At 38.0% G+C, this 144,179-nt stretch overlaps 2 protein-coding genes across 3 annotated transcripts; one reads left to right on the top strand and one right to left on the bottom strand.

Annotated features, from left to right (window-relative positions):
• Window positions 1–9,378: 9,378 nt before the first annotated feature.
• slc24a4b (solute carrier family 24 member 4b) lies at window positions 9,379–46,572 on the top strand. Of its 2 annotated transcripts, none has more exons than XM_041976609.1 (17): window positions 9,379–10,121; window positions 16,235–16,342; window positions 26,661–26,737; window positions 30,176–30,250; window positions 30,357–30,441; window positions 30,545–30,648; window positions 32,487–32,561; window positions 32,684–32,709; window positions 33,635–33,688; window positions 36,036–36,127; window positions 39,195–39,364; window positions 39,524–39,659; window positions 40,796–40,962; window positions 41,489–41,603; window positions 42,388–42,500; window positions 42,603–42,668; window positions 43,347–46,572. In XM_041976609.1, the coding sequence occupies exons 1-17, from the start codon at window positions 9,959–9,961 to the stop codon at window positions 43,494–43,496; spliced, it is 1,776 nt and encodes a 591-aa protein (XP_041832543.1). In that variant the 5' UTR covers window positions 9,379–9,958; the 3' UTR covers window positions 43,497–46,572. The 2 variants fall into 2 exon arrangements, with proteins under 2 accessions (XP_041832543.1, XP_041832542.1); XM_041976608.1 differs by having other exon boundaries at window positions 9,380–10,121; window positions 39,518–39,659.
• Window positions 46,573–58,055: 11,483 nt separating this feature from the next.
• On the bottom strand, window positions 58,056–106,116 carry tmem121ab (transmembrane protein 121Ab). Its single transcript, XM_041975065.1, has 2 exons — window positions 105,777–106,116; window positions 58,056–60,895 (listed from the first exon to the last, which is right to left on the bottom strand). The coding sequence occupies exon 2, from the start codon at window positions 60,033–60,035 to the stop codon at window positions 59,091–59,093; it is 945 nt and encodes a 314-aa protein (XP_041830999.1). The 5' UTR covers window positions 60,036–60,895; window positions 105,777–106,116; the 3' UTR covers window positions 58,056–59,090.
• Between the last annotated feature and the right edge of the window lie 38,063 nt (window positions 106,117–144,179).

Below are 144,179 nucleotides of genomic sequence, written 5' to 3'. Positions count from 1 at the left end.
TTAATTTAAAATAAAGATGTGTACAACTTTAAAAAACAAAACAAAAAAAAACCATAGTAGTCTTGGGTTTGTGAATATCCCTGGAAGGAAAACTGAATCATTTTCCAGATTTGATTCTTTCTCCCTTTATTCTCTCTCAAATTCCTCACTTTTTAAATCCCTCTCAGTTCCTACTGTTTTGTACTCCTTCACTTTTTAAAAACCCTTATGCATGTTTATGTGGAAATAGTCCTTTAATAAAATAACCACTTATATCCATCCACTCCTAAGATGCACATAGAAAGACCCTGTCGAGCAGGAATCCTGAATTACACCATTACGGTGGTGATCCTCTTATGCAACTTGCTCTTCACACTCATCCACAAAGCAGGAATGCTCACGAGCACAAATCCATGAAGGCACTTGCTGCCAGATTATCCACAGTCCACAAAACAGCAGCTGCCATGTTGCCTTTTTGATAAAACAATGCTTATTGTTGGGTGCATTCATAGCTTGGACTGATCCAGAACTGAATCCCATGGTGAGGCATGTGGATGTCTTAATGATCATGTGTATGTGACTGGATATTTAGGACAGATCACATGAGATTGTTTTGCTTGGATTGAGTACAAACAACACATTCTTTTCTGCTTGGAGTAAAACAAACCTGACCAGTTGGTTGTCTGTAACTTGAGGCGATGCAGGCAATAGAATCAGGAAACAAGTTCTTGGATGAGGGTAGTACCAGCCTCTTAGAAAACTGCATGCAGGCTGACATGTGGTTCCAGCCAGTCAGCACAATGCAACCTGGCTGGCCTGCTCTTTCTACTCAGCACATCAGAAGATCCCGAGCTTATCTGATGTGACATGGCTGACACATGTGAGGAGACCCTGCCGATGATTAATTTGAGCTCAGGATGAAGATTAGCTCCCTGTGTTTACGCCTGCAGACGTCTCTGCTAAACTCAGGACAACTCTGGTATGCCACAGGGTCATGTTGTAATGCTGTGAATCATCTGCAGTGAACAATGTTGACATAAAAACAAGCAGTGGCCAGACCTAAGAGTGTGAATCCATAGAAGTGACTCAGCACTATAGCCGTTTATCTTTAAAAGCAGTTCAGTTTAGATGCCAACACTGTGAGTGGTGCCCGGCAGACCTTGATCAAAAAGAGAACCCGATTTTTTCTGCTTGCTTTAACAGCATGAGAGGGTTTTGCAGGGTTTTGCAGCATCAGACAAATTCAGTTATTGCCCAATCATGGGAAAGAACACTAAATTTGCTTTTAAATAGCCTAAAGCTGTCTCACCCACATTCCCTTCTGCCGAGGACTTGAGACTTGAGCAAGATTTAGGTCACAAAAATGGTCTGGTGTGAGAAAGACTTTAGGCCTAAAGATCTATGATCCTTGTGAGCATTTTTATTTTTGGCTGTTATTTAAAAGGCCTTTTAAACACAGTCATCTCTATGGATGAGAAGATGCTAAGAATTTGAACAATGAACGCCAGGATTTGAAAGAAAAAAATTATGGCCTGAACAAGCATTACAGTGTCACCCGAAAAAAAAAAAAAACCTGCATTCTTACCACATCCCAGGCTTATATTTCTGATAATAGAAAGGTGGGAGGCCTTTGGAGTAGTTGAGGCTGTAATCCCTAAGTACTTGTGCATGCACATTAAGCAGAGCAGTAAGCAGAGGCATGTATTTTACATTTATATATACAACTACTCACATTAGGATGTCCTGAAAGCCTTTTGCTGACAGCACGCTCCTTGCATCGAATCCACATATACTAAAATTTTCAAGAAACATTAATGCCCCAGTTAAATCTTAATGTAAACCACATTTTGCCCAGCACGAATATCTCACTTTAAGCATTTAATGCAACAAATGATCAAAATGATAATATTACCCTCTGATGTGGTAAATAAATGTTAAAACTACACTTTAGGCATTTCAGAAGAAATGAAAAAAAATAAAAAAAAAAGCTAAACTTAAACAGATAAATAAAAATTGATGAAATAGAAACAAAGATATCCTGACTTTTTCTACTGGAGGCAGCGTGCTACTGAGCCTCACAGTTTCAAAGCTTCAGCAATATATTTCATAAGAATCAACACTTTAGCTGATTTCAGACATTTCTCTGATGTTTATTCATTAGCAAGATTATGCAAAAACCGCCAAGCCAAACTTTATTTAGACTGTGGAGATTTGGAGCATTTTGGAAGGAGGAACCAAAGAAATGTTAGCATTGATTAGCTTTAATTACTTTTATATAAATTGTGACAAGGCATTAGCTTTGGGAGATGTATTTCTTAGCATTTAGCACACTTGTTAATTTAGCAGTTTTTTTTAGCAACTTGCCAAGTCTCTGATCACATATAAAAGAAAATTCTTATATTGTAAAGACAACACTTACAACATGCTTATAATAGATTAGCTAGTCATCAGTCTTCCACTGATGACATTAGCATTACCCAACTTCCTTTTACTTGCAGAAAATTTGTTGGTGGTCATTACTTTTCTTCTTCATAGCAAAGATGGTGACCCTTGAGAGAACGTGCAAGAGGATACTAAAAGTGTACTTGTCAGGGTGAACATAGACATGCCCTCAAATTGAGCAGTTTGAGACAAAATATGAGTCTTTTGTCAAAGTCCATGTCAATGCTTGTGACCCAGGCTATTTTGTTTAAAAGTTTCATGTCTCAATCCTTATCTGAAATAGACAAAAATTACATTACATTGTTTTATTTGCTTATAAACCAGCTAAGCATTCTGCATTATGACTAAAGTGATAGATAGACAACACCTTGCAAAAGAAAAGAAAAGAAAAGAAAAGAAAAAGCACATGCCACTCCTCGTGCCTAGTTATGAATAATTAGATTATGACATTAACAACTCCTACTCAATGTCCTCCCACACACAGTGCCTATAACTTTTGTGTCCAGTATGGAGGTGTGCAGTGTGATGAAATTGCACAGCAGGGAAATCTACTGGCTCGCAGATTTCATTGCATCCCCCATCCAACTCTAGTTTCAAGTGAATGCTTTCAAAGAACTCACCCTCACTTGTCCTCTGTTTCAAAGCACTGCTTTCTGCATTAATATAGACTTAGCAGCCTGTCTCTGCAGCTCTGATGCTATCTTCCCAGAATGAATGGGCTGCATGTTTCTGCTGGCATAACCACTGTGGTCAGTCTGAATGGGACTCTGCACTCTACTTTGCAAGGGGAAAAGGTTGCTCTTTGCCTGCCTACCCATCCTTTTCTGCCCTGCAGACAAAAGAATAATGAAGTTATTTATGTGCAGCTCATTACAAAAGGTTAAGTCTCTCAGATATAACCAGCCCTTATCCTATTCTATAGCAACTGTCTGCAGAATTGTCAGATATTTTTATTCAATTTTTACGCAACTTTGCTGTTCATGCCGCATCAAAAAAGTTGAATTGATGGACAAAGAAATAATACTGCTGTTTTCATAAGTAAACAGCTGATTGTACCTTAGTAGAAAAAAAAGATGAAGAAAACATTTTATTCAATAAAATTTAAAATGATGCAACTTATGGAGTAAGTAAAATGAAACTACCAAGTAAAATTTTTTATTAATATCAGGTCTCATCTTTTTTTTCTCTACAGCATGTTTAATGTTATATAACACTGGTAACGCAAAAGTGATGGACAAAAGAACATGAACACCCTGCGGTAATGATAGACTGCTCTTGAACTTAGTTTAAACCCAAAATGACCTCATAAGGTTTTCTAGAGTCCTTAGTAGCATTTCATGATCTTCCTTGGAAGATGAAGGTGCCTTTGACATCACTACACAAGTGAACAACTATCTTCTGCCCCATCTAAAACAAAATTCCATAAATTCACCTAAAGCAGTATTAATATATTAATTGGACTGAGAAGCAATTGATGGGAATATGTTCATCCCATGACTCTACTAAATTTGTACCAAATGGTGAATGACTAATTTTTTTCTTTTTTAATAAAACTAAGTCAAAAGTCACCTACTGTATTCCACTTTACCACCTATTATGTGTCATGCAACTGATTTTTTTAAGCGCTAATGCAATAAATTTTCCTCAGAATGCACAAAACACACACATATTATCAATTTACTGCCTTCTGGAGCATAAACCTACATTTACACTGTTGCCTCCATTACAAAGCATTAAGTGTCTCAGATTGACTCTGTTGCTTTACGTTGTCAAGAGCTGTATGGGTGAGTTTTCATGTCCCGTAGACAGCAGAAGAGATGACTGCTGCTTTCAGAAAACACAGATAAAACCCTCTGTTGCTTGATTCTGCCCTGTTTACTCTTCATACCCAAGCAGGCACACAAATAAACCTGCGGTGGTCCCGTCTAATGCTCAACGCTCATGATGAATATTTTATTTTTCCTGCAGTCGGCTGAAACACTTTATGTAAGGAGTAAAATCAGCATGTTTCCAGAAATGTTTCTGGTTTGTATGCAAAAATACCAGCCTGTACTCTTACTTTCCGTAAGCCAAAGTAGGCCTGGCAGTTGTTGGCAATCATCTGACATCTGTCTGCTTGCTTTAATAAAACTTTAGTAAAATATTTATAATTGCCAATAGTGCATTATTGCACGTGTCGGTGGCTCGTCATCTCTATCCACCACACGCAGTCCTTATACATTGGTTATATGAGCAGAGTGTAGCCACCGTGCAAATATACCGACAATGATCCAGATGAAAAAGTACATTCAGGTTTATTAAAACTTGTGCATGAGGAGAGAGTCATTCAAAGTTACCAGCACATCTGAGGAGTCTCTGACTTGGAGATGTGTGTCTTATATCTGCAGGTTGGCCTTGTAGGAACAGTGGGATTATTGGTATACAATAGTCAACCCTGAACATTTCAGTATAGTGAAGAGCGGCACACAATGGCATTATTAAAAAAAAATGTTTGGTCTCTTAATCAGCTCTGCAAAGTACTCTGGTAAACAATGGCCAAACCTGATCTACTCACTATAGTGAAGATTGGCATATGATGGGATTAACCTGATCTGTTCATGACACTTCTCTAAACTTCTCTAAACACATCCTCTCAATAATGAAATGATAATTGAAATAAGGGAATAATAAAATGAAGCTTCCTTTACAGTATTTTCAGTAAGGGGGGGTTAGAAGTAGTATTTTACTTTAAACCTGCTTGGATGCCTAAACCTATAGATATTAAATATCTCACTTAGTCTAAGTCAAGATGACAAGAGAAATAAGCAGGGAATGTTAATGGATGTCTGTTTAGTATTCTTTAGTGTTTTATGAATCCTTTCAACCATCCATCCATCCATCCATCCATCCATCCATCCATCCATCCATCCATCCATCCATCCATCCATCCATCCATCCATCCATCCATCATCACCAAAGAAATTCAGTCAGCCCTTCTCCAAAGTTACATAGACGTACAAAGAGTGCATCCAAGAAAATAAACCAGTGGTGACTTTGACCCATGGTAGTGTGCAAAAGTCTTGAACCACCCATCATTATACACTAGCTCCAAGTACCCCACTGTCTTGTAATTGCCTAAACCAGCCTTCAGCAATAGCTCTTTACACTTTCCAAAGGTTTTTAAAAGTTTTTCTTTAGATCTTGACTGCTTTTTATACTCTTTTGTTCAGTCTTCACATCTGATCATTTATAATTAGGTACATTCTGTGTACTTTTTTCTTTTTTTAGGCAATCTAATATAGACGTATGAATAATCCAAGAGTAAAAAAAAGGCACAAACTTAAGGACTGAAACAATGTTGGGTAAACACATCATAGACAACATATGACTTAATTTCAGTTGTATGTTTAGACATTTAGTTACAAGTAGCCCGCCACAAATAAACAATTTGTTTGCATTTCTGTTGTTGTACCTATAATAAGTACCAAAGATAACACAGTCTGACAGTCTGCCTAAAACATATTAGGAAACGGGACAAGATGAGAAAAGAAGTGAAAACAACAAGGTGTCTACAGCAGATGAACTGTGTCTAAAAGTGATGTAAAAAAAATCAGCAAATACCTAACACAGGACCTGAAAGATTAATCTGGACCTTCAGTTGATACAAGTTCACTGCAGCCTCATCAGAAATGGTCTCCACGGAAAGCTGGCTTTCAAAAAGCTATTCTTAAGGAAGGGAAAACATGGAGGAAGGGACAACTATGCCAAATGACACAAGAACTGGACTGGAAATTAGTGGCAACAAGTCTTATAAAGTGATGAATCCTCTGTAGATCTCGGACCTCACAATTATTGAAGTAGTGTGCAATTATCTTGACTGAGAAAAGGCAGCGAACATATAAAAAAGCCTCATAAATGCATTATATACTGCGTTATTCTATAAATTGCTACAGTTGTTTCAGATTTTCCTGACATTATGTAAGAAAATGAGGAGTGGCTCAAGATTTTTGCACCTGCTGAATACACTAATGACTCTAGTACATAGAAAGAATGTATGAAAAGAAAAGTGATTAGTGTGTGGGATATAGATTTATATGACTTTCCCTGCACTCTTAGATGACCATGGGGAGAGGTTGTATGTATTTATTGATGAATGGGTTCAGATGATTCACATAAGATATTTTAAAACTTTCTTATAATGGAAAAGGGTAACTGTAAAGGTACAATAACTACTTTATGATCTCATCTCCTTAGCTTAACTAAAGCTGAAATTGGTGTAGTCCAAAATGGCCAGTTATGCACTACATTTGCTTTAAATTATTTGACTCAAATGTTATAATTCTGCAAGTATTTTATGATTTTGTTTTCTAAATGTCTTGATTTTCTTCTGCTAACACCCACAGAAACCTGGAGTAACAGAAGAGAAAGGCTGTACTGTATCTTCTTACATGTATACAGCATTTTGGCTTTGACGTATTGATAACAAACAACATGTAAATGTAATATATATACCATGCCTAAGTTTAAAATTCAAGTTCCATTATGTTACATATAAGGGAACTTGAATTTTAAACTCTGAATTTTTTGACTAAAAATAATTATTGAGGTTTCTTGCTTTTCATTGACTAAAACTTTTTTAGACAACTTTAAATGATTGATTCATAAACATGCAAAGTCAATCTCACATTGACTAATTATCTTCCTGATTACAGAAACGTTATGTAAACTGTGCCTTGGTTCTGATGCATCGCCTATTAAGACAGGATTTTAATCAGTGTGTTAAATCACTGAATAAACAAGATGAATCATCACAGTAATAATGTAGTTGGAAACTGAAGTGAGCAGAGCTGAGTCAAATGGCAATTGTTGAGTAACAGTCATTGTTAAAGCACTTGACATCAAATCATTTGTGATCTTCACTGCAAGATATGACACATTTGGCATTTGTATCAAACAACGTGTTACCATCAGTCCGACTGCTCTCTGCAACATCTGCCTTCACTAATACACTCCTTATTATCTTTGTACGAAAAGTGCAGTTGCACTGCAAACCTGCAGTAGGCAAAGAAGACCATGTAAGTTTGAACAGGGAGCGTAAAGCGGCGGCTAAATCTCTGTAAGCAGGCCCTGGCTCTGCTCCCCAATTGCCTGCCTGCTGTGTGTAGGCTGGGGCCTGGAAAGGACTAATCCCTTGGCATGGCCCTGACTCACACATGTTGATGTTTATGTGTACATGCAGAAGACCCAATCTTTGGCTTCAGATTCAGAAAAACCCAGACTAATGACCTGCAACGCCTTCCATGTACACTCCTCACACAGTGCCTTGGATACTTCTTGGAAATGACGGTTAATGATTTTGGAGGGCTGCCTCAATCTGTAATGACAGCGACAGTCCTGATCTTACATAACCTTGTTCTGCAGGCGATTGTGAGGGGTTTTGACCCTTACATGCTGTGTTCATTTATTTATTTTTTGCCTAAGAGGAGAGCAGCATGCTACAACATTAACGTACTGTTTCAGCTTCATCAACCTGTGAGTGTGTGGCAACTTTCTTGTCTGTTGTCTTGGCAGAAAAGGTGACTTGCAACAGACCTGGAGGCAGCAGGAGCAGCCTGTGGTCTGCAGCCTTATATGTTTGCCAACACTGGTTTTAAAATTGCAAGATGGAGATGCAGGTCAAGTGTTAGGGGAATAGTTTGACATTTTCTTGCAGTATCAGTGTATAAACATAATTACTATTTAATTCAAATTAAAAAGTTTCCTAGTCTGAGGCGGCTTAGTCATTAAAGTAGATGTGTTATACAGATAACAGTGGGGGGTCTTGAGAACTTCTCCCACCAATAATGATGCAAAGCTGAATGCAGTTGTGAAAGTATAAGCTTTTGAACAAATATAACTTTAAATCTCATTGGTCCATGAGTTGAAGGAGGCAAAAATGGATGGGCATTAAAAGATAATACTTGAGACTGATGTGGTGCTCTATCTTAAACCCAACATTAGATTACATATTGATCTTTGCCTTCACTTTGGAATTCTAAAAATAGCAGCCTGTGCTATTTCCTGTCATGTAGCAGTGACAGCTCCAGGTAAGGACAGTGAACACCATTTGCACAGAGCCAAGTAGACTGCAGAGTGTTCAGCTGGCCTGTGTATTGGTGACACACTTGCAACGCTGCCAACTTTCAAGAGGTGTGCTGAAGCCAAATCCAGTTTGACTCAGCATTATCCAAAATATTTGACAGATGAATAATTTAAAACACCTTCATACTTTTATATTTACCTGATTGTTTCATAATGATCTCTCACTCAATGCAGGGCATATTTCACTCACATTTAATTGACTACATGACATAAAAGTCCCCATTACATTATTAATTTCTGCTATGTTCAGGTCCAACAACTCTGTTTGTGTGAAGTAAGTCTGTGTAGCCATTATATTCTTGGCACAAAAAAAAAAAAACCCTTCAGATCATTATTTCATAGTTTTATTTTTGAGGAGAAACTGAAGCATTGATGCCTTTGAGTTGGAGGATCTATTACCTCAATTATTCAGCATGATATCAATATTAAGATGGCAGGTGACTAGTGTATGTGCCACTTAATAAAAGTGGATGTGCTCAGGACCCAGAAATATATTGGATTTGGTTTCATAACATAGCAGGGATATGGGCTGTCTTTTTTTTTTTTGGTCGTGAGTAACACGAAAGTGGTAACTTCTTTGTAAGAGAATGCGGTCAATTAATATCAACGCCACATGCAAATAAAGTCAAAGATATAGTAGGATTCCATGCAGGCTCCAGGATTATCAATGTGGGGGCTGGAAGGTGCTTTCAGAAACGGAGAAATAAAATGAAGATTTTTCACAGGCTGCTTCTGCACGCAGTTGTCAGGAAAGTTAAAGAAGATCGGGGGGGGGGTTGGGCGCAGCTGATAGTCCGCTCTCATCACCACCAAGGCTGCTCCGCACTGGGCAGGAATTCATGTGGAGTGGGAGGTGCCCGAGCGAGGCGAACAACACCACTGCTGTCCGAATTTAACAATTAACCTTGATGAGCGCAGATTGGTTTCACTTAACAGGCGCAGGTGCGTAGGATTTGCGGCGCAACTGAGCGATTTCGGGTTTGTTGCTGGACACTGACGCATCTTATGCTAAACAGAAACTCCACCACGGATGAAGAATAGTGCAGCTGATAGGCTATATGGGGATGCATGTTGGGACAGGATGCATGCTGCAATTAAATCCCGTCCAATACTCATCATCTGGCTGAATCCGAATTCAGGAGCGTCGCTGAATTAATTTGGACACCTATATCGGAATTTGACCGCCGTGTCATTGCCCGCTGTTCACACAGTCCCGGCAGCTGAAAGGCATCTTCTCAGCGGCGGAGACGATAAAGGGGGGGAAAGTGTCCGCTTCACTACTCCATCTGCGCACTGGACGGCTTGAAATGAGGACCACATCCCGGCTGTGCTCCGTGTAAAGAGGCAAGCGGGGCGGCAGTTTCTACGGCTCTCAAGGACGCAAAAAAGTGGCCGCCGGCCCAGCAAGCTGCAAAGCATGGAGCGGGACGACAATGACACAGTGAGCCCGTCCAAAAAGACAATAATTGCGAAGATATTTAAAGTTCGCAAAAGGAGGGAGATGCTGTTCGTCCAGGTGTGCTTTATCTGCAGTGTTCTCTTCGTGGCATGGAGCATGTCGGCGCTGTTAACCAAGACAGGTGAGTGTGTGTGTGTGGGGTGGAAGAGATCCACTGGGGTACAGGGAGCTGAGGACGGAGCAGAAGCGTCTCAGACATCTGCAGTGTAATCATGCACACACGTTGTCATCACTGAGCTATCTCACCTCGATCACAGAAACTAAACATCAGGCACTGATGTCAAGGGCAAAGGATGAAAACAATATTTTCAGATAGGAGCGGGTCCGTTTATTCTCTTCAGACATGTTCATGCCATTAATCTGTTATTTTTTACTCTTGTAGTTTGCGTCTAAATAAATATGGATTTCTGGTTCCACTGCACTCTGCGTAAAGTCATCGACACATGTCAGGTCACAGATTTTGTTTTTTCTTATTTTAAATCCGTGTGGAAGCCTGCATGCCGCAGTGTGCGCGTCGTGTCAGCGGCACGTTTTTAAATTGAGAGCCAGGCTTGTAATTATGGCACATACACCGTGTGCCTTACACGCACGGGAACATCAGGTAATCAAATGAGCTGAATGTCAATTTGCGTTATTTGATCGTGCCATTTGTATTGCTTTAGTCTCTTAAAACAGTTTTGCGCCAGGTGCGTCGTAGATAACGACCCACTACAGCCTCAAGATCATGCTTAATGCTGGCATCATCGCGTCTGGCCCGGGGCTACACACGCGCGCGCGCGCTCAAACGCCAAAGCACACTGCCTCACGAAGATAATCACGCTCCTTGCTTCCGCATGGCGATCGAGGGATGCCGATTTTTACGCAGAGGCCACCGATGATCACTTGGAGAGAAGGAAGTTTTTTTTCTTCTTTCTTAAAGGGAGGGGGCGGGGGCACTGCATATTGCAATATTCATAGGGACAATGTCCGAGTTGTATTCGCTGAGCAAACGATTCCAATAGTTAATATTGGATTGTGTGCGCACACACAAGCCAAACATCGTGCCTTCCCGTGACAAATGTCAAACCTCTTATAGCAGGCTCGTGCAAACACGGACACTAGAGCATCCCACAAAGCCTTACACACGCAGTTACGCAATCTAATGGGCAACCTTGACATTTTGCTGCTGAAGAAAATCTGACAACCCTGGGATCAAGGGTTAATTATAGGCAACCCCCTCAGGTGTTTTTATATGAAGAACAGGGACTGTATTCAGTGCTGAGAGAAATCTTAACTTTTTTTTAAGAACATAAAACTGGATTTATTTCTTGTATAACTCTGTGTTTTCAAACAGAAACTTAAACCTAATCTTGTGCATCTGCAAGTATTTAGACCCCCTGGCTGAACGGCCCGTAAATCCACCACAAACTACCTGTGTGCAGATCTCTAACGGATTTATTGAGTTTTTATTAATTACATTAAAACAAGAGGCTTAAAAGATTATTTAGAAATGATATTGTACAATTGACTGCAAATCGCTTAACTCAAAGGGCATGGTCTGGGAGCTAAAGTAAAGCCCCCTCTACATCATCCTTGGTCACTCAGAAAAAGGGCTTGTCTTTTTGTTCTTTTTTTCGCATTTAATCAAGTTGGCACACTGTCATGTGACATAAGGTGTTCATGAATTTCAGCCTGTTTGACCAGCTGCTGCATGGTGGCATTTCAAGGTGACATGCTTGGGGGGGATCTGAAAACCCCTCTGAACCATAAAACCCAAATCTGAGCATAATCAAAGCTTTAACTGAGTGGCCAGGGCCTGGTCTCTCAGCCACCACAGCGTGCATTTGTCATGATACACTAAAACCCCAATGCCTCCTGCTTGCCACCTTTTTTGATTGATAGCAGCATGGGGGGGTGGGTATATGTGGGTGGAGGAAATGATGTGCTGAGCAGTCCAGATGGATGGGATGCGATGTATTACCTCTGGGTTACATTTCCATGAAGAGAGGTGGGGTGCAACATGCTGTCACGAATGCTGATCGAGCTGCGTGCATGTTTCACGTGACGAATCTCCACGTGGGAGGCTAGAACAGGTGTTTTTTTTTTTTTTTTTTTTTTTTTTTTTGCAGGGCAGAACTGGGTTCTGCTGATTTTGATGGCTATGTGTGTGCAGAGTGCTCCAGTTTGACAAAAAGGAGGCGAGCTTGTTCACAGCAGATTGATGGTTGGTTGTCCTTGGTCTTTATTCCTCCTCTGCTGGTCGAACAAAGCTGGAGGAGAATATTACTAAGATATTATTGCTCATGTCTGCTGCTATAGTCAAAAACATGGTTTCCACACTTTTATTTTAGTGTTTTTATCATACATTCAAAGACTTTTTTATTAAATTTCAGGTTGACAGGCATTTCTCAAACGCAAACAGAATGACAAATGGACATACTCAAACAGGTCTTTGTGCACAACCTATAGGAATTCCTCACTCGCAGCTAATAAAGTAAAGCTTTATTAATTTTGGTTTCTGTCAGCAGAAAATATGTGACTTAAATGGGATTGTACAGCCCGTTCCTGGGATAACTTTTAAAATGTTGGTGTCATGGTTATTTATAAACTTGCATCACAAGGGAGGAATTATGGTTAAAATCGGACTCTGGCTTAACAAACGGACTCAAGGAAATCCAGTGTCATATCAACCCATCATTCTACCCTGAGTGAGGGATCTTGTATTTATAATATAATTATTTTTAAATCTTTAGTTTCCTGTTTAATCACTTTTAAAAGTTTATTTTAGGGAATTAAGAATTTCTGGACAACAGAGCACACAAGTGGGTAAAAGTCCTCAGTAACTTGTTTTTTTCTTCAGTCTAAAAATTACACTGATATTTATTTATTTATTTATTTAAAGATGTCCCTAACAGAAAATTTATGGCCAAGTGGGACCTTGTCTCTAAGATGGAATCCATTTGGGCTTCCTGAGTTTCTTAAAAATGCAGCTACTGGCTTAATCAGCAATGTCTAAATCTGTGTGAGGAACACTTGACTGTAGCTAGACCTTGTTTTAGATTTAATTTCAGTAAATCAACTAAATTGTCCCAGCTCGAGTATTAAATCTGGGTGCGTAAATTAAGAATAGTCTTGTTTGAAATTCTTTTGTATAAATATTCAGATTGCAGAAGGGTGGCTTCTTAAAAACAATATAAAGAGCCTTTTCAAAGTGTTTCAATATGTTGAAATGCAATCAATGGGGGAAAAATTGAATCAATGGTAATCAAAATTCTCAAAGGCTAAGAAATCTTAAATTCCTGCTTGAAAACTAACCAGGGATAATGGCAATCTTTTAAGGTCAGCACAGTGCCAAAATAAGCATTTTGACACAATGAAAACAAATTGGCTGAGCTGGAGGACTAAAGCAGCTCTAGTATGAGCCCACAACATGAGTCTTGCAACTGGCCACAACCCTTGTTTTACCCTCCCAAGCCTGCACAGAGGTGCTGACAGAATGACGTTAAATGTGTGGTAGTGAGACTACACCATACTGAACAGCTCATGCATGCATTTTCTTCATCTTGTTTTAGCCTTCTGGGAAACATCAGGGTATATACAGCAGAACTATTGTAGTGACAACACAAAATGCGTTTAGATGGACAATCTTCCTAAATTAAAACACTCCTGTATGTCTTAACAGTGTTGACATGTGTTGTGCACCTGTTTGGATCTTACAAATTGGTCCCAATGATCCCTGGATATCACATTAGATGGCATTTAATCTCATTTCAGCATTGCTCACAAAGTAAAGGGCTAGGCCAGAGGCAGTCGAGGAGCGAAACTGAGCTGGTTAGTGAGAGCAGGTTGAAGCGATGGCTGGAGGGTTTGGTCTTTGGGATGGGAGAGCTGTGGGAAACAGCTGAGGTCGCCTAGTGTATAATCTGTTTATCCAGCGCCTGCTGATCTTCAGGCTGTTCAACTTTTCTGCAATGAAAGGCGTTACATGAAAACATTTCTGTTGGTATGCTGAAAATACAATCTGGGGCAAGTAGTGGACTGTCCTTTCAGATCTTGTGTAATGCATTAAATTAAAGGTTCAGGACTGAAATAATCCTGATTTGATTTTATAAATTCACAAAACTGGTGCTCCACATAATTTTCCTTTTTTCTGTCCTACACTTAAAAGGGAGACTAAAATTTCAGACCGAGAATCTGAGTTAAATATTGGATGTACAATCTGAGCAACTAGAAGAGTCGATAAGGATCATAATGCCACAAACTTTTGTTTTTAAATGAAAATTTGGAGCCTTATCTGCTAGTGGAAATGTTCTCAAATGAGCCAGCCCACTTAAGCCATTTCCAGTTTGTTTACTGACCCACCCTTTTAGGCGACAAACAGCAGGTGCTAAGCATATTCATTCCAATAGAAACTGAACATGACAGCCCGCTACCCCGCCCCATAGTTTTAAATGTTTAAATGTTGTAACTATTTTGCAAACTGCACGATGTCCTAAGGTTGTTAACAAAATGAGGACATTATCACATTTTTGGTGCACTAATTACAATTAAATGCAGATATATCCTGGATCTATAATGGTCTGTTGACTCATTAGCCCATTTCACCAATTTCAGTTTACAATGGGCATCCAGATGTACTTTTCTCCATCTACACAACTTAAATTGTGCAGGTCAAATGCCCATAATATAACCATTTGTGTAGGTATCTCTTCTACTAATGCTGGCTGACCAACAGATTCCAAAGGTTCACCAATATGTTTATACTGAAGTTGTCACAGTTCTGAGTGATTTGGGTGGATAATGACTCCCCCCCCCCCCCCCTCTTTAGCCCAGCTTGGATAATGCTTTCAGTAGGCTACTGGTCCACCTTCCAACATTACCTCCCCTCTGTGCCACTCCATCTGTTGAACACATCTGTATGCACATATGCAGGTTTCTGTCCTTTCTATTGTTGAGCTGCATTACAGCCCAGCAGAGTGGTCCGCATTAATGCAGTTATCCTATAAAATGACAACTGTTGTAAGAAGTGATGGAGGATGACTGGATATGATGAAAGTGGAATTGGAGATATTAGTTATGGTAAGGGTGTCCTGTAAGTTCATATTTGGGAAAATCATGATACTCGTTGCTTTTAGTTTTCACTAAAAAACAAAATCCTGAGCTTCACTTGTGTTTTACAGCTTGTTCTGAACAGTGCAATGCATGGTTTTCTTTTGCTTTTGGCCATAGCCATTGTGCATCTGTTTTTAATGTGTCATTTACAGGGGAAACTATTTCTTAAAATCTTGGATGAAGTGATTTAGTTCAAATTTTTCTAATAGGCCTGCATCACAGCTTAAGGCATTTAGGGACAGACATTTGTGTTTCTATCAATGAGCTGGTAAACTAGTAAATTTCAGTCTAGCACTATGATCTGTGAAGGGTGACAATGGCTTATATTTAGTTGGTAACCTTTTTGACGTATTTCCTCCATTCCCAAGGAAAGTTGGTTGCAGACACTGATCCCAAGTAGAAATTCACATGTACAGGGAGACCTTCAGATATCATGTTATTCTGCTGCTGCATAATATTTCACAATTACATAATCTTTAAATTTAAGCCAGACAGGGGGAAACCACTTATAAATGAGCTGTATGTGAATTAAACACAGTTAGTCCTCAGGGTGTTCTCTAGTGAGCAGCTCATAACTGTGCATACAGCAGCGTTGTTTCATCATTCTGTTCCCCAATCCAACTTTTCCTTTTGTACGGGAATTTTTTTTTTTTTTTTTATGAAAATCGCAAGTTTTAAAGTGCTGCTGTTTTTATGATTTTACATAATATATTTGAGACTGAGCCCCCCCCCCACCCCCCCCTCATTACAGAGGCTTAAGAGGAGTTTAATAAAAAATGAAACTCCCACCCCCAAAACATAATGGCACAGCTGCATTTTGATGCGTTATTGCTGCTGCTGGATGAAAACGTCACATCTACATAAATGAGAACTTTTAAGGGATTAAATAAAAGCAAACCTTGTTTGGATTAATGAGCGTGATCATGGATGCTTGAGGTCATGAAACATGCACTGTGCAGCAGCGGCCATGTTAGTTTAGACTGCAAAATGGAGTTTTAAGCTTTCTTTTTTAAAAAAAAAAATGATTTTCTTAAAGGGATTGTTGCAGGTGCATTAGCCTCCAGCATGCTGTGGGGCTTGGCTACAAGATGACTACAGAGGCTGTATTCACTGTTAACCAGAGATGTATATATTCTGTTTCAGGGCATGGGATGATTGTGGAGGGACATCCAGACCTTGACCACTGGGGAAGACGGCTATTGGCTTCAGTATCAGAAAATGAAACGGAGCCAAAGAACTGCTCAGAGCCAGGTATGCTTCAACTTTTTCTTTTAAATGATATTTCACATCAAACATCATTTTAGTTTCTTCTCCTTACAAAGTCAGGGGTTACACTTCAGCAATCTGAAATGGCCTTTTGCCCATTCCTTCAAATAAATGTTAAGTTGACAAAATATAAAACTGTTAAGAAATTTATTAGAACTTAGTTTTAATCTTTAATCTCTTTTCACTAATCACTCGGATCTGCCGTGGTGTAAATTGCATAAAGTAGTTAATACTAGCTCCAACAGGAATTAAAACAGTCTCTGAAATCAAACCACTGGCAGTAAATTTGACCTGTTTGATTGCTGTAACTCAAGATCCTCAAGTAATTATTGAGCTAATTTGAAATCTAGAGATGCTTGTAATGACATACAATTGGTTGCAATTTAGATCTTTTTTGTAGCTTTTAAGGAAAAGGATAAAATGCATCAAGTAGTTGTGGGGGAAAAAAAGTTACAAAATGTTTTTAAAAAGGTTAGGTATTACAGCATCTTTTAATCCGTCTAAAGGAATCAGCATTCTGTTTAACTTCGTACTGACATCTCTGTTGGGCTACAAAATATGTTCTTTCTATGAAGCAGTTTGCTGATGCCAGGTTATGTTGCTTTTTTATATTTATTTCCATGCCATTTGAATAGCTTCACTCTGACTAGTCTTGTTTTTCTCAAACACTGACTCACATGAGCTTTGTGTGACCTTGCATGACTCAGTGGGAAGAGAATGGCAACAGAGCTGCCAGGGCTGGAAGTTGAGTCCCATTTGGCCACTTTTGCATTTTACATAGATATGCTTGTAGAATCTTATATTTCCATGACAACATGCTGACTTTTTTTTTTATTGTAGATTGAGTTAATCCCTGAAAATAATTATTTTGCATGATTTTATATACGTTTTGCAGGGCAGAGACAATTAGGAAGTAATAAAAAGTGTTAGGTTTACTGACTCAGTGAGGACTAGCAGACTATTATCTCATTACTGGTTACATTGGGCAGAATCCCTCAGGGATTTATAAAATCCTCTGTGTTGCCTGCTGTTTGAGGAAACAAGCAAAACAAACCTTTTTGCACCACTAATGCTGATTTGCAATGTGAACGCACTTTTTTTCTTTCCTTCCAAGCCACGCTCGGGTCTAAAGTTCTCAGACTGTTGAGAAAGTTGGACATTTTTCCTTTTTAAGCCCTTTTTAAGTTGACGGGCTGCTCTGACGTTTACCCATTGTGGGCTGGTCCACACAACAGTTGTGCAGTACCGAGGTAGCTGTTCATGTTTCTACATTAGTTCAACAAATGCAAGATTTCCAGCTGGCCTTTTACTGGTATGCTGTGGTAATTTTACACAATGCTGTTTGCGCTTTCTAAAAAATTTCAACCTTTAGTCAACAAAACATTTCTCCCAAGTGATGTGCTGCGTCAAGCTGCTCTGTGGCATCTTGCTACGCAATAGTGCACCACATTCTGCATGTGACTCATGAGCATCAAAGCTACCTCCAGGTCTTTTAGTAAAGTCTTTCTTTTAACTGAATGCCCACTTCTATGGAAAGTAGTCACATGTTTAAATCATCACGTGCAATCTGTGTGGATCTTGGGATTAAGCTTTCAGCTAACCAGCTATTAAAGATTTCACTGAATAATTTTAATCAGTAAACCTTGGTCCTTGGTAGGGTTGAATGTCAAATGGCAGACTTTTCCACACATCAGCTTGATGGAAAATGCCATGAAATCCAGAAAAAGGAAATGAGGGGCTAATAAGGTGAAAACTACATAAATCAAAACTTTGTGACATAATATTTTATTTGCCACAGTTGAACTACAGTTCACAGAAAATGTAATACAGAAATCCCTTTTAATATGATCTTATCACACTGATCGACAAAGGCAGCATATGTTAATGTATTACATTAATTATCAAGGGCGATCGTCTCTAAAGTCAAAGTGAAATTGTCACTGGCTGATTGTTTACCCCCGTGGCCTCATTTATCTGTTTGAATGTCAGTTAGCACAAAAATAATCAAGCATCGCTTTGATTGTTGCAGCTGTAAGACTTGTGCAATGGGATTATCTCCTCCTAATGAAGGATGGTCCAGTGTTTCTCATGCTAAAGGAGATAAAGGAAGCATTGATGCCTTTCAGCATTTAGAGAATTCAACCAGCTCTTGTTAATGCCTCATGACTTTGGGTTGTTTAACTGTTAAGAACAGTGCTGAGAAATTACTATTTCACTGTACCTCATCTCTCTAAACATGGACAACAAAGGGAAATGGGGGATTGTATTGTTGTTTTTTGGGCTGTTGCTTATGAGCCAGCAGTAGATGGGTGTTTGCTTTTGTCTCAGAGAGAATAAACAGTGAATGGATCCAGGTTATATTGGATGAGAATTATTTGTGCTCCTGCTTTACGCTGAGTCTTTACAACATCTGAAGCTTGGTTTAATTGGGTGTCTCTTTGTGGGTTGCAAAGATTACTTTCAGCCTCCTTTGGTCTCAGACTTTTCCTCATTATTATTTCTGTGATCAGCAAGGGATCCTTTTTTCTGGGTTCCTGGGGGTGCTAATGTTTTTTTGCTTGTCCTGAGACTTGTGCTGCTAAGGCAGCCTTTTATCATAAGTGGCTCTCTTTATGGGCTATTCAGTAATGACTTCTGGAAATCACAAGGTGCTACACAAGCTACTTTTTGTGCTCGATTTTGATTATAAGTGCATGCTTCTACAGACCTGTCAGTAGGAGGATGTCATACATGTTCTGCAAAGCTGAGGTGCAAGGTCTTGTTTGTGGGTTTTTACTAAAAGGACAGAAAATAACAAACTGGATACAAAGACACACATTTCTTGTGAAGCTGTTCTCATTCATAGTTAATCAGGTCGTTAAAGTAGAAATTACTGAAAAGAAACCCAATAAGACTTGGTATCAATTTGTGGTTGCATAAAGCATTTCCAGACTCTTTTCTCTGAAAGTTGTTGTTTTTTTTTTTTTTTTTGTGCAAGTACAATAATCTCCTTCAGAGATGATTACAATGTAACTGGAACGACTCGTTACTTTTGCCTGATGGCATCAGTGGATGCAAAATTTTAGCATCAATTAAAAGAATTGAATCAACATTAAATTTTTAAATTAATCAAAACTGTTGAATAAAACACTAACTTTTGGCACTTTCCCACAAGTACCCACTTAGCCCAGCCCGACACCACCCCTCCTGGTTTGTAGGTGTTCCCATCAGGCTTTTCCTGGGGTGAGTAGGCTACATGCATTTTTTTTTTAGCTCCTACTCTGTTGGCGTTCTGAAAGTGCGGAGCCGGGCCGAAAATCGTGACCTCAGGGGATAGCAGACCACTATTGGCCAGAATTTGACATCATGGGGTGAATCATGAGAGCGACTCCTGACCTCACCGTATTTAAATCCCCGAAGCTACGACCGTGGATATCCGATTAATCTTCCCAAACTCTCCGTATCTTCTCTAGTGTTGTGTTTTCTGACCATCAGCCGCCTTTGGCTGTTTTCCAATAATAAGCATTAAACCAAGCTGCACGAGCTCGATGTCCTCCATTGTTCAGTGTGTCGCAAAAAAATGACTTGACGATACTTACTAGCCATTTTGCTAAGACAACCCTGCCCGCACTGAGCACGGCCCTTTGTTGTAATGGGAACAGGTTGAGGTGTTGGCTTCAAGAAGGGCTGAGTTATTACTGGTGGGAAAGGGCCATTTGTGTCTCTGGAAGAAAATATTTTTTTTCCCTTCAAAGAACAAAAATATTTCAAGTTTCTGACTCAACCTTCGAATTCTTGAGTGAAACCATCACATGCACATCTTGTGCCACATCTCGTGAGATGCTTCTCTGTAGCAACCCCGTGTTTAAAACAAATGCATTTATTTTATTTTTATAGGCGACATGCAGTAGGTCTCAAGGCTATATGGTTTATTTCAGGATTAAAATTTTCAGAATTCGAATCTTAATTGGCTTCTTCAGGCTGTATGAGGAATGTGATTGGGTCTATTAGTTAAATAATGACTTATAGCATACTTGGGGGTGCAGGACTGTTACATTACTGGAATAGGCTACATTATCACATGTAACCCTTCCCTATGTGAGTTTTGCTGTAGATTACATAAGATCAGTAAACCAGTAAATCAGCAAAGGCTGCAGAGTTTGCATATTGTTAGTGAATAGAACGATCTGCTATTGGCAAAACAAAAAGCAGGATTTGAGTTTTTTTGGGGGCGAACCAAAGCTGGAAATTTGGTGGCAGCACATTGGTTAAAGCTGCCAACGGGAAGCAGCGCATCCACTGGAACGCAGGTCCGTCAGCTCCAGGGGAAACACCAGAAGGACCATTTGCAGAAACTGGGATTATGCTGCTGTGCATAATGGAAACTGACCCCACTTTGCTCCCTGCTTTCATCCCTATGATGGGACAATGCAGCAAAGAGGGGAAAAACAGACACCTGCACATAACAGTCTTCTGTGCTGAGCGGTTCAGAGCCATTTATTCATTCATACTGCACTATAGGTGCACAGCCTTTTTTTAATTTTATTTTTTTATCCTGCTGCTTTTGGCCATTGTAGTGTTTTATTAACAGCAAAGCTTATTTTCACATTTCAAGGGGTGGTCATATGGCTTTTACAGTGCCAAGCCTCAACCTGAAGGGGAATTTTACCTATTTATCTTATGCATTCAGATGTGCATAAGATAGTGTCCCCTTTAGGTTATTGGACCAGGAATCCTCTGTGAGAATCAGGCTGTTGATAGACCAATCTCACAAACCTTGATGAGAGTTTCATGCTTAAAGCTCAGAGTAATATGTACGTGAGTGTGCTCATGCAGGTGAAATTGCGTGTGTTAAGGTGCTTATGTGACCATGTGAGAGCCCTTGTACATGTGACATTTGGTAATATGGAAAATACTCACTTGACAAGAGGATAAGGGTTTTTAGCTTAAAGCCTCTGGACTCTTTATAACTTATTGTTTCCGTGTGAGCTGCAGATCTTCCCATAAGTCGACTCGTGATGTCATGTTTACACAAATGGCTGTCAGTCGCATTCAAGTCATGCCGCTCACTGATTGCTAGAGCAAGCTAACTATCAAATAGTCTAATAATGACCCAAAGGAATTGTTCTCCTCTGAAGAGTCTCTGGACAGCTGTATTGGAGTGTCAATTGTATCCGCTTAATGACCTGGCTGGTCTGTGGGTCAGCGCACAGGCTGTCACAGAAGGTAGCACCAGGCATTCTGCCAAAACATCTTGCTCACATCATCTCTTTATGTGGTTGTGTAATATCTGAACTTATTATGCTTTTCCCACTCAGAATGATGCATTTAGCTATATTAGTTACAAACTGGATTACGAAAGAAGACCTTTTGCTTGGTTTGAGTGTAACATAAGGCTTCTTGGCCTGGCCATCATAAGAGGAGTGCTGGGTAAAATCTCATCTGTTCTGTGAAGTCCTGACAGAACAGTCATCTCTCTTTGGGACCACAGGATGCAACTGATAGTGCCATTATGTAACAGTTCCATGGTATCTGGAATATTGCCAGAATATGGCATAATGTAAAAAAATAGCTGGCACAGCCTGGCTTTAAGATTGATAAAGGCTATCATGAGTTTTCTTTGTAATCAAGCCACATCTGTTTGAGAAAACTCATCATTTTAAGCTCAGTCAGTGCAGGGAGGGAGGTTGAACATGTCACGGTTGCACTGAAGGAAGTTGCTCATGAGTTGGCTGCTTCATCAGTCCAGTCCACTCCACTGAGCAAGTGTAATGGGTTGGCAGTTTTATCAAGCGACCTCAACAGTTTAGATTTGGACTGTGGGCTGCAAAACCTTCCAGAATTTGTAAAAATAACGAAACCTTTTAATTTTTCAGCTGTTTCAACCATGACTAATACGCAAATAAGTGGTTATTAAATAGACTTGTCACGCAGACTTGTGTTTGTGCTTTATTTTAAAGGTAACTTGAATATTGAAAAAAATGTTAAAATGAATTTTCAGTTCAGAGTTAAACTTACGACTAAGTTAGATGTTTATCTTTTTAATAAATACACAATTGCACTGTTGACTATTTTATAAATGATTGCTGGCAGAGACTGTTTAATCCCTTATTTCTTTTGTATTTTCAGTAAGAGTCTAGTTAAATATGTTGGACTAAAAGTTCTGCTTTGCCTGTTGGCACTGTTCCTGTTTTAGGTAATAATGACTTTTAAAATTATTAGAATGTAGCTGTAATTCAGTTAAACACCCAGATGCTGCTTTGGTTTCTTTATTTATTCATTTGTGCTTGTATAGATGTTGCTTCGGATGAGAACAGGGCTGTGGAGACTAACTGTGTTGCCAGTTAAGTCATGAATAAGCTGCACAATTGGGTGTTTAGTGTTTTATTTGTACTTTTGCAGCTTAAAGTCTGAAATGTCTTTGCTTTTTTTTTTTTTTTTTTTGCTGCCTTTTGCACCAGCAGCGTCTGTTCATTTTCCTCATGAGTTTAAGTGACAGATTTTTTTTTTTTTTTTAAATTTGTGGCATCAGATCAGCAGGTTTAAGTGGCATAAGTCATTTAAAAAGTTCACCTGAATATTTTTAATTTCTGGTTACAAATTTGTATATTGGACTTTACCTCATGAAATAATTAGTCCTCTGATCGTTGTCTACTCTGATGTACTGAATACTAGGATGTGTATTGTTAAATGAGCAAAGAGAAATGAAAGATTTTAGCTGGGAAAGTGATGTATAATCAAAATTAATTTTAGCCACCTTAAGCAATAAAACGGCCCTTGTGATAAATGATTGACTTTAAAGTAAATTAAACAAACCTGGGATGCTTCATATGTGGTCATTTCCAATTGACTTTTGGGGGGGCAGGTGTCTAAATTACACTTGACTCCACTGAGGTATTTGTAATTCTATCCATGCACCTCATTTGATATGGATCACTTAAACAATCAGTCTGCCCCACTCTGTATGTAATGTTCTGTCCTGTCCTTGTGTGGGAATTGACTGTGGAAGCATGTTCATGTCTAGTTTGACCTCTGTTGCCAGGAGACGGTAACTAGCCCTGCAGACGCCGTCTGGTCGAATGTTTACAGGGCTGAGGTGACCCCTACCTACCTGTCATCATTCTGCTGTCCCAGTGCTTGTGCCCTCATCACACTTTTTGTGATCACCTATTTTTATCTCTCTTCCAACACAGATTTTTATACAGTGGAGACAGACCACAAAGCTAAAGAGCTTGGATGGCGATGGCATGTTATTGTTAATTAATAAAAGACCCTCAAGACTCTTACTTGAACATGTGGGCAGAAGGTGAAAGGCTCAAGCCACAGAAATTTCATACCTGTGTTTTTTTTTTTTCTAAATCTTAACCTTTTTAGAATGTGTGTTTATGGGGTGTTTGGCCACGAGCTATTAGAATGAGTTTAGCCTTCTGTATTGGGAGCAGCTTCTTTTCAACCACGTGGAAAGCAAATCCTGTAATTGATTACCTTTGCTTGAGGCTATTTCTTTATGGAGCATTTCATTTAGACCATAGATCTGACAAATAAAATGAGCTAAAGTCACCCAGCACAGACAAAATTGCTGTCCGATTTCATTGTCAGTCAGGTGTTCACTGTTTCTTCATTACACATTAAGACCACGGTCTGTGATGCTCATTCAACTTGTTGTTGGTCTGTCCCCAAAACCAATTGTATACATTTACAATTTCAGCATGTGAAGTCATTTTTGCTTTTAGAAATGTGTAGAGAAACTATTTTTATTACTAGGACATAAGGTGATTCAAAACTTCCACAATGTTATACTGGCTAACTGAGTGAAATCCAAGATGCATGGGTTGATTAAGCGATCTTGGGCTACATCCTGGGCAGAATTTGATTAGTATGTGGAGGGTTTAATGCTGCACTGACTCAGCCGTGAGTACACACAAATATCACAAAAACAAATCTTGCTGAGGGTAGGGACAGATGCAGTGAGGAGTCTCAGGTGAGCACTGTCCCACTTCACAACTCCATATGTGACAAAGGCCCAAACCTTTATTTTATGCTGTAAACAGCATTGTTCTGAAGGCTGAGACAGTAGTGCTGTGCTTTAACGACGTTTGTGTTTTATTTATTTATTTATTTTTAATTTTTGGGGATGGTAAGATTGTCATGCTATGGTTTCCATAAATTTATGTTGTATTACTGTGGGGTTTATTTACCAGCAACTGAAGCTCAGTTAACTGTCTATTAAAGCAAGATTACATTTTAAATTAAGCAAGATTAAATTTTAATTCATAACAGCAGTTGGTTTAAAGGGAAAGCTTTTGGATTGAATTGAAATTTGTCAAATTTCAACCAGTTTTTATTTATTTTTTTTGGCTTTGTTATATCTTGTTTGGGGGTGTGGTGTTTTTTGTTTACCTTATGGTGCTTGCAGAAAAGATGGCAGAGGTGCTTAAACAGGCTCAAACTAAAACAGAGCTAATATTTAATGTAAGTAGTATACCCTTGGCCTCTGACATTAGTTTGGGCCTCCCACTTTTAAATGTTAAAGAATTCAATTTCAAGGTGTTTTTTTTATTTTTTTTATTTTAAGAGTCAGATTTTCAAATGACTTTCTGAGAAATATAGATTATGGACTTTAACTTGACCCTCTCATAAATCTTATTTGAATTTTCATGCCATTCCTTGCTGGATTTGTTGTGGTGGGATTATCTTGTTGAAGGGTCCATTTACGGCTCTTCGGCTTTGGGATAGATGCTCTCTGATATAATACAGAAATGCTTAATTGAATAATATGACTCGATGCTGAGTGATGTCTTCAAAGTTGATGAAGGGCTCTTCCTGAAAATATTTTGGCTTGCATCCTTTCTATTGTTGCAATGCCTGCACAAGTGTAAAGTTTTTCACCTCTGAACATTAGACAGAAATTTGGAGAATTGAATTAAGTTCCTGTTCATACACAGACTCTGCACCTGGAGATACTTAAGTGATGCGTCTATAGAGTGCATAGAAGCAGAACATGATACAAAAATGTGAATTGCTTCAGTTTACAGCTCACTGATAGCAAGTGGGACTCCCTACTTATTCAGAATGACTGTCTGCCACACATTTGTGTAGCATACAGTTAATACATGCAGACGACATATATGCAAGAAGAAAATGGCTTGAAATGGCAGGTGCCAGCATGCAGTCACTTCCTGTAAATTGCCTGCACCATTACTTGTAAAGTATTTTCATTTCATGTTTGGAGATGACACTGAATGTCTTGAGACGAGTTCTCCATCTGTTCCTGTGGAGGTGCTAATCTTTGACACTATTAACCCACCAGCTTTTTTTAATTCTAACTGAATGGATTTGAAGATGTGAAACGCATGGTTGAACTAATTTCTTTTGTAACTTTTGCAAATACAAAATATGAATTGTGTTTACTTGATTATATTACCTTTTGAAATATGCATTTCTTCAAACTATCAAATGGACTTGCAAATTTGGGAAAAACCAGCTTCCATGTGATGTACTTTTTTGCATATGTGAGTAAGTTGTTAGATATAATTATACAATATAAGAGGAGCTGTAAGCCAGCAGCTTGGGGCTCAACAGGTACAGGTCAGAGGCCGCTCCCCACAAATGCTAGTTGTCAAGGAGAGCACCGGCTTCTATCTCCAGCCAGGTGTACTGTATTCAGGCCTTGCTTTTAGAGATGAGCCGTATGGGGGAACCATGATCACACTGCATTCCAGCTGGAGCTCTAGATGATAGATGGGTCCTCGGTATTGGAATCTTTTCTGCCGGTTGCTTCAATTTTGTATGACTTAAGACTTTTAATGTAGCTGAAGCTTTTTACATCAGTGACATGTGACTGATTGCTGAAATGATTTTATTTCCTTGAACAGGTATTTGTTGCTTAGCAGTGAATTATACTGCAGCTTGGTGGGTATTTTAAATAATGAGACCATTTAATTTGACAATTTAGTGCCAAGCCAAGTAAGAAAAATCAGTCTTTTTTTTTTTTTTTTTTTTTTTTTTTTTTTTTTCAACTTAATTTTTGAATAATATATTTGAATGATCGCAGGCTATATTAATCTGACCCTTTCTAGCAGAAGTGGACAGTTTTTAAGTGCACAAGGCATTTTACTGTATTAGATAACCTAGCATAGAGAGATGTAGGAGATGAAAAAATCCCAGTAATTCATTAAAAGCTTACTGAACCAACAGGACACCTCGGGCCTGTGCCTCCAAGACCGATACCAGTCATGAAGTCCTCTTGGGGTGGGGAGGGTACATGTATACCTTGCAGTCATGCTATGATGTGTGCTGACCATGACATTTTCTCTCTTCTTAGCAATACATGAGTTCCCTGATGACCTTTTCACCAATGATGAAAGGAAGAGTGGAGCCGTTATGCTGCACATTGTGGCGGTAAGAACTTGTTTAAATGATGATGCACGACCATTAAAATCTGTTATACACAACTAAAAAATGTGCCACATAAAAGGGAAGGACATTGCATTTTAAGTGTAACTACATTTGCTGTGATTTTCCAGCAATAAATTTCAGAAAAGTTTGGGCGAGCAGGATCATTATATTGAACACTTAAAAAAAAAAAATTAAGTTGTATTTTATTTACTGTTTTGAGAAATTAATGATCAGTTGCTTTAGTATTGAAATGAAATGTAATTTTTTTTTTTTTAAATACAGGTTTTTAGTGGTGGTTCCTTTTCTAAATGCCTATGTTTTTTGATTTGGTTGAAGATTTGCAATCCAGTTTTAGTCTGGTTTTTCTGATGCATTACATGCAGATAGTGGTTTGGTGTTTGGTGAAACATGCAACACCTTCCCTGGGCAAAGGCTGACGTACAGCTCTTAAAAGCCTGCAAGTTTGCCAAGTCATGGACAGTAATGATGCTCATACCATTTGATAAACTGGATTTTCACTGGGTGGTTGCAGAAACCTGGCTGAGGCCTCTGTGATTATCAGACTACAAGATCATTTTCATTTAAACTCAGCCTGTCTCAACTAAACTTTATTTGTATAGCACTTTCTCAAGCATGCACAAGCAACCCATAGTACTTTACAATGTAAAAAAAAAAAAAAAAAAAAACTATGGACAAAAAACCCCATCCCAACAATTAAAACAATTACAACAATAAAAATAAAAATAAGAGCAATGAGATTAAAAGATACAATGGTAATACGGATGATAATAAAGCAAGGAATTAAAATAAAATAAAAGGTGGATCATGGATCACAATACCAGAGGCCAAGAGAATTACAGAAGGCTTTCTCAAAAAATGTTAAGTCTTGATTTAAAAATTGATGGCCTCCCTGTGTCCCCCACACAAACTGGCAGCTGGTTCCATAAAAGAGGGGCCTGCAAACTGAAGGCTCTGCCACCCATTCTGGGCTTGGAAATTATGGGAACCACCAGGAGACTTTTGGAGTATTTTGGGATCGAAGGTGTCTTTGTGGTTGATAGTGTTTTTTTTTACACTGTATTTTAAATTTGACAGGTAGCCAGTGGAGGGAAGCTAGTACTGGCAAAATGTAATCGAATTTGGCTGAACTGGTCAGAACTCTGAAGGATTTTGAGATAAATATTTGAAAAAAACCTACTAAAATGGCATTAGAGTAGTCAAGCCTGGAGGAAAAGCATGTGTTTGACATAGAATATTTCTGATCTTGGCTATATTCCTAACATGAAAGAAAGATATTCTTGATACCTGCCTAATATGGGGGAGAAAAAGTTCTGGGTCAAAGATTACCCCGATTCTTTACATGCTACTAGAAACGAATGTGATGCCATCCAAAAAATGGTAAGTATGCACACAAAATCTCTGCTGGGTTTAGGACCAAAAACATGACTTCAGTGTTTGTTGAATTTAAAAGAAGAAAATTGCTGCTCATCCAGGCTTTGGTATCATTGATGCAGGTCTGTAGTTAATTATAACAGATTAGATTAATTTGACTTAATTGACATGTATAACTGGATATCATCAGCATAACAATGGGACGATTTAATCTCTGAGAACATGACCAGAGATGTTTCAGTCTAACACCAGAAAGTGAAATGGCCACATTGGTCAACAGGTTTTTCTAACAGTTCTGTTTGGAGATGCATCTTAAATGTTACATTATGGCATTGCCATTTGATGTATACTTTGTCACATTTGTTAGCTTATTTGACCAGGAATGTTCATAAAGAAGCAGACATTTGTAGTTTGACTCTCATGCAAGAAACCAGAATTTTATACCCATATATTTGTAAATAGTTGCTAAAGTGTGTAAAACACATGGCTAGGGTCAGAATTAATATGCTTGGTCAAGGTATATACATCTTTGAGGTTCCCGTTATATTATTTGAATGCTACCTTAGTGTAAATTCTTTAGATCTGTTGCCATAATGTTTGAAATGGATACCAATCTAACTATTACACATTTTCTGGTGAGTTTTTTTCTCCTCCCAATAATTCATAAGAGTAATTGCATGTGATGTATGGAACAGCAAACTGATTTATGGAGGCTTTTAACAGTTATTCCCACCACAGAATCCTTTCTCCTTTCAACCTTCTGATGTAGGGCCCAAACATTGGGGACATTCAAACCTGATTTTCAGCCTAGTCTTTTGGATAGCAATTTCCCCAAATTAACATCCCGTGGCATTATTATATGGATTTCCTTACACAGATACTAGAATACATCTTTAAGTGTAATACTTAGTGGAGCTTGTAATGTTTCTAGTTTAACAGCATATGTGATTCATTAAAGATTAAATAATGTAAATAGATTGGCCATTTTGTTATTGTACATTTCAACAAGAAGTCATTAATTTTATGGTTTTCTGAGGAAGTCTTCTATTAGAGTTTGAAAGATTTATAGATAAATACAGTTGGACAGTATTTTTTAGCCCCAGTTTAACTGTTATTGTGATTCATATGAATGACAGATTTAATTTTATTGCTTTGAAAATATTTTTTCTCAGTATTAGAAACTATTACCATCTACATGCAGTCATGTTGGGCTCCACTGACTTGACTCAAAAGACACAAGTGAGGTGTGACAGTGGAAAAATTATTTGGAAAGAGACTTAACTCTTCACGCTGGATTTAACACACACAGGACTGTAGTCTGTCCTGCAAAAGTGTTGAATTTAAGTATGTGGGACACAAATGCAATAAGGTTATAAAACACCTAGAAGAGATGTAAGAACTGCAGGTCATTCTTTGTTACAAAAATTTATTTTTTTTTCACCCTGCTGCAGGGAAAAACACGGGAGGTGATTTTTTTTTTTTTTTTTTTTTAAATGCATGCTCTACTTGCCCTTGTTTAAAAAAAAAAAATCTCCAGTAGACATATCAAATTTTTAACATATTTCCTCAAATATCCTTGATCATTTTTAGCTTTATCTTGCATGGGAAACTGGCTTGGTTTAATATTGTTCTAGTCACACTGTTCAGAGAACAAAATGTATCAGTTGAGGGGTGTCTTTCCAAACTGCAGTCCTGCACTGCCCCCTGTGGATAGCATAGAGCAGAGCATGCCTGACAGAGTTGCCTGGGCACTGCTGTCACGCCTGATTTATAATTTATAGATCTCTACTCAGCTGCTGAAATAGGCTGCCTCTCGCCCTCCCGTCTCATAGCGGCAGGAGTATGCAAATCTTGTTAGGTTTTTTTCACTTTGTAAGGCAAAACTGCTCATCATTGAATTGACATTTGCATGTCAATTCAATGCAGGTTCAGTTTTAATTAGGTTACTGTAGTTTGATTTCTCCATCATCCATCCTGTTAGTAGTGGAGCGCTCTGCTAAGGTGCTATCAGCATTTCTACTCCTTAATCTCCTGTGTCGTTCTGTTCAGACTCTCTACATGTTCCTGGCTCTTGCCATAACATGCGATGAATACTTTGTGACATCGCTGGAGAAAATCTGTGAGGTACTGCTTAGTTTTAAATTTTTCATTTTTCAGAGTTTTCAATATTTTGAAATAAACCTATTTTTTTTTTTTTTTTTTTTTTTTTTTTTTCCCTCGTTTTGTGCAGAAACTAGATCTGAGTGAAGATGTTGCAGGAGCCACTTTCATGGCAGCTGGCAGTTCTGCACCAGAGCTTTTTGCTTCTGTCATTGGTAACAGGCCCAAACAACACATACACACATGAAATATACACATCGAGACATTCCCAGATGGTTTGTGTCACCAGATTTTGACTGGCTGCCTCCTTGTGTGCAGGTGTCTTCATCACCCACGGTGACGTGGGGGTGGGGACCATCGTTGGCTCAGCAGTCTTCAACATCCTATGCATCATTGGTGTCTGTGGCATCTTTGCAGGACAGGTGCGTATGTGTGGGCATTATTCAGAAGGAGTGACTTACTGCTGCATCTGCATCATTTTGTTTATTTATAGACTTCAGAGCTTCACATGTGTGGCGCAAGTGTTTCCTTTTTTGCTGAGGCGAAACAAAGGCAAATGAAATAAGTAAACTCAGATGTGAACATAGCACAAAGATGGAAGACATGCTGATGAAGGCAAGATGCAAAAAAATTAGTAATGGGACTGATTGCACAAGAAATTGGTTCACAGAAGGTTGTTACAAAGTTTTATCTAACTTCAGCTCCAGATAGAAGGGAAAAAATGAGTGCTTTGCATTTTTTGTAGAACAGAACTCTCAAACATGAGCTGAGAAGACTGTTATAGGACCATAATTTTGACAAATCTGTGATCAATTGAAATTTTATTTACTTGATACAAGTCGGTAAAGCTTTGTAACAGGTAAGTCTAATTCAATCAAGGTCACTGTCCGGCAGGTTTCCAATGTTTCCCTGCTTAAATACACTTGACTCAAATTAATGGGTCCTAAACACGCTTGTGCAGAACTTGACAAGCTGTTTGAGATCCATTTTATTTGATTCAGATGTGCTGGCACAGAGAAACCTCTAAAACCTGTGGGTCCCTGACCCTTGAAGGAAGGAATTGGTCATCTCTGCTTTAGAAGTGTATAAAAAGTATAAAAATTTGAGATCAATTGGAATTGGTCCAACATTCAAATTTACTTTTAGTTCCAGTTTTAAATGTTAACTGAGCCATTGTCAGCCTTTCAGTGTATACTCGGTGTATGTATTTGGATGCCTCTTGAAATGCAAATTTCCAAAACTAGAACTGCTGGACTATAGGTTTACAATCACATACAATCACCATATAATCAGATTGTTCCATCTTTACATGTTTTTAGGTGCTGTCAGCTGAATTTGTGTCTTTGCAACTGTTTTCTTGTAATTACAGAATAATTTATCACGCTAACAGATTATACAAATGCAGGGTTGTGAGGGGGCTGAAGCTGTTCCTAGTCCATCACAGAACCAACACAATCAGACTCACTCCTGGCGAGAATTTAGACTCAAATCAGCCGAACATGCATGTCTTTGGACTGTGGGAGGAAGTCGGGAGAGAACCCATGCATATATGGGGAGAACTTGCAAACTCCCCTCAGAAACCTACTTAATATATAAGCATTGTAAAAATAAATTCTACACATTAATAAATTTCATTTGATTTGATTGTGTGTTTGTGGTCTACTGGGAGCAGTGCTGGTTTCCAGTCTACCTGGTGTAGGAGCTCTACAGGGCTGTGCTGGGGTGTGGGGTGATGGGGAGGTAGACTGACGTTTAGCATGGATAAAGCTTAGCCATTATCTTCTCTCCCCACACCTCAACTGGTGGGTCCAAGGTTCGCCCCAGTACAGAGCTATTCTGTACTGGGGTGCCTCAGGACAGTCAAGCCAGCAATGGATGCAAGCTGATGTTGGATCGAGGAACATCCATCACTGATCAATAAATCTGATTTTACTTCTATCAACTATGACAAAGGCTGAAATTGCGATGTCTGTTTTACCAATCACTCATTCAGAATTACACAATGATTGTAACCCCTCTCCAGTTTTCATGGGGTCTGTTTTGATCAATGAAATCAGGTGTAAAACAGTAACCACTTATTTTTGAGCCCATCTTAAACAAAAGCACAACTGCGCTTGGCAAGTCAGAGTATTACTGAGTAATTCTACCACCAAACCTATCTTTTTTAAAAAAAAAAAAAATGCTTTTGAATATTTTTATGAACCAAATTTATTGAAACTAGAGTGCATTTAGAAAACATGATTTCCCTGTTAACTTTCAGGTAGTGATGCTGACCTGGTGGGCTGTTTTCAGGGATTCCTTCTACTACATCCTGTCTGTTGTGGCTCTGATTGCAGTAAGTTACATTTATGAACACCAGATACCAAAAAAAAAAAAGATGTATATAATATAATTTTGTTTTTTCCAGAAATCTAAAATGTCTGTTTTTTTTTTTTTTTTTTGTCCCACTTCTTCCAGTTCATCTATGATGATAAAATAGTCTGGTAAGTGAATCATCCACTTTAACCTTTCTGTCCACTATTGTAAATAATTAAACATTCATTTAAAAAAAATTGTTTTGCAAATTCAATGTTTTTGCCTTTTCCTGGTGCTCTGAGATCTTTAAAACCAATTTCAAATGGACGTTGCTGTAACTGACTCAGTTTCACTCTCCATTTCCATTATCCCTTGTCCACTGAGCACCAGACGTTATTTCAATGTTGCGGCTGAGTCGTAGAGCTCACATAGCCCTGAAAATCTCTGGCTAAATATAACCCACTTTTAGCCCAAGCAGTTTAACTCCTTACGTAATTTATGGGTAACACAAATGACTGTAAATGTGTACGACGTACAACTTAATTCCATATATCGTGTAAAGATGACAAACTTCTGTTGCTGGGTGGCAATTCTATGCCAAAGTTTTACACTGACTTTTAGCTAAACCAATACATTTTGCCATCACCTCTATTTACCTTAATAGATCAGGATGATTTTTGTCTACCGAGTGCCAGGTTTTGTGTTTATTTAAACATCTAATTTGAAATGGGAGAAAAGTAAAATTGTATAGACATTCCGGTCCAATACCAAGCTCGTCTGTATGAGTTTTAGATTTTAGGTAGTATCCATTCAATATAAATGATGGAAGTTATTCTATGACAATACCTGGTGCATGGTCAATATGGGGAAAAGCCCAGTATGATTTTAATTAAGCTTAAGTTAGTCTTGCGCTGCTAAGAAACTATAACCTAATTTGTCTAATTTGGACATTTCTTCTTTTAGTCAGGCTTTGTTTAAGCTTGCAGATTTTTTTTTTCAGTCAACACTCCCAAATGACTTGCTCTGTTAGAATATGAGCTGAAATCTTAACTTTTTCTGTATAATGCAAGGGGATCTGAACTTGACCTGAGCTTGTTCTTATTTTTTTATCAGGTGGGAGAGTTTAGTGCTGGTTGTCATGTATGCAGGATACATCCTCGTCATGAAGTAAGTTCTGCATATTTTTAATGATTCTCGTTTAATCCGGCATGCTGAGTAACATGTTCTGCTTCACACTCTTGTGCACACATATCTGAGTTGAGTGTAAACGGTGCTGCCACGAGAGGACAGCGGGTTTCCAGCTTGAGGGGAGTATCCTATTTGTGTCCCCTCCCCAGATCAAGGAAAATGACTTTTCTACTTGAAGCCTTGAACATCGTTGATTACAATGCACTTAAACTGAAAATGTGTTCAGTTTTTGTGGTGCAATTTTACAATTTCTTGTTTTTCTGATTTTAGGAAGTCTTTGCTTTACCAAACGTAATTTCAGCCATTTTTTTTTATCATAGAAAATTGGTTGACTGCAGAGAACCTGTAGTGCCATCCCTCTTCTATTTCTTTTAAATCATAGGCTTTCCATTTTTTGGTGCAAGCACTCTCCATTAGGCCATATTTGTCTCTTTTTAAGAATAATACAACCAAGCTGTCGTGTGCTGTTGTTTCTGTCCAGCTGATAATCTGTGTTACACTCAGCAGCAGCCTGCTCTCTCCCTGCCGTGAGAGTTTAATCTTTCTCCCTCTGCAGTGGCTAAGAGCATAAGCTTAACCGGATCACTCCTCTTCTTTCTCATTTGGAGGAATAAGTGCTTGCTTTAGGATATGCTGTCATGTCTCCTTTCTCCAAAATTATCTGAACATTTTGGGCTGTTCTAGTCAAAATTTGGTAGAGCCTAGACCCTTCAGGACTCCTCCCCCTGCTGCTGGATAAAGGTGTAAAAAATCTCATCAGCATTTAACCTGCAAATAAGATGGCTTTTGTGTTCCAAAACTAACAATACATGCCTAAAATGCACCCACAATTCTGAAATGGCTCATAAACACTAAGCAATGGAGCCAAATTTATACATTTTTGTCATCCAAGTGTCACTAATTATGCAAATAGTGTTTCCATTCATTGTTACCTAGTAAAATAATGTCTTCAATGTTTCTATGCCTCAATTCACTCAGCTTACCTTTTCAGACTCTAAGTACTAACAGTTTAGTCTCCCCTGGAAATCCCACCTCACACTCTGATCTAAAACCTGTAACCTCTCCAGGACCCACACCTAAAAACGCTAAAACTGATTGATGGGTAATTTTAGCCCCTGTTAGCACATAGAGGGTGACACCAACACATGGAAAGGTGGAAAATTAAATTCTTCAGCTGGTGTAGATTTTAGGGATATTTCTGTTATTTTGCTAACTTAGAATTTTGGACTCCCCCCAAAATGATGGTAAAACATTTAGAGGACTACTTTCACATTGCCCTATAATGCTGCTTTTCTTTTCCCTAACTCGTGGAGAAATGCTCAACTGTTTTTAGAGGAACTGTGGAGACCACAGTGCCTCTGCAGCTGTAGATACACTGACTGCCCCAGAGCATTTGCCATTAAAACAAGCTTTTTTTTATTTATTTTTTCTCTTCCCTTAACCAGTTCCAACTGACCACTCCCCTACTGTAACTCTGATTTATGACTGCAGCTGGGGGATGACATGGCTGTCACTGAAGATGAAGGAATGGTTATGCTCCAGTTATCATGGAACCATTTTTAATGCTTATAAGACTGATATGCAGCAGTTTTGCATGCGTGCAACAGTTCCACTGGCTGTTCATTGCACTGATGTTGCCAATACAGCAACGCATCTGTTAGGGAAGCACTGCAGGTTCCAGTGGGACAGTGGTATGGCCATTGTTCCAAAGCAACAGCTGGAGTCCAAACATTAATCAGCCACAGCTTTCAACATCAGCCACAGCTTTTCCTTTAAAAATAAGCTTGCACTGTAAACTGCATTACAAAAATTGCATCTTTTAGTCATGTCTTTGTTTTTTCAGCGTATGAAATGCCTTTTCAGGGGTTTGGAAGAAAATGGTTTTGGCTCCATTATTTACAAAATTTAATAAACTAATATCAGAGCTGAATACAATTTAAAGCTCAAAGTTCATATATTTTGATAATTTTTGACAAAGGAACAGCTTCTAATAAAGGTAACTATTCTATTTATTCATTATACATGCTACCTGGATGGTCTCACTGAAGTCGTGTTGCTGATGAAAACCTTACAGTTGCCCTTTAGAAACATTTTGGCTTTTTTTTTTTTTCTACTCAGTGCTGAACATATGTCAGCCTGTTTTGGATTATGTAACACTAAGGCTGTTTTAGTAAAACTAGGCCAGCTTAAATTATAAGAGCAAATGGGTGATTTGGTAAAGTCTGAGACTAATTTTTAAACATTCAACGTTCTATTTTTTTTTTATTTTTATATTTTACCTCAAATTAACCATATAATTCTTATTTGGCTGTTCTTTGTTTCTTAGATTCAACTCCAGCATGCAGAAGTTTTTCACAGGGAAGGCTAAGAAAAATGTGGCCAACGGTAATGCGGCAGGCAGCAGTGAGATGGAGGACGGTAATACTTGTTATGACTATGTTTGGGATGACGACCCGTCATCGCCTTTACTCTCAGCAGGTAAGGTTAATCAGACAGGCTGGGCCCCCATGAAATGGATGATTTGAGTCTGAATCTTTGGATGATTGAGGACATTTCCTCTGTTGCAGGGTCTGTGGCTTTAATCTTTGCTCCTCTCTGCCTATCTGACTTAAACTGCTTCAGCTAATACTGTATTCTGCTGGAAAGTTGGCCAAGACAGTTTTGAGAATCGTTTACCAATTTGTGTGGCTGATTATATATTCCCTTTAATAATGCATATTTGTATTGCATTAGACATATTTGGGAAAAACAGTAGCGTATGGGAGACAGTATTGTCCCATATTCTGGAGATATGGGATTGACACTGGCTCCAGAAACTCATTCTGATCAGTTAGATGCCATTTGGGTGCCAGTCATAGATTTGTAACTGACACACATACAACGCCAACTGGCATTATTAAAGGGGAGAAATAACTAACCAAATACAAACTTCCTTACTTTTTGTGCTGCTTTTCATTGCAGCATAAAACTGTAAACATGAGGTCACAGCTAGTCAGAAATAACTATGCTAAGCTAACTAGCTGCAAGCAAAATGACATTTACAATAATGTCAACCTGTTCCTTTTTTTAATAATATGCAGAGCATTTTCTTTTTCTTTAAAAAGCCTTAGCTCTTTGAGCACTAGAAAGTGCTTTGCTTTAAATGGGAACACTACTATCAATGTCTATTTTTAGATTATGGAAGTTTGATTTATAATGTGTAGAAGTTTAACAACTAAGTACCAAGGGGGGAAAAAAACAAAACCTTAATGTTCTGTTTGTTGAATTCTGAGCCACAGTCCAGCATTTCTTCCTTCCTTGTCTTCAACCTACTCAAATACTTCTAATCAGTTACATTTAACCCTTCTGAGAGATTTCACTTTTTCCACTTTGGCTGCATTAGCGCTAACATGCCTGTCTGTTTAGCCTTACTAAACCTATTCTTGCTCATTGTCAGTGTTCTGCTGCTGTGTGCCAGTTTTTTCGCTGCTTGCAAACTACGTCTGCCAGTCTCTAGAGCGTAGACCTTCTCCTTCCTGAAGTGGTAATGAATTTCACAAGAGGAAATGTTTATGCTGGATCTGTTTACACAGTAAATTTATGTGCATTGGTGCATGCATAATAAGTCAAATTAAGGCCAAGTTAAACTAAGTGTACTGTAGAACTTGTTTTATTCCCTGTGCACTGCATCTTAAAGCTAACTCCCAGTAAAGGGCAAAAGTGGCGTTACGGGCTGCTAATAAAGCATTTTTTAAGCTGTAGCTGAAGACTGACCATTTGTTTAATGCGTCTGGCACTTTTTGAAGTGAGTAAGGTTAAATCTTCTGTCATAGTTTTTTAAATCAATCTCAGCCAGTGCATAAATATTCACAACTGGTAAGCAAACTTCAAAGCTGCACCAGGCAATTTGAGAACTATTTGAAGTTCAGTACCCAGAAATCATATACTTTGCAAAACACACTCTTATTAAGAAACCCGTCTGGTGCTGTGTGCAGTGTCCTCCTTACTAAAAGGATGATGGAAGCAATTCATCCAACACTTATAGTCACTAGGTGCATCCCTATTTGGAGCTTTTATTTAATCTTAATGTCAAATAATTTTCTACATTGTCACAACTAGGCTCAACTGTTTTACAGACTAAATTTGAGTACATATAATGCAAGATGTTCTTTTTTAAATACACGGATTAGAAAAACTTAAATTCTTAAGTGAATGTAATTCAAAGGCCTGAAAGTTAAAGTAATCAGTTTTTATGATTATTTGTTTTTCATGGCTGCCTTAGTCTGTCCATATAAAGTAAATTTAACTAAACACCAGTTTGAGAGAGTAAAATTTGTTTATACAGAACTATTGCGTGGTGCAGCTGGAATGTTAATGATTAATTTGCATTCTGTCTTTATAGACAGCTTTCTTGTGTGCAAACATTACTGGATGTGTGATCATCCAGGGGACAAAACTGCAGTTGGCAGTTTATAAGATTGCAGTAAACTTCTTAAACATGCATCATGTCTGTAAATCCTTGATTTAACTAACATCAGTGATTTTATATTTTATAGCTCAGTTTTCATATAGGTTTTTTTTTTTTCTCAAGCTGTTGGTTTCTGCTGTCCTTATTAGACAGTGTAAATGGTTGTGTTATTTTCACTGGGCTCAAAATGCATTAATGTTTGCAACTTTACAACCTGCAGCGCTTAACATATAAAAACTACTATGAAATAAGCTGGAAACTATTGTCAGGAGTGTCAGGATCTTGTAAATTGAATATATTTTTAAGATTATTCTTTGTAAAGTGACAAGCAGAGAAACTTTTATAAAACATATTTCAAGCATCCTGGACAACAGATTTGAATTCAGAGAGGTCCAAGTTAACAATCCAGTTAGTTCCAGCCGCCGTTCCAGGCTAAGCTGCTGTCACATCTCGGTAAATGCACGGCCTGACACATTAGTGTTTTTACATGATATATGCATACAGGCGACTCTTTAGATAAAGGCTTTTATGTTTTCTATGAAGTTTTAAGAGAAGTCTTATGACACGGATCAGAGTTCTTTGTTATAACACACAGTGAGCACTACAGAGACTTTGTCTTTGTAACTCATGGGACCCTGGTCCTCTTAGTCTTTAGTGGTCTGGAACCACAATCCGCTTTTAACAAGGGGCTGTGATCCCCTTGGAATTTTCAATAATTTCCATCTATCTTTCTAGGCTATTGAATTTAACTGCCTTGTCATCTCTTTCAGAGTTTGGCTCTGCTAAACTGAGATGAGCGCTGCTTTCTGTCCCCTGGTTGTACATGCCCCTCTAATGCACAAGAACGCGTTATTTTTGACCTGAAATTGTAACGCCAAGGACCACAAAATGAACATTTAGATATCTTTTAATACAGTCCATTGTCTCTTTGGAGAGTTACTCACTGATCTTGTATGTTGCTCTGTGGGATACTGTAGCAGTGGGTTTATTCAACTTGTTTATATTCTGTATCTTAAATGTGTTCCTCCACTTCATTAGTCAAGCCAAGCAAAGCTTACAGCCGCGGCTCTGTGGTGATGGTGGATGAGATGATGAATGAAAGCCCATCAAAGTTCAGGTTTCCAGAGGCAGGCCTCCGTGTGATGGTTACCAGCCACTTTGGACCCAAGACCCGCCTGCGCATGGCTAGTCGCCTAATCATTACAGAGGTACAGCAGGCTGTTGCTCCAGTCATTAGTTTATGTTGATCATTTAAACTGATTTAGTTTCTGTAAAGTGTTGAAAAGCCCAGAGAGATTTTCTTATATAGTGGCAAAGCAGTGGCTTGTGTGCTCTTTGACTTAGTTTCTTTTTTCTGAAAGCGCCAGAAGTTGGTGCAAGCATCCAATGGGGTGGAGACACAAGTGATTGATGGGAAAGTTGAAATTGAGAACGGAAACGTACCAGAAGACAAACCCACCGAGGCGGAGGAAAATGACACCATCTCACCGTTTCATATTCCAAGTAGGTGTTTTTGTATTTATTTGCACTGACGGATGTTTTAGTAAATGAAAAGACCTGATCCCCACAAACCAGTCATATCAAAAATCTACTATATATCCTCCCATAGGTACTGATTTGAAGGACTTGTTTAGGGCTGATTGGGGGGTTTCAGTTGGACAGCTTTGCAGGAATGTTTTTGCTTCAGCAGTTTTTTGATATCTGCACTCAAATTAGTGACTTCTCATTCTATGACTAATAATCATCATCTTTGACAGCTCGTAGAGACTGCCTTTATCACTTAGTGACTGCTGATGTGAAAAGACGCTGATTTCTTATGAAAAAGAGCAATTCATCTAACTGTTTGGATATAATGTTTCAGTCTATTAGGCTTCAAATAAAGTCGAGCTCCACCATAAAGGAGAATGCTGTAGTTTCTGGCATCTCAAACAGCCAGTTTCTTTCAGAAGTAGATTGTGAGATGGTGAGCTCTCTGTAAAAGTGTTTTTTTTTTTTTTTTTTAGATGTAGTTCAACTTTTATCATTCAGAATTTGGACATTTTAATCTACAAACCATCTAACAAATTAGAGGATCTTGAAGGCTGTTTATAAGAGGCAAGGTGAGGAAGGGACAAATGATATATGGGAGTAATTGGCAAATCTGAATGTACTGTTAATAATAATGGAGTTTGAGCCATCCTCATTACATCTTTATTTAAGCAAGATGATGCCAAACCACATTCTGTATATACAGAACAGCAACAGTATAGCTCAAAATGGTCCAGGTGGTGAAAACCTTTGCAACATTATGACATAAACAATATCATAATGGAGACTTGGACTGTTGAGCAGCTGAAATCATCAGGATATAATCAATAATATAATCATTCAGGATATATTCTAAGAAAGCTGCAGTATGAAAGAATAGCTAAATTAGCACATTAAATCTCTTTAATGTGCATCATATTCTATAGGAATTATATCACATTGCATAGACAGGCATATTGTGAAACATGCATTTGTTAAGGAAATGTAATTCAATTGTGTGTATTGAAATGGAATGGTGAATATTTATAATGAACAAAGAAAATTGCCTTTTTGTACCAGTGTTTGCCATCACACATCTGACACCACTGACCTTGTTAATGTCTTTCCTGCAGGGGGTATTGGCAGCAAGCTGAAGTGGCTGCTCTCATGGCCTCTGCTCCTGCTGCTCTACTTGACCGTCCCAAACTGTGCCAAGCCTCGTTGGGAGAAATACTTTATGCTCTCTTTTGTCCTGTCTACTGTTTGGATTGCAGTCTTCTCCTATCTGATGGTCTGGATGGTATGTTTTTTGTTTTTTTCTAACTTTTTTTTTTTTTAAGATTCTGCTTTTGCTGCAATTCTGATGAGTAAAGCTATTCCAACCACGAAGCTGGCATTTAATTTCACTTGACTGTTGTGCTAAAGACTATTTTTAAACTTGAAGGGCAGAGCACTGCCCCATTCTAGCAGACACACACTGTGCATACTTTTGGCTCATGCTAATAACAAACAGCTATAGAAGTGGTGTCTTCACTAAGGTTTGTTGTGATATACAGGAAATTGACAAACATCATATTTCAAACTATATTAATGTAATTTTGAAGATATACATATCCTAAATCTAGCACCGTCATCTGCTTGGCACTGTAAGATGCAAAATATACTATATCAAATATTAAATTAAGCAAACTCTTCTGTTTTTATTAATAGGAAAACTATATGGAGCGATGAGCGACAGAATATTTTAACAGGGCCCATTAGTCTTGGTTAATCACATGCATCACATGTGATGAGAAATTGTGCTGACTCTTTTCTTATTTCTACAGGTAACTATAATTGGCTACACTTTGGGAATCCCAGATGTCATCATGGGCATCACATTTCTGGCTGCAGGCACAAGCGTTCCAGACTGCATAGCCAGTCTCATTGTGGCTCGGCAAGGTATAGCGTTTCCATTTTGAGACTGAATGTAATTATAGAAACAGCTCTGTGGTGTGTTGGTGTAGTATTTGTTACCACTCTGCAGTAATTTTTTTTTAAATATATACATTTTTAAAAAGTATTCTTTAGACTCTGTGACAATGCTTCACTTCAACGACACTCTCTAAATTGGCAGTGATTTTTCTAAACATTTTAGATTCAACTTGGATTTATGAGCAAAAAGGCAGATGTGGATGTTGTCATTATGTGGTTCACATTTAATATTATCAACCAGAGAGCCTTCACACTTCATGCTTATTTTAAAACTGTGTAATCTTACAGCAGATGCACTGTGTTATTTAAGTTAAAGTAGCTGCAGTCACTTTTTTTTTTTTTTTTTATCAGAAGTGTGGAAGAGCAGCATATTCAAATGAAAAATCTTACAATGCAAACAAAGTTAGGGGCATGTTGGCTTTTTTCAACACAGTACAGTGTGTATTCAAAGGTGTTTGTCTCCTGTGTGCACAGACACAAACTGCGAGTATGAATCTACTGCACAAAGTATTCCACAGGAGAACACAGGAAAGAAACTGGTGCAGAGCTGCTTATTGTTATTACTGTGCAGAGCTGTCACTACCTTTCCAGCTGAAAAAGTTCCTCCTGAGAATCAAAGTTCAGAAAAACAGACAATTTGGGGGAAAAAATAAAAACTTTGTTTAACCTGAATGTTGAGTAAAAAACTTTATCTGCATATAAATAACTTCCTCTTTTTTTTTTTTTTTTTTACCTCTCATTTTGATTTCAGGTCTGGGTGACATGGCAGTGTCCAACACTATTGGTAGCAATGTATTTGATATTCTAGTGGGACTTGGGGTTCCATGGGCAATACAGACCATGTGTGTCAGCTACGGATCAGTGGTAGGTTTCTTTCACGAGAGCTCAGATGTCCACCCAGTAATGCCTTTTGGATGAAGCATGCGGAGCTGCAAATGTGTTGCTGATTTCATGTTTTTGTTTCAGGTGATGATTAACAGTCGGGGGTTGGTGTACTCAGTGGTGCTTCTGCTGGGCTCTGTGGCATTAACGGTGAGCATACAGTATGATTCTAAGGCATAAGTAGGGTAACATGCTCATGTTTTTAACATAAAACTATCAACTGTATCTGTGCCCCTTACTAAATTATATGGTATTTTGTTAACATCCAGCTTTCTACTTAGAAAGTGTCTTGTATCTATTAGGCTTCAAATCATAATTTCCCCACACAGCCAATGACTGAACATTACTTAAACTGATTTGTAAAGATTATGTTTATCAATTAAATGTCACGATTAGCGGCAGACTTTACACTTACAGCAATAGTTTTGAAATCTAAGCCATGCAGTAGCAACACATTTTCCACTTTTTTTTTTTTTTACAACTGGCTATAAAACGGCTTAATTAAATTTCAAGACTCAAAGAAGTAAAGGATGAAGAACCATTTATGAGCTCCTTTAAGTTTCCATTGTGATCTTGTTTTTGCCCAGAATGGAAATGGTCCCAACCCTTTAATTTTTATTGTATTTAAGTAAAATTGTTGCAGTTTGCATCAACATGAACTTTGATATGCAGATGAGGTGCATGTCTTGTGTTCAATATGAGATTCTTTCAGGTTATTGTTTAAAAATGCCCCACATTAGAAAATATTAATATTCCTTTGTTCAGACTGTCTAATCTCATGCTGAGTGCCATCCTTCTTTTTATGTTTGGCTTTGTGAACATCTGCAGGTGTTGGGGATCCATCTGAACAAGTGGCGGTTGGATTTCAAGCTGGGCATGTACGTCATCATCCTGTATGCCGTTTTCCTCTGTTTCTCCATCATGATAGAATACAACGTCTTCACTTTTGTCAACCTGCCCATGTGCATGGAGGAGTAAAGCACAGCAGTATGCTTCAAATACCAAAACCTCAATGTTCCTGTAGTCCTTTTTTTTTTTTTTTTTTTTTTTTTTTTTTCCCCCTCTAATAATACTGGACCTATGTGCTGACTTTTTTTTTCCTGCTTTGACTCTTTCTTTGAAATCCTCTAGTTTGATAAAAGAATCTAATTTCTGTACGAGGCAGCGCACTGTAAGAATGGACTCGAATATAGCTCGAAATTGTCCCCTTGTCACACAGTGCCAGTCCTTTCTTTTTTTTTCTATTTTTTTAATGCCCATTATTTCAGGCGATGCGTGTTTCTGCAGTAATTTTTCTTTAGTTTCTCTGTGCGCCTGCAAACTTTCTACCCATCCAGCATGCCTTTAGATGTTGGGGACCTTCAGAATCATAAGTGCCCCTGTTGATTGTCGGTGTGTTTTTTCACTGTTCACGTTGTAGATTTCCACACCATTTCTAAAGCTTTTCCACAAACCAAATCAGTATATCAAGGAAAAAAAATCTAACCACAAATCCTGACTCTAATCAAAGCCCTTGCATACTGTAGTGAGAACTCTCCTGAAAGTCATTCCTAAAAGATTTACTGAGTTACCACAGTGTCCTAAGCAACCCCTTGTAGGTGGGGTCTTGTCCTTGGCAGCTCCCCTTCTCCAGCTTGGACCTGCATCCCCTGGCATGGCCTTTGGCATCAGGGAGCAGACACTGTTAGTGCTTCACTCACCCTGTGTGACTCTGACCCTCAACTGCTTGATTGAATCTGCTCTGTTTTCTTAAAGACCTTTTTTGTTGGGACACTTTGTGTCTAGATGTATCACAGTCCAAATCAGGTGACTGTGAGGGTGTTATGCATCTGCACCAGTGCACAATGTAAATTTGTAAACACTTTTTTTTGTATTTATTTTTTTTCAAAACAAGGTTTTGTCTAGTTTGAAAAAATGGAGAGCTTGTTGCAAATATCAGACATTGCTCGTTTCTCACTGAAACAAATTGCACATGAAAATGCTTTTCTTGCTTCCGTTAGATTTGAACCTCTCAGAGGTCTGTCTGGAGCTGGTAACAACTCCACTTTGTCATGATTTTCCATTTGGCATTGGGTTGTTCCTCTTTTTCCTCTGCACAAGTACAGACAACACAAAACAAAAAAAAAAAAAAAAAAAAAAAACTGGCTCCACATCTGTCAGATGCAAGTAACCATCATCAGATGACTTTCTCATTTAAAGATGGCAGCAGCTTGAAGGTATAGCAAATGCAAAGAAACTAGATGGTTCTTGACACTGTCTGCTGTAACACTCTCTGGCCAGTAGGGGCTACTGCAGCCCCTCTACCAGTGCAGGGGTGGCAATCACAACCGTCGGTTATCAGGGAATCTTGGAGATGAACAACTCCAGGAGGTGGAGATGGTGATGGTGTATTGATTTTTGAGTTACATGTAGATATTGCACTTTAACAGCCGTCCTGTCATTCTGAATCAACTAGTGCTTCCTTCTGTGTGTGTGTACTTTCAGTGTACATGTCAGCGTGATGGTATGTGTGTGCAAGAGAACACTGCGTGCATGTGTGTGCTTGGTTTGGGCCCAACTACGTTTCTTACACAGGCCTCTGGATTCTCAAAACGGACTGGAACCTCATTGACAACGTGAGCACACCCGTCTCTGTCTGCAGTGCATGCTGGGACTTTAAACACAGCTCCTCTACAGCACAGTGAAAACGCTGAGGGCTTCCGGGTGTCTCCATGGAAACTGCCTGGCCCACTTTACAAAAATCGGCAGCTAAGAGCACTGCAATCCAGACTTTGACATCATGCAAAAACCCTGGTGAGAAGTCAACAAAACAGGTGCAGAGACTAAAACCACCGCGTGAGTGTGTGTGTGCGTGTGTGGGGAGTGTTTAAGTGTTGAAAATATTCCCCTGCCAGTTCATTGGTGGAGGGTACTTGTATATGCAATCTAAATGTAAAGAATTTATGTAACAAAAGGCCCCTGCAAGGTTGCCATATAAGACGGGGCATCCCGTGGAGATGTGACGTCAGTTTGTCTAGTAGTACTTAATGTGTGAGCTCACAGGTGTGTGACAGCCGAGGAACTGAGCGTAAAACATGGACACGACTGGAGCAGTGGCTCTGTGGGAAGTCTCTTCCCTCTATAAATATTCCTTTCCTATTTTTTTTTTGGTCTTTCTCCACTCTTGCACAAGGGCATTAACTTTCACCAACCCTAGCTGAAAGAGCAGAGGGAAAACTAGATGAATGAGTGGATGACTTTTCTCAGCTTCCCTCAGGACTGGGTGACCTGGGTGAGGGCCCACCCTCTAAGGAATTTACAAATCCTTGGACCTCCTCAGGGTGCTACCTTACCTGGTTTTAAACTGATTTTTAATGGATCGAGGCAACCACACAGGGCCTACAGACTCCTTAAACCTCTTCAAAACGTTCACTCAGACTTACCAAGCTTAATTTCCTTTTTTTTTCGGTGGGGGGTAATATGCTTTCTGGGAAGAAAGCATGTCAGTACTGTACTTTAGTTGATTCAGAATGTGCAGTATTTTTTTTTTTTTTTTTTTGCTTTCTATGTGGTCCTGTCCCAGTTTGTGCACAGCAGAGGTTCAAACACTGCCCTTCTCTTTGTCCTTGTCTTGACGCACAGTGTACATCCTCACCGGTTGTCTGGCTCGCGACTTTGCTACCAAGTCAGTTCTTTTTTGGTTGAGGAAGGAACCTGGGGTTGAACTGAGACGTCATTCTTGTCATAGCTCTGCATAAGTCCAAATTGTATGGGCATCCTGTAAACAAGCGTACACACTTACACATTAGAAATGGAACCTAAACACAAGAGGACCAGTATGTTTTGACTGAATGCGACCTGATGCACTGTGAGCTCAATGTGATGTGGGAGTTGTTTGTCAAGAATAATGATTAAAATATATTTAATGTAAAGTTATTAAAACATTATTGAGGACATCTGTATAACTTATATGAATGTATTGTCTTGCTATACTGGACATATCCAACCAATGCATTTTACTGTAAAGCAATAATGTGAAGAAAAAAAAAATAAAATGGAAAAAATTACTCCTGTACATTTGACTCAAATTATTGCATTGATTAGTAAACTTTAATTGTATTTGCAATGGATCTTTTGCTTGTGGTGTTTGCTTCTTAAAGCATTAATTCAAAGGTTGTGAAAAGTCTGAGCAGGAGTTTGTTCCTTAAAGCAGTGGAAAGTCCATTCGAGAGAAATATTTTTTTATTTTTTTTTTTAAAACATTTTATTTCAGCCCTCGTCTAACTGTACGGTGTGGTTGGGTTTCTATAGAACATTTCAGACCCAGCCCAGAATCCTACAAAAATAATAATCTACAGAGCAAGATGAAATTTTTACTTTTGAAATTTAGTTTGAGAAAAATTAGGGGAAAAAGATGGTGACAATTTGTCAGGATTTCAGCTTTGACCATCACTATCCTCTTTTCTGTTGTGGATGGACTTTTTTTTTTTTTTATTTTATTTTTTTTTTTTCCTTACAGTAAGTAGTAACATGTTTCAAGTCTGTACAAAAGATGCTTCTGAAGTCATCTTGACCATTTAAAATCTGTGCCTTTTTTGGCCTCTGCTTGAAACTTTTATACTTATAATGAAATGAGTATATCTCTCCAACCATAAGGTCTGTTTGAATACTGTTGAAGTCATGTGGAAGGGAGGTTTAAGATATGTAATTATTGGTATATGTGTAGCTGGTAAAGAATATATCAAGATGGCGCAAATTAAGTTTTAGTCTTAAAAAAATAAAGCTTTCAGGATAAATAGGCCTTTAGAATGATGGAGCTATAGATCTAAACCTCCATCAAATCAGTGCAATATATAAACATGATCTTTAATGAAGGTGAAGCAGAACAAAATGACTGTTTAGGTGATGTCTCCAAAATTATCCAAGTTTGTTCTCAAAATCTGCAAATTACTGGACCTCCATGTCTTAAGTTGAAACATGGGATTTAAACTTGTGATGGGATTATGCTGGAATTTCAGTCGGTGTATAAGACATAAAAATGATGTTTTCAATTGCAGGATGCTTTTCTTAATTTTATTTTATTTTTTAACTCCGTATCCCACTGTGCCCCCCTCACTAACATTTATGTAAGGAACTAGGTCAACTTCAACAGGACACTTGCTCAAAAAAGAACTTGTTTTCTTTGAGGTGTAGACAGGGTGAACTGTTGGTGGCATTGTTTCACATTAGTACACAAGCTGAAATACAGTGCACCTGTATTAAAAAAATGTCTCTAAAAAAAGCTAATTACCTTAGAAATCAATTAATTCCAATGCTGTTCTACTTCATCTATACAGATTTACCCCCGTAATACACTATGATTCATTAATGTGAGATTTAATCATGCAAACGGGACAACACTGGAGGACAACTTCAAACTTGCTGACTCAAAGTATTTTCCTTAAACCAAAAGCCAGATGAATCAGTATGAGAGTTATGCAGTCTAAGATATCCTGACCCCAAGGTGAAGTTAATGAGTTCGATCTACTTCTTATGGCTACATTGTTGCATCAGCAGTGATTAAAGTTGTTTTCACAGGGGGAAAAAAGAGTTGGTCTATCCTGAGTAGAAGAAAAACTTTCTTTTTTATGTATTCTGGCAATATCTCTCCGGCTTTTTTTTTTTTTTTTTCTTGTTCTGCTGGCCGTGCTTTTCCTCACTACAGATTTTTAATTAAGATCCAGTGTCTTCCAATCACATCAGTGGTGTACAGATTTATATTCAGTCAGAGTTTGAAGTTATCCCATGCAACAATACTTTTTAATTTTGGAATATGTGTGAGGGAGCGAATACATCTGCTCTTTGGTTGTAGCATCCTTGCAGTGAATATCTAAATGAATGAATCCCACTTATGATTTAGATTTAGTTGGAGCAGCATGCATTTCTCCTTGTGAATGATGAGTAATGATTTATTGGTACTCACGGGGAACTTGTATGATAATCGAGCTGAAGATTGCTGCACTTATAAAGACTGGGTGACTGCAAACAATTTTTCATTTGCAGTGATGGCTGGTAGCACGTGGCGAGTCCATTGAGGAGTAAATGATGGGAAAGATCTTATTTTGATTGTTTGAACTCACTCAATGTGGGTTTCATGCTGATTCAACCAGTAGGGGGCAATGTTGCAACAGGATTCATGTGTCTGTGTCACAATGCCAAGTTTTGTTGCAGCTGGGCATGAACTAGGAATAGAGCTCCTTTACCCAAAAGACAAAACTCTGCCACTTTGTGATATAAAGTTTTAAATACAAAAGTGTAACAAAGTTAAACTATGATACAAATGAACACATTTAATATGATTTCAAGGGAAAAAAAACTATACTGCACATAATTTAATGATTGATATCTATTTCTTTCAGTGAGCAGAAAGGCAGCCATCTGGTAAGACCAGCACAGCCCATGTAGGGTGCTGGTGCTTCTCCTTAATGAGCCACCCTTTTGGCTACCGTCCTGCAGTTAAAAGCTGTTCTCTCAGCCGTGATCTTGTGCACCGATGAGTTCCCTTTCTGCCCCCTAACAAGCCCGTTTGGGCGGCTGCTGTGTGTCTCCTGTGAACGCAGGCTTAGCTCCACCATTTGTTGTGGCACATTAAGAAGACTAGACCCACGCATCCTGGCCTCGACATATATACAGTAGCATAATCCTGCTTTGAAAAGTTGTTTATCTGTTCACCCAACGCCTCCACAGTTAGATAGTTTGGGGACATATTCTTTCCTTGTTTGTGCCTTGCCAGTATTTTTGACAACACTTGGCTGTTTGGGTAAATTGCTGTGCTGCAGTGATGGATGGTGAGCAAACTGGGTTGCTCCTGCTTGCTGCAGTCCCTGAGCATGAAGTGTTGTGAGTCGCCCACGAGTTTTCAGCTATTGTGGATTCCTCTGTCGAGTTCTGGCTGTTGCAGATTTAATTTTAAAGAGCTTATTGACCCAAAGTTAAACTATATGTTAAGCTAGTTCTCTGCTAGTGCTATTTAGTAGCCATGCACATAGTTTTGGCTTTATTTGGGGGATATCTGCCTTAACCTTAGAATAATTAAAGAAAATCCAAGTTTAAAGACTTTGAAGGAATAAAAAGAAGAAAAAAATGTGTTGGTGAAAAATATTCATTTTTCAGCAACATATTCACACAGATGTAGACCTCATTGCGAGCAGTTTTATGTTGTGCAGAAGCAAAGACCCCCATGTTGATGACATGAATGTATAATGACTCATAAATGTGACAGTCAGAACTCCATCTACTCTATAAGAGAGATGGAAAGGAAAAAAGAACAAGAAATAAAGGAGGATGGGAAGCTGAAATCGAGGACAAACAAGTGTGCATAGCTGAGCAGACATTTATAGACATGACATGAGGGGAATGTTTGAGATGCAGGTGATGAACTTTGAACTAAAATGAAAACATCGCCATATAAAATCATCACAATAAAGATGTGGTGATAGATTATATATTAGAAGTTTAAGAGGTTGAATAATGTCATATATGCAATGTCTTTGCGTTGTCACTTAGGTGCTCCTTTAGGAAGCCTTGACTCATCTGTTTTCCTGCTCGAACATCCAAACCTTTAAAATAGGTTGCGTGCAGTTAAAGTCTCTCCCCAAGCCTTAAGTAGGGTATGCCATTACCACCATATAACCTTTTCCTGGTATCTTGATGATCTGCAAACTTTATAACTACATAAAATTAAAATAAAATGAATGACATTGAGGAAAGTGACATTAGCAGAGCTATAACCTGCAGGCACTGGCTTTTTTTTTGGATCTTTTTAGTGCCCCTCTTTGCTAAGGAAGACACTTCTGAAACAGACATAGAAATTATGCTACAAACTCTGAAGGCTATTTTTCTTTTTACAAAAAAGCAAAGGACCTTCTATTATGATGCTCGCTCTGCTTTAATTTATTCTTATCTGTTTATGACAGTTACCGCGGTTGATTCCCCCTGTGCATTGTGGATCAGTGATTAATCCATCCTGTACATATTGCACAGTCCATGAAGGAAACACAATACCTTCTTATCTATGTTTGTATGAATATTAAATAGTCATCCCTGGTGAATCAGGCAGAGTGTAATGAAGAGCGATAATTGTGATAAGACCTTCTCAAGACAATCAACTACTGGTGAGTCATGCATTGAGCCATTCTGATCTATGTTATGTTTGTATTTTAGGAGCAGATACTCAGTTTCAAAGGCAAGGTTCCTTTTGGACTTTAAAGTCGGTCTTATCTAATCTTGTTAGAGTTAAGATGTGTAGAGTGCCATAGATCATTCTGTTGTAGGCTTTTTGTAAGACTATTCCACAGACATTCATCATTGGAAAAACACATTAGTATTGGAAAGAGTCCAAGGATTCACACATAAAATCAAATCTAATTTAAATTTACAGCAGTGAAGCTGACTTAGATCTAGCTCTATTTGCAGTAAAAGCTACAGGCATAATTCATTGTATAATAATGGAATACTTCCTCCCTTGTTGGCAAATTATGTTTGGTTAAAATTTGAGAAGGATCAAATAAGAAGTCACATCTCTTTTCAGTTGTGTGTGTGTGTGTGAGTAACCTTAATTCAATTAATTTGCTTTAGCACCATGAGAGTTTTATTAATTTTTTACTCATTAACTTGTCCGTTGGCATTTGATTGTTTTGCATGTCAATGTTTATTCTGTATCTAAATAAACTCATTTTCCAATTTAGTCATTTAACTTTATAAAGTTGTTTGTCACACGTTACATCATTTGTGCCATTGTTTCTTTTTTCTTGTGAAACATATCTCTTTGAACTGTACAGTACAGCAATAATTCAGTTTATTCAACTGCTTGCCATATTATCCTTCTCTCACTGAGAGAGTGCTGTACCCGTGATGCAACACTGACAATGATCAAACAGACAGAAGCAACTTTTGCGTAACATAGAGCAGTATTTATGGCAACTTGACAAATGTTGAAAAGGTAAATATGCTTAATGCTTAATGCCCCACTTTGCTCATTAGCCACTGGTTAACTTTGTTTCTCAATCCTGGTCTTCAGGACCACTGTCCTGTATGTTTTACCCTGCTTTAACACACCTGAATTAAATAAATAGCTCGTTAACAGGCTTGCAAAGAACTTGATGAGGAAGTTCAATAATGAATCAGGCGTGTACATTTAACTGGGCAGTGGTTCCTGAGTACTTGGATTGAGAAACACTGTATAGTTGCAATAAAGCAACCATTTTTAAGAAGAACGCAGGCAAAATTTCATATGCAATCAACATGAAGGAAGATGTGCTTTTCTTTTTTGTGCTCTAAGTCTGATTTGTACATATGTACTCCCCTCTGAGTTCAGCCTTATTGGTTTCTTCCAGTGGAAGCTGACATGAGAAGCATCCCACCTGTAGTTTATTGTCAGTTATGATATTAATAATATAGTGTGACTCTAAATAACTAATCTCAGCTGGTTCTGTGAGCTGTATTTACAGAATTTTCCTGTAGAAAGTCTCTTTCAATTGCAGACCCAGTGCACATGTAAGTAAAATTAATCTTATTTTGTCACAGGCTATTTTTGGAACTAAGTTATTATTTTGTTTTTTAAAATAACTCCTGTAACAACCCACTTCTTACCATGAGCAGTCATTTCTCTGCTGTTTTCACCCCTTTATGCTGGAAAAGCAGAGTTTAAGCTCTAACATCTGAAACGCACATTTAAATTTGTTAAACCTTTGTTCTTTTTATGATGACGCCAACAAGGATGCTGCTACTTTTACTTACAGCTGTATACAGAAGCAATATTTGTTGGGAATTATATACTGTAACAACACCTTGTCTTGCAAGGAGTTATATAATCTTTTATAATTGCACAGCTGTTTCCAATCAATGCTAATTTCAGGTACCACTTTTGTATATATGAGTAGTTCTCAACACACTCCTAAAAAAAGATACAGGGAAATTAAGTACAAAAAAAGACAAAAAAAAAACAAAAAAAAAAAAACACATGTCTCAACTTTTTTTTTTACCTTGATCCTGACACAAAAAGTATAAGTGGTATGTAGATAATCAAACTTTGGTTTGAATGGTAGCTACAAAGAAATGTAGGAGGGTTTTTATCTCCTATCATCAACAATGTTCTAGTAGTTCCTTTGTTAAATGAGCTAAGAAATGAAACATGGAAGTTCCCTTCCTTGGAATTTTATAATTTATCATCTTACTGGTAAGATATCCGCCTGTGGACGACAGCAAAAGCAAAAACACTCATATGAGATGTTTATATATTTTAGGTTGTTCAACATTTGATGTTCCCACCAAGTGACAGCAGACAGCTACAAATATAGCAAAACAAACAAAACAGCATGCAGGGGTCTGTACTTCTGCTCGACGTGTGCTTTGCATAAAGACGTGTGAAGTTGCACTTTGAGCCAATATTTTCCACTTGTCAGTCTGCTGGAAAGTATATGAATACATTTTGTAATTAAAACTTCCTAAGCCATGTGCCCATTTGGTAATGTTTGGCATTAGAATAAAGTATGCATGTGCCAAGAATATTTTAGGCAGTAAGTGTAACTTCAGTCAAGGGTAGAGCAAACTTGTGTGGACATGTGGGGATGGAAATGCTTGACAAACTGCTGAAGAAATGTCAATCCAAAATCTGTTTAGTTTCAAAATGTTTTAGCATTATAAGCAGTACTGAAGGACATTTTCTTTTTTGTTTTCCACTGGACAATAAATACACTGCAGTTGCATGATGGAGTTGGTGAGTGATTTCCATATAGATTACAGTGCACAGCAGGCTGTGCAGCTGAAGTGTTGTGTAGCCACAAAAGTCATTACAGCGTGAGAAAAAAAGGATGCTTCCTAACAAGTGTGAAACAGAGAGCAACCAGTGGAAAAAGCGAGCAGACAAATCTTACAACTCAGCAAATGTAAAGTTGGTCATGAGTTTGTAATACTTGAAATGCCACCTTCCTCTTATTGGATCTGATTTAAGCTAGCTAACACTAAGTGCTTCAGGAAGTCATGGCTACACAGTAAATCACATGCAGACAGAGAAAGTGCTTTTACTGAGTTATTACATATGGCGAGAACACAATTACATTCCTGATGCGCAGCCCTGTTGATTTATAGATGAGTCCCTTGCATGGAGGGTCTCGAAAAGGTGACTTGCTGGAGAGGCACCCATAGGTAATTTATTCTACTCCCAAGTTTGCCATTTACTATTTCCCCCCTTCATCCACTTGTGCTGACAAGATTTATGCAAACTATAGTGGCATTATGCTGTAAGCCTAACAATGAGCTGTTACCCTGAGTGCAGCAAAGATCTGGGTTTGAGTCACAGACATGAAGTTTCCAATCAGCACCAGAAGTGGATCTAAAACTCATATTCTTCCAGGACTTTATTAATTCAGTGCAGGACTTGCTCCTCACTTTCATTCCTTTGACAGAAGCATTTTGCTGAAACCACTGCTCAGATAATATAAAAAAGATTTAATAATGTGAGTTCAGCTGCAGCAGAGAGCCAACTAGGCCATCATCTGCTAGTATAGGCACCAAATTGTTAGATGTTTTGTGGCCTTATGATGTTTTGTTTTGAAATTAGAAGATAAAATCAGTGTCATTTTATAGCATATCTATAATAGCAAATCATCTAGCGGTGCATGACGTGTGTAATTAGATTTTTTTTTTTATCTACTTGTTTATCTTGAACAGTGTCAAATTTAGATTAAATGCTATCCCTGCTAACAAGGCTGTTCTAAAAATGGAGACCTGGCTTGGCAGCAAAGTGTGTAAGGTGACACGATTTTGAAGGATTGTTTGTTTGGGGATGGTTATGTCTTCCTCAGGTTGTTTGGATCTTACTGTAGGTGACAGATGATTGATGGTAACGTGCATTTGGACACAGTGGGAAAACAGACTAACAGGAGAATAATATGCTGTCCAACAGCATATTATGTAATGATGCGACAGTGATCCATCATTGCAGAGGAAAACCGACTCACTGCAGTTGTGTTAGGTACAGTAGGATTAGGTCTGTAAAACAGAGTAAATATTTACTACAATTGAATAGGAACTGCACATGCAGTTTACCTGAGGCAGAATGCAAAGAACTGAATGTAAAACACAAAATAGCTGCAAGTAATTGAATACCATTTTTCATTCAATATTGTTACATCCAATCCTCTAAAACTGAAGTTTTGTTTATGTGAGATGCACAAAATGAACTGTTCCTTTGTTGTACTTTACAGTAAAACCAATTCCATCTTTACTTCAGCCTCTCATCAGTGTGGAGTCCCTGTGGAAACATATTGTGGAGGTAAGCAAGTGTTGGATTGAAGTTCGTTGAGCTAAAAAACCTGCCTGGAAAACTATCTGTTGGAGATAATTGTTTGGATTTTCACTATTGGTGGAAAAACCTTCTTCAAAATACAGCTGTGCTGTAGTTTATATACAGCCTGATTAGATGTTTTCTTTTACATATATGAAGATATAATCTTATTCCCAAATCTTAGAAATAAAGTTTATGGAGTTAAAATAATTAGTGGTAAAATGAATTAAGGGAAAGACAATTTAATTGAGTGATAAAATACTACAATAGGTTTCAAATATCTTTTTACTATATTGTTTCAGCTCTTGGCTTCTAGTAAAGACATTACATGAATAAGTAAAGAATAAGTAAAGTAGAATCTAATAAACACTCATATAAATACTTTAAATTATCAATCACATTAAGTAGGGCTGACAAACTATTAAAATTTTAAATCAGATTAATCCCAGCTTGCAAATTAATTAATTGTGATTAATCATGGTTAATAACCATTCACTTTTTTTTTTTTTTTTACATTAGATGATCACTTTAGTTGTAATACTCAGTTCGATATTACATAAAATCAAGACCTTAATAAATATATCTCCTTTGTGCCAACCTTTTCTTGGCCAGTATCTGTGCCTGACCCCCCATGAAAACTTTTCTAGACCCGCCCCTGCATAACTGAAGTATAAATCCTTTCTACCACCTGTCAACTACTTCGTTAGAGAAGACTCTTGCCCTGATTTGTATCTTAGAACCTGTTTATAATTTCTCTCACTACATTAATGGCCACTAAATGATCAGACCTGTGTCTCCAACATCTGCACAGCAACAATGATTTAGAGAAGATGTCTCCTTGCTTCCTTTTGGTATTTCACACTCACTAGACATCTGAACCTGATCTCTGTTCGTAGATGTGTGCATGGCTGTCAAATGACTAGTTGAGTTTTACAGCTGTCTTCCTAGCAAACTTAACTAATACTGGCAAGTTATATGAAATAAAGGCAAACAAGATCTAACTGAACAGGCTGCTGTTATCAACATTTGTCATTCTTTAGCGTTACGTGACAGTGACATGTGTCTGATTGACATGAGACTCATAAATGTAACTTGTACTTTTGTTAGCACATTCAAATATGTGCTAGTGTGAACTGCGAATGGCTAGTTTCCTACTTTTCAGCTTTTAAAGTATGCATGTGCAACAAGAGAAATGATGCTAGCGACAGAAAAGCTGATCAATGACATCCGTCATAATTCAAAATAGGAGAGAGAGGGGGAGAGGAAGAAGCTGCCACGATGTGCTGTACAGCTACAGAGACCACAGTTAGTTTGTGCATCTATGTCAAAAGATGTTTTTAGAATGCACGAAAAGTGCAGACGTTAAAACCTCTCACCAGGAAAGTTAAAACACCCTCATCCCCCACAAGTATGATCCCTTCAAATACATCCATACAGTGAGCCAGCTCACCTTTAGAAATGTCCATGCCTCGCCGTCATAAATGACAGATGCTGCGCATGCGTTAAAAATGATAAGGCAATCAATTACATAAATTAATTACCGCCAATAATGCGGTAATTTTGAAGCCCATTAAAGCTGACTGTTGTTACACCTGAAACTCACCTGTGACCTGTGTGTCCATTCTTCTATGTACTGGAAGCAAATAGACTGGTTAAAACTAAATAAGAGGATTCTCTTTTAAGCTTATGAGCTCATGAGCTTTAACAATCACACCCTCCTTGAAGCTAATTAACAAAGTGTTTCTTTAAGTTTTTTGCACTTCTATCTCTAAGCACACATTTTAGAACCAATATAAGTATTTAGAAAATATATTAAATTATGCTAATGTAATTAAAAGGAAAAAGCTGACTCTTCAGTAATTTGTGTCTTTTTAACTGACAATGTTAACTGTGGAGAGCCATTCAGTTTCTCAGTGTGTGCCTTTCCGAACTGAAGTCAGCAGTTTACCTCATTTCTGTTAACAGTGCAGTGACTTTCCTCATGTGGCTGACCTTTCTGCTTCTCTCTGACTCTGACATCCATTTCGACATCCTCTGTGGAAACACAGAGGCAATTCAATCCCTGGATGGAGTTTTATTTGATACCAATACAGCACAGAGAATATTACTGTTATCACAACAGCAGAGGAAGAGGGGAAGTGATAATGAGAACTGGGAAGGAGAGGGATGACTGACAAAAGGTTAATATGTTTTTATATCATCTTAATCAAGAATTTGATGCTTGTTTTTCCAAATGTAATAGCTTTAGAGATAGAAAATTAAATAGTGAAAAAGTAGAAAAAAAAAACAGAGCTGCAGGATGTTGGGAAAAGGCTGCTAAGTGGATGTGTTACTGTTAGGTAGGTAGGTGGCCGCCAAGCAACTCAAAGTAACGGTTAGAATTCCTAAAGGTGAGTTATCAGGCTTTCCATTGATCTATTGTACTCTTGTTATAGTCTTGCTCCTAGGGCAGCTAAGGATGGGTAAAATGACCATATAATATTAATTTTAAATGTACATATACATAAGTATACATATACATATGTTTTACAGCCAAACTTTTGCATCAGACTGTTGTCACTATATTGTCAACAAAAGGAGGTCCATGTTGCTCTGTATCATTGTGGCTGTCTCAATACAAATATTTTATTAAAAGTGAATTAAAAAAGAAAACCTGGTTTCCAGCTGATTAATAGCAGGACATATCAACATGATCCCATTGTAATGTGTATGAAGAGCACGAGATTTGGGCACCCTTTGGGCATGTTGTTAAAATCATGATTAGTCCTACAAAAGTACAGGGCATCGATAATTATATCTTTTTATGAGAACGGACTGCATATCATGCACAGCCATCATAATTACAATGGTTTGGAGCAACATAGATGTTCAACAGCTAAAAAACCGTGATAACCCCACTAGATAACTGTCTGATGCCAAAGTGACGTGGCAGTTGAGTTGCTTTCTATGTTGTCTATGTTTTATTTCCACTGTCGACGGGAGATAAAACATTGACATTGTGCATACCTCAGACAATATATTCCAATAAAAAATAAGTAAATGCAATATCATTTTAAAAACAGCATTTATTTTTATCACAGTCAACTATATGGAAAAAGAAACCACAATTTTGATAATATTGTTTTATTTATACTTTTATTAAAACATCAGTTTCCTCCAACATGTAAAGAATGTACATAATAATAATAATAATAATAATAATAATAATAATAATAATAATAAAAACCGAATAGCATTTTAAATTTCCCTCATAGTATCATTTTTATGTTGTTTTGTCAAGTCTTCAGTGAGGCGTTCTCTGATCTTTTAATTCAAGGCTTGAACTAGTTCTGGAGGAATGTACAGTACAAGAAACAAAAGACAAAAAGCATCTTAACCCCATCATCTTGTTTTGTTTAGAAAATTTACATATTTTGTCTCATTTTCAAATCATAACACTCATTATAACACTCATCTTTTCCAAAACAACTTCAAATAACTTAAATCTCCTGTGCGTTCGATCATACATACTCTGTAAATTTGTGTGCCTGCAATTAGACACACACACGTCCACACATGCACACGTCAAGACACTCGCTCAGATGTCTGCAGTGGATGGTATAGTGCTGTGCGCTGCTCTTTTCATCAGAACTTTCATTGTAAGCTTCACACTGAACGAGGCAGCAGCTTTTACGGAGCTCCTTTCTCAGCAAAACTTAAACATAGAAGCCACCAAACTCACTCTTGTATAGCACAGAGAGCAGATATATGACTGACTGGTCACTCACTGCTCCTCCTGTCCATCATGGCTTCACACTGAGTGGTATGTCCTTTGGTGCTGAAATTCAAAGGTAATGCACAGACACACTGTCAAAAAAAAAAAAGAAAAAAGTGACCTTTAAAAAAAAAAAAACGAGCTACTCACAGAGATGAAACTAACTGTCCATTTTTACACAACAAAATGTCACCAGGTTGCACAGTTTGGAGATTGTCTTTTAGTAAAGTTTGAACTTTTGAAACATTTGAAACAATTAAAAACACAAAAGCACAATTAAAAACCCTTGTTTTAACTTTGACGTCTCCACACTGAACTCAGTCAAGTGTAGGTATTCAGTATTTTCTGACAGGCAGGTGATGCTAAAAATCTCTTTTTGTGGTTTTACAGCAGTTCTTGTGAGCTTGACAAGAGCAGAATATCATCCTGTCATGCAGCTGATCTCTTTATTCTCTATCCTCCTCTGCTGGAGCTCTTGCTCTGTCTCTACCAGTGCTGAGTCCAGCACTGGCGGTCATGTGTCAATAACGTCCTGCGCTGGCGAAGGTTCATGTGGCAAACTGGTGGCATTGGGCAGCGGCTGTGTGTGGCTGACAGAGTTCTGTTGCAACTCCAGTGCCATTGCATTTTGTGGGTGTGGGAATTCCTTCACCTGTCTGCGGTACTCCAAGAAGGTGGATGCCTTAGTGGCAATGGCCACCACATTCTTGCCGACAAAGATGGTGGAAACACGGCTGTCCTGAAACAACACCATGTTTATACCACGTATGAGGATGGTGACCACGTTTATGGTGACCAGGCTAAGGACCGGGTAGAGCATCATCTTCTGAGGTGACATGTGCTCCCCCTGCATGCTGATTTCACTGAGCGACACACAAGGCAGGATCAGCAGCAGGATGTAGCAGTAGAAGAACATCAGGCCTTCAGCCCAGATGGGCAGGCCTGTTCGCTGGGGTTCCCACAGGTTGGCTTGGATATCCAGCAGGTCCAGGAGATCCAGAGCCACCCAAAACAGACGACTCCTCATGTCCTCTTTCTTCCGAAAAGTTCTCACGTACTCCATACTATCCAGAGCCACGAGAACCAAGTATAAACCTGGCACACACACAGATAAAAGTAAGGTCAAAGCTTTCCGTGCCACAGTCTCCAGACTCTTCCTGTCAGCTTTGCAATTCTGGAAAACAAAGTAGAGTTTGATTTCCAGCACAAAGATGTACAGAAACCACAAGATCATGGCATAGCCTCGTCGAGCGGTGCGGACCTCTGCACCGACCCAGACTGCCACATATCGTAGCACTATGAGGAAACAAACGTCCCCTACCAGCACTATGATGCACACACCAATCTTCCTTGGACCCTGGTTTTGCTCCACCAGGTAGGCGTCCATGAAGGCCATGCTGGTCATGATGACAATGGTGGTCAGGCACACGTGGCGTTTGTCTGGGGGCGGCAACACCATCGCAAGGGCACCTGTTGGCTCTCACTCACAGACCACAGCTTTTTAAAAAAAAAAAAATTAAATAGACCAGAAGGGAATGTGTACTGTGTACACTCCAAACCTTTTGGATTGGAGTAAAAAAGAATATCTAAAGTGCTCTGACAGATTTTGTGTGCACAAGATCAACTGTCTGACTACAGCGTCCCTAATATGAAGATAAAACCTTCACTCGCCACCCTAAGAGTCCATAGAGGATAATTTTTGCAGAGTAGAAGCAGAACCTTGTGTGCAGAGATGCTGGCTGCTGATAACACTCAGGCCATGTGAAAACAAGGGCATCATCTCGTCACTCAGCGCACTTCCATTGATCCAGCTCTGCCTTTTAGCAGCAGCTACAACGAGGGCACTACACCCAGCACACCATGACTGATTGTAATCCACACAGTCAAATGGAAAATGCTCTCAGAGCAGGCTTGCTCTAATAGACTTGTGATGGGATGGTGGGACACGGTCCTACAGTGTAGGAGCGTTTATGAAGGTGTTTATTTTTGGATGAGACAGAGTAGAAAGGACTGGATATTTGCATGCAAGTGCTGCACCTCAGCATGTGCAAGGATTCCCTCTTTAGACAGTCCTGTAGATGATGGTGCAGTGTGTGTGGCTTCTTGCAGTCCTGTAGTATGTGTGAAGGGAAATGGAGGAGAGAAGGGAGAGGAGTCTGCAGTGGCCAGAGGCCCCCAGCCGCCATAAATCACGAAGACAGCAGGTCAACGGCCCATGAGGCCTTGCGTCTGATGCCGGCATCCCCGGGGGGAGGCTCTTACGCTGGGCTGAAGATCCATCCTTCCCCCTCCTCTTGCCACGTGCCAGCCTCTCTGAGCCTGGAGGAGGGAGAAATAGAGAGAAGAAAAGAAGGGAGAAGGAAAAGAGGAGGTTGGGGAGGAGAAGGAGAAAGAAACCTGTCAGCACTCCTGGGCCATATAACACAGTTTCATTGCCAACAGCCTTCCACGTATGAGGAGCCAAGTAATGTGTCAGCCTGGCTCAAATAGAGCCTGTTTCACTATTGATGGGACAGAACATATTGCACATGTAAGACTGCTTCGGGAAGTCATTACCTCTCTATTGTCTGCAATGGTCATATGACATCTGGATGCATGGCTTAATATATTCCCATGGCAATGTTAATATATTCAGCATAATATAGCACAGTTTAATTTTGGCTCTTAAATTAATAGAGGATTTATTACAAAAACTTGTAGAAACCAATTTTAAAGTCTCATATTGGAGCTAACTACTCTGCCTTTCTTTTTTCTGAATTACTCGGCACTACTTTCCATCTTAGCCGAGAGTAAATGAGATGGCTATGTATTCATTTCCTTCACAAATTTTGAGTCAGTCTTGGCAGTTTCCAAACTTAAACTCTCTCCTGTTACCCTCTATTTTTGCCGAATGTTGTTTCAAGGTTTTTCTGTTTTGACCTGTTTAGTATTCAAACTGATGTGTGCATTGAGGCGCGTGACAGGCTGGGTTGAAGAGGCTAAGGGGGCATCTTTAAAAGAATATTTAAAAAAGTGGACAGATGCCAAGTACTTAATTGGCCAGCAGGAGCCCATCTTGTGCATTGGCCTCATCCATAAATAAAACAGCCGGTGTTAATATTAGCATGGACATATAAAAGGCAAAGTAAAAGAAAGTTAAATGTATCAACTATGCACAGACTTTGCAGTTTAGCTCAATTTTGGCATTATGCCATTGTGTTCTGTCTTTTCCCTCTTTCACTGTATCCTTCAGGCTCAACAGAGAAAAATCAAGTTAGTGTTTCTGTTAGCTCTGGTACCTCTTAAATGAAACTTTGATTGCGTCTTCCCAACTGCTAATTCCTGCCTCCCAACTGCTAGTAGGCTCCAGCTTTCTTGTGTCCCTGAACTGGACTGAGCAGTATATAAAATGAATGAATGAATGAATGAATGAATGAATGAATGAATTAATTAGATAGACTGTTTTAACAAGATATTACATTTATCTGTCATTGATTATTGATTTTGTTACACACTGCATCTTTAAGTTCATGTTACACAGTGCGGCTTGCAGTACACTTAAAAAATAGCTGAAATTTAAAAGCCTTAATTTAGCACATTGGAAAGCTACAAATCAGAAATGCCATTATCATGGTGGCACTAATGGAAAAAGAGGGCACCAAAAATAGTAATACTCCATGTACAGGTTGATACAGGGTAGATTTTTTCTTTTCTAAATCACATTGAGTGCTCTATGTTGCTATTGTATAATGATGTATAACTGCAGTTTTATGTGAAATATGTAATGACAGCAATCAAACTGAAAGGCTTCATAAAATGCTCTGCAATTTGTTAATAATAGCCTAATTTGATTCTTAAATGTAATATAAAAAGAACATTTTTGTAGCTGTTTCTGTTGGAACTGAAAATTTATGTACGAAAATAATATCTTCTTACAGAAGGTAGATATGAGAGAATGACCAATTCATACTGTTACACTTTAGATGAAAGCAGCTCTCATAAAGCCTAAAGGCGAATGTAAATGCTAAAGACATCTGACTGTTCCTGTTGGCTGACATTTTCAGCTTAAATCAGTTGCCACAGTCGTCAAGATGCCTTCTATGTATACTAGCTAGGCACTGTGGAATGTTTGTTGTTTTTCAAGGCACCAATGACAAACACAAAAACTTATCTTTGTTCATTAAAATGATGTTTAGATATTTTCATTAAAAATAATCCCTTCATGCTCTATAATAGTTTAGATGTAACTTAACATATGAGGATATACGAATTAACTCCAACTTTGTCCTCAATCAAGAAACAAATATCAAGAAACAGGCCAGATCAAAGGTGCTTAAAAAAACACACACACACACACACACACACAAAAAAACATCTGTCGGCTCTCACAGTGAAATGCAGTACAAAAGCACATAATACCAGCCATACCATGACCACACACACTGCAAGCCTACAAGGATTGCATATGTCGTCTGCGCCTGGTGATTAAGGCTGAATCGTCAGTACTGATGCCATACAATGCAACATGCATCCTGGCAAGAAGAACATGTGTTGGGACTGAGTGTGAAAACGAGTGCTTTCTGGCATCTGAGTCACTTATTTCAAAAGTTACAAAAAAACCTCCAAAAGTAGTCTAAAATTCTTAAAGAAGTTTTGTGGCTTTTTGGTGAAGAATGCTGACATGGTTGTCTGAGGAGTTGCTAAGTGTAGCAGCACTTTTAAGCTGTAATCAATAATTGAGACACTCCATTTACTGTTACAATCTGGACCTAAGTGATGGACAGACTTACCAAAATTACCATTCTTCGTCACAATGCTAGCAAGGTTAATGCTTAAGAAATACTTAATGGTGAATAGTAAAAAGTCAAGTTGTCAAATTGTGAGGTTGTGATATTTCTCTTCTCTTTTTAGTAATAATGCAATTTCACCTTTTGAAAATACATAAATACATTTAGTGGAGTTTCCAGAACTGAGAGGTTTTTTTTTTGTTAAACAAAGCAAAGGTTAAGCACAGGTAATCATTTCATGAGGCAAACTAATGGACAAGAAGCAAATAAAAAAGCAGGGCCTGCATGAAGGAAAAAAGCAAGAGCAAAAACCAAAGGACAAAAGAACATACAGACAGGAAAATGCAAGAGCAAATGCTTGGGAAGACTATCTGAGTGAATGATGACTTACAAAAAAACAGGTGTGAGGTAATCAACAAACACAAAATAGGTGTGACCAAACTAGTAAAACTAACTGAAATACAAAAAGGAAAAAAGATTTTAAAACAACTCTGGAAGAATGCATAAAGGTAACCAAAGTGTAAAAGAACAGGAAATAAAAGAAAATCAAACTTGGAAGCTACTGAATAATAAATGTTAGCACAGTGTTGATGCATTGTTGTCTCTTGAGCAAATCATGTAATTATCAACTCATAACTTCATTATTAAGACTGCTAGTATTAAGAAAAATAGCTGCCACTTACATGCACTATTTCTAACCACTGAAGGTCAAAGCTTAATTTTTTGCCTTCACCACTTTTTCTTTAGTTTAACAAAACAATAGCACACCTTTAATTATTATTGATTGACTTTATTGTGGTAATTATTGAAGCAAATCCAAACATACATTGCAAATTATGCACCACTATGTTTACCTCTGTTATTCAGGGAGTTTTATTTCACCCCATTATGACTAAGTGAGCTCAAGATATGAGAGATTTAAGCATGCAATAAATAAACATGAGTTTGTTTTTCCAGACCTGCCATGTGAAATACCAACAGCAAAATCAGCCTCACTGAATGCAGTGCACAGAATCAGAGAAGGTACCTTTCAACAGAAAAACGCAAACTGGACTGCGTACACCCATAAAGCATACAGAAAGATTTAGCTGTAACTGTGCCTTGCAGAAATTTCTGTAGATGTAGTTGTATGCGGAGGAGTAAATATGTTCTCTAATGGCACCTCAAATCAAGTGTTGTCAGTGGAGGCCTAGTATAAGATTGTGCCACCAGAATGATTCTCATTTGTAATCCAAGCATGGATTTGAATGTTTAAAACCCATTATGTAGAACAGCGCCTAAGTAAGAGATTAAATTCATAAGATGGCGATTAATTGACTGATTAGCAGAAGGCTCTGGATCATTAACATGCTATAAGGAGAGCTACTCCCACATATACAGTACATCACATCACCACCAAAATGCCATTAATTATCAAAAAAGACTTTGAGATTGTTTCCCTAATGAACGGATTACAGCCGGCGTGTTAATATGAGAGTGCTAAATTGGATGGTTTGAACCTCGGATGAAATATGATTTCAGTTGGAAATGTGGATCCCAAGATGTCACTTATGTGATTTGATGTAAAGCAAAACAGGAAACCCATGAACTTTGATGAGAGAGATGTAATCAAAGATTAGGAAATTATTAATTATGTCTGCCATTGTTACTGTGAAATGATAGCAGAAGTGTATTGTTCTGTTTTGCCTGATTTATGCAAGAGTTAGGAAAAAATAAGATAAGTGTTAAAGAGGTTAATGTGGGAAAAAAATGCCCACTGCTATGATTTTGGACAGTTTAAACAACGATCATTTCATCATCTCTTTGTCTGACTTTTTCCCAGCAAGAGCAAAGGGCCTCTGAGTATCCAGCTCCGTATGTGTAAGCTCTCCATCCAGACTTCAATTACAGCGTATTAATTATGGTGGACTATAAATAGGCAACATGAAGGGCTGTGATGTGGCAGCACAACATTTCTTCACAGAGGGAGGCTATTATTGTGTCTGTAGTCCAGGTCATTATCTCTCTACGCCGCCAGAGCTTTCTTGTCAGGGAGTTATTTTAACAGCTGGCCTCCCTGACTGGCCACAGGCTTCTGTACAGATCGCACTGAGGACAAGGGTTGGACAGTAAATGATACCGCTGCTATTTTTTTGGTTTTCTTTTTTAAATTGTTCTTCAAGCAAAAGAGAAGATGTCTGGAAGTAGAATAGGGTGGGAGAGGATTCTTGGGGAGAAAATCAAATCAAAGCATTCTACATTATCTAAATGGTGCTGCTTCCAACGTTGCCATGAAAACAATTTCCTTTCCAGCTCTGACTTAACTTAATTAACTGAGTTCTGGCTAGATTTATGTTTGCATTTCTTTTACATGGTGTGTATGGATAGCAAACTTATTCAAGCCCAAAGACACCCTTCTTTTAAAACTGAGATGTTGCAACAATGCATACAACTTAAATGTCGCAAGCTTGTCCTTGTTTACATCAGCTAAAGAATTTACATTCTGCCAGTGTGGATTATATGTCCTGTTACCTGCAGGCTTCAAAGAAGACTGTAGTCATATTGTTATGTATTAAATGTACTTTTGTACATCCCCAAGTCTGTTTTCTGTCCACGCTCCAATTCTCTTCTGTGGCTTCAAAATCCCAAGGATGATCAAATGTTTATGTCATTGTCAGCAACACTACAAAGGGACAGCAGCGATCTCCAGAGTGGGCCATTTTGTCTGATATTTATGTCAGGTTGTCTTCATTAGGACCAGAATGAAGGCCATATGTTGCCTTGGCTGCCAGCCATCTTCATAATTTCAGCAGGTGTTCTTCACTGTCCTTTGTGCTACTGTACAGTCAGTGCTTGGCTGCTTTTGGAGACACGGCAGATTGCTTTATATTTCCCCAGCAAACAGGGTATAGCTCAACTCAGCTCAGCTGAACAAATGCTAGACCCACAGAAACTCATCCCGCATGTGCTGTACACGTCTGTATGTGTGCGAGTGTGTGTATGAGCATGTGTAACACCTTCGAGAAACTTTCATCTTGCCTGAGAGGTTTCTGACAGGATTACAATCTGCAGGTTACATTTTATCCCATCTTTCATGTCATGATAATGTTCTGTCACCACATGCTGATAGGATATATCCAGTTCTGATTATAACATGGTAAAGTATTTTATCTCCAGATCCCCAAGTACATGCTGAAACATGTCTCATGTCCTCTGCTGGGACCAATAACCAACCTGGCTGCATTCAAACACGTCTGCTCAATTTCCCCTGTTGTACTGACGAATGTGTGTGACATCTCTTATGCGCTTTAGGACATTTTCTTAATGTATTAAAACCACCAGACTCAGCTTCCCTCATGGGGCTTAGCCTTGTCTGCAATACATTATTCACAGTGTAGATCCACTGTTTCTAATGGATCACTGTGGAGGTTTATTGAAATTTTAAGCACATCTATTTAGCATTGTATTGTCATCTTTTGCAGGTTTAGAGCTTTCTACCTATTTTGTGCATTTCAAAGGCACATGGTTTAATTAGACAAAAGACCATGCACCAATTTTGTGCTACTAGCTACTCTAGATTCCCATTCTCTTGTTTTCTTGTTATCCATGCATAATATGCCTGTGATTGTTTATAAGTGTGCACTGGGTGGAATACTGAGAAGGAGCTGTAATCAAGAAGAGGGCTGCACTTTGAAGTGGTAGCTTAGCTCATTTTTTATCACCCATTATGGTTGACTGAGGCTGAGCTCAGCTCTACCTTGCATGCCGCATTTTGTGTGTAAGTGTGTGTATGTAATAAGCATTGAAGGTTCATGTCAGACTTGAACTGTAACTAATCCAATCAGTATTTGGACTGTCTGTGCTTTTAAAAAGCTGTGGGCGTTGATCAAATAGTGCTGAAATCAAACATGCTGCAGATGACAAAAGACAAGATAGCAAGCTGCTTTGCAGTTTAGGCTCCCATAATAGTCATTGTATAGGTTTAGATGTTGAAAGCAGCACAAAAGTGCTTTCCTGCAACTTGGCCCTCAGCAGCAGAGACAAGGGGCTTTTCAAAAAATGACAGACAAGTCTTTTTCTCCTCTGCCAACTCTTAAATGGCCATAATGTGCACAGCATCAATCAAAGTGTATTCTTTATTCACAAAGCTGGAGAGAAGATCAAAAGCACTGTGCCACAGCAAGTCATCATCAAAGTGAAGAGCAGCCTTCTGGCATCCCACCCAGTATTTAGTCACTGACACAAGGGCGAAGATGACTGGTTGCCCAACATATAAACATGAAACAAGACAAGTACAGATGCTGTTTAATTGGCTATTGAAGTGAAAAGTTTGTATAGTTTTATGCTGTTTTTGCTAATTACATGCAGTTTGAAAAAGACAGTCACAAAGTCTTAACTGCAACGCATTGATTAATTTCTTTAAATCAAAACAATTTTTCACTTTGGACATTACTGCTGGTTAGAGTTAATACATTCCATTTATATATATATGGCTTAATTTCCATTTTGACTTAATGAATCAAATCTAAATAACAGATATCTGATAAATAATACTAAAAAAAAACATTAAAGCCATACCTTTATAGATGGAAATAAAAACTGAAAATAAATTATATTTATGACAACAGATATAATTATTGTGAAATTAGAAATACTAAGTTATCTTTTTTTTCTTGCTGTTAATGGTGTCAGATGAAATGTTAAATATCCTCCTTTCTTTTGTAGATTATTCTCATGGAATAATATAATATACTGCTCCACTTTTTTGTTTGATACATTGAGACATGAAAGTGGTATTTAGCTTTTCTTGATCCTCTTTAACAGCTGTTTTATATTTTTTTGCACATTATCCTGTTGAACACATTTACATTGTATTAATATTTTTACTAACTACTATACTTTTACTTACTGTTAAGCTGTTATTGATATTTTAGAGCTCACAAATTTATTTTTAGCTGTCCATATGATTGACTAAATTAAATAAACAGTAACAGCAAAGATAATATGATATCATGAACCTGGAACCACGCACAGAATTAAGAGCAGTAGTAGCAGTAAAAAATTAATTTTCCGTATTAAATTAAATGCTTTTTCAGTTGTTTAAGCAAAAATAAATAAAATTAGTCAAGCTTTAAAGAGAAAAGTGAAAATGTTCTGCCTGTTCACGATGGCGTGACTAAGTTTGTTGATACATTTGCATAAGTATTGAGAATAAATTTAAATAAATCCAACACTAGGTTATTACAGTTTGTGCGAATAAGGGGCAGAATGCATAAGTGAGTGTACACACAGAAGCCACGTAAACCTTTTCCTAAACCCAATTACGTCCTATCATATAAGAAGAATATGTGGTGAGAACATGAGCATCTTACATTCTTCAGAGCACGGGTACAGCAGTTTTTAGAGAAACTGAAGTCTGATATGTTGAAGTGGAAACACAGATGAAAGCAACAGGACTGATTATAAAAACTGTTCCTCCAGAACTGAATGATATTGATGTTTGTGTATTATACTCTCATCAGTTTATGAATGCGATAAACAACTGCAGCTATTTCACAGTCATGTGTGATAGTTGTGATAAAACTTTTAAACTTAACACTGATTCATAAAAAAGGCAAAATGCTGTTCTCCATCTATACAGCTGTGTATCCTTCCTTATTATTTCCACACAACATTGTGAATACAAGTTCTCCAGCTCCGTGATATCTGTCATATGCTCATACCTTTAGATGTGTCTCATAACAGGCTCCAATAAAGTTCTGCCCTAAGCAAAAGAGTATGAAAGATAAAAGACTCATATAACCGTTTCCACTTTGGAGTAGATGTCATTGTCATTCAAGGAGACTCATTCAAGTTCTCATAGGGAGGAAGAAGTTGGATGGAGCAGCTAGAATTAAAAAAATACATTCTTTTATAAACATAAAATTCCCCCTTTACTGATTAGAGTCACATAAAATTAGACCACATATTCCTAGTTGCCGTTAGGCTAGTGATTCTTAACCGTGGAGCCCGTGCTTGGGCCTCGAGCGGCACCTAAAGGGCAGTGAAAAATTTTCAATTTTGCACCTGTGGGTCGAAAGGGCCGTGGGACGACATAATTTATCAACTAGACAAGAGAAATATTACTGTTATCCATGAGAGGCTCAGCTGCAATGTAGCTTCCCACCACTTGGTAGCGGTAATGTGTCAGTTAGTTTTTCAACAAACTCCAATGAGCAAAAGAATGTCCTTAGCTAGCTGTATTTAAAACAAAAAAGAAAATGGAAGACAAACATAGCCGCTCACTCCTTAAAGGCAAAATTATTACACAAGAACAATCCAATTTATTAAGTACGGTTTTGTAACAAGACAGAGCCGAGAGGTCTGTTTAGAGTGTTAGCTAACACACTACCATCACTGAAGCACCAAAGCCAGTATCTAGTAACTAAAAATACAACACTTATGGGAAAACCGCTGGAATATTTCACGAACAAAAAACAAATGAGCTACAGATGTAAGAAACATCTGTCATCTTTGGGAACTATAAAATTCTGAGAAGAGTTTATTAAATAAATAAATAGTTTAATTAAATGTCTTGTATTTAAACATCTAAATAAACTATATATTTTATTTACAATTTAATTCATTTTGACCTTTTATTATTTTTAATATTGTTAATATCTGCACTAGTTTATTAATCAAATTTCCATATTTTTCTTTCTTCATATTTTATTTTCAAGTTCCTCCTTTTTTTATTGTAGAAAAATCCCATACCTCAGATTTTGTGTTAATAAGCCCAACTTAAGCTTTTGAATGTGTCCTTGTAGGAGCCTGATTTTATTCCATAATTATCATAGGTTGTTCTGTTGTATGTGCAGTGTCACACACCTGTTATACATAAATGTTTTGTGATCATCCCAATAAACCAAGTCATATTTTTAGATTATGTTTTTTATATCATATTTGACAAGCTTTTAGCTTGTTAAACTGCAAGTGGATTTTGTTTAGTTATTTTTAAGAGATCATATATACTACAAGAGACCAATTACACCAATATAGTGTTAATATTTAAAAGGGCAGCAAACCACTTTGTACTGGAAAAATTGAGCCTCAGTGTACAAAAGGGTCATAACCACCGCTCTAGGCTGTAACAGTACTTGGCTAGAGCTAAATACCACATGTTTTGTTGATCATGGTTAAGGGTAAGGAGAGCTAAAATACATTGTTTTTAATGCAATCGCCATAATCACTGATGTCTTCTCTACCCTTTACATGAAGTTGCTTACATGGCTAGTGGAGGTTGTATATTAGGGCTGTAATATTAGAAGCTGGTAATTATTTTTAGGTAAAGCTGGAGTCGCTAATCCTCTGCCTTGATGCACAGTTTTTGTGGTTTGTAATTAAACTGTTTTACATCATTTGCCTTGCTCTGACTTTACAATTTTGTGCACTGCTTTCATATTCTTCTTCCCTGATGATTTTTTCTGTTTTACTTTTACTAAAACAGCATTTCTTCTTTTTTGTTGCTGCATTTTACTTGTGTTGCAAATTATATATTCGCTGTCCATTCATGGTTAAAAGTGGGAGTTAAAATTTAGCTCATGCATGTGCTCAAAGTTCACGATAACTAGGATTTATCAGAGTGAACCACATTACTTTTTAAAATCTGGTTAAAAGATTGCCTAAACACTTCTACCTGTGAGCTTCCAAACAATTTTAGTCATGAAACTGCAAACACTTTTAATTAATGGCTGGTCTGATGATGGGAAATATGATTTTAAGAAAAATCTTTGCTGGATACACCTGTGGTCAAGGGCATTTCAGCCGACCTACAAAACAGACTTTAATACCCAAATGCACAGCAACTCTAAAGCGCTTGTTAATTTTAATCAAAGAAACAGAACCTCAGTCTCAAAGAAAAAAACTCATAATTTTCTCAAATTTTTCCAAAATTATGAAATGGAAGTCAGTCAGGCAGGATAACTTAAGGATAACCAATATAAATCCCAGCTGCTTCATTCCACACCTAAACGCAACCAATAACAATTAGCAATCTTTAATTAATTATGTTTAGCTTCTGTTTTATTCCCTATGTTGCAAAGTACACCTTCAGGCACATACCTCAACTATCCCTCATGGTGATAATTGGATTGTCCCTTCAAGTGATTGTTGGAAGCCCCTTTAATTTTTTAAATTGAAGGCCACAAAAGAGCGTCAAGTGCTGCAGTGATTACCATTACCACTCATCTTAACACTTGCCCTCCAACACACACGTGCACACACACATACAAATACAGACTCAGACTATTGAAGCTGTACTATACTAACATGCTATTACACACGCCTGTAGCTTTTAATTCTCTCATTTACTGATGCAAGAGTTTAATATTGATTTGCCCGTATGATATCAGTGCTCATGTTCATTTCTCTAATGCTAATTTGCGTGTGATCAACCACGAAACAGAACGATTTTCATCCAGCAGTTTTACAGGGAGATCCATTTAATCTTTGTGTCAATAACCCATCCCCTAGCTCTCCCTTTCTCTCCCTCTTAAGCATACTCTTCTGTGTTGCCTTCCACTTCCTCCTCCTGTGTTCACTGTTGCCATTTCTACTCTGGCATCCCTAAGGGAGGCGGCATCCATGGCTCATTCCAATCATGCTTCTCCTTTCTGTGTGCTGTCATCCCACCTGAGGGCAAAATAACTTCCCAAAGACATCAAAACCTCAACACACAGCACTTGCATGTTTTGTTCATGCAGCAAGCACTAGAATACATCCTGATGTTGCCACCACTTTGCATGAAACAGATGTGCATAGATAGATAAAAGGACAAGAGCCAGTCACCTTCTTGCACTATCCTCAGAGAGAAAGGTAACTGGAGATAAAAAAAAAACAAAAAGCATGGAAACAAGACGGTGGAAGAAGGAAAGAGAAAGTGAGACAAAAGAGCAAGAATTGCTATTCCACATGACTGAATATAAAGGAAGAGAGATGTGAGTCAGGAAGGATTTGAAGTTCTGCTAATGAGCTAGGGGTTAAATCGGATAGCTTTGCAGAGGAAACAGATTTAAATATTGGCGGCCAGGGATTCATGAGGAGTGTGAAAAATATGCAAAAGAAGCGAAAATGACATGTTTAACAAGTCATTTAATCTCACATTCAGTCTTGAAAACTTATTTCCTGTGATTCAAGTAAAGAAATTCTATTGATGATGTGAGTAATTTTCTTCACTTTAAGGATGGCAGCTTTTTCAAGCTCAATCCAAGATCATCCAAGATAACTAAAGCTGTTTGGTGGTGAAATATGATTTTCGTCTGGTAATAACTATTACTACTATTACTACTTAATAACTATTATTAGTTGCTGTGAAAGGACTATTCAGGCTTGTGGTGTATTATTATGAACCTGATCAGTAGTGTGAAAGTTTTTTTTATGGAATAATTTGGCTGTTAATCTGTCATATGCAGTTACAATCCCAACAGTGTTGGACAAGTTAGTTTAAAATGTGATCAAACACTATAATTGCTCCCCAGTGCCTGCATTTTTCCCTCCAAAACTCTGGTTGACACAAGTTCTAAACATGGACTAAGCACCTATTATAACAAGACTTTGGGAAGGCGATTCCCGAAGCTTAAAGTTCCCCTGAACTGGAGAGCAGTGAGTGAAAAAGACAAAATGTTGTCTTTCTTGTAAAGGCAAAGTTTAGGCTGGCGTGCCCCAATCATTAGAATTCAGTAAGTCATCTGAGCATGCTTCATCTGACTACCAGACTTGCCCCCCACTGGCTTGTTTTTGTTCACATGGTCAACTGTGAGCTGCATACAAGCTAAAAAGTATTGATTCTTAAAGAGGACCATCTTTCTTAGACAGCAGCTTCTCAGCTAATGAAGATGTGAAACATCAGTAATGTGTCATCTGCTTTTGGTTCATGCAGACCTTTTAATCTCTTTAGTTCTTCCTAAACAACTTCCTCTAAGTTCAGGGTGATGATTTGGGTTGTCTTAAAGACCCTGGCAAAGTGAGTAACACCCATACACGTTTTTACAGTGATGATCTTCAATCTAGGCTCTTTTTAAAATTCTTTTTATTTCCATTAATTTTTTAATGGAAATAATAATAAAAAAAAAACTCTCATTCAGTCTTTCTCATTGTATTTTATATTGTGAATTCAATACAGTATATTGGCATAAAGAAGTTGCAGTCAATTATAATCACCGAGGGGAAATATGAGGCCTTGTTAGAAGCCAACTAAATATATAATCAAAGTGTATTTCTCTGTATCTTTGAGCCTGTGTGCATAATTTGGTCCATGTCCTGATTTTAGAGAAACAAAAATAAATAAATAAAAAAAAAGTGCATCAGATAATTTAATTTTTCCTCACATGAAAGATTTATATTCTGCTCCAGAAAAAAACAGGTCAAAAAATAATTGAAACCCCAATATTGTCATGGCAGTGTCCCTGAGAAGTGTGTTTTAATCCATCCAGTTTTAACTTCAATGTAAATACTGGCTTTTGTTCTTCAGATTCACCAATAATCATGTTGTCAAAGGTGGATTTTAACAGTTTAAAACCACCATAATGGTAGGTTGCATCTTTAGTAACTAGCATTCAAAAAAGAAATAAAAGCAAGAGAGAGAGAGAGAGAGAGAGAGAGAGAGAGAGAGAGAAGACAGTAGCTTCAAAGACACAAGCTCCCAGTTTAGAGGCATTTTGCTGAATATTAATTGGCCTATAGTGACAGCACGCAACACCCCAGAAATCACATCTTCATTTATAAGTTGAGAGAATCCCACACACACTCCAGCTCTGATGAAAACCCATGTGATTCCTGGATGTCAACCTTTCAATGGCTTGCTGGCCAGTGAAGACAGAATACGTAAATAAAACATACCTAAGACATGTTCGCTAACATTTTCCTTAGTTGCAGCTTTGATGTCTCTCCAGCCTCTGCACAAGGCAAACGTGTTTTAACACCAGTATCTCAAAGAAAAACTAGACATGAAAGCAATACAAATCCTCCCTTTTTTATCTCTTGGTAAAGCATAAAACATGTTAACCCCCAAATATTTTTTACCCTCAAATGTTTAAGTATAACAGCAGCATCGGTATTAAACTTTGTGAACCATCACGTTACACTTAGAAACATAGTTAATAAAAACTGTGTAATGAAAAGTTAAAGACCCCAAACCAAATGCATGCGGTTTTCCACATTTTGTGATACTGGTTTGGTATGAAAATACTGATGTTCACTATTATGTCTTAGCTTTTTTTAATACCACTTTTCAAGAGGCACACCTTCCATCTAGAAAGAGCATTTTCTAAAATACTTCCCAATTGACTGTTGTCATGGACACCATAATGTTGACTGACTCATTTATTTTAGTCATGGAACATCTTCCCATAAAAAATCATAATAAGCTTCCAGTAGCAAATCTAGGGAGTCTGAGACCAAATAGAAGCCACATGCAAATTGTATATATGAAGTTGTATTTTCAAGCCATTCGCTGTGGGCTGCATAGTCATGATTTCCACAAATATTTTCCTTTAAATTTTTATTACAAGTTGATTTTGTTCAAGAACTTTGCATTCTTATTATGTTTTTTTTTTTTTTTGTCTTTTTCATCTGATAAATGAAAAATTAGGACATCTGAATTCAAATGGAACAAAATATCATGCTGCTTTTTTGGAATCAATTTTTAACAGGCATCAGTCCCTCAAATCTCTCCCCAATGTCCCACTGTTAACATCCAAAATCTCACTTGCTATTATTTACAATGGCATCATACTAAGTGTTATGTATGAGTGTAGGAATAAATATAAACCAGAGATGAGGTCTTATCTAACACCAGATAGGCATACTGCATGATGGAGGCAATTTCAAATATGCCACTTACTTGCTAAACAGTTCAAAAAGTTCTCACTGAAAAACTTTAGACCTTGGCACCGTTTCTGCAAGATAGTGCACCGTGATGATAGCTAAAAGTGGCTGTGATGCTGGGAGGTCTAGCAGCCAATAAATAGGCTGTTTTGTATACTTTCAATTACAGTTGAGACTCAGATGTTTTATTACATGCATTAAAAATAATCATGTTACATCACATAAAACGGGTTATTATTGTATGTACTCCTTTATTGGATCATTAAAATTGATTACTTTCATTTTATATAGTCATTAATGGTGCAAATAATCCTTTGAATAATTTTCACTGTTTTACGCTACAACTTGAGCGCCTCTTAGATCCTTTTTCGCAAAATAAGCTTTGTCAAGTAGAGCGAGAAGCAATGATGTGCTAAAAAATAATGGCATATTCTGTTGTACTTATTGTAAGGAATCAATTAGGGAGATCTGAAGGCAGACTTCAATAAGTGACATGAACATAAGGTTATCCGTGTGTGCTGAGCCCCCTCCTGTTCACTCTGCTGACATATGACTGCTCGGCGAGACATCCCAGCTGTCATATAGTGAAGTTTGCAGATGATACAGCGGTTGTGGGACGCATCAACAACAACGATGAGTCGGAATACAGAGAGGAGGTGGAACACCTGGTGCAGTGGTGCAGAGAAAACAACCTCTGCATCAATGTGAAGAAGACCAAGGAGATGGTGGTGGACTTCAGGAAGGATAAGCGCCCTACTCCTCCCCTGCACATCGGAGGAGTAGCTGTGGAGGTGGTCTCCAGCTACAGGTACCTGGGTGTGCACATAACCGAGGACCTCACCTGGAACACCAACACTTCCCAGCTGGTCAGGAAAGCACACCAGCGCCTCTACTTCCTTAGGAAGCTGCGGCGAGCCGGACTAGGGAGCGCTGTCCTGAGGAGCTTCTACCGCTGCGCGGTGGAGAGCGTCCTCTGCACCTGCATCACTGTGTGGCACGGCAACTGCACCGCCGCTGAGAGGAGGGCTCTGCAGAGGGTGGTAAAGGCTGCACAGAGGACTATGGGGAGCAGCCTTCCCACCACCTCAGACCTCTACACAGCACGATGCAGGGGGAGGGCCCTCCGCATCATGAAGGACTCCACCCATCCAGCACATGGACTTTTCCAACCCCTCCCCTCAGGCAGGCGGCTGAGATGCATAAGGAGCAAGACCACCAGGTTCAGGAACAGCTTCTTCCCTGAAGCTGTCAGACTGCTGAACTCTTGCCATGCCCTGTAGACCCCACCCTACTTCCCCACCTCTGAACACCAGCCCAAACCCTGCTGCCCTGCCCCCACCCCCCCCATCCCCACCCCAACTGAATCCACCCCCCCCCCCCACCCCACCCCCCCTCCGACAAACAGACCTGCACTGCAAACACTTTACTCCCCCCAGGGGAGTTCCTGTCCACATGTTTACATGTTTACCTGCTGTCCATATAAGTGCAATATCATTAATATTAATATCAGAAATGTTATACTTTGGACTATCACTACCTCATGCACATACATACTTGCACATATTTATCTAGGCTGCACATGCAAACTGGGCTCTTTAGTGTTTACTGTTATTTTTATTTAAAAATTTTTGCTGTTTATATTCTATTGTATTTAGCTTATATTCTATTTATATTTAGCCTATATTTCTATTTTTCTTCATGTCTTATTTTATTTCACTTATTGCCCTCCTTCTTATGGCTCAAACCGGGACCTCAGTTCTAATTTCGTACCATAAACATGTAAATGTGAGCTGGTATGACAATAAAGTTCCTTGAATCCTTGAATCCTTGAATCCGATGTAAACAGCTCTACAGAGCCGCCCAAACAGATGGGGCAATCTAATAAACTTCTGGTATGCCACGCTTTTTGAGCAGTGCTGCACAATAATTTATAAACATTCAACAATGCAGAGGAGCAATTAAGATGAGTAATTAAAACTGGAAGTATTAATTATGTGACTGCGAACAATTAAAATGTGGACTACTAAAGGGGATTTGGTAAAAGAAGACTAAGAGTTATGTGGAAATGGTGTGTTGTAATTTACTTCAACAATTTCACCTTATCAAGACAGAAGGTACAACAACTGGGTGGCAAAGGCCCAGACTCTCATTAGATATTCTTCATTAGATATGATAACAGAAGCACCAAAGTTTCTGTGGCTGTCCTCTTTTTCAAACTCAACAATCTGAAAATATGTCATATGTTCATCGACATAAATCACCTAGGAATTTGCTTCGAAAGGGACAGAAAAACACAGTTCACTGCATGTCTCTGGATTTAAAGTGCATTTCTTTAAAAGTTAGAACTACAAGCCAAAATTCAGATGCCTGACGAGTACAGATATGCTGGTTGGTGCCTCTGGACATTGGCTGAAATGTGTTAATTGCACTCTGGGAATGCCAAGATTTTTTGATTGTTCTTATGTGTCTGCCCTTTGAAAAACTGATAAGAAAAAAAATTGAGCTCTGAATTGAGTCGCATATAATCTGAAGGTTTCAGATGGGTCTAACAGCTCAGTCCGTCATCCAGAAATGTCACTGAGTGACTGACAGCGAGATGACAGACTGATTGGCTGTTGCTCGTTTGAAATATCTTGGTGTGACCTCTCCATGAGAACTTAGATACAAAAAAATATATAAATAACAAAGTCCAGTGCATGCAGACTATGGCAACAAGCTATTTCCATCCCAAATATAAGCCGGTAGTTGTGTCTGATATCACTGTGGTCCTAAGACCTATAAACGTTCAGCAGATTAATCCACTGATGTTGAAAGTGAAAGAGTAAGGTCTTCGTAGCTCTGCATGTCTGTGAGTCAGTTCTGAGGTCAGTGGGGTGACAGTAAACTGCACTTCATCTGCAAATTTCTACAGGGTTTTGTAAATATCAATTTGAGCTTTAGAGCTGAACAGTCTGACAGTACTGTTGTATTTCTCTAAATATTGTTTGATTGTTCTACTTTTTTTCTCTAAGTTCTGTATAACACAGCTCATCACCAAATAATATCTTGCTTTAATTTCAGTTTTTCTTTATCAAATATTGGTATAAGCCAAAGCTGTCAACTGTCAGCCTTTCAGTGTGATTCTCACTTACTTGACACTTTCTTAGGCGCTTATGCAACACATTAATTTTCCTTTGCTGAAAAAAAGACAAATCATAACTGTTATCGTTGCAGCAACAAAAGAGGAGACTGACATGCACAGAGACAAGACAGAGCAGCACAGCAGCAACAAGTTTTTCATATCAGTCAGTGGGATATAGATCTTTTATGGTGTAACTTCTTCCCAAGCTGAAAAGCGCACACTGGAGAATGAATTAAGAGAGCAGCACTGGCGTGAATTGTATTACCAATTATTATTTTAAAACACAAATAAATGAACATCCCTACTTTTTAAGCACAATCCTGCAGGAAGGTGCCACATTGCATGATTTACTGTCAAGACTGTGATTTTAGCAATGTAGACAATAAGGCTGTAAATAAATGAGATTTCACCTTATAGACACTAACTTCAGCTGCGGACCTCAGAGGCCATATTATTTTCAAATATGGAGAACGTCAGAATTTGCCATTCAGGACTAAACTTATTATGCAAGCAGCAAAACAAAGCAGAATAAAGTAATTACCATTTCTTTGAAATGGGTTTTTAGTGTAAATGCTTAAGTTGGACTGTGAATACTCCATCATTAAATGAATTTATGAAACAAGAAAAAATATTGTCCCTCCCTAACTCAAGGTCTTATGAGACTTTGGGGTTGTTTTGAGCTAAAAAGTCAGTTTGATCAATCAGCCAAATCCTGGCAGCCTTTTCAAATGAAAGCAGCCTCCATCTGTGGAAATGGTACACTGATGTATATGACACACACGTACAGACAAACACACACACCCCAGGCGCGCCTGGACCTTCATAAACAACAGAATGAATGAAGGAAGAATAAAAAAAATGGCAATATGCTGTCCTTTCTTCAGCATGTGCTTTGTGTTTTAATATCAATTTTGCTTTTGGGCTGTGCTGTTCCTTTTATTAATAGATTAAAAGCCAAAAGCAATAAGAATTAGCAATTCTTCAAAACATTATTGCTGGTTTGGTCTTGCCAAACTGGGTCTATAATCATTCAGGCCATGGGCTCTTGGGGTGGACTCACTGGGAACAGTGTCGCCTGCAACTGTAGCTCTTTTTGAAGTGTGTAATGTCCTCTGACACAAGCTGAGCCCTATTTAACAGCCCCCTACATTGACACACAATTTAGTTTTTGCTAATTATAGGGTACAGCAGTCATAAATTATTCTGAGCTCCTTAACTTTCTTTCCCACCCACTCCTTCATACACCAACAGAAATACACACACATCCACACAAAGCACATAAACAAAATTACCCATCTGCTGATTTTCACACCGAGGCTGGATGTCACGTACAATTGGAAAGCAGCACACTGACTCAGGGAGGGGGAGTGCAGACGAAGAAACAAGAGCAGGGAAAATCCAGCAGTTCATCTCCTGCTGTTAAAGGCCATTCATAAATACTCAGCCTTCTATATGCCTCACAGTCACAGCTTCTACGAAACTCCAGTTCTTTGGCATATCACAAGCAATGCTTTAAATTATTACACCGCCACAAGATGGTAGAATAAAACCCATCTTGACAAGAGGGGGAGGGTGGAATCCAGAGGATGCCAATGCCAAAATAGCCTGCAAACAGCAAAACATTCAACAGCTTCTTAGCTGTAATAACAAGTCATTCACAGAGTTGGTATTGTCAGGGCAACAGGCAAGCATTTTTAGAATGAACTCTCTATATAAGTGACTTTTTTCAGGACAAAATATCTATCTATGATGTCTGTGATCTCAAACTCACCTGTTTGAGCACATATTTGTTTAAAAAAGTGAGTGAGAGAGGTGATGGAATTTTATAATTTTTGGCCTCCTACACAGGCTATGAGGAAGTATTTAATTTAATCCAACAGATTACAGGCGAACCTTAAACAAGGAATTTATGTAAGGAAACCATTCATTACCTCACAGTTCAGTTGTTCTGAATGCATTGAAACAGGCTGAAATTCCTTCAAGGTTAAGTGCAGCAGAGATTAATCATACACAATAAATTGCTAATATCACTTCACAAGGGGTCACACCCATTATGAAATAAAATATTTACATGCATCTGCCTTCTGCAGTAATATAATATTGCATCATAATCTTCAACATGTATTTTGCTTTCAGGACTTTAAGAAAAGCATTTGTTTAAGTTTTTACAACCGTAGCTGTAATGATGGTCAAATCGAATAGGTCAGGATATTTCTCTCTATTCTTTCCTCATCTTCACACATATGAGCTGCAGCTGCAAGAGGCAAGGGGGCTGCTTAAAGAACAGAGAAGAAAAGCTTGATCAAGACAACTGTTCATAGATATTGCAGACAAAAATTTAAAAATGCTTGCTATAGTCGATACACTCATTTTAATGAAATTTAAACCTTTAAAAAAAATTTGCGTACACTCATCATGGATGTTAATGCCACAACAATATTAGTCTTTTGATGATTTCATCTAATTCTTTTCTTTCTTGAGCAGAATGATTGTACAACAGGCATGCCTGATAAAAAAAAAAATCTCAAGTCAAAAAACACAGTAGTTGGTTTATTAATGTTCCAGTTTAATTATTAATTCTGTGATGATCATGTTAATGTTTGCCAGTAGCAAATAAGAGGAGTTGGTTGCCAGCTGCAAATTATTGTTAAACACACGTTACAATGGTAAAGTCCAAGAAACTCAGAGCAAATTGGATATTAAATTTAGATACAACAAGAATGTCTAAACAAATGCTGATTTATTCTAAAAGTGTCACTAATAGTTACAGTATCAATATAGGCCATTAGAGGGTCTTGCCACTTTCTGCTCTGTATGAACTCCTAAACTGTCATTTAGTTTAGAGGAAGTTGTTGGTTTGAAGCAGCCCAGAAACCTAACAGCCACACGACGGCTATTAACTGGAAGCTGTTGGAACGCCAGTGTCCATATCTGAAGTAAAAAGTGTTTTATAAACATGGAGTAAGAAGCTGCTGTTCAAAAACTGATACCTTAAAGCTAGACAAAAATGTGCAGCTGATCAGGTGGATAAAGAAAAAAGAGGAAACTTTGAGTATAATGACCAAAGGTATGTTTGGAAGAGAGAAGTATTTGACGTTGCCACACTGTACCAACTATGGAAAGTGTACCTAGATGTGCTCCTGTTTTTTGTTGACATGTTGCACAAAGTAAATCAAATAAGGAAGAAAAACTTCAGAATTATTCAGTAAAACATCTATCAGCTTGTGAGCTAAAACTTGGACATAGGTAGTTGCTCCAATGGATAAGCTAAGCTGGCAATAAGCTTTTGAAATTGCCTTTCTATTTTAATGGCTTTAGGAAAATATGCTGGTTGTGGTCTGTGCCAAGAATCCATCAAATTTAAATCAGCTTCACCTGTAAAGAAGAGATATAGAACATTTAAATATCTAAACAGATTTTTTCCAGAAAATAATCAGTGATAATCAAAAGTGGCCTGGTCAAGGTGAAACTGTCAAAGCAAAACATTAATTCAAATGTGCACTATTCCTTATTTACTTAAACTTATGCAATTTTCACCTTATGCTTCTTCCAGAAAAATGTCTTCTGCAATCATTCTGACCCTGAAAATGGATTCAGATAAAGATTTAAAAGCCCAATTTTGCTGCAAAAAATTTGTGTTCACAAAGGGTGTTTTTAATCATCTATCTACAGAGGCCTGCTTGAAAAAGATGAGGCTTGTTCCACTCAATATTTCCACTTATTATTTACCTTACCTGAACTATGCCTTGCCTGGACAAACATGACAAATGTGCCAGGAGAGAATTGGGAAACGGCAGGGGAAAAATGTCAAAGGGAAACCCTTCATTCTGAAACTGCAACAATCAATATAAGCAACAATCACATGCATCAAAAAAGTATGTCCTCTGGTTTCTTTTTCTATCTTTTCCAACTCTGACTGTTAAGAAATGTTGTGTATTCACAAGGGAGAAATACTCCAATTCTCCAATTTTTTTTTTCTTGAGCGAGTTCACAGATTCTTCCTTTTTCTTTCCATTCCGCTCTCTCTCTGCCTTCACATACATGCTGCCCTGATTTCTTCCTTACTTCAGAGACCTGCGCTGAGGGGCTTCAACTGCCCTCCTCACCTTTACTGAGCCAACAATCTTCTCATTCTCCCTTGCATGCTGAGCACATGGCGCACCTCGCTCAAGGTCATCTACTCAGTGTTGAGAATGTGCTGTTTATGTTCAAACAGCAAGAAACAGAGACTGAAAAAGCTTGGAAGCAGAAATTAACCTACTAAATGTTCATCATTGATCCTAATGACAAAAACTCTAAAACAAGGAGTTGCTATAAAGACCTTTTTAAAGTTAAATTCCTTTGTTACAGTGGTGACCGGTCTCTTGGTGCATGTTTGGTTGTAATACTAAAGATCAAGGCTGTAATTAGGACCTAGTGTCCTGCTGAGAAATCTCTAGTGGTCACTTTCACAGACATGGATTATGCCTGGTCCTAGACTAATTTGCCTTTTCAGTGCATGTCTCTGTTGAGTAATCTCTTTAGTTGGAGAGTATGCTTAACTGGCCACTTGTCTCTCTTCTAAAGTATCAAGCTTTTCTATTCTTTTCTCTTTTGAAAAACATGAACATGCTCCATCTACAGTCTCATTTCTCTCCCTTCAGCTAGGAATCTAAATTTAAGTCTTCGGCAGATAACCCAAGTTGTATGACTCGGGTTTATTCATCATGTTAAATATCCCTTAGCCTTCCGCTCTCTTGGTGTAGATTATTCAAATGACAGCTCCACCATATTTGGAATTAGGCTGTAGACATATCAGCTCATAAATTGCCCCGATCTGCCAACACACCCTGGCAGAAAAAGAACACCCATGATGTATACTCTTGTGTGTCATAATGTACTATTATTCCATTTTGGACATGCTTGTGGGTGCTGTGTTTGTATTAGCAACCAAGATTAGAGTCATAAAACTTAGAGCTGAGATGATGACATACACCCCCAGCTGTAAAATCTCTGCAGGCTGATCATGCCTTTGCACTGTAAATTCAGAGCCTGCAGCAGTCGTACTGCGACAGGCTTGTGCATTCTAATATGTCCTATGTGTGTATACTCAGTGTGTCCCTTCCTGTTTGTATGTGAATTTATCCCATTTCAAGTCAAACATGTGCAAAAAATTTATAAACACATGATTTAAAGCACCTATCCCAAGATGTTTCTAAACATCAATTCTGTAAGAATGTAATAATCCATGACTCAACGTGTGAGTGCTGGATAAAGCATTCACATGTTGAGCAGTCGATTTATATGCATAAATATGCATTTTACTCTGCCTCCTTCTGTCCTACCGTACTTTTTGAGTACTCTCTATTGTATTGTGTGTTTGTGACTGTGCAGAACTATCAGTATCTCGTCAATCCATCAGGTGGGGTGGAAACGGGTTGTTCAAGTGAAGGAAAAGGGACAATGAATGACATTGACAGGCAACTTGCTGCAGAAAGTCTCTCCATTCCGGGGACAGTGAGCTGATCACTGATAGCAGATGTGTGTCTAATTGCAGAGGGGCTGGGTGCCCTGGATATATCTCTGTCTCTTCTGTCTCTGGCTGCCAGGAAGCTAAGCCCCCACCAGAGCCCCCAATCACTGCCTTAATTAGAGGCCTTATCTCTGTCAATCACTGCGCCTTTTGCTTTCCTCTGCAGCTCGCTGCATGGATAGCAGGGTAACAGGTCTGGCCAGGATGGTGTGGTGTCACAGAGGACGAGGAAAAATAGGGATGTAAAAAGGAGGGAGAGATGTTTGAAAGGGGGAGAGGAAGATTTGGAGATGCTGGATCAGAGAATTGTGTTTATATGCCACTGCTTGTGTGCTGAAGTGTGAAAGCAATGCTCTTGCACTGGAGGAGTAGTGGTATAAAAGTATACTAAAAGATGATGTTTTAGTTATTTTTTTTAAGTCATGTAAGCAGCATCCGCTCTGCAGATGCAATGAGCTACTCAGCTGGAGCAGTTGGAGGTTAAGCACTTTGCTCAATGGCAACTCAACAGTAGCATTTAAGTAAAAGAACAGTCATTCACCTTCCTCTCCTACTTGGTTTTCTAATGTTGGTGGACAGTCATAAAATAATTTAACTATCCCTTAAGGCTACTGCCATGCCGAAAGAGAAAATGATTTAAAAAAAGATAGTTAGTTAGTTAGTTAGATAATTAGATTGATCTATATAGATAAAACTATAGGAACTTAATATACATGGATGCACAAGGGGATATCTTACATGCATTCAGTTCAGATACCATGTTAGTAATGTTGCTGTGGCTTATATGTCCAATTTGATTCATTTGTAAATGTTAAAGCCTGTTCAGAATTAACTTAAGGATTTCAAATTTATTTAATGCCTGTCAGGTTTTGAGTGGAGCTGCATGAATATTAAAAGGAAATCAGCTCATTAGCTCCAAAGGAATTCAATAAGTCTACTCATGTTTTAGAAGTGTATAAATTGTAGGCAGGGTGTGAAAAAGTGAAATGTCATCCACTGACCAGACAACTCAATCGCAGATCTATTCTAGGTTTGAACCAAGGCATGATTCAATTAGCATTAATGATTCTCAGTTGACTAGTATGTATTTGACAAGGAGCGCTGTAGAAACGGCTGCTCCGTCAGTATGCCTGTTCTGTCTTGGATGGGTTGTACTGAAAACATGAATTTCCCTGCAAAGGGATTAATAAAGTATTTTTCATTCATTCATTCATTCATTCCACCTTAGTGAATGGGGTGGCTTTGAGATTTTTATTACAATGCACCCAAGGCTGAAAAGAGGGGCACAATTTTCTTTGTTTCTTATTTTGCCTGTAGCTCAGACTTGTGAAATAAAAATATAAACCATGTATGAGTTTAGTAACTTGCTAATAAAAGTCCCTGTGTCCTTTGTGGGACCAGTGGGATGCAGTTATTGCTTAAATGGCCTTAATCTGCACATGCCATTATACTGTAAATACCTAAAGACAATACACGAAAAGTTTGAGCCCAGATCTGCTAACTTTAATAAACAGAGTTGAGTATTATATTAGTATTATATATTTTTTTGTTTTTACATTGCTGTTGGTTTAGTGAGTGGTAGAACAGGAGCTACACAAAAAACAGGCTTGCTGTGATCTTTTGATGAATGTCTGAGATATATATATGGTAACACAGTTACATCTAAAATGAATAACTTGTATGTCTGGGCCAAAAATAAGCAGGAAATTATCTCTACTTTTATTCATATTTTTACTTCACCTCTCCCTCACACTGAGTTGATCATTATCTGCCAGTCAATTCACACCAAATATAAACTGCCACTGCAATTTGACATTTGTTATACACCCTTTTATTATTAGACATGAAATGACGAATAATACCATGATAACTGGTTGCCATGGGGAGTTTTTATCAGTGTCAGGTGCAGTGAGATGCTGCTTTCAATTTTATTTTCTCCTCATCATTTTAACCCACTGGTGTTAATTACATTTGGGATAATATTACACATTTAATAGATTTCAAGATTACAATAAGTTACACCGAGAGGATTGTTTCAAAGTTCAGCTTCACATCAGGTTTTTGTTTAGCTTAAATTTTAAGCTTATCACCTGTTTTTAGCTTGTCTTAATCACATTCATCTAGCTAAACAAATGCATTCAACTAAGGCAGAGACCATACTTGCTTTTAATTATGCATATGTGTATTCTGCATTTGTATGAATTACAAAATCACTGCTGCTGTCATTTTCTGCCTCAATTTCAAAATGAAGCAAAAACTGACTTCCTCTGTTGTCATTTAGCGTTGTTTACACCCTACAAATTTGGCAATTCTATCCATTCTGAAATTTCTAATGTGCCCCCAGTTGAATCCTCCAGTTATACTCAGGAGGTTAAAAGGCCAGTATATTCTTGGTCTAAGACCCTGCGATAGACTGGTGACCTATCCAGGGTGTACCCTGCCTCTCACCTGCTAAAAATGCTGGGATTGGTTCCAGCTTACCCACGACCCTTAATGGACTAAACGGTACAGAGAATGAATGAATTTTTGGTCTAAGTCAGCTAGCGATCCTATCTAATCTTTGCCAGTAGCCACATAATTTGAGTTAGCCTCATGTTTGTAGCAGCATATTAAATTATCATTAAAAGACTCCATTAAATAAACTTAATTTTGATGCCTGCTCTTTGTCATGGTTTCTTTCTTTAATACCTGACAGCATAGCAGAAATGTGACTGACTGAACAGCTGCTGTATCACCTGTACAAATAGCTTCCATTCAATGGCTTACAGAATGGGAATCAAGCTACTGGGTCAGAGATATTCATTGGCTTTATGTCTCCCAGCAAGTCTCCTTAATTAGAAAAAATAAAATCTATTACACTTTCACCATATAGAGTAGGGATGTGCATGGCTAATCAATTAGTTGAAACGGTGCACAAAGTCGATGGCTATTTTTAAAAGTCGACTGATTTTATTTGGACAACAGTTATGTCTCAATGTGTAGAGACATGGTGTTAAAAGAACAGCATGCCTCTTTAAGGTCGAGCTGGAGAGAGGAAGAGAGAGGGATGTACAGCAGGTCATCTGGTTTGTGATATACAGCCGGGTCAAAGGAGTAGGAGCAAAGAAAGTTAACTGTGAATGTGCCTATTCAGCTGTGAATGCGTTTGCTACAAGCTTTAACAATAAACATCACACAACCCTTCTGGTTACAGCAGAGTCCCTTGTCTGATTCACCACTGCTGGGTAAAGTGAAGAGAGTTAACCCAGAGAACAGCGGTAGGTGCCATGGGTTACCTGGCTGAGAAGACTGTAGTGATGCTGACTTGCAAAGCTTCAGCCGAAGAGTAATCATCTTGCCGCCGCCTTCCGACCTCAGATTGGAGGTAGAAGCAGGAAATAGCTGTTTCTGTCAGTTTTTATTGATAGTGGAAGTAACGGACCAAAGCAGCATGATTACTAAACCGTCACACCATCACATTTCATCTACCTACTACAATAAAGGACACTACAGCCCACAGGATGTTAAATATATAACAAACAATCATTTATGGAACACAGATTATAAATAACATCTCACACGTGTTTTATAATTTCCCTTTGGAGAGAAAGTTATTATTGTTTCACTATTGATGATGTAATGGTGATGTCACGATAAATTGACTAACTGACTTTGATTGACCTGACTAGTCAACTTCAAAATCCACATGAAATGCTCATCCCTAATACAGAGAGATCTGTAATGACTTCACCATACTGAAATAATGGATTAATATGTCTCTCAAAAAAATTGCATCAAAATATCAGATGTTCATTCATTTAAAAGAAGCCCGGAGTAAAATGTTCAATTTCTTACACTGAAAGACTAAAAGGAGGACGAGGCAGCTTTGATTCTTTTTGAAGTTCAAGCATAAATATAAGATTTTGGTAATCCAGTTTGATTAATCTGTCAACAAACAGAAATGTAAAGGTGACCAGCTGGGATTTTAGGATGAGTTCATTGTTAGAAGACAACAGTTTCTTAATCTGGAGTATGGCTTCTTTATTTTTTTTTTATCTCGCTTTGGGTAAGAAGGCAGATAAGTGTATTAACCAAGGAGATTTTTTGATTATGTCACCCATTAGACAGCACTTGTTATTTATGTTTTAAGTTCCTTGTATTAGTATGAATGCCCCTTCATCTGTTAATTTCTGTAATGCTTTCATAGTGATACTATCACTACACAATAGCATCCCCATCACATATAAAATGTTTTGTCAGATTATCTCATAATCTAACAATTGACTTACACTACAAACACCTCTTTTCCCTTCCCCATTTGTACAACAATTGGAAGAAATATCTAAATAATGCATCATTACAGATTTGTTTTAATGAACAAGCAATCAATTGCCAACATCAATTGAAAAAAACTGAACATCTGATGTGGTGTTTCCATTCAAACACAAGATTTCGGACTGACCTCCGTCATTTTATTTTATTTTCCCCTGATAAATAAAGTTTTAAATAAATAGAATGGATGGCTTGGTGGAGGATTTTGTCTGAAATATGTGAACACATGCAAAGTAAATACAACATATTAAATGAAACAAAACAACATTATTTTATTGTTTCATTAACACACTAGATAGGAAATCAGGATTAAAGAGTCATTTTCTCAATTACAGAGGTTACCTTTGTTCAGGTGGTTTTGGAGGGAAACAGGGCTGTTGGGTTATTTAACTTTCTGCGTGTGTCAGTAAGGTAACAGGTAATGGTGGCTGTGGTAATGCCATGTGAGCTGGTAGAACTTTTGATTTAACATCCATATTTTTCCATAAATAGAATCCTTTAATGCTCATTTTTTATTTAGCATTAAAGTTATAGACTATAGTTCACATCAGAAAGGACTGATATCTGCTGTTTAATGTGCTCTGAATATCTCCCTCAACAGTAACATGAGATGACAGTTAATACAGTAATCACATGGATTTGTAAATATATCTTCACACAAAACATGGCTAAAGAGATTTAAGATTTAATTGAGGTTAAGTAGAAGAGATTAAAACAAAAGGACAGACATGTGTGATGAAGCATAATTATGGGATAAAAAAGGCAGGTTAGGCCAAAGGTGAAGCGGGCTGGAACATGTCCAGAAAAGGAAAAGAAACAAAACAGGGAGCAATAGAGGAATTCTCTCCCTCCGCCCTTCTCAATGTCTCGTCATGCCGGTTCTTTCTGGGCACCTCTTCAAAATCAATTTAAGAAATTACCATTCAGCCAGAGTTCCGTCATTAGGATTTTATAATTTCATCTTCCTCCTCCAGTGCCTTTATCCCAGAGCCTCTCAGTTCATCTCTGCAGCACAACCCCAGTGAATAATTAACCACAGCCGTGAGCAGAAAGACGATGAGCGACACAAGCGTTCTATCATTCACACACAGGCATGCACCGTCAGTAGAAGCAGCGACATGCTTTTAAGTCTCATCCTTTTCTTCTGTCTCTTTATAAGATTTGACTCAAATCTGGCATTTCTCTCACTTGCATGTAAACATGTCAACACTCTGAGAAACACTCAACTTCTCGTACAGAACTCACATTGGCCTCTTCATGTGCACATGCACACACATGCGCGCACACACACACACACACACACACACACACATGGTTTCTGTCAGTAAGGAGACACTGAGTGCAACTCCTCACCCTGTGTGATCTCTCTCTGTTCATCAATACAAGCAGGGGAGGCGGTGCTGAGGTGGGAGAGACGGAGCCCTCATCTGCCCTTTGTTGCCTGCAGAGCTCTATAAGCCAGGGTGGGGTAAAGCAGAAAGGGATGGAGAAGCTACTGCTGGCTAGGGGAACACAAGGTGAAAGTCTCAGTCACGGTTTAGCCTTAAGACTTGATGTGGGTGAACATATTTCATGACAATCAATAGGAAGGCTCAGTTGGAATCTCTGCAGTCCGGCCATTTCCAGACCTCCAATGTTAGCTGTCTCCTTGTGCAGCCTGGCCATTTATTTATGAGCCATTTAGTTAAAGGGTTTGATGTGTTATATCCACAGAGAGCAGTGGTTGTTATTCCACAAATTGTGCGAACACAAGTCCAGCATGTGTTCGGAATGTGAGCTTATGATTTCCTAAAGAATACAGCATGTCTAAACTGGCAGATTTAAGCCATGGCACGCAGTGAAAGAAATTACATTTATTGTATTTGTCTTACTTTTCTTTACTGTATGCTCTTCATTGTTTGTTGCCTTGTTGCATGATTAATCCTTCACTCCAACTGCTTATTTTTTTCTTTCTTAAAATTGGTTCTCATAAGGATGCAATATGAGATGTTAAAAGCATTCTTACCTTCTTTTTGGAGCATGCAATAATGGTTAGTGGCAGCAAAGACAGCAATCATTTCCTCTCAGTCTAACACTTTGTTTATTGCTGAAATTTCTGGACAATTATTGGACTGATTTCCATAAAAAAAAAATTGCACAAGTTTTTTCTTCTCCAGAGGATGAATTAAAAGCCCTTTTCAGATCAGGGATACATTACTTTAATGGGCTCATTTATCTGTCAAACTGACAGCTTTTGAAACACATAATCACTTAGTAATTTTCCTTGTGGCATGGATAAAAAGAAATCTGCATCAAATATGTAAGACTGGACAAAAAGTTATCAAAGTTTTTGTAAAGTCCTTTTTTTTTTCTTTCTGCAACAAGTTATTTTGCCATAACAGTTTATTTGCTTAACATGTTGAGTATATTTGCACGAAACATCCCAGCAGTGGATGTAATCACATGATTTGGTTTCTTTTTACTACTTGAAAGCTGGTGTTTTAATAGGATTTAACTGGGAATCAACATCTGAAGAAGAAAGCTTTGCTTTGTACATGAGGAGAGGATTTTCCTTTTATTTGACTAAAACAGTGTGAAATTATGCTAATAGTGGTCAAAACCATGTTTTTTGTACCACTGTTTATATATTTGAAAATATGATCTGTTGGATTCTTTTGAAAAGCAGATCAAATGCCAAATTAACGCACTGCTTCTACATGTCTATTCATTAATGCAACAACGTGGAGTTCGTATTGATGCCTTGCTGATGGCGATGTCGTTATTTTAGCAAAATACAAATTGAGATAATTTTGTAACCTTTCCCTCAGTATGTTAACCTCTCAAGCAGAGGAAGATAGTAGATGGACTGGCAATGTCAAATCTTTCCACATCCTCATTATGATCGGATTGTTGCAGACCCATGTCTGTAATCCAGTCACATCCGCCTTCATGGCAGCAGCACTCACCTACAGAACAGCTTCCTGGGCAGGATAACAGACCTGCAAAAACAGCCTGGAAAGAGCTCAAAGAGCACACCAAAGTCTGAGGCGTTCCCCTGGCCTCCAGACTCCTCACAGCTCCAAGCTACTGAGAGCATTTCTTAGAAGCCAATCCAGTTTACAAAGAGCCCATTCTAGAGCTTAAAATCTATCGCTAAAATCCTTGTACAAGACAGTCCAGGTCAATATTAAAAATCTTCTTTGTCTATGTTTTGATGGTCAGAGCTGTTTTCATATGATGAGGACGGCCTACAGAATTTAGGCAGATGGTCATCCAGTTGTGGGTTGTGTAATGAACAACTGAATCTTGAATCTACTTATTATTAGTTCTAACCTTGTTAAATTGCTTATATGAGCATCAGTAAAAACACAAGAGACAAACAAACAAACAGAAAATAAAGACATCCTATTTCTCATTGTAAAATTAATTCAACATGAAAAAACAAGGAATAGATACATGAAAGTGACACTATTGACAGTGAGGATCCTTAAGTTTAATTTAATTGTTTCTTAATTAATGAATCTCACCTTGAACTTTTATCAGCACATATAGGAGATTGACAATAATAAATGGGTTACTGCACAATGTACTCCTAGCAGGCATGCTTTTGTAAAGCCTTTGTCATCAGTTGAATCAGTGTAAAGGTGAATCTTAACTTAAATGTAACATTATAGCTTGTCTGAGCTGGTCGCATGACGACTGACTTGCAAAATATGGATATACTTTCAATGAAATTGCTCAGTGTTTGAAGTGAAAAACAGCATTATTGTTTTGGCTGGCTCCTCAGCATCTTGAAAACCTACTGAGGGTAACTGATTGGTTAACCTCTCTTTCTGGAATCAGACCACTGCAGGGAAATGCTGCCAAATTAATATGTTTCAATTAGTCAGGAGCTAATAACAGATTTGCATTCAAATTCAACTCCCATTTCTTACAGAAAACTTATAGGATAGTAAAAGTAAAAACAAGTTTAAGTGTGAAATATTTCCTTTTCACTTGGCTCAGTTTTAGTGAGTTGGTCTACTAATGGGTACCACTTGGGGGAAAAAAAATGAGTTTCAGAGAAATTGGAGAGAACATATTTATCTAAATATAAATATTTCATATATTTTCAGCTGCTATCTTATCCAGCATAAAAACAGGATACATTTGTCTAAATTCTTGTCTGGCTTGTGGAGATTTGTGTGTATTACCATGATGATGTCTACAAGTCTGAATGTCCAGCTCTAGGATCATGTTCAGTTAGCTCAGTCAGCACTAGTTACAGTAATGTTAGGCCTGTAAGACAAGCATAGCAACTGTTGGATGTATTAGTTTTGACTGCTACAAACTGGGTAGAATTTGCTGATTGGAAGTGGCACGCAATCATTCTTAATAATACACATTCCCCAAAGTGTTGACTAATTAGAACCATTTAAATCTTGACACCGGTGGTTAATTTGTTTCCTTGTGTTTTATAGTGATCATTTGTCCCATCTGAAAGCTCTGATGAAACATTAGGTGATTATGCTGGTAAGTGAGTCTGACGAAGTTGGAGCGGGTTGAACAAGGCACGGGCCAACATCTCAACACATCCCAAAACCCCTAATGTCATCAGTCACTGACATTTTTGTCACATGGAAAAACTGGGCCTGGATTAGTCACGATGGTGAGCGAGACCTTTGTGAATGCCCTGAAATTTAAATGAGAGAATAGTCAGCTTGACCTTTTTGAGTATTCCTTTAGGAGAAAACAGCTAAATATCTTAATTAGAAAAAGATGGAGCTGCTAAAGAACACACATTGATCAGGAGGAGACCACAGCTCTCTGCAGGGCTGGAGGGAGGGGGGCATAATGCAGGGCTGTTGTTGGACAGTAATCATGAATCATGAAGGTCTGCTGTGGAATAAAGGATTGGATAACTAGCTGTGCAAAAGCTGGCTCAGAAAGCCAATCCAAGGCTACAGGATGCTAAAACTTGCTTTTTACACAATATATCATAAAGTGATTCTGTTCATTTTTAATGCTCAGGAAAACTTCAAACACAAAAGGCACAGCATTGTCTGCTCTAGTAAAAGCTTCAAACTGTGCTGGCTTGCATGCAGGAACGGCTCATTATTTCTAAAAAGCTGAAGGTACACCTGGACACCTGGACAAAAAATATGTGGAGCTTTGTCAAAAATCAGAAATTTCTTGTTCAATCAGTCAAATCTCACTTTTGAATATTTTACAGAAGTAGCCACAGAATGACATTTACGCACTCAGACTTCCATAAATGTAATTTGTATGTAATTAAGTGACCAGAGAGTGCTTTTGTAATCAGCAACCTCTAAGGTTATTTCCCTGCTTTAATCAGCCTGGTTGTCACATTCGTGTGAATGCCATTTCTGTTTCATTAGTGAGCAGCAAGGAGAACGAAATGATACAAAAAAGCAAAACAGAAACGCTTGTATCATCAGAAATCCCCAAAACAAGAAAAGATCATATTGTGATTCACCATTTCTTTTAGAACAACATAATTAATACTAAATAGTAATAAAACGGAAAAAAAAACATGTTATTCAAAAGCAAAAATAGCTGGTTGTGTGTGTATTAAGGTTTTTACTATCATTTTCATTAAGTATTCTAAAATTAAACTAATTCATCTCTAATTTTAATTAATTAATAAATGCAGATGTGAAAATGATACTGACAGAGTAAGAAATTAAAGCAAAAGAAAAAGAAAAATCTGCTTATCAAGGAGAAGAACCTTAGCTGTTTACATTTTATCTTTTAAAATCACTTTCACTTCTGATGAGAGGATATTAAGGAATACAGATATTTAAATGCTTGCAACTCAGTAATAAACTGAGAGTTTAGTTGCTTTCATTTTAAGATGTTTAATATATAAATAGATAAAGCAGAAGGTATTCCTCAGATACAAATATTCTTTAATCTCTATGAGTTTTTCTAAGGAAATGCCACTTTGTTAACCACAGTGGTCATGCCATACATTTGTAGACTTATTTTAATGTGGCTTTCATTTTCTACATGGTTTATTTGAAAAGAAATTGTGTTTCCAGGTTGTTGATTTCTTTCTTCCTCTTATCCATTTAAACTGGTGCATTAAATTCTCTATCTGCATTTTATCTCTTCTTTTTAAGCTTTAGTATTTCATCCAACTACAAACTCCTGTGTAACCCCACAGGGAATATTTATTCTTTTGCTCAAACTATCACACCCACAAGTTCCCCAGTGCAGAGTTGTCGCTTGTAGCCTGTCATGGCTATTGACAGAGACATTGTAAAACTCACCGAGTTCAGTGATGCAAGGCACCGGTCAACCTCCGGTTCACCTTTCTGAGTCCTGCAGACCGGCTCTGATGTAAACATAGTGGCAGGAGAGCTCCTGCTTGACCAATGCAATATATGTGCTTTATCTATCTGCTGCCATGATGCAATTCAGCTCCTCATCCCACTTCCATCTGGCTTTTTTTTTTTTAGATTTCCAACAAATTACATCACTCTGACTGACTGCTGTGATTGGGAATCTGAACATTCCACTACTGTCATGCTTCAATTATTGGCAAAAAGATTAAAAGATATATAGCAGTCAAAAGAAAAGCCTACTAGACTGGGATGCTGCTGGTTGCATCACAGAAATCCAGAGGGCTTGTGTTAAAAAAAAAAAAAAAAATTCATTACGGCAAAGTTTTAACGATTTGAACAGACGGACAGGGAACATAGTTGATATTGATCTGCTGAGGCTAAGAATAATGCTCAAAGGCATCAGGCTTCAGGGAGTAGCTGGCTGAGTTTCATTAAGTGTAAACATTTTCAAGCAAGAAATGGCCTGAAATGGGAGAATTCTAGGCTGTGACAAATGAAGGAGAGATAGAAAGCCACTGAAAAAAAAAGAAAAAGCACACAATTCACTTTTTTTCTTTGCTGCCTGTGCTGTCTCTTTTACCTTGTGGCCAACTGGGGATAGATGAGCATGGTTGTTGGATGATGGAGCTTTTCTGCCATCGTGGTGGCTGCAGTCTCTGTCCCTGGCTCTGACATGAAACTATGGGCAGTAGCCCCTGGTGCACATTGCCAGAGCAGTATGTGGAAGAAGATGAAGCACCTATGACTGCCTTCGCTCCTGTTCCAGTAACAACACCAACATAAATGGACTATATGGGCTTTTAATAAGTGTTTTCTGCTTTTCTTTGTTGTGTTTCAAGGGTATAATCACCAGTTTGGCAGAATGGGCTTCTACCTGCAGAAATGCACAGCCAGGATGACAAAAGCATTTGACTTGGATAGAGGGCTTTGTGACAGGCAAGGCATGGACTGTTTTATCTTTGTTTATCCTTGTTTTTCCAATGGTTTCCAGCTAATTGCAGAGCAGAGTGGCTTGCAGAATGCCTATTAAGGCTGTGCTGAGTTGAGAGACAAGCTGATTAAAAAATAAAAAGCTCGTCATTGAAAACATGAAAAACTGACACACATTTTTATGTAGAGAAATTCTCATTCACTCTTGGGGAAGAGCACGCATGCATGCACTTGAATCTGTGTATTCACGCACACTCCCTGGCAATAAGACAACAGACAAAGATAAGATGGTCCAGTCTTTTGTGTTCTATCCCACACACAGAAAATGCAGAAGAACATGCAAGGGTACATCACTGCTGCCTGTGTATGTGTGTGTGTCCTTGCTTTATCTTCTGCCTGTTGATGCTGGTGTTTAAGTGCTGGTGGGAAAGACAGATGGAATGTAAAGAGAAAGGGAAGTGAGGTGAGGGGAGATAGAGGAAAGGAGTGAAAGCAGAGTGGGAGAAAGTTGGCAGAGGGAAAGGTGGGGAAAGAGGAACCCTGTATCTCCAGAGTCCCCATCCACAGCCCAGGGGCAGTGACACAGCAGCAGCTGCTTCTGCCTTTCAGAGCTGCAGTCACAGTGATTTGAAGCAAAATTTATCCCCCCAGCAACAAACACTAGCAGCAACTCTGGACTTATCAGTCCAGCAGCTCTGGCTTTAACCTGGTTGAGGACGTTTGACTTTTCCCCTTGTTCAGTCTGATCTATATCGATGATGATATACACAATAGTTACCACGCTCGCTGGGCTGAGATGTACAACACACAGGCAATAATGTCTTGCAGAGGGGTCAGGTGGCCTCATACTTGAAGGTCATCACCCTCTTGCACCTTACAGAACCAGTAAATTTGTGGACGGCTGGCAAAGGCCAGCAAGAGACAAAAGAGAGGGGAATCCAGAGGGCTGTACAAGACAGAATAATACATAGACAGTTGGCTCAGTGTCATCTGTGTGTATGTTTGTGCTGTAATTAAATCATGAGAACCTCTGTTTAGAGCACAGTACATGGAGCCAAGGGAACCATGTGTGCTGATTCTGTGGAGCCTGACTTAATTACAATAAAACATACAAACTGTAATTACGCACAATCACACCTGCGCAGTACCAACAGCCCTGACAAAGGTTGTCCAAACAGTATTTTCTCCAGAAACAGTTTTAACTTGCTTTAATAAGCACCCTGTAGAGAATGATCTAGTGCTGTTCACTTTTTATCTACTGTGTTCAGCCAGCTTGGACATTGCTTTAGCTGATATAACCTTTATTCTAATTGTTTTCGTCCAACACCAAATAGATAAACAGCCCAGCAGGATACTGTCTGCACAATAAGTTGCGGCGATTATGATAATGACATTATGTCCTCCAGCTGGGTGAAACTCTCGCTTATGTGCATGTAAAGCATGTTATTCAACTTGGACCACACACCATAATGAGTGAGCAGCATGTGGCTGTACAGACAGACAAATGGTGACACATAATTGCTCGCAAACACACAGATGCAGATTCCACATGTTGACTACTACACATCCAGTGACACTTTTACATATTACACAAGTGCACATGCACACACACCATAAACTGCAAGCTGTGTCTGGCTGATTTTCAGATGAGCTTGTTTACTAAATGATCTCATTTCATCTTACTCCTTAACCAGCATGGCAGCATAAAACGTCGCCAGAAGGATGAGTCTCTTTTCCAGCCAAGGACCCCGATCTAAACAGAGCTGTCACTTTCATGCTAACAGCACACTAGAAGAAAAAGATTAGACTTTTTTAAGCATCTTTCATTTTTGCAGCCCTTACATAGCATTGTTCTGTGATCATAAACATCATAATATAGCAAAGCAGAGAGCAAAAAACATGTTCTCACTGTGTGTCATGTATACACATTCTTATAGATGTTTTTATGCAGGTGCCCACCAACGGTAACAATAGGTAGTTTTACCCCAGAGAAGGAAACATGAGCTAACAATTTTAGTCTTATATAGTGTCAAAACAGCTTCTCAATACAAGTTACCAACCTTGACATGGATCGCAAAAGAGTTAGTTGTTTGAGTGGGGGGCTGGGTAAAAAATGAGTTCCCATCTAGGTTCTCTACTTCCACTTTTTTTTCTGGAACTTATTAGATTGTACAGAAGACATAACATAACTTGCAGTAGGAATGTTAATCATGTGAATGAAGCAAGGAGTGTCACTGTGCAATGTGTTTCTTTTGTTTTCTCTGTAAATGTGGCCGATGATATCTCCAAATTCCTGTCTTCTACACTATTTACATCCTAACAGACAAAAAATGCAAAAGGGTATTTGCTGGCTTTGTATGTTATTATTCTTACAAATAATGCAATGCAGTTATTACAAACCAATCAGTTTGTTGCCACTGAAATGACGGGTTCATGTAACTGGATTTTGGATTACTGAAATATTTGTTGTATTGTTTATTCTGTGTCAGAGTGCTTTATTTTTATTAATTTGTATTATTTGTTTGATCACTGGATGACAAATAATATACAGATGGATTTTGGAAACTATTTCTCAAACTCTTGCCTCGTGAGGGTTGAACCTACAGAAGAAAATTAAACTTTAAACCATAATAATAATAATAATAATAATAATAATAATAATAATAATAATAATAATAATAATAATAATAATAATAATAATAATAATAATGAATTATTAAATTAAGACAAATTAAGAAAAGGTGGGCTCTAGCATTTAATTTAAATACCTCCAGAGAACTTTCCTGTCTAAAGCGTTAAGAAAGACTGTGCTATTGCATAGGTGCACGAAAAGAAAACACATGCATTAAATGTTTTTTCTGGTATTGGGGATACTTAAAAACTGGTTCCCTGGGAGCAAAGAACATAAGAAGGGACATGAGGTTCTACAAGGTCAACAAAATAATTTGGTGCATTGCCATTTAAAACTTTTTCACTGAACAGCAGCACCTTGAAATCCACTTGAACCTGACTGGGGAGCCAATGAAGAAAGGTCAACACAGGAGGAGTGTGCTCATATTTTCCTGCTCTGGTTAGAACATGAGCTACAGCATACTGCTGTACCTGCAGGCCTCAAAAAGTTTCCTTAGACAAACCTGACAAAAGGGCATTACAAAAATCAATGTAAGAAGTCACAAAAGCAGGAATAAGAACTAATGCACATAATGTAGACACTTGCTAAACAGAATGCTCTGCATAACTGGTTGGTCATTGTAATTGTTCAAATTATACTTCCTTTTAGTGTTTTAATAAACAGTGGATAGGAGATGGCTAAACAATATTGATAAATATTTTATTGAGATCTGGAAACTGCAGCAGCCACAGCATCTTGTAGGTACTTTATGAACACCATATAGAATAATTTATCAGAGAGAATACAAGTTACACAACGTCATCCCACAGGTGGATGCTTCGTGATTATAAGGTTTGTTAGCTGCTTTGCAAAGAGAAGTAATGACAGCAGGTAAAAAAGCAAAGGATTTAGGTGTGTATTGCTGTAATAGGGCTTGCTGCTAAGAGCGAGCAGATCACTGACAGATTAAATACACTGCGATGATGGAAAAAATATTGGATATACCCTGCAGTTAGAGGAATATGTCATGTGAGTGGAGTGGCAGGATCAAATTGGCTGCCAGAGCTAACATGCAGCTTTTTTTTCATGCGCTCCAGTTTGGGGAATTTTAATGTTTCCTATAAACCAAAGCCTGCAGTATTATCACAAAACTGCAAACATGTTTATTTTTATTTATCCAAAGAAAGGGGATGTCTTTTAAAGAAATGATTCACATAGTTTTAAAACTCATTGAACTACCGAATGATCTATTATTACATGTCTGAAGACTTATGTTTCTCATACCTGCACTTTTTTCATTAAAATGAAAAGCAGATACTAGTGAAAGATGTATCTTTCACTAGTTTACTGACCAAACTTAAGCCTAAAAAATGGAAAAACACCATAATATGTTATTCTTTAAACCACTCAGGTAGTTTTCTTTGCCTTTTAGCAGTTAAATTAAATTAAGAGCTACACCAAGTGATTCATGACTGAATCAGACGCTGTAAAATCCTCATTTGACACCTGGCTGTCACTTGTAGAGAGAGCTCCCAACTCGGTCACAAATGCAGAAACATCCACTTTCACACGAGACATTATGCACATACACACACGCCAAAGCCAAAATAAACATGAGCTAGCATACCCTGTCAAGCTGATGTTCACAGATGTCAGAGAACATACACTAACTAAACTCAAAATCTACTTACTTACATTAATGACAGAAAACTGGGAAAACATGTGCAAAATACAGTATGACATGCAATGCTGTTTTCCTCATATATATATACCAGAAACAGCACAACGGTAACGTGAGCTCTATGCATCGAAAGCAAGTATGTGCACAAATGCATTTGTAGCAGCAACACACTCTCTCGTTGACAGATTAACAAGGGTTCTTGTTATGCTGGCAGTCCAGGACATTTAAGCAGGCAAGGTTGTGCATGGTGTAAGCTGTTTCTTGTAAATGCTTTGGAAAATGTGAAAGGAGACACACACTTCCTGTCCCTACCTCCCATCATGAAGAAGCCATTTAGAACTCTGCATGAAAATGGGAAAATGGGTTTACACTCCGACTTAAAATCACCACAAAGGAAACAGTCTCTGTGGGATAATATAGCATATTAATGTTTATGGACACTTAATCCTCCAGAGCCTCCAGCTAAAGCACATTACCTTGTGCTGTTCATTTTTTGTATATGACTTGGCTTTCGCCAGCATGCCTCAGAGAGCATGTACGCAGCTGTGGAACAACAATAAAGTGCATGAATTAGATATAAGGTTGGCATAAAGATGTAACCGATCCACGTGCTTTCACACTGCATTGCTGGCTTCAAACTGTGCAACACATACTACAGACAGACAGACAGACAGGCAGACAGATAGGCCTAACAGAAGATACAGAAATCTTTTAGTTTCCTGGAAAACTAAAATGCGAAAACTATAAATGATTAAAGCAAATTTCCACTAGTCTTTTTAATATACTCTGCAATAGACAATAGATGGGTTTCCTACCCAGATACATCGCTAAGGTACTTTGTCTGGTACTTGCTAGAATTTTCCCTGTTTCTTAAATAAAATCACTGTCAGATAATATTTAAATTTTTTGTAGAGTGTCTTCTTTTAGGCCTGTCAAAACACTTTTTTGTCCTCCACTTGTTAAGTTTTCTCTTTTTTTGCACACCAAGCTGAGGTACTATATCAAGTTAGCTCTTTCAGAATCACCTTTTTGGTGCAGAATTACTTTTTTATGTCTGTCAAACTGTATTATGTTTGCTATTTGTAGACCAAATGTTTTTGTAATAGGCTGCTGGTAACAAATTGGAATTTGAAATGAATTCTTTACGAAGTTGTAAGTTATGTGTAGACCTAATCCTACTACTTCTACTGTTAAAAACCTGCAGAAAGCCTAAAGAGGTAAGGCTCAAGTGCACTTAAAAGATTACAAGAAAGTCTGATTCCTCGGAAGCAAAATATTAAAAGATGAGGGTTGGCCCAAGACTTTTGTACAGTGCTGTAACATCCGTAGCCTTTTGATAACGAGATATACTAATGATTTAAAGTATACAAAAAATTATCATGTAAGTGGAAATGAAAACTATAGTCAGTTCTGCAAATCAGAAACCTTGTAAACTACAACATCCACTAACATCTCCCCATATTTGCAACAGTAAATTATATTTCTACTTCCACATTCAGTAATTATTTGCACAAAAACATTTGCATTTAAATAATAACAGTTACAGTATATAGATAGGTAGGTAGATGAGAAGATAGATAGATCATATCAATACATATGATCAGGCAGGAAATGCATGGTCCAGTGGCTGAATGGCAAGCCGGACACATCGAGGCATGCATCTGGAAAAGACAAGACTCTCTTTACTACTGACCAAGCCACTCCACTTGAGCTGATTGATTTCCCATCACTTCTGTATCCCTGATAACTGCATGCCTGGAGGGCTGCAATGGCTCCAATATTTCACCGCTATATACCAGCACAACCACATTTTGTTTACAGCATGGTTTTTAGTGTGTGTAAGCGTATGTATATGAAGGGTGTGGGTGGGGATATGTGTGACTATAAATACGTAGGTGTCCTGTGTGTGCTCATGTGTTTGGAACAGCAGCAGCAGCTGGTTACTGTACATGGTGACATTTGTGATAATGACATGCCAAACATTTCTGCTGGTATCAAAGAAAGAGCATCTGCTTCTGCTGCTTGTCTACTTTTTTTTTTTCTTGTCAGCAACCTGAACCAAATTAAATGAGCTTGTGGTGAGAAAATATCCATAGTAAACCTGAAATTAAAGAAAACTTTTTAACCATGTTGCTTGCGTGGAATTTTATACCAATTTTCCCTTGAACCTGCAGAAATTAGTCAATAAACTACATTGCTATTGCAGTTCCTCTTTCAGCATGAGAAGCTAAACAGAGAAAATGCAATTTAAGCAGCAGGTCACAGGTCTTTTATTTTATTTATTTTTAAGCAGGCACTAATCATGGATTGGATCTTGTGGTGCTAAAGTGTGGCACAGACAAAGATAAACACCTCATATTTTATTTAAGGAAATCTTCTTCTCTGCTGGTGTCACAGCTGTTGCTGAGCTCTAGCTGTGCCCCTTACCTAGTCACTTTTGCAATTTGTATTTATGCCAAAAACATTCTGTTTTTTTTTCTATGCACATGATGCTGCAGATAAAACATTTCAAAATGCTGTATAATTTAAAAACTTTTTAGATAAATGTGATAGTTGTTTTTTCATCTCTGATAAAACTGCATAAATGTTTTTTGCCCCCTGCCTTGTTGCATAGAAAATGTTTTATCTAAGAGTTCTCTTAGCTAGACTTAGATAAAAGCTTGATTAACACTTAAAAGCCCAATGAATTTTCTGGCTCCTTGGGGAAAGCCAACATACCATTAGCTTAACTTAGCACAACTTCCTAGCCTGATTTAAAAAAAAAAAAAAAACACTGCTAAGAGTATAAGTGTGTCAAGGAGAAGTTGTCAAGAAAGTCAAGAGAGAGTCAAACTAATTATGGATATTTACTTATAGGTTTTACACTATTTAGATATTCAAACTTGTGCTGTGCATGTCATCTTCGGCTGCACTTTGGTGCTCTCTGTATGTGAGGAGGAGTTGTGTGGTGATTAAAGTAAAGCAAACAAGCATGGAAAGTGGTGCCAGTTCTTTTTTTTTTTTCCTAATCAAACTGCATTGCTTACATTAGCATAGATCATGCAGCAATCCATAATACACGGCTCATTAAAAAGGTTGGCATTTTTTATCCATAATTGAGGAGAATATTTTCAAAGAGTTTGCAGGGTTAAAAATGAGATGGCTGCAGGCTTATTTCCCCTCACCACTCCCAGGCCACATTATTGTACAGCTATTGATTCACCATGCCATTTGACTATTGATCACAGTGGATGCCATTATATCAGTGATATTGTAGCCCCCTGAACAACAGAGTTTGTGAAGAGGACGAAAAGAGGTGAGTGCTTGCTGCATCAGATGCAGCTGTGTTTCAGTAAAAGCACAGCACAGAACCTCACAGCTTAGGATAGTATGCCACAGCCTTGGCCAGTAGAGCCTAGCACAGCAAAGACAGAGAACTCTCATTTCTGTAGATTTGGACTGTGCCAAAGAGAGCTGTGGAAACACAGATGGGAGAGATTGATGCCACTGACTCTTATGGACATGCAGATTTTTTATTATTGGAACAGCTCAATGTGGCCTAATACTCCCTGTGATGGCCATTGCCTCCCAGACAGTCCTCTGTTGATCATTCAAATTGACCACATTTCGCTAAGCACCAAGGTGCATGGGGGAGGGGATTTACTCAGGGCCACGGATGATAGGGAAGGGGGATGTGGAGTGAGGAGAGCAAGTGGGTGTTCGCTGCTTCTGCCTGCTCTCTGGCTTTTCAGGCTGGCCCGTCATGTATTTATAGCAATATTGAATTTAATTGCGTTTCTAGCAGGGCCCAGAATTTTAAGAGACCCGTAAATGGAATTCCAGGCATGCAGGGACATGATCCACTGTGCAAAGAGCATGTAAAGTGCACACTCATGAAAAGCAACTTGGTTTGCAATCTGTGTAATGCAAAAATCTGAAGCGAAGCCCATCAGCTTGCTGTGTCCTGGATACCAATGTAGACTCATAAGTGCTGACCCTAAGGCTGTGCGCTGTGCCATGTTTCTCAATGAGGAGCCATTTGAGACAGTGTGCCACGGAAGATGTAACCCTTTGGGTGACAAATGGATGTTAAACTGGCCCTGATTTTATGCTACAACAGATGCCTTTGAGATGTTGTATATACCCTGAACGGAGCATCTCATATGGTGCCCATCCAACCCTGACAGTCTTATTTTTAACAAGACAAAGACCATTTACAGAAAGGTAAGAGTCATTTGAAGAGCCTGCCCTCTGAAAGGCCACTGTTCAAATTCAAATTCCACTGTCTGTTTATTAGATAATAAATTGAGCATGAAAGATTAATTTGCATTTTGTTTACTATGCGAGTGATATAGAGCAGCAATTCCTATACTGTAGTGCCCAGAGTTTAATTGCCCAGAGGCAGAATTGGCATATCAATATGTGCTTTGTTTCTTTCAAGGACACTTGAATATATCCCTGTAGCAACATCTCGTCTATGATTCACACTTCTTGCTTCCTCCTACTTAATTTTTGTTACTCACAGTCTGAGCCAGCATATCCGACACACTTAACGCAGTGTGATCAAATATTCAGCGTAATCAAAATCCTGATGAACATCATTAAAATCAAGGCTTATAAACGTAGGCTCACATCATTTTGGGTTAACACTGTCTGGATGCATAAGGGGCTCTGAAAGCCTATTAGTGCACAGCAGGCAAAAATACATGGGGGTCACCTCTTATTCAAAGCAAGACTGACACAGGCATTTTTCTTCTTTTACATTTTAAGAATTAATTTCTTTTGTATAAGAGCAGCGGCATGAGTAAGCTGAGTAAGGCAAGGGCAAGAAGAAGGATGCTGGGTGGTCACATCAATTTCAAGCTCTGGTCTGGACACTAAAAGGTCACATGTTTAATCTCAGCAACAGCTAATGTGCTGCTGAGATTACAGAAATACAAAATAAGTAAATCCCTGAATTTGACAGCATTTGCTAACACTTGGCATATCAGACATACTGTAGCTAAAGTCCAACTCTCTCTCTCTCTCTCTCTCTCTCTCTCTCTCTCTCTCTCTCTCTCTCTATATATATATATATATATATATATGCTTATTTTCCCAACTGATGCATTAAGTGTTTGGTTTGTAATAAATAAATAAAATGTACTTGTGACAATATTAATTTATTTCCAAGCATATTGAACCAAAATATGAAGTCTTTTTTTTGTTTGTTTGTTTGTTTTCTGAAAAAAAGAAAGAAAAGAAAAACAGCCTTAAGTGACCTAAGAATTTGATATTTCATACCTGTAAACGTATGCTCTAACATTAAACCTTTATATTAACCTTTGGATTGACTTGGTTTAAGACACTGTAGGTGCAGTAAAAACTCATAAAGGAGCAAGAAACTGAACCTTACTCCATTTAAATTAATGGCTTAAATTTAATGTGCAGGCTTGAAAGGGAGGAGCGCGTGTTGGGTGCTCATTAGCAAATATGGCGAAGTGAAGAACCACGGGGGTCGTAAGGATTATAAACGGCTGTGTGTTGTACAGTATATGTTGTGTGTGCCTACGTAGGTTTGTGTGTGTGTGTGTGTGTGTTGTGGGGGCCTCAGAACATGGATGGGCTGATTTTCCGCGCAGACATGAGGCACGAGCAGCTTCTGCCTGGGCGCGCACTTACTCTTTAACAGCCGCCTTAAATAAAACTGACTCAAGCAAACGGGAGCTCGATGCTTAAAAAAAAAAAAAAAAGCAATAACGAGAACCATCCCAAAAACAGTTATGACAACGTTCTTCCGCAACGCATCATGAATCTCCTTTTTATGAGATAAAAAATATTCATTTAACACCTAAAAGAATATTTATAACAAGAATGGTAGAAAGTAGTAGAAATGATTTTAAAAATCCAGTGCGTAAACGTTCAACTTACTGGCTCGGGAACGTTTTACTGGGAATTTATCAAGACAATTTTCATTCGTAATGTTTGGCTTATCTGTCCTGTCTCTCACTGTGAAGCAGCGCTGGTTTAAGTCGGCGCGTTCAACATATTGTGGAGTGATTTTCTTTCATTTCTGTCCCGTCTCTTCTTTTTTTTCTTATTAACATTAACAAATAAACAGCTGTCCAACTCGTCTGTCTTACCTCGAGTGAGACGTCGAGTCGCTGTCCAGGGTTCTGAAATGCTTAGTCGCTGTCGAGGGTTCTGAATCTCATTGCAGGTTCCGTGGAGGCTTTGTAAATCCGCTGCGAGGAGGCGCCGAAAACGCCGGTCCAACAACTGCCGCCGTTAAGTTAAAGCAAATTCCAATCCCAGCCGCGTGCCCAACACAGAACAGACAGCACGAGACGGAGAAAGCGGCTACGGCTAAAAAAACATGTACAAAATTATGAAGTCACATTAGGACCGTGAATACTAAAAGCTAAGCCTGCTGGCTAAATGTAATCGCTTTGGCAAGTGTAACTGCTGAGGCTTCTTGGCCAGTTGCTTCTTCCTCCGGATAGGCTCACCCAACCCCCTCCCTCTCTCTCCCCTACCTCACTCTCCCGTTCTCCCCCTCTATCAATCACTGCTTGATTCACATGTTGGAGTGACAGGTAGCAAGAAGGAAAGTAACCCAGCTTCATAGGTTATAATAAACGTGAAGAAATCACTGCTAATGCTTAAACAGGAATCATTAGGAATATGCCTCATTGTGATAAAGAGATAGTATTGGTCTTAATACAGTACTTCTAAGCTATCTATAAAAGATATGCATAAACATATTGGACTAAAATGAAATAAATTTATGGTTCATTTACTTATGTTGTGGGAACAGCCATCTGTTTCGTGCCCCTCCTGACCTTTCATTCACTATGTGTTTGCATTTTGTTTTTAAACACAGCAACAGTTTCCCCTGCAGAATAATCTATGTCTGTGGCAAATGACAACACCATAGGAGTGACTAATCTAAAAAACCCAGACCTAATCTGATAATTAATTTGGCAGGATGCCAGTTTTGTATCACAATGGGGCCAGGCTAGCAATATTAAAAGATTTTGTGATTAAAACACCAAAATCCTATTCTGAAAATAGAAAATTTCCCACTGCTGCATAAAATGTCACCAAAAAAGAGAATGTCAGATTATGCAAATCATGCATTAGCAAAGCATTTGCAATAGAAAATAATACAAATAGTGTAAAGTGAAAGATTGAAGATGTAGTGTGAGAAATTTTGTCAAGTTCTTTAATTTTGGAGGTGGAATAGGGGTGAGGGATGGTGCAATGTAGAAACAAAAAAGTTCCTGATACAAACCTCTGCTAGGTTCTTTCTATTAGGGGTTCACATCCTTCCGTTGCACCTGTGTGGGATTTTTGTGGTTGCCTCAGTGTCTCCCAACAGATCAAAGACAAATATATGGAAGGTTAAGTAATGATTATAGATTGGCCATAAGTATCACTCTGTGGATGCATGAATGTCTGTTCCCCTGTTAGCACTGTGATGGACTGGTAACCTCTCAGGGTCACACCTAGGATAGGCTTTAGTCCCTTGACCTCAAAAAAGAGAATGGCATGTTGGACTTTGCAAACCACAACTTTTTTTTTTCCTCACAATGAATCTAAAACCTCCCACAAGGTCTAGCAGATTTTTTTTGAGTGTGAAAAGTAGTTGGCTGTCAACTTCAGCCATGATGCTACTTGATTACTTCCTGTGTCTTACTCTGTTTTCTGCTTTAAGCCAGTGTTTTTCAATCCTGGTCCTCAGGACCCTCTGTTTCATACTTTAACACACGTGGCTGAAGTAAGTGGTTTATTAGCAGGCTTGCAAAAAACTTGAAGAGTGGTTTAATTAATCTGAATCAGATGTTCTGGAGTTGGAAGCATCTTAAATATGCAGGGTAGGGGGTCCTGAGGGTGACGATAGAGGAGCACTGCTTAAAGCAACCAGATTTAAGATGTAATACTGCCACTATCTACACTGGACTGTTAACCATAATAACAATTATTTTTTTAAAAAGTTCATTTCAGAAAATGTATAAACACACAGGTTATGTGGCTTTTCCTTGTCAAAGGCACAGCCTACACAAAAGCTTAGTGTAGACACCGTTGGCATAATTACGCTCGCTGCTAGAGGCAACATTTTATACCCCATTTTTAAACATCATTTCAGGACTACAGTCAAATCAAATTAAATACAATCCAGGTCATCGGTGCTCACCTGATCTACTTATTTAATTCTGAATAATAGCATTACTTATGAAAATGACAAATTATCACAGCACAATCTGGCATACAAATATCCAGGCCATTAACAAGAAAGGAGAGAAGGCCGCAGTCCAGACAGAAGACAGGATGAATGAAAGTATGAAGTATTCTCCCCAGCGGGGCTTGGCACACTTTGGGACATTAAAGTACAGCAGAAGAAGCAGAGGCCATGAGATCAGCCACTTCTCCTTGCTGACAATACCCCCTGCAGGACGATCAGCACTAAGCTGTTTATCAGTCAGATTCAAAGTGCCATACATATATATATATATATATATATATATATATATATATAGAGAGAGAGAGAGAGAGAGAGAGAGAGGGGGGGGAGTTAATTGCATTGCTTTATATCATGAGGAGTCTGTAACTTTACAGTGGAAGTAAAATGTTGAAAACCAAAAAAATTATAAAAATGTATAAAGATTTGCAAACTTCTATTGTTTACCTGACTATTGCATCACCTCATGTTTTAACAACAACCTGTGAGTAGGAGGTGTGGGAAGTGAGGAGAACAATTGCTGTACTTTTGAAAAGCTGAAGGTTTTTTTTATATACTTGTTTGATGTTAGATTGCAACAGCCCAGGCCCTTTGTTGAATATTATATTCAGTAATGCACCAGATTTTCTCAATGGCTGACAACTGAACTGCATTGTCTCTGTGACAAAAAAAAACAACTTTTCTGTAAAGGTTATTGCCTTGATGACTATCCATGTTGCTCCAAAACAAGTTATTATCATTCAGTATTTGTAGTGGCTTCATATGTTTGTGTGTTACTTATGCTATGTGAACTAACACACCCCCGATACCATCTGGGACACTGGCTTCTGAACTGTACTTTTATAACAAGCTAGAGGGTCCCACTTCTCTTTAGCCTGGAGAATGCAGCATCCATGATTTCCAAAAACAATTTAAAAGTCAGATTCATCCACTTTCTAGCTATATCTTTAATGAGCTCAGCCCCAGAAAATGTGGCAGGATTTCTAGTTTGTGTTTATACATGTTCCTTTCTTTTTTGCATTGTGGATTTACCATTGAACTGTGTTCATAGATAATTCTGTTTGTAATGCTGTGCAGCCTGATGGCCTGAAGATCATGACCATTCAGTGGTCGCAGCCTTGCCCCCTGTGTACAGAGATGTGTCTGGATTTGCTCCTATTAAATCTTATGTTTAGAAAAGTTGTTTTTAAGTTCTCGAACTGCTTTCCATTACAGTACTTTTTCTTTGCTGTCTTGGTTCTACTTTCAATACAACTTGGGGTTTAAATCTTTCACGAATAATTGCAAATTGTATTTATTTACATTTCAGACAGCATACAAAAATTTGGGGGAACAGGAATTTTAAATGTCAAGTCACTATAAACTCCTTTCATCGATAAGCAAAAGTCGATGAAGTGTATACGGTGCTACCTTCTGACAGAATATTATTGAATACAATGAATGAGGGCTCTTGTTTAAAAGCTAGTTACAGATCAAAGCATGATATGCAGCTATATTCTCTGTATTGTATGATCAAATGCAAGGCAAGATGTGTAAAACTAAAAATCCTTTGGGTACCACATAAATTCTCTCCACCAAATTTCAATGCATTTGTCTTGTTTCTCCTTCTTCATTTTGCCAGTTTGTCAGGTTTCCTCACCTCTTTCACCAGTGCTGTTGTTCTACAGTGTTCTTGCTTCAATTCCTGTTTGGATCTTTTGAAAACCTGACCTCTGCTCCTGCAGTGCATCCTCCTTCTTCTGAATTTCATTAAAGTTCTAGATTTCTTTCAACATCTTCCTGCATCACCTGTGGCTGCTTCTATTGTGCTGATGCGCATAACAACTACCTCACAATCACATACACCAATCTTGTCAATGATTCCCATGTCAGTTTATGCCTTGAATATTTGAATAAAACAACAGTTCATCTATAAAGCCTGCACTGGATCATATTGTGTTATTTTATATATGCTTCCTTTGGGCAATGTGATGATATTTTCATTGCTATGCTGTTATGATTTGGTATGAATTAATTCATGCATACATATAGCATTTTATCTAGAGTACTGCTTCTCAGACATGTGCATGAGTGTTGGCTAAAGGAGCTGGAGCACCTGCCTCTTTTGCTTCTTGACCCCAAAGGGCCCTTTTCTTTTTGTGTGCAGGCTTCTTGTGGCCTTTTTTTACAAGAACAGTTATTGGTTTTAGTTATTTAAAATACATGACCTGCCACCAGCCATCATATGTCACAGCATGAAGAAGAAGCACAAGGCAAGCTGGCAAGCTGGAGCAGAGCAAATAGCCAAAGAAGTTAGTGAAGTCAAAGAATCGGTAAGTGGGTGAAGTAAATGAAGTATACGTTTTTCCATGTATTTTTTTTTAAGACAAAGGTACAGAAAAGCCTGCCAAATGAGGGCAAAAACTATGAAATGTGTGTTTTTCTTACTTTTTACTTTGGTGCCCCAGCTATTAATTATTGGACCATGATTGGAATAACTTTTGATGATAATCTAACTAATTACTCTTTCCATTGTTACAACACTGTTACCGTGACTGATGATGGGAATATCATTACTGTAATTCAGCATACTGAAGCTCTTTATCTGACAGGGGGTTTTACAGAGAGAAGTAACCACATAGGCTAAGTGATGATGATTGAGGGATGAAGAGTAAAATATCATGGCAGTCAAAAATGCACGCACACATCCACACGCACAAATGTAGCAACGGTGAATCCAGAGAACACAAAAGGAGAGTTTTACACTAGAATCATAGTCTTTACTTTTCCCATCACAGAGAAAAAAGTCAAGAACATTGTGAGAAATTTTCATTATGACCAGAATCAAAGAGTTTCTTCATGTTGTTAGAATTACGTGGATCACATCTCTGGAGGAGGAGACAGAGACACTACATCCAAGCAGACTAAGACTAGTGTTGAGTGTTTTTCTGTTTGTAATTTATTTTTTATGTATATTCTTTATGTAGTGTTTATTACATTTCATTACTTCCTTTTCTATTATTAGTAATAATATTTTATTTTTTAGTGTAAAAAAGCCCATTCAGCAAAAACATAAACAGCTGCATGAGGAGGATAGTTAAACAAAGTTTAATAGGTAATGTAGCGTGGTCAGCCACAGTAAGCCACTTTCTATGAGTTAGCAGGATTTACATCTTGCCATGGGCAGAGCCAGATTAAAATGCTCCTGGGCACAGATTGTTAAAAGGGCACCCCAGTTACAACATAAAGGGAATTGTCTATATTGTCCACTGTACAGGATTTACACCACATTATTGTAAAACTACATTTCTCAGCTGGCTGCAACAATATCAAGACACTAGACATTGTAATGAAACTTATTGGCTAATATTTATACCTGCTGTTTCTTCCATGTCTCTGTCCTCTCTCTGACTCTTACTTCACTTTCCTGGTGTACTTTTGCTCCTCAGCTTTCCAGGGCTGCCACTCCATTTCTGTCTCTCCATCTTTCCCCTGTACCTCTCTCTTCTTGTGATAAAAGGTTTGAAACCGCAAACGTTAACTTAACTAAAACTTTGATAGAATGTGCTCCTCCTGCCTTTCTGTCCATATTTTTTTATTACCATTATGTACTGTAGTGATCCAAGTAATCAGAAGTAATTCTAGAGTCTCTTGAGAGGGCCTCCAACAAGTATAGCTTCTTTATATTAAGATATTGTATCCTTTTAATGATAACAGGTTTATGTAATATAAATGGCTTTTGTTGGTAAAGTGTTAAATTGCTCAAATGCAACTTTTGAATGCTCTTTGGCAGCTTTGACGGTTCTTCTGCTTACAGGGACAAGGATAATAACATTTAACATGGTTCCAAAACTAAACTCTGTGGTGAAGCCTGCATTATGACTCTTTGAGATAACATTCATACCATAATACAGCACAAAATAAAAACAGTTCTCAGAAGCATAAAGCCTACTGGACACATTTGGGAAATAATATATAATAAAACACCACTTACAAACTGCACTTCTAGTAACTTCCATACATACACCTCATTATCTGATTTATTTCCTATAAATTCTATAACTTTGTATTCATAGCTTGACAGTTTAACATTAATTTGATAGTTTCCAAGTTAGCTGTGTTTATTTAGCCTCATGACAGCCAAGTACTCAACAGAAGGGCAGACTGAGCTAATCTGAGCTAAATTAGCTTCGGTTTTTTCTGCACTACTTACCACTGTCTTGATCTCTTTTGCTCTTTTTTCTTCTTTCTTTTCTCAATGACAGAGAGATAACTTCTCTTCATTATGATAAACCCACTCTCACCAATTTGTTACACCGTTAGTGATACTGTGTCAGGATATTCGTGGAGCGTGTATCAAGACTTGTACTATTTCATTGAACTGACGTCACTGATTGTGTCCAAAGTGTTGTTTCGGAAAGTGGCTCAGTTCTTGCCATGAGCAACATCTGTGCCATGCCAAAGAGAGTTTTAAAAGGCCGAGTACAATGGAAAATTTTATTTTTCTTTAAAGAATTTAATAAAATCTCCTCTGAACTGTAGATCATTGTGCTCCTTTAAATGAACACTTTTACCGTCCTCTGCCTGATTTTTAAACCAATCCCATTTAGTATTCTGCTATTTAATGTGTTAACTTTACAAAAACTGCACAAATATCTCTCCCCTGTTCTTTTAAATGTCTGTAGTTTTATGTTAGAATTTCTTGCTGCAGTAGTGTTCTGGATGGGCCAGGAGTATCTTCATCTCTGCAGTCTGCACTGCATCCAGGCTGCTCCATTTGTTAGTAGGGGCTTTTATTAAAAGACACTAAAAGCAGTTAATATTGGGTTCCTCTTTATAGATTTTTTATTCAGATTTTTCTTTCACTCTTCTCCATTTTTTCCCTCTCTTCAAATTTCATCTGATTTGTAATTGTAACATCCACGTCAAAATAAAACATATCTGTACTACAGTATATAATAGCACATTGTGTTTCATTCATGTAGTTCTTTGCAACTGTAACAGATTCTTGCCTCATTCGCAGTCTTTAAAAATCAGGGTTGATGTGCCCATTTTTTTTACTTTAAGTACCTGCCCCTTCAGAGGCCTCTGCATGGACCTGCTGCTTCTCCTTCTTAACTGGCTATCCAAATGACACCCTTAAATCTTGCAGATGATCCAAGATGTGATGGTTAGATCCCTAATGGATACAGCTAAAAGAGATCATGTCTCTCCATTTTTAGCATATGTACAAAGTTCAACAGTGCTATTTTAAGAGCTCATTGTCCCCTATAAATCCACAAGAAATCATTGCTCTCTTTTCTTTCTATTTGGAAATAGTTTTACCTTCCTAAAAAAAAAAAAAAAAGATTTTTTAAGGTATTCTGTAATTCACCTTGGGTAGCATCTATGCTTGAATAGTGACTCATAAATAAAGTATTAATTTAATTAGTCAGATACAGGGCCAACTAACTAGCTGACTGACATAGTCATATCAGTTCATCTTAATTTAGAAAAACCCAACACACAAGCAAAACACCATTAATATATAACATATTAACATTAGATATTGAATGTCATTACATTCAATAAGGTCATATGTTCCCAGATGAGTGCCTTGGATGGATTATTAGCAACTGTAGCTGTAGTATGCAGCAATTTTAGAGTAGGAATATAAAGTGAAACTGTGAAAAAGGTCATTAACTCCATATCAACTAGCACAGATAGACATTTTAGACATTAAAACATGCTGTGAAATCATGGTGGAATGCCACAGACATTTTAAAGGCCTGCTAGGTCCCTGTATGGCTATAACAAAATATTGTAGTGTTTTTTTTTGTTTTTTTTTCATGCATTGGACTGTCCTTATTCTCTGTAGAGAAAAAAAGAGTTGTCTCTATCTCATTAGCTTTCAAAATCACATCCATATGAGTGACTGTGCACAACAACTTAAAATCAAGAAGACACAAAAAAGCCCTCATCCACTGGCTCATCATTCCAAACTTATTCAGAACCCACACATACCGGCATCACATTAAAAGTAATTTTCAATGATTAGCCAATCAGTGCCGATTAGAGTCGGGTACGTTGGGAGTTGTGAGGTGACTGGCTGAGTGAGCTTTGATGGAGGAGATCAGAAGGTTATTCCTGGGTCTGATTCAAAGTGAATGCAGCATGAGGGGTGTTAAATAATGAAGGTTCTCCCTCTCTCCCCGTTAGATCTCTAGCTGCAGCGTCAACATTATGTAATGATTTTTCTTGTGTTTTTGGAATGCAGGGAAGTGTGTATTCTGACAGTAAAGGAGGGGAAGGTGACTGTTATGATGCGTGCTTTCATTATCCAGGGATGTGGCACATTTCAGCATAGTTACATGTGAGCTAAAGATGATGCAAAAAGCTTTTTTTTTTATTATATACACTACCGTTCAAAAGTTTAGGGTCACTTTCCTATTGAATCCCATGGCAAAGTGACCCCAAACTTTTGAACAGTAGTGTATATTATTGCAAATGCAAGAAAAAACAGGAGATTCATCACAGTACATCGTTCACGTTTAGTAAACTTGTGTACAGATATTACTTTAGGGTCTCACTTTGATATCAAATAATGATGCATTATGACCTTATATAAATGAGACCCTCAAATCTCCTTAAAACACCCACCACTAAACTTAACCATCCTCATTTTAAGATTTAAAATGGTAAGTATAACATTCAATATTAAGTATTATGATCAACTTATAACAAATCTTGTTTATATATATATATATATATATATATATATATATATATATATATATATATATATATATATATATTAATTATGTTTCTCTGAATGTTTCTTGTTTGTAGGTCTTTGGACTTCGATTAAATAAATCACATGGAGCAGAAAGCACAAAGATCATCCCATAACTTCAGGTAATTTCATTTGCTGCCTTGTGCGGAGTAGAAAGCAGGAAGTGTTGACAGCAATGTGTTAATTCCTCAGACTAATTAGTGCTTTGTTTGTTGGTTGGTGATTAGCTGCTAAGTGAGAACTTTACAAAAGAACAGGAGTTGATAATTCTTCTAATTAATGCAACTGAATGCAGAATACAAAAACAGATACCCTCTGAACTAAACAGCTGCATTAGTCTGTAATTAATAGATAACCGATATATATCAGTATATAAAACTAAGTGAGGTGTGATACCTGTAGAGAGAGAGAGAGAGAGAGAGAGAGAAAGACAGAGCTAGATCGATAAATAAAGAGAGAATAAATTGTTTTATTAAGAGATTTAAGGATTTGTTTTACATTATCTTTGCTTAGCTGGTGCATTTATGACATTGCTGTTTGGAATGTGTTTTGTGTCTAGCATATGCTACAAATGCTTCTCTGTACAAGATGTAATTGTGCTATAAGCTTGATGAGATGATAATTAGTAGTTTCAGATGTATTTGCATCCTTTTAGTAAAAGCGCTAAGTCCTGTATGAAATATGTGTGGATGAACACATAAGCATTGGCAGTAAACTTTGGTCAAGCAGCAAAGACCAAGTTCTGATTTGGTCCTTCTGACTGAAGTGGGATCATCCGAAGCAGTTTATATTTATGTATTTCTTCATTATATTTCCAACACTTACTCTGAACTTACCCAGCAAGAGTTTATTCTGGACAGTTTACCCCACACATCTTCTAAATAATTTAATGGTCTAAACACTTCAAAGATCTCATCATACCAAATTTCGTGCTTTGAAACAGAAAGTTGAGCCCAGTTCTGCAGACCCAAGCGTAAACACATCTATTGATTTATCTGTTTATTTTGCCACTGTATCAGATCTGTTTTCAATTGAACTAGCCCACAGTAGTATTACAAATGTTAAAAAACAGAAAGAAAGAGAATTTGAATGAAATACTATGCTTATTGTTGCCTCCTTTTAAATAGAAACCTATTTTACAGTTACCATGACAAGTCTACCAATGGTGTGTTTTATGTAGCCTACAAGTTGTGAAAATTAAACACCTGTTGTGGGTCTTTTTACAACTTGGCAGCAAATTTAAGTTTCCTGTCAGTCATCTGGCACAGTCAACTTCAATTTTCATTGAAAGAAGGAAGGAAGGTGTTGTTGTAAAATTTATGGTCTAAGCACAGACATGATGATGACAGCTTCCACACAGGGAAAAATGAAAGTGTTTCCTCCCTTTTCCTCTCCCCTTTGGTTGTTTCTCTCACTTGAATTTTTGTTTCTGCTCCAAAAAAAGCGGCAGGAAGCTAGAGGCAATGTTGTTTGCTTTTGCATTCTTTTAGAGGGAATTATTTTGCAGTTCTGGAGGAAAATGTGCATTTTTAATGCTTGATGTTCACACTGCGACAGCAGCAAGTGACCCTCCAGTGACCGGACATGTTATGCCCATGGTGTCTTTCTTCCTTGGCTTTGCCTAAGTTTGCTTGGGCTGACAACTTACATTTGGCCCCAAGGAGCCAAGCAGAAGCTAATGTAAATGAGTTTTAGTCACTGTGTCTGTGTGGCCAGCAGCTGCTTCCACTGTTCTAGCCTCTACCCATCTGCTACTGCCCCCCTGTTTCGCCAAAAGACTGATTGCAGTTTGTGGCTGGCAGATTAGACTGTAGTGACATAATGATTTTGTCCCACATCAGGGTGATTTGACATGCTCTGCTTGCCTGTCTGTTGCTCACAGGCTCTCCTCCTCAAATCCGACACTCTGCCTCTGTCTCATTACTGTCAAACACATCAGGAGATGGTTCCTCTGTGTGGTGCACATTAATGAGTGTGCATGTCTGCAGCCCACTACAGCTACAAAACCCTTTTACAGTAATATGCCATATTGTCTGTTTTCATGCCGCCCTGATTGGGAATCTCTTTTTTTCTTTTTTTTTCCTCATCTCCATGACTTCTACTTGCTATTCATTATTCCTGTTTTCACCTCACACAACTTGCTTTTTTCTCACTTCCGAGCTTTTTGTCATGTTTAGTTATTCCCCCAAGCTTCCCTTCAGTGTTTGCTATCAGCTGTGCTTTGATGTTACCGTGTCAGCCCAGCCTAGCCCAGCTGTCTGGACTAGGTTTCTTGAAAAGTTTGAAGAAGTTTAAATTCAGTTCAACTTAAATACTTTCTAAAAATATGCCGTATACAACAATAGTCTGAAGGGAAGTCAAGAAAGAAAGCCCAAAAGCAAAGAAAATAAACCTTGAGCCTGTTTTTAATACTTCAGCAGTCTGCTGATACTTACCTTTTTGGCTCATTATAATCAGCACCAAACATCATAGTGGAATGATCCTTTAACAAATCCCATGTGATTACGGACACCTACAGTAAGATCAAACTTTAATGATACCCATGAGGAGACAGGGCAGCGCAGTGTAGCAGAACATAACAATGTAATGTCAGTAAAGTTCTGCTTTTTGTTTCTTATAAGTGGATAAAGCACAGAAACAGAGCAGAACGGTGGTTTTAATATTATCATACTATCACCTACAGTCAGTTCACTGTAGGTGTTTATTCAGGATGATATAGCTGTACAACATCTAACTTTCACCTCCATGAACCTGTTCCCATTCTTTGTTATCCCAGATAAAATAAAGGAGTGATCTGGGAACAAGGATAAGAAAAAGAAGACAAACAAAGAGAGGGAGTTACAGTACCTGTAGCAGTAGCTTTGGTGAGGAGAGTGTGACTGAAACAAGCTCCTCTTATCCTCTTCTGCTCTTCCATGTATAACTCATCCTGCTACGAACCCCCCCTCTCACCCTGGTCTCATGCATCTTCTTGTGGTTCACTTTCATCTGCACTGCACTATAAACAGATCTCCTTACCATTTCAAAGCTCATATATGCAATATTTCCTCTCTGTTGCCTTGCATCTGCAGCCACTCTGGGAAGGACAAGGGCAGCAGAACACTATATACACAGTTGGACCAGGCCTGAGTGCACAGGTGGTGTGATCTAGCTAGGGGTAGAAACACATATGAGTAATGATCAAGAGTCATAGTAAGTCAAAGAAATGGCATGTGTAACATTAAGCATCATGCTAAATATAGAACAGTGCATTAACAATGGGGTGGATTCAGTCAAACATACAATCTGACACATAATCTTGGCTAGCGTATAGGCAGTAAAGTGTGTAAAACATGGGAGAATTTTTGTGAATATGCATGGGAGTGGTTGCATGTCATTATATGTGTGATATTGCATTTGTGTTTGTATTTATTAGACAAGCATTTGGCAGCCAGCTAGGGGCTTTCCAGGCATATTGTGCGCATTTATGAGAGTGTGTGTGTGTGTGTGTGTGTGTGTGTGTGTGTGTGTGCACGCACATTTCTATGTGAGCGGAGATGCTTTAAAAGTGTGACTGGGACTCTCTGTGGAGAGGCAGGGCGCCTGTTCTGAGATAAAACGAGACTTAGATCAGCATGTTGAGTTTCTGGCAAAATTAGCCCCCTTAAAATCTCTTGCATAATGACAATGAATTTTGCATAAAAACATTTATTGCAGTCAAGGGACTAATGTGTAGCGTTTGTGGCATGTGTGGGTTTTAAAATATGAATCCTTTGTTGCTAAACTTACTTTAGCTATACAGCTTACCAACTTTAATCCTTATTCTTATTTATGGCCGGCTTGTTTTTCTTGTTTGTTTTTTCATTTATTTTTATATACATGTTTTGCCAAGATAAGCATTTCTACTCCTGCACTTTATATAGCAAATGAAATTGAATTTCAGGGCTGAACTGAATGGATGTGTAGGATGATGGTGAGAAAAAAGGGGTTAGGAGGGAGTGAGATTAGAAGGAGTGAATGCAGGGGGAATGAGAGAGGGATTAGCAGAGAGAGTGAAAGAGAAAGCATATTGTACTGCCAGGTGATCCATGAGTCGAGCCAAAGCTCTCAGGCCAGAGCTTTGTAACAGACTGGCTGCAGGTCAATCAAGGGAACAGGTTGTTAGAAAACTAGAGACTTTTCACCTCCTGTAGCTCCATCACCATAGTGACGCATTGTTCGTTTGTGCCTCATTACCTGCTCTGGGATCAGAACACTGCGAAACAACTTGCTGCAGAGTGGGGGCAGCAGCTGATTGACGGGGTGCTGATAGATGTTGACTAAGGGGCGGAAAGCAGGACTGTGTGGGGGGTGTGGAAAGAGAAAGGTTGGACAGTTTGATCCTTTTGTTGCTGTATATGCACCAAAGGAAGAGTTGTGGATGAATTATAGTCAGGAAAATGTGAGGTTACATGACCTTTTCCTGCTGGCTGGCTCCATGTTTAATACTAAATGGTGTCCGAAGCTGATGTTTTCTGTCTGCATAAGTGCTGTCTTTAAAATGTGAGTACACTTGTGGACATAAAAATACTTTATAAAATGACACTTAAAGGCTAACAATATGTTATTGTTCTGATTTTCAGAGAATTTCCTTAAAAAAAACAAAACTGAATGCATCACTGCATGTCTAAGGTCAAGGTTTATTTGTTCCAGCATAACTTGTAAATCTTTAATAAGCGCCTCCAGACAAATGTTGACACCCCTCACACTTGCTTTTGCTGGATCTGGGTAAACAACTAACTTCTAAACTTGCATCATCTTTCTTTTCACATGCGCTCATCTTAAAATTTGGGGTGTGACAGCAGAAGATTTTCCCCTTCAGCAGATAAAAGTCAAAATAGCGTCCAGTGTCACTTTGCTCGTCATTCTTTACAGAGACAGACAAACATCAGTGAATTTAAAAAATAAAAAAAAAAGAAAAGAAAACATAAGCTTTAGGAAGTGTGCTGGAGTGCAAATGTTTTGCATGTTTGCTTTGTATTTAGCATGATGCTGACCTGGAGTGAAAGATGATATATTCCTTTCGAAATTTTAATCAGCACTACTTTTCTGTATTATCTACTGTTGATACAGAAACAACAGTTAATGGCATGCACGGCTAATACATCCCCTTTGGCAAGGGTCGCAAGCATGTTTTCACAAATATATCAATCTATCTACAAAAGGTCCTGCTTGAAGAATTTTTAGCAAAATATACTTAGTTTTTTATGATTTTTGATTGGAGAACCGAGAGCCACAGCAAAATTTTAAGCTAATGTTTCCTAGAAAGCACACCATCATTTTTAAAAATGTACTTTAGATTTTGTTCTGCTGTAGAAGTCTTTTTTTTTCTTCATCTTCAGCTTTTTTTGTAATGGTTTGACATTTTGCTTTCGGAAAGCTGAACCTCTTCCTCCCAGTAAAATGTTTCATGTGTCACTGGCTGCAACACAGTCCCAAAGTCTGATTGAACCACCCCAGTGAATAATAAGGAAACTATTCCTTTCATCATACCCTACATGTTTTTTACTTTTTTTCTCCATACTGCTCATACTTAAGCTCTACTTAAACTTTATTACTGTACTTGGTTTTAAAATGTAGTCCTTCAGATGTTCATTAGCAAACTTCTGATTAAATTTTAGGTTTTCTTTTAACTCTGCCATGAAAATCACACGTTTGCTGGTTTGGCTGCACAGTAAAATTGTGCACCAGTCAAGTCACTTTGTGTTGACTTACTTGCAATCCTAAATGCAGTTTTGTCAGAATCTTCTCAATTAAACCCTAAGTTGTTGTCCTGTGAATTGCCATTTTGTAATTAGACAAAGCAAAGCTAACACACTTAATCTTAACATGGCCTTCCTCTGCTTTGTGTGGATCATTTACTTTAATTTTCAGGGCTGTGCAGCTACTTATATGGTCCATGGCTACTGATTATAGAGACAAGGTTTGAGGAGTCAGTGTTTCCAATGCCCTGAAATTTGCATCCCCTGACCTTTCTTAAGGATCTAGCCATAGCCCTAACAAGCTAATTAAGGTCTGAGGTCTCAAATCTCTTGGGATGCCCATGCTTATGCATGATGTTCTTCTTTTTTCACACTAAAGCTATGCATGAACCTTATTTAAAATGCGAAAAGAATGTTTAATCTCTAACTTTTTGATTTTGAAGAACAGCAACTCACACACTCACAGATATTTTAATCCACATGGCAGCGTATGAGTCACAAATGTATACCTCTTTTTTGTTTTTATCAAAACTGAAAACTCTTAAAAGAATAGTGTTAAAGTTATGCACTGAATAACTGATTAGTTCTGCTATTTAACATTTTTACAGCACAGTTTTATTGCATAGTATATGAATAACATAAATAATGTGCAAAAAATAATTAAGGATTAGGGTAAAAATTCAGGGAACAGGAGCAGTACTTCAGTAGATAACATTGATATCCAAGAAAAAGAAAAAAGGTGTAGTACTGGCACAATTACTTGTGTGTGTTATTACCCTTAACTCTGTAACACCAGGCTGGCTGTTTGGAAACAAATCATGTACCCCTTTTAAATGCACCTGAACCTTGCTTCTATTTAATGACCCACATTTAATATAAAGGCATATTCACTATATTAAACAATATTCACTTTGTATTTTGCTTCTCTCCTATGTTTCCCCAAACAAAGACAACAGTTTTTTATTAATTAATTGAATTAATTGTCAATTTAGTATCCTAAAACATAAGCTTAAACAGCTGAGCAGGTTGTTTATGAGCAAGAATGAAGTTTGTTTTAAAGCTCAATGAACTATTCAGGCTTTATTCAAGAATAAAAAAAAGAGATTGCTGAGATTTGCAGCAATGTGTCTGCCCACCTTCAGGACCTGGCTAGTATAAAGTATATTGTGGCCAGATCCTGAAGAGGACATCCCCCAATACCTTGCACTGTTATAACCATCCAGACAGAATCCTTTCTCTCCTGCGTTGTGCAGCTGCTGTACCTCACCGCCATGCTGAGACAGAGGATGTTCTACATTGTGGCTCTGTAGAAGTTTGCGAGCCGCCGAGAGGAGAGTTCATCCTGTTATAACTTCCTGAATAAGGGCTTGGTCGGGCTTTCTACACCAGGTAGGAAGTTTTCAGAGACAAGGTTAGGACAGATGCAATGTGGACACCCAGAAACTTGATGCTGTCCATAAGCTCCACCACCTCCCCATGGAGCATGTGGACAGCAAGATGGGCTTGTTCAGTCTTCCTGGAACTCCTATAATCCGCTTGTCTTATTGGTGGTCAAGATGAGGTTATTGGCTGAACTTCGTTGTGTCAGGTTTACACAACCTTGTGGTGGACCTGAGTTCAGGACCAGAGAGAGCAACATATAGTCCCCTATACGGGGCTGAATGATGCTTTTGAGACATCCTCTGTTAACCAGTCATCCCTGTAGACAAGCTGAAGGCTGTCCAAACCAGTATGGATGATCTGATTTGAGAGTACACCCGATTTATTCTGTTAGTGGTATTTGTGGGCATTTCAAGACAGATTTAGCTGTGTATTTTTGCCCATGAAAAATATGAACTTTAGTTTAATTTACTAAGAAACTGAATGATGCTGCAGCAAAAGATATTAATGAAGACTGCACTCAGAGGTGTTGAGAGGTTTTGGAGAGTGACATATAGTCCCAGACCACCTGTTTGATTAGTTTCAGTAGCATGAAGGTGTAGTCAGCCAAGACCAGACTGAGTAGAGGGCAAGCAGTGGCCTAAAATGATCACTGCCTAAGTAGCCATTGACGAAATTTTATGAAAGAGGGCTTAAAGTCGCAGCTCCATAGCCATTAGTAATGTTAATTAACTTTTCCACCAGGCTTTCATTTTACTTTGATTGGTGCTGTTTCTTTAGATTGACACTCAAGTAGCAGATCTGGCTGAAGGTAGAGAATTTTATTAATAACTGGATGTAGTTACTGGAGTCTCTGCCATCAAAGCTGAAGGATTTTTGAATAAAGTGTTGAACTTCAAACATGTACTGTTGTACAACAGATGACCCACAAGATTAAATATACTTTAAAGATGCTTCTGATTTACATAAAATGGATAACTACATGCTTTGTTAGGTAAAATTACATGTCGATGAAGGATAAGTGATGCTTTTAACTAAAAGTGGGTGGAAATTTGACTACAGTCATTCAAGTCAGGACATGGCTGCTTACAGCCTTGTCCTGTGCTGATGAGGTCGAGGCAGATGTGCCATAAACCAAAGCTTAATAGTGGCCCCACACATTTTTAGTCATACACATAGATTTAACCCATAGATACACATAGATTTATCAGTGGTCCTCAACCTTTTCTGTGCCACGGACCAGTTTAATGTCAAACAATATATTCACGGACCATTCTTTAGATAAATACAACAAAAGAACTAAATGACCGACATAAAAACAGGTATTTTCTAAATAAAATAATAAATGTGAATCCACTGTGTGTGCAACTTTATTAGCAGTGTCCTCATAACATTGCACCAACATCATGAGTATGGTCTCTCATCTCCACACTTTCTGGTTATAATGGTAATGGTTAAACATGCCTTCAATATAAGATACCACTCAAAAACAAATATAAAGTACGTGAAAAATACAACTCACCCGATGTTAAATTAGTGGGAGCCCTGAGCTTGTTTCTCTGCAATGAGACGGTCCCATCTAGGGGTAATGGGAGACAATGATACTCGAAGTGTCCAGTCTGCTCTGTAATTTTGTTTTGGTTGTTGTAACCGCAGAAAACCCCGCTTCACACAGATATGATGTCGGAAATGGCAACAGGGTTTTCAGTGCTGTTGTGGCGATCTCAGGGTATTCTGCCATGACTTTAATCCAGAAAACCGGCAGAGTTGTTGTCTCAAATATACTTTAAAGGCTGCTGTCATTTGTGATCTCCAGCAGCTGATCTTCTTCTTGCATAGACATGCTCGATTCTCCTGGTTTGTTCGCAAATGGGTCACAGATCCATCCCCTGGCAGTTTGTGGGTCTTTTGTTGTTGGAAAGTAGCGCTCTAACTCATTTAAAAGCAAAGACAGGTGATCCTGCACCAGCTGGGAGAATGAAAGCTCAGACTGAGTCTCTTCCAAAATCCCCGCTAATGTTTGAAACATGTCAAATATACCTCTGTTCACACGCCTTCCCCACAAATCCAGTTTGGAGAGGAATCTGTGCAGTGGCTCTCGCAATTCAAACACTCTGGCCAACGATCTCCCTCAAGATAACCATCTTATTTCTGTGTATAAGAGAAGGCGTCTTTGCTCCGCATTCATCTCCTCACAAAACTGCCCAAACAGGTGCGAGTTAAGAGCGTGTGCTTTGATGTGGTTAATAACTTTAACTACATCATCCAATAAACATTTAAGTTCCGGTGGCATTTTTCTGCTAGCCAACATTTCCCTGTGACACAATGCGTAGACTGACATTCAGGTGCAACTTCCTTAATCCTAGCAGTTAAACCAGACAGCTGTCCAGTCATGGCAACAGCTCCGTCTGTGCATATACCGACACAAAATGACCATTTCAGTTTATCTGACATATAATCATCCAGCGACTTGAATAGTTCTGCTGCTGTGGCTCTGGTTGGCAATGATAGTGCACATAACATATCCTCATGCATATCCTCTTGATAAATATATCGCACACAAACAAGGATTGCTTTGTTGTCAATATCTGTAGACTCGTCAATGTATTAATCCTTTCCAACAATTGTGTTACAATGTCCTCACGGCAAATGTTTTTAGTGGCGGAAAGGATCAATTCTTCACCAATAGTGAATGGTTTCTTAGCCTTACGTGGGAAAAACCTGTTGCAATAAATCCATATTTTAAGAAGGACTCCTGGTATTGTCTGTTAAATGCAGCTTTCTTTTACTTTGAAGTCGTAGGCTCTTCTCTTGTCTCCTCACTGGCTCTTTTGCCCTGCGCAAAGAAACTTTCCAAAGACGTTTGTTTTTTGTTCATTTTGCTATCTTGGGTGTTTAAATTTAGCGGTAATGTGGGTGTTACCCACCGGCCAGTGTACGGTGGCCCAGAGGTGTCACAGCAAATAAAAGCCGCAACACAACAAAATAAGTCACAACACTACAACATAAACCGCAACACAACACAATAAACCACAACACTACAAAATAAACCGCAACACAACACAATTAGGCACAACACTACAAAATAAACCGCAACACAACACAATTAGGCACAACACTACAAAATATTGTGTTGTGTTGCGGTTTATTTTGTAGTGTTGTGGTTTATTGTGTTGTGTTGCGGTTTATTTTGTAGTGTTGTGCCTAATTGTGTTGTGTTGCGGTTTATTTTGTAGTGTTGTGCCTAATTGTGTTGTGTTGCGGTTTATTTTGTAGTGTTGTGACTTATTTTGTTGTGTTGCGGCTTTTATTTGTAGTGTTGTGACTTATTTTGTTGTGTTGCTGCTTTTATTTGTAGTGTTGTGGCTTATTGTGTTGTGTTGCGGTTTATTTTGTAGTGTTGTGCCTAATTGTGTTGTGTTGCGATTTATTTTGTAGTGTTGTGCCTAATTGTGTTGTGTTGCGGTTTATTTTGTAGTGTTGTGGCTTATTGTGTTGTGTTGCGGTTTATTTTTTAGTGTTGTGGTTTATTGTGTTGTGTTGCGGTTTATGTTGTAGTGTTGTGACTTATTTTGTTGTGTTGCGGCTTTTATTTGCTGTGACACCTCTGGGCCACCGTACCAGTGGGTAAGCAACTTGACTTGCATCATGAGTGAGTCATAGACGTATCTGAGAGTAATTTTTCAAAAAAAAAAAAAAAAAAAAGTCATTGATCAGAATCAGATAATCAATAAATAAAATGGAAATAATGTAAGTAATGTATTCTTCCTGTGTGGCCCGGTACCAATTGACTCACAGATCGGTAGCTCGGGGCCCGGGGGTTGGGGACTTCTGCTCTATATGATGTTTTACTGATCTGGACTGGGTTTAGCTTTTCAAACATGTCTCTGTCTCATCTAGAAGAGCTTCAGTTCTGATGGAGATAACTGGAAATTTCACTTAAGCATCCCGTGGCACCACTGATGCTTTAGAGTTTGTGACCATCTTTGACAGTCGTCACTAACCTGAGGCCTTGTTACAGCGACCATTGTCCATAGAAGACAAGTGAGTTGAGCAGGGAGATAAAGAGGTCATCTATGTCAAAGAACAAAAGAGAAAGTGCCCAAGTAATATAATGGAAGTGACTTTGTTTGTTGTATCAAGGCTGCAGGTGGTTGGCTAAAGCCATGTGAGCTCAAAGTTTCAAGCCAGTAAAATACAAACAATGGATGGTGGCTGAGTCCATCTTTTATAAAGTCTTCTAGTGGTTTACTTGTTGAGTAATGGTAAAGGTATGGACAAAAGCCATAAGCCTTTGCTGAACAGATTAAATTAACGTTAGAATCGATTTCAAAATACTATTACAGAGACATTTATTTCCCCTAAAGAACCTGAGCAGCAAAAGTTGAACCACTGAAACAAAAGCTTTTGTTTGCTGCTGAAAAGTGTGATTGACTCAGTTATTACCAGCAAGTGACTTGTAGGAGAGTGATGGAAATAAAATATACTTGGGGGAATTATTGCTCTGAATGTAGGAGCAATTAGTGACAAAATAGTTTAAAAGAGAATTTAAAGTATTGATTTTCAGGTGATGGGGCAGCCCTCATTTTATTTGCATCATGCTTTGCTTCTTTGGAGCTCTACATAACTAAGTGAAGCTAGGTTTTATTATTTAATATACTTGTCTAAAACTTATTAGAAGACAAGCACAACAAGATAAGCTTAAATAATAAATACTTTCTGTGGGGAACTGCATATTAAATAAAATACACTTGTCATGCGTCCAAGTTAATTTTCTGGTCTTTCAGACTCACCAATTAGGAATCCAGTTCAGCACAGACTGATGGCCTTTTCTGGATACTGCACCCTAATAAATGCATATTTTATTGATTTACTTTGTTTATTTGTGAATTTTCTAAACTTGGGGCCTCTTAAGTTTAGCACCCAGTTTTAATTGCAGACACAAAGTCAATTCATGAGCACAAATAGTGAGTTAATGAATTTTATTGACTCTGCACATTACATTACCCGTCATGATCATTAATCATACCGATTCATAGCAGCAAGAAACTCAACTATAAATCTCTAGATTTTAAAGCTTAAATATCAACCCTCTGATTACAAGGTTTGTCTTCTCTGCAGCCTTATATCTCGGCAGCATTGCAATAAGGCTAACATTAAAGCCTTAAATGTTTAAAAATCCCAAAGCTTGCATGCTTTATTGTTGTGCACTGTTTAATTTGTGCTTGAAAATACATTTACTTGCATGTGTAAACCATAACAGCAAATCAGAGCGAGATGTCTGTAGCTCCTCAACCGTTTTCTATTATTATGAAAATTTAATTAATGGGTTAGGGTTAGAAAAAATAGTGTTTTGGTAAAATTATAATACTGTGTGTGATCACAGACTTGCAAGAGATGAGGAGATGATGGATAGTCTTGCAAGAGGACAAAGCAGTAAAGACAGTAGGACAAAATGACAATGAAAAAGATCAACATGAGGTGAAGAAAAGAGGAGCAAGTCAAGACAACAAAAACAACAGGCAAATAGAAAGGAAGTTTACCTTAAAAAATGAAGGATTTTTCTTTTCATATCTTGTCTTGTTATATTTGCTTTATTTTCCAATCTTTCCTCATTCAAGCTTAGTAGCAGTTGAATGATTTCTTAAATCAAATTAAGAATTAAGCTTTCTGTTCTATAATTATGTATCCATAATTGATGGGGAGATGTATGAAATGCATGATTACTCTTTATTATTTAGTCCCATCTTTACTGTGATGTCACATTTAAATGAATCCACAGAAACTACTTGTTTTCATTAGTTGGGAAAACAAGTTACAGCAAAAAAAGAGCTTTTGATTCAAATCTTGGCATCTCATGTCTGTTTGAATTCTCTCCAGCGACTCCAGCGACTTCCTAAAAACACGGATGGTTAAATGGTGATTCTAACTTGAGCATGCATGGTTGTGTCCCATTTTTCTTTGCATTGCCACTACAATGGATTATGGAACTGTCCAGGCTGTACTTTGTCTTTCGCCTTATGACAGCTTGAATAGGCTCCAATACCCCTCCTGCAGCCTAAACTGGATGTAGCTTGTGTAGAATATAGATGAATGGCTACTGTCTCATGATGGACCTGTTATAAATTGAAAATATTTTGCAGAAAGTTGACCAGTAACCATTCTTGAAACAATCCTCCTTCAGAAAAGGTTGCACTAAAGAAAATAATACATAAATAAATATTTTTATGAACACAATTTTGATCATGGCACACATTTCCACACAACTGAATCATGTATAATAATGCATTCTTTATTATGCAAAATAAATATATTTGATACTTTGTTGTTGTTTGATCCCAGATAGCAAAAAAAAAAAGAAGTTTAGCCCAAATAGTTTTGAATACATCATGTGGCCCACAAGGAAAGTGCCATGAAGCAAGCTTCCCATATTACGACCACTTCTGGCCCACAAAATACTAGTCCAGGCCAAAACCTGATATCTGGACCAGATGTTGCCCACAGGACTTGCCATAATCCAAGCCAGGCTGGCAACTGACATCTGGTCTACTTCTGGCACAACACTCGCCAGTGCCATAGCAGAGCCTTAAGTGCTAAAAGTAGCCCGAAATAACATGTCTGCTACCCAGGATGTTTTGTTTAAGATATGTTGGTTAAATTAAATCAGATCACATCAGATCAATTTATTGTCTTTTCATTAAATCCGAACGTTTTAAGTAAGTTTAGTCAAATTTGTTTGAATTTATCCTAAACCAATTAAAAGTTTAACTAAAATCAACACTTGTATCTGAAATTATACAAGCATTGATGCATGCATCACAGAAATACTTCCTGGATTACTTGACACACATTTATTTACAGGAGTTTTGGACTCTGGTGGCCTTTATTTCACAGGAAAGGAGGTCACAGAGAATGGGGAATGACATGCAGCAAATGGCTCCAGGCTGGAATTCAAACCTCAGCCAGCTGTGTTGAGGAGCTGTGTCCTGCTCAACCAGTTGAGCTAAACACCACCTGGGATTTCTTACACATGCACCTAAGCCTTAGCGTAGTGCATCTCATTATTACACAAATTGAATTGAAGAAAGCTAATCTTGTTAATCAAACTTTTCACTGTTTTAAGTCAAACCAACAAGAAACATTAACATAATGAACAAATTTCTGTTTAGCAGATTAAGCAGGTGTCTTAGTTGACTTTTGAGTGTGAAGATATTATCTCTATTAGTGCCAATTGGTGTATTTTACATAGTGTTGGAAACAAACAATGATTAGTCTCCTTTACAACAAAATATAAATTGTAAGGATCATCCTTAGAACAACACAGCTAAACATGAGGGTGTCCCCCCCCCCCGAGGTAAAAACCAACACATTCGGTCATTTTTTTAACTTTATTTCACACTGTCAGGAAGCTCTATAGTGTGTGGAAGATCCATATGCAGTAATAACAGCTTGATACTTCATCCTAATGCTGCTCACAGTTTGCTGTGGGATGGCATCCTGTTTGTCAGCCAGGAGATGTTGAAGCATGGTTGTGTTGGTCACTTTACCACATACAGCACGCCCAATCTGATCCCATAAGTGTTCAACTGGGTTGAGCCATTTCATCCTCTCCCCCTCAAATTCTGGAAGTACTCTGATGATTCTGGCTCTGTGAGGAAGAGTGTTGTCTTGGAGGATTGTCCCTGATTCTGGAGTTATGGGATCACCAGAAGCTTCAGAATCTTATTGCTATGTGTCTGTCATTCAGTCAGGAGCCAGTCAAATATTATTGACTGACACACACCTGGCAGTATTTGAATCTCATATCATGTCACATTTTTGGGGAACACTACCCAAGAGTTTAGCTGTGTTGCTCATTCCCATAAGCTTGCTCCTTACCAGTTATACATGGTTGAAAAGGTGACTAATTAGGCTTCCCTGTAATATATTCATTGTAAATTGGTATTATTAAAGAGGTGAAATATACACTAAATAGTTAATAATGTTGCTCTATTTGTGCTGGATGTTAAATCTAAAGGTCTGACACAATATTTTCATTTGTGGCAAGACTGTTGTGTCTCATGATTAGTTCAGAGGCTGAAGAACGTAATGAGCAAATGCAAGCTGCAGCATAGCGGCACCTTTAAAGTGTTGAGAAAAATATCTCCTTATCAAACATTGCACATACTTGCAGTTGCACTGAAATATTAAATATCAACATATCAAGAAACTGGGTTGAATTCTTAATTTTCTTTTCCTTTAACTTGTACTTTACCTGAAATTCAGCTGCAAATAATTTAAACAGCACAAGTTACTCCAACTAACTGGCAACATTTTTAATAGTCAACAGCATCAACATGTGTAGGAAATGCTGGACTAAAGCAGACTGGGCCAATATGTGAGCCATAAACTTACTGCAAAGTGCCACAATATGTTTAAAGGCTTTAAATACCTGCTCACACGTTTGTCAGTAAAAATCTGAAGCAATGATTTGTCATTGTTTTATTTACATCTTGCTTCCACCTGCTGCTCCATTGCTGGTATTGTTTTCATCTCATGAGCCTGTGTGCATCTGTGTCCTCTTGGCAAAATGAGGTCCTGGAGACATCTATGGTAGCAGGAAGATGGATTTAAGTGTTTTGCCAAGTGTTTATGTATCTGCTTTTCTGTTTGTCAGTGGATGGATATTGTTTTCATCACAATAACATCACAACCATGCCAGTTATGATATTTCACAGATGTGTAGCAAACTAAATGCTAAATTTAAAGCTACCACTGGTCCAACACATGGTTGAGTCTTCACATAATAATATAGTAATGGCTACTGACTATGGATGGTATTTCTGATATTATTGTCTAAAAGAGTAAAAAAGGACATTATTAACCACTATGTTAGCAATCAAGTTAATTCAAATTGTCAAAATATGTTTAAAGACATACAGTACAAAGCTGCAGTACGTGTGCACAAATAATTCTCTTTTGTATTTATTTATGTTTTTTTCCACTTTTAGTTAGTAATCAAGGCATGAAATTGGTGTGTAAGCAAGTTGGGGAAGTTAAAGAGTTTTGTAGAATATAATCTAATATAAAAAACAAAACTTTTCAGTTGTCCATCAGCAGTTAAAACCACAAATAAAACAAACCACAAAACTCAGTGGCAAGGTGCTGCATCGCTGACTTTTATGTAAAAATACTTGAGCAGAGCAGGCATCTTAAAGCTCAGTCTTGGAGCCGCTTTTTTTTTTTTTTTTTTTTTTAGATGCTTCCCTGCTCCACCGCAGCTGATTCAAATGAAGGGGGATAAAAGCTTGTTCTCAAGTTCTGCACAATGGCCGAATAAATTGAGTCAGGTGTGTTACATGTTGTACATGTGTATAATGACAATAAAAGGCATTCTATTCTATTCTATTAAAGCAGGGAAACATCTAAAACCTGCTGGACAGTGGCTCTCAAGGACCGGAGGTTGAGATCCCTGCTACAGAAGTATTGCTTTTAAGTCAGTGTGTTGCCTTCTTTCCCCCCCCCCTTTCAAACAGCCCTGTGATATTTTGGTCCAGTTACTTTAATCTTTAGTTTATGTAATTTATTTATACTTGTTTATTTAACTATTGTTATACAGACTGTAGACCAAACCGTTTTGGCTGCAAACATACAGTCTGACAGGTTTTCCTTCTTTATTTAAACTAGTATCTTATCATTGCTTTACCAACTATGTTTGTGCATCATAGTGGCCTGTAGCCTGTTCAACCTTGCACTGATCTGTAATGAAACATCTGGGATAAAAGGGTGTCATAAACCAGCTACAGCAAACACAGCTATTTAGAGTTTTAGAATTCAACTTAACTTCATGTCTTTTACCTATAAAGTCTATCCTTATAAATTTAAAACAGACATAGCTGGCATATTTGAGTTTGAGATGAGAGCAGAACAGCAGGTAGGCTGTCAGCTCTGGTGTTTTAGCCCTCTGGCATTGTAGTGATAGATTTGCACACTCCTCAGTCTCTGACCTTTCATTCTTGCCATAGAAGCAAAGGACGCCTACATTTCTTTCTCCTTCCATCTCTGCCTATCTTTTCTCATCCTCCAGAGTTTCTTCTCCAAAGCCCAAAAGCGGCTCAGAGACTCCCAAGCGGGTCTTCTGCACCTCTTTGTGTTCATTAAAGTTGAGTTTGATCTGATTCAACTGCTGAGCTCTACTGGTAGAAGAACAGAGGATGAGGATGCACAGAGGAGTCAACTCAGCAAATAGGAGGCTGTGCATGCTAAAATCTTGCTCTCACCCCAGTCTGTACTGGAAAAAGCAAATAAAAAAAACTTAGAAACCAAGGCTTCTTGTAATCACTGCAGCTTTTCTGGGAAGTAGCAAAAGCAAAATAGCTGCTTGTTTCCTGCCAACTGTGCGTTTGTTCATTTTTTTCTCATGTTCCTTTTTACGCAGCCTCTATTTTTTCCCCTCTTTCTTCTGCCTCTACCGTTTTCTTTCACATAGCCCCATATTCTCATTATATATATATATATCCACCCTCTTACCTTGATGCATAGACTCACAATCATCTCTTTTCTACGTACCTTTTATGTTTCCATCTTTCTTAAAGTATAGCTTGGTGGAAAATCTTGGTACTCTCAGTACCTGTGACCCAATTACTCTAAGTTGTCCCTCCCTTGAAGGATGTAGCAGTGTCCTTCCCTGGAGACCCAGCCTGCAGCACATAGACAATCCATCACTCTCCTCTGCCACCTCCCTCTCATTACATTTATACCAGCTTTCACACTTAGGTGTGCAAACGTCTCCACATGCTTGGAGGTACTCAAATGTTCTCAAAAACATGCACATCAATAAAAGAGGAATGCATACATAAACAAACATATACATGCATTTAATTTGAATTGCATTTAAATAGTAACTAATATTGCAGCATGATTTCTGGAGGGCATTTTGACACCTGTTCAAAATGATTTATTTTTGCTCTGACACTTTATCACACCTCCACTTCTTGTTTGTATAATCCGGTTTGGGTTTTCCTTCCTGTCACTGGAACTTGATGGAGGGGGAGGCATCATTAAGGCAGTGTGACACCATTAATTTACATAAGTCACCTTCCTCTGCTGTTGTTGATGTGGGAAAGAAAATATCTGCTCAAGGGTTGCTTAGAGATGGTGCATGTAAAAGGTCTTCATTAATCTCTTTACAAGGAAGTTGTTGACAGCAGTCAGTTGCAGTGCAAGTACTGTAGTGAATGTTTATTTCCTTTATCAATGACTCTGAAGTATGTTAAAAATAGAACACTTTCCTCAGTAGTCCTGTTTACGTCTCTCTTTTTTTTCCCTCTGTATATTTGAAGAATCCAAGGAGAAGGAGGACCAAGTGCAGACTCACATGCAGCAGATAGTTGGATTAGGAATAAATAAACTTTTATAAAATTAAATCAAAAAGCACTAAAAGTCAGTTAGTCAAAAACTAAAATCCTGAGCAAAAAGAAATTCAATGTAAACTTTACATCTCATGAGCCTGAAAACTTAAATCTTAGCTCTCCAAATAAATTTTTGACTCACCAGTCAAAAAATTGTAATGTATCCTTTATTGTGGCTAAAAAAAAAAAGTTTTACATTGAACACTGAAAGGGGCTCTAAGACCAGAGAAGAATTTCTGATGATCTCTATAATGTTTTTTTTCCCCGCTGTGTGTCTGTTGCTACGACCTGCATCCACTTAAAAATTAATAGGAGTGTAGTAGAGGCAGCAGTATAGAGGGATGTCAGCCTTGTTGTTCGGAAAACAAAGCAAACCTGAACAGCTCAAATGGAAGACAAATTAAATTATGGAATTCAATCACCGAGGGAAATCTGGCACAGCAGATATTTTGTATGAAGTTCAACACTTACCATGTACATGCAAAGAAAAATGATGCAAGGAGGAAGGATGTAGAGAAGGAATTACAACAGCTGAGCAGCCATCTATCAGTCAACCTGAACATACCAATGCACACAGTAGTAAACAAGTCATTTTTCAGCACAGACATCTCGTTACACAATAGCGTGATGCTTCAAATATGTATTACTCTTCACAGTTGCATCTTGCTACAATTCAGTTACAAATCAGTTGCAGTGTTGCTTGCAGTGAGCTTATACGATTGCTAAAGTCAAACCATGTGCATAGCTTTTACAACAAAGGATTATTGCAAAAGAGCAAAGAAAAAACTACAAGTATATTAAATGGAGAAAAAAAAAAAAAAAAAAATCAGGTGTGACAGTTTGGCATTCGAGTTCTGGTGGGAAATAGCAACAGGAACAAAACTAACTGTAAATGAATGAATGCAAATGACAAATAAAAGAGTGTACTGTTAACCGATTTGAAAAGATACAGAAATAAAGCAAAATGTGAAAACATATTGGTGAAAGGTTTAAATAGTGACAATAAAAAAATTTTACTGTTTGTTTTTACTGAAGCCCGAATTATCAAATTAAAGAAACCACAAAGATAAGAAACATATTCCCATTACCTGCTTGTAGAATATCGTATGAAAAGTTATGCACAACATTTCATGTATTTTATATGGAAAGCAAGAGCTGCCAGGCTCATGTTGTTACATATGGACTCCACAGAGACAAGGGCAGGTTAACTATCTTTATTATTAAGACAGAACACAAGGTGAAGGTCTTACTTGGATAGGACTGAAGGAGGGACAGGAACAGAGAAGGGGTGAGTCCATGTGGTATGCAGGTTTAAGGTCCGACAGGGAGTGACTGTGGTGCTGGTGTATAAAAGGACTGGTGAGTCAATGGGGGACAGGTGTGACAGGTTGGGTTGATTGGAGAGCTGGGATCAGGGACAGGTGTGGAGGATCAGGGGAGTGCTGGAGGAGTGGCAGGACAGACTGTGACACATGTTTTTAACACTGTTTTATCTGATAATGGGATAATTTATTGTTAAAGTTTTTTTTTGTTTGTTTTTTGTTTTTTTTTTCGAGATAAATTATTGAAATGCAAGTTCACAAGGGGGGGTGGAGATTAACCTAGTCCATCACAGAAACAACACAGAGAGGAAAACATTCAGTTAGACTAATTCACTCCTAGAGAGAATTTAGAGACTTATGATTTAAGATTTTTTTTTTTTTACTTGTCCTGTCCAGCATCGTGGAAAGCAGAATGATGGTCGGGCTGCTGTGTTGTGCCGAACAAATTTGCTTTGTCAAGGGGAGCTTTATGGGTATAAGGCTCCTCTTGATAATCTGATTTATTTATTTTAATCTTATTTATTTTGAATTATGGAAATTATGTAATCTTGCTGGACCTGACCGGAGGGGACAGAAAAAATGAAGAATAGTGAAGAGAAGTACATAAGGAAAGTAGAAAAAAGAAAGAGGAGAAAAATATCCAACAGATAGAAGGAAACCCTTCAGTCCAAACTAACACCAGACAACAAACTGCTACACCTGTTCAGAAACATAACAGAGAATTTCCTATGGCTTTTACAGGAAAACAAAGCTGACAATCATCAGGAGTTCCTAAAAAAACATAACCAATACCAAAAAAAAAAAAAAAAAAATACAAAAATATGTTTTGCTCATAGTCATAGTAAATTTTTTATTGTGATTTTGTTTTTCCTCAAAATGAGCCATAATGCTGAGGATTCGAGGTCTGTCCTGTATCAGTGCTGCTTATCAGCGATATGGATAAATTATGATGGCTGACAGTCCCATATGAATGGGCTGACAACCACTGATAATGTTGATTCAATTAAGGGAGAATGTCTGAATCAGGAACCCATGCAAGCTCCTGGCTGTTCAGCACCCTACTATAGGCCATTATTACCAATATTAGTGCTACATTTGTGAGAGTGGCCCAGAATAAGATGACTAGATTGTGCTTCATGCTGTTGAACATATGGTACACCTATGTTTTGCATAAGCCTGTTACAAAATTCACATTTGAGCGCATTTGACTAAAAATTTAAGTTCTCTCACTTTTCACCTTATAAATCACTTATCACAGTTATGCAGATGATACACAACTTGTGTAACTGTGTAGAATAGAATAGAACTTTATTGTCATTTCAACAAGTGCAGCTTGTGTCTGTCAACAGATGACAGCAGCCCAATACACTGGCGTGAATATACAACTGGGTGAGAAGAATTTTCTACAATTAAATGAAGACAAAACTGAGATTATTCTGTTCATTAGAGACCAGGACATACTAACAGGTGAAGTTTAAATTTATAAAAGGCCAAATTCTAGATTTAATAATTCAATATTTGGGTCATAATGGAGCAAATTGGGTATAGAATAAAATTAAAGTATTTTCCTGTATTATTTAAAAAAATAAAAATAAACTTTTGCCGACACTTTCTATGTTTCCTTTCTTCAACACTCCTGCCTCAAATTAACGTCTCCATAGCAGACTTGTGCAAACCGTGTCAGAGATCCATTTAATTTGAATCAGGTGTGTTGCTGCAGGGAAACATCTAATGCCTTCAGGATAGTGGGCCTTGCAGACCAGGGTTGGGGATCACTGAATCAAAGAGAGATATGTTCAGCACCATGGATCACATTTTACACATAGCAACACCAATGCTCAGTACAGATGTTTTCATCGTGCTCTTGCCATTCAATAAATCTCTACATCCAGTCAAAGAGGAACCCTGGAGGAACGTTCAGGTATGTTCTCATTTTTAGAAAAGACTACAAGAGCTCACAGAAACTGATTCTGTTTAATATTATGCAACATCAAGAAAACATCTGCAGCAGACAAAAACCTAACATACCAAAATACTGTCAGTAAAAATGTAATTTTGACTTACTACATTTAGTAAGGATTAATCAGACTGAGTAAATCCAACTGCAGACGATGCCTCCAGAGGCAGAATACAAGGAGGGACACACACCTGTGGTTGTGGCTATGGTTGCTATCTTTCTTGTCACATTGCTGGAATCACCCTAGCTGCTGGAAGTGGCTGATTCTTGCAACATGACACCTGACACACCTTCATGTTGTCGTTGAATCATTTTCTTATGTCTGTGGTCAACAGGTATTGCGATAAGTCATTGTAGTTATTGTGAGATGTGATTATTATATACGCACATAGATTTAATATACAGACACACACATACAGACCCAATGTTGTGTTCTCTATGATATTTTACAGACATATAAAATACAAGTGTATTTTCTTAAAGGTTTGGATGAGAAATTTATGATTAAATTTAGATTTTGTGACTGTCTTATAAAGCTACAGTCAAGAATGTTTGAAGACCTCGAAAGACTCAAAACTCAAGACTGTGCTTCAGAAGGTCAGGCCTGTCAACATCCAGACACACACATGCAAACTACAAAAAGAAAAACAAAAGTCCACAGGCATCTTTATCTATACGCCCAATACAATCAGTCACAAATATCTCTCCTAAATGGAACACAATTTTTATACCAATTTAACTCATAGATTGTCATCCATAATCTACCTGGTAGCAAACAAATCAAACCAGACCATTGTATCAATCAAACTTTTCTACAGATAATGATACTCTTTTTTTCCCATAATCTCCATGGATGTTTAAATAGGATGTTAGAGCAGATTAGGTCTAAATTCTAACAGACACTCTGAGAAATACAATAAAAAATTATTTGCTATGACAAAAAATATTATTTTCCTAGATAGAGCACAGAGTCTGGGTTTTCAGAAATACATTCACTTTCACTTTACAGTTTTTACCATGAACACACCAAGTGTTACATAACCAAATGTATATAAAACAAAAACAGTTTTACTTGGGGAACAATCACTGGATTGTGATCAGTAACAAACCTAGACTCAGACGTCGCCTTCTCATCTTTTTTTTTTCATTAACAACAGGATGTTGTGCATAACATCAGTCAGCAGACTGACTTCAGAGCGGTAAACTGCTGTGCTTTGATCTTTGATCATCCAAAAAAATGGATGTATTATCAGAAGAGATTGTAATGTTGAGCTGAGGACCTGACTAACTGCCTTGGGGTGCCCCTGTACTAATGAACTTGGGCTCAGATACTGTTTTCTCTCAAACATGCACGTCATGTGTACTGAGTCATATTTCTACTACCCTGATCGGAGAAAATTAAATATATTTATCCTCCTTTTAGCTCACTTTTCCTGCTTCTGTGTGACTCTTTGCTTCTAAATGCTCCAGTATGTTGGCCCGATGGACACCAACCTTGTCTGTGTGCTGTTTAGTGCTGGTTAGCGTATTGTTGGTTTATTTGAGCTTATGTTGAACATATTTGACTGCTTGGGTCCAATGTCACACAAATGAGCAGAGAAAACTCGAGCTGTAAATCTACAGATCGAAACCTTGAGCTTAAATGTGTTGAACTGCTAATCATATGGTGCACTTTTAGTAAATTCTATAGTTAGTAAAGTAAAGTCTGATATTTTATAGATGCTGGTGTGTCTGAAGCTTTGGCAGTCATACATATAACAATAAATGTACTCCACACTCTGCAATTTAAGTGAAACTCTGTCCAATTGCTGTAAATGATAGCAATAAAAATTATATCACAGGCTTGTCAAACCTTCCTTACAGCTTTGTTCCACCATTTAAAGCATACAAATGTAACTCAAATAAAGCATTGAGGACATTAAATGAGATTAATATATATTTCTTTCCGGAAGAATAAATGAAGAAGAAATAGATTTTTCTACTGTGTTCAGTCAACTCTTAATAAAACGGATCAGTATTCCATTATGAACAGTAGTGGTTAAATAGTCTTTGCTAAGCAGCTCAGATAGGCTGCGGGTGGTACAAACTGATCGACAGAATAAGGAGGTCTATATTTGTAGACAGCCCTTGGCTTCAGTAGAGTAGCACAGTATGTGACAGTTTGTGGATGCTGGCCTTTCTCAGGAACTAGCAGCTCTGTCAAATCAGCAAAGGAAGTAAAGTAAATGGAGTATGTTGTGGAAACATGATTATCTCCAAGCTAGAAACTAGACCAGTCAATAAACACTAATTGATTAATGGGACAACGTTGGATGGAGCTCCATCTCTAATTCTGGGCATTAGTTTAATGATCAGAAATGCTGAAACAGGCTTCGATTGAGTTTAGCTGCTACATCCTGCTGAACATCTGATGTTCATAGACTAGGTTTCTACCTCCCTTTTTCTTTCAGTTTGTGTGGGTGTCTGTTTTCTGGTCTATAATTCTTTCTGTGTCACTTTCTTCCCCTCTGGCTGCGTAGCTTCTTGTGTTTCTTGTGGCTTTCAGGCTTCCCAGTGACTGACAGATGCTGGGAAGGGAGGCAGAAAGGTTATCATCCTATCTGACAATCAAAGCCCCGCTTAAAGCAGCAGCACAAGAATTACAGAGGAAATAGGCCTCATAGCTGGAAGAAAATGATGGAGTGAGGTTTAGTGGAGGGTTTTTGACCTTTTTTTTTAACACGCTCTGTCAATAATGACACCAACTAAATAAATCCAATGCTGAGTGAGTAAAGCCCAAATACTGCATACATAAAGTTCTCATTTGAGATTATTGAAGTATTTCTGATTCTGAAGATTGAGTGCAGCCCATGTGGAAAAAGATATGGCTCCTTGACTGATGTAGAAGTCATCAAAATAGATAAACCAGCTGCTTCATAATCTCCTCAGCATTGCATTTATCCAAACAGGTATGATGGCTTAACCTTGACAATAAATCCTACTGAACATGAAGGGGGCTTAGCTGGGGGCTACAGCTGAGAAATCTAGTTACTTTCTGAGAAATAACCTCAGTAACTTATTTTACATAAAGAATACTCTAATGCTAGCTTTATGTAATGTCTTCTCTTTCCTCCACTGTCTTCCCCATTTCTGCATTGCCTGTTTGGCTGCCTGTGGCTCAGCAGAGAATTTGACAAACTCCTCTTGTGTGGAAGGTTTCCCTGGGTAAACATTCATGGCTGATGGTTTTGCAGATGGTGATACAGAAGGTAGCAAACCTCCACAGATTCACTACTACTGGCAGAGTTTAAACAGAATGAACAATACATTTTTCAGTCAATTTACAATGCAAAAATATTTGTGTAATAGTGACAAATTGTAAGAAATATGGAAATCATAGGCATGTCCTTTATAAATGAAGCAGTTGTAATGTACGAAGGATCCTGGTGCACAAATTCACCCTTTAATGAGTGATGCAAGAAATATATGGGCTGACAATTCTAATTTTTATAATCTGTCTAATTTGTTTGGCTCTTTAACAAAATGTTAAGGAAAAAAATAGTGCATATTTGTATAATCTGTATAATTATATTTGTATAATTTGTATAATGTCAAAATTATTATAGTGCAAACGGTATCCAAAAGAGTTAGAGAACAAGTGGTTTTCACCATAAAATGGTGTGATAGTTTTCAGGAACTGTATCTGTCAAATATGGTATGTTAAGCCTTAAAGAGTTAATGGTCAAAAAATCAGAGCACAGCAACAGTTTTTAAGAAGCACTACAGAACTTTGGCAGGTGTCCCCAATGAGGCACCTGGTAATGTTGACTAATTCGGCAACCTTCTTGCATCCTTCCTCTACACTATAAAGTGAAGCTGCAATGGGTCACCGGGCAATGACATCTCCAGGAATGTACATAATCAATGTCACTGGACTGTGAAAACAAGTCAGAAACAGTTTTAAGGTCATATATATATATATATATATATATATATATATATATATATATGTGGAGAAAATATAGTTGCCGGAAAGTAAACTAGCTAGCCTGCTAACAGATGATCGCGCTGCTGTACCAGGCAATATGGGTTCGAAGCGGAGAAAAACTGTGTCAGCTGATGAGGCTGACATTATAAGATCGCTGGACTTTGTCACAGCAGATGTCTCTACTGTTAAGTCACAGCAGGAGCGCATCTTAGAGCTGGTTGAGAATTAAGGTGCTTTGTGTCCAAATCGAGGAGTGGTACAAGCGTCTCGCGGGACTGGAGAGCCGGTGTTCTGTCGGTTTAGCATACATTGTCAGATCAGCATACCCATAGTGCAAACTAACTGCACCTAACCCTAACCCTAACCTTAACCCGCATGCGCATTAACGTAATGTATGCTACTCTGATGCGTATGCTAAACTGACAGAACACCGGCTTGCAGATCTCTAACACATCCAGATGGAGGAAGGAGACAAGCATCTTACTCAACTAGAGAGCCGGGTTATGGATCTTGAGCAGTACACGAGGATGAATGACGTCATCGTCACTGGGCTCCAGGTTAAACCCCCCTCGTATGCTTGGGCTGTAGCCGCTGATAGCAAGAGACCAACTCAAGTGGTTGCCTTTTTACAATCAAAGGGCATTGAGATGAAATCTAACGATGTTGAAGCATGTCACTTATTACCAAGGAAAAATAAAAATGAAACACCCGCCATCATCATAAGGTTTGTAAACAGAAAACACAAGACTGCGCTACTAAAATGAGCACTTGACAAAGCACAATGCAAACATTGCCAAAAAGGCGAGATATTTGAGGGGAAAAAAAAAAAAAAAAAAAAAAATCAACACACCTGGACTGCAAACTGCAAAATATTCATTAAGCTTAAGAGCCTCCTGCATAAACTATGGCATACATCCAAAGAAGTCAATCATCTTCACTTGAAGACAATAGTAATATGTTCCAGGAAATGAATGAGCAGGACAGTGTGCAACTACAAACATTTCAATACACAGATCATACTAGACAGGACATGGAATGTAATACTGACCCAGATAACAACTTCTTCACCTCTATAAGTAATGAATGTTGCTATTATACTGACGAACAATATAATGAAATTAACAAGGATGGAAAATTATCAGTAATACATATAAACAGTAGAAGTCTTTATGCAAACTTCACTTACATCAAGAATTTTTTTTAATCAGTTCAAACAACCATTCAATATTATTGCTTTCTTTAGTGACCGGATGGAGGAAATATTTGCAGCTAAAACAAACAAAACTATAATAATCTGTGGGGACACACAACTGGGATAATGTATATAATAATAATAATGTAAATAAAGCATATGAGGAATTTATGAGAGTATTTAAATTTATATAGGACAAATAGATGTGGGTCTTCCTTGGATAACAAAGGGACTGTGTAATACTTGTAGAAAAAAAGAAATTCACTCTACAAAAAAAATTATAAAACAAAGAACTGAAGAAGCTGAAAGTAAATATAAAAAATATAAGAACAAATTAATAAATATCCTAAGAACAGCAAAGAAAGATTACTATAAAAATCTATTAGATAATAACAAGAACAATGTTAGAGAAATATGGAAAATCCTGAACATAGTAATAAAAAAATCTTCTAGTCAGATAAGTTACCCTAAATATTTTATTGTAAATGATACAGAAAACTACAATACAAATGATGTGGGGGATTGTTTTAATAAATTCTTTGTAAGTATTGGGCCAGAATTGGCAAAAACCATTCCTGACACAGGACAGGGTAATCCCTGTCTGGTTGATAGAAACCTAAGTTCTATGTATCTCACTGCAGTGGAGAAAAAATAAGTAATTGAAACTGTTTGAAAATGTAATAATAAAACTTCTGTAGATTGTGATGGAGTTGATATGACTGTTGTTAAGAAAGTTATCAATGGAATCTCAAAACCACTCACATATATCTGTAATTTATCATTCCAGTCTGGTACATTTCCTAATAAAATAAAAATAGCCAAAGTAAATCCACTGTATAAATCTGGGAATAAACACCAATTTACAAACTATAGACCAGTTTCACTACTTTCTCAATTCTCCAAAATTCTAGACAAACTTTTTACAATTAGACTGGATAAATTAATAGAAAAATACAAAATACCTAATGAAAATCAATATGGATACAGGTCAAATAGAGCAACATCAATGGCAATTATAGATTCTATAGAAGATTTAACAAATTCACTAGATAAAAAATTGCACACAATGGGATTATTTTTTGATTTGAAGAAAGCATTTGACACAATTTATTATGATATTTTGTTGCATAAATTAGAGAGATATGGCATCAAGGTACTTGAGTGGATCAAGAGTTATCTGACAGGAAGGAAACAGTTCGGGGGACATCTGCTCCACTAGTTTGGACATTTCCTGTGGTGTCCCACAGGGGGCAGTCTTGAGCCCCAAATTGTTTATTCTTTATATAAATGATTTGTGTATGGTAACAAATGTGTTAAAGCTGGTCCTATTTGCAGATGATACCAGTGCTTTTTGTTCTAGCAGTAATCTCCAGTTGTTAATTCTTTTTTTTGTATTTGGAATTTTCATGGCTGTACATTTGATTTTGTATGAGCTTGAAATAAACTTACTACTACTATTACTAAAAAAATAAACAAATAAATATTTGAGAGTACAGAATGAGCATTCATCACTCCATCACCTGCGTGTTGAGAAACATTTAAGGAGGAGCGACTTGAACTCAGAGAGGAGGGGAAAAGTTAAAAAGATGAACATTACTCTTTCTTCAGCAGCTGTCATGATGCTGTCACTCCCAGTTTTACTCTGTGAGAAAATACTATAATGTGACTCAGGCTGCTTACTGTGTGTCTATTGTGGAGTAACAAAAGTGCCAGACTATTTGTGACCATTTTATGTTTAAAATGTAACTCTGTTAAAGATGACATGTTTTGACATCTGGTTTTTATTTTGGTTCATATGAGTCATGATTCCATGGCAAAGAAAATAATGGAGTAGAGAAAATGTTATTTAACAGTCCATGGTATCAGAGGGCTGCATAATTAATATTTTGCCAGTAACTTCACTCAATATTCTGTTTATATACAGCATACACCTATCGCCTAAATCCAAAGATAAATTCATCAGTACAACTAGTAGTTATAGTATTGCATGCCCCATAGAAAGAAAAATTCACAGAATCACCACCAGCGCTAGCTAAACAAATTGTCAAAACGAAGCTCTCATTCATCAGTTACTAATATTTGTTCAGCTAGCATGTTCAGGTATAACAATGACTATATATGTTAGGGAAACAGTGGATGTGGTAAAATATATTTCCAATCATTTGACCTAGTTAAATTATCCTCTGGTCTATATGATGCTATGGCTAGCATTGTCACTTGGAACAGACATCCCTTCTCAGAAAACTTTATTGCATTAAGTGGGTGTGGAAAATGATGATCAATACCCCAATACCCCTCTGCTTTTCTGCTTTTAATTACATGCATAGTCATTTGTATGTGGAGCAACAGCTCTGTTGTTCAGTTAAAGATAAAGATTTTTTTAAAGGAAAATTGAAATACAGACATGGACAAAATTGTTGGTACTCTTGGGTTAATGAAAGAAAAACTCACAATGGTCACAGAAATAACTTGAATCTGACAAAAGTAATAAATAAGTAAAAATAAATAAAAATTCCATGAAATTTAACCAATGAAAGTCAGACATTGCTTTTCAGCCATGCTTCAACAGAATTATTTTAAAAAATAAACTCATGAAACAGGCCTGAACAAAAATGATGGTACCCT

This window comes from Melanotaenia boesemani, chromosome 22 (genome assembly GCF_017639745.1).
Source record: "Melanotaenia boesemani isolate fMelBoe1 chromosome 22, fMelBoe1.pri, whole genome shotgun sequence".
NCBI lineage: Eukaryota > Metazoa > Chordata > Actinopteri > Atheriniformes > Melanotaeniidae > Melanotaenia > Melanotaenia boesemani.
Note: the sequence above shows the minus strand (reverse complement) of the source record. Positions and strands in the feature narration are given on the sequence as shown.

What these genes read in the sequence shown, in the direction of transcription:
- tmem121ab (XM_041975065.1), bottom strand. Translation starts at nt 60,035, where the DNA reads ATGGTGTTGCCGCCCCCAGACAAACGCCACGTGTGCCTGACCACCATT.
- slc24a4b (XM_041976608.1), top strand. Translation starts at nt 9,959, where the DNA reads ATGGAGCGGGACGACAATGACACAGTGAGCCCGTCCAAAAAGACAATA. An exon ending in CAGCAGTGAGATGGAGGACG is followed by an intron (nt 36,128 to 39,194) that starts GTAATACTTGTT and finishes CCACTTCATTAG; the next exon opens with TCAAGCCAAGCAAAGCTTAC. An exon ending in GTCGCCTAATCATTACAGAG is followed by an intron (nt 39,365 to 39,517) that starts GTACAGCAGGCT and finishes TTTTTCTGAAAG; the next exon opens with CGCCAGAAGTTGGTGCAAGC.